The 133,192-nt window shown below is 49.1% G+C and overlaps 6 protein-coding genes and 1 long non-coding RNA gene across 17 annotated transcripts in view; 4 read left to right on the top strand and 3 right to left on the bottom strand.

Annotated features, from left to right (window-relative positions):
- The window catches only part of TRIM63 (tripartite motif containing 63), an 11,852-nt gene extending 11,038 nt beyond the window's left edge, over positions 1-814 (top strand). Inside the window, exon 9 of the mRNA XM_015075141.3 lies at positions 227-814. Within this exon, the coding sequence (XP_014930627.2) occupies positions 227-237 (11 nt within the window). The 3' untranslated portion in view covers positions 238-814. The remainder of the gene's footprint in view (positions 1-226) is intronic.
- Positions 815-12,216: 11,402 nt separating this feature from the next.
- Positions 12,217-21,503, top strand: SLC30A2 (solute carrier family 30 member 2). 5 transcript variants are annotated; one of them, XM_027060017.2, is made up of 9 exons: positions 12,217-13,905; positions 14,562-14,782; positions 15,554-15,700; positions 16,415-16,568; positions 17,317-17,473; positions 18,208-18,313; positions 18,545-18,593; positions 19,443-19,577; positions 20,064-20,222. In XM_027060017.2, exons 1-9 carry the CDS (start codon positions 13,367-13,369, stop codon positions 20,086-20,088), a joined length of 1,533 nt encoding a protein of 510 aa, XP_026915818.2. In that variant the 5' UTR covers positions 12,217-13,366; the 3' UTR covers positions 20,089-20,222. The 5 variants fall into 5 exon arrangements, with proteins under 5 accessions (XP_026915818.2, XP_026915817.2, XP_026915819.2 ...); XM_027060015.2 differs by having other exon boundaries at positions 12,225-13,905; positions 20,059-21,503; XM_027060016.2 differs by lacking the exon at positions 18,545-18,593 and having other exon boundaries at positions 12,222-13,905; positions 20,064-21,503.
- EXTL1 (exostosin like glycosyltransferase 1) lies at positions 20,710-38,260 on the bottom strand. 3 transcript variants are annotated; one of them, XM_027060010.2, is made up of 12 exons: positions 36,648-38,260; positions 30,243-30,333; positions 29,847-29,954; positions 28,897-29,016; positions 28,180-28,312; positions 27,850-27,956; positions 26,768-26,857; positions 25,853-25,939; positions 25,305-25,465; positions 24,084-24,255; positions 23,737-23,912; positions 20,710-23,418 (listed from the first exon to the last, which is right to left on the bottom strand). In XM_027060010.2, the coding sequence occupies exons 1-11, from the start codon at positions 37,418-37,420 to the stop codon at positions 23,742-23,744; spliced, it is 2,013 nt and encodes a 670-aa protein (XP_026915811.1). In that variant the 5' UTR covers positions 37,421-38,260; the 3' UTR covers positions 20,710-23,418; positions 23,737-23,741. The 3 variants fall into 3 exon arrangements, with proteins under 3 accessions (XP_026915811.1, XP_053065278.1, XP_026915814.1); XM_053209303.1 differs by having other exon boundaries at positions 20,710-23,912; positions 36,648-38,259; XM_027060013.2 differs by lacking the exon at positions 26,768-26,857 and having other exon boundaries at positions 20,710-23,912.
- Positions 38,261-47,129: 8,869 nt separating this feature from the next.
- Positions 47,130-109,912, top strand: PAFAH2 (platelet activating factor acetylhydrolase 2). 5 transcript variants are annotated; one of them, XM_053209330.1, is made up of 12 exons: positions 47,130-47,154; positions 64,307-64,447; positions 65,397-65,550; positions 66,116-66,212; positions 71,723-71,791; positions 72,429-72,570; positions 73,551-73,664; positions 78,136-78,227; positions 79,811-79,981; positions 81,938-82,092; positions 103,481-103,600; positions 109,801-109,912. In XM_053209330.1, the coding sequence occupies exons 2-12, from the start codon at positions 64,358-64,360 to the stop codon at positions 109,842-109,844; spliced, it is 1,248 nt and encodes a 415-aa protein (XP_053065305.1). In that variant the 5' UTR covers positions 47,130-47,154; positions 64,307-64,357; the 3' UTR covers positions 109,845-109,912. The 5 variants fall into 5 exon arrangements, with proteins under 5 accessions (XP_053065305.1, XP_026915820.1, XP_014930630.1 ...); XM_027060019.2 differs by lacking the exon at positions 47,130-47,154 and adding an exon at positions 57,227-57,379; XM_015075144.3 differs by lacking the exons at positions 47,130-47,154; positions 103,481-103,600; positions 109,801-109,912 and adding exons at positions 57,229-57,379; positions 89,306-91,270.
- On the bottom strand, positions 62,147-62,574 carry LOC106977620 (40S ribosomal protein S20-like). The gene has a single exon (XM_053209372.1). The coding sequence runs from the start codon at positions 62,522-62,524 to the stop codon at positions 62,165-62,167; it is 360 nt and encodes a 119-aa protein (XP_053065347.1). The 5' UTR covers positions 62,525-62,574; the 3' UTR covers positions 62,147-62,164.
- On the bottom strand, positions 97,713-112,201 carry LOC128313047 (uncharacterized). Its single transcript, XR_008293176.1, has 3 exons — positions 112,141-112,201; positions 111,097-111,263; positions 97,713-98,469 (listed from the first exon to the last, which is right to left on the bottom strand). It is a non-coding gene; the product is annotated as an uncharacterized LOC128313047 (long non-coding RNA).
- A 20,744-nt stretch (positions 112,202-132,945) lies between these two features.
- STMN1 (stathmin 1) overlaps positions 132,946-133,192 on the top strand; it is a 6,152-nt gene continuing 5,905 nt past the window's right edge. Inside the window, exon 1 of the mRNA XM_053209366.1 lies at positions 132,946-132,966. The gene's annotated coding sequence lies outside the window, so the exon portion shown is untranslated. The remainder of the gene's footprint in view (positions 132,967-133,192) is intronic.

Genomic DNA, 133,192 nt, shown 5'->3' with positions numbered 1-133,192 from the left:
ACTATTGGAACTAAATTCCAATCCAGTTGAATAATATGGGATACTCTTCTGGAGTTTTGCATTGGATGGGCTATCCACGGTGTTTTGACAACTAAATTCTGTTTGGGTTTAAAAAGAAGAGGCCAGGCCGGAATTGGAGTCTGATCGTTTTGTCACCGCGGCTTGGGAAGCCCCGGATCCCCCTGTGCCCTGTCTCACCTTGTGTTTCCCGGTCTTTTTCTTTCAGGACACCAGTAAGGAGCTGGATGAGCGAGAGACCTTCTAGATGCAGAGAGACTGGGGAGGGTGGGGATGGGCCCAGCTACCTTGGTGACAGGCCCGGGGTGGGAGGGGTCGGGGCCCCTGGAGGGGCAATGGGAAGGTGTATCTTCTCTCTGCTCAGAGAGCAGGGACTGGCAGTAGGACCCCCACCACGGTGTCCAGCAGCCACTGAACCAGAATTGGAAACGTGCTTGAAACAACCACACAGGACACTTTTCCACGTTGGTGCAAAATGGAGTATTTTGTACATTTTTTAAATGTGATTTTTGTATATACTTGTATATGTATGCCAATTGGTGCTCTTTGTAAAGGAACTTTTGTATGATAATGCCGGGTCATCGCGGGCCTGGCTGTTGTTAGGAAGAGGGGAGGGGAGCCGGGCTGACACAGCTGCCCTCTTCCTTTCCTCGGAGGGAGGGCTGGGTGGCACTCGCAGGCCTAGAAAGGGATACTGTACTGTACAGGTGTCGATGCCCGTCCCTGACACAGGGGACAGCAACTGAGTTTGTGTTATATGTCGTTTCAATAAACGCACAGCACTCTCTTTCTGTTATTACCGTAAGAGCTGGGGTTTCATTCGCCTCGTTGTTCCCGAGAGGGGAGCGCGGAGAGGCTGGACAAAAAAACGGATGGAAAATGTGCAGCAGGAGGCAGACAGTAAGGGCCAGGCTAGATGTCCATCCCGACAAAGAAGGAATTCTCTAAATTAGCATTTCCCAATGGGAGCTTCGTGGAAAATCCGCTCGGAGAAACAGGTTCAATGCTTTGTCCTCTGGTTCTTCAGAGACTGAAGCAGAGAAAGCTTCAATGCTTTCGTCTAGGGGCGCCCGGGTGGCTCATTCGGTTAAGCATCTGACTGTTGATTTCAGCTCAGGTCATGATCTCATGGTTTGCGAGTTCAAGGCTCACATCAGTCTCTGTGCTGATGGCGCGGAGTCTGCTTAGGGTTCTCTCCCTCTCCCTCTCTGCCCCTCTCCCGCTTGCTCTCTCTCTCTCTCTCAAAAATAAATAAACAAACATTAGAAAAAATTGCTTTAGTCTAGGAGCGATCCCAGGGCAGCCAGAATGAGAACCAGTAGAAATGAGGCAGGAAAGGAGGGAAGCAAATACAGAGTGTCACATAGCTGAGCTGGCCACAGCTCCACCAAGAGGACCCCCCCACCCACCCCCGCCCCTTGCTCAGTAATGTGAGATGTTTCTAGCAGGTCATAACACAATACGGCTCAAAGCAGTCCATCAGAGGGAAGAACGAGGGAATTTCGTCTCTTGTCTCAGAATCGAAGTGGCCTGCCAGAGGGTTAATTCCCTTGAACTTCCAGGTTTCACCACTTGACCCCTTGGGGCAGCTTCGGGGGAGGCCGGGTACTCCTGGGCCTATAGGTGGTGGAGTAAGCAGAGCCCCAGCGGTCCAGTCGGGTTGGACACGGGTGCTGGTCCCACCGCAGCGGGCACAACAGTGGCTCTGCTGAAGCCCACCAGACTTCATCCGGGGAAGGCCAAGGCAGCCAGCCACCAGTGCTAGCGGATGAGGTAATGACCAAGGCCAAAGTAGCCACCCCCACCCCCGCCGCTGGAGGGGCCCAAGGGCTAGGAGAGAGGTGAAGCTGAGCGGATCTGAGGAGACACATTAATTGGGTCTGAAGCCCTGCAAACTTATAAATCTGAGGAATGCTGTCGAGGAGGTCCCATTTTTTTTTTTTAACGTTTATTTATTTTTGAGACAAAGAGAGACAGAGCATGAACGGGGGAGGGGCAGAGAGAGAGGGAGACACAGAATCGGAAACAGGCTCCAGGCTTTGAGCCATCAGCCCAGAGCCCGACGCGGGGCTCGAACCCACGGACTGCGAGATCGTGACCCGAGCCGAAGTCGGACGCTTAACCGACTGCGCCACCCAGGCGCCCCAGAGGAGGTCCCATTTTTACGACATTCAGAACACAGCAGCAGATTAAAGGCTCTGAGCAGTCCTGCCATAAAGGAAACTATAACTCTAGACGATGATTGGTCCATCTGATTCATGGTGTTTGAAATACTGCCTCTTCATTTTTTCTTTCATTTTTTTTTTTTTTTTTGTAAATTAAATATCTAACACAGCATTTTCCAACTTATTCATTCATGTGACATCCTCCAGAACGAGTGTCCTGGGGAGCTCACTTTACAGAAAGTATTTTATTTTATTTTATTTATTTTATTTTATTTTTATTTTTTTAATTTTTTTTAATGTTTATGTTTGAGACAGAGAGAGAGCATGAACGGGGGAGGGGCAGAGAGAGAGGGAGACACAGAATCGGAAGCAGGCTCCAGGCTCTGAGCCGTCGGCCCAGAGCCCGACACGGGGCTCGAACTCACGGACCTGGAGATCGTGACCTGAGCTGAAGTCGGACGCTTAACCAACTGAGCCAACCAGGCACCCCGAAAGTATTTTATTTTTATTTTTATTATTATTATTTAAAATATTTTATCTGAAAGCGAGCGAGTGCACGAATGGGCAGGAGAGGGGCAGAGGAAAGAGAGAGAATCCCAAGCAGACCCCACAGTCAGCACGGAGCTCTATCCCACAACCCTGGTATCATGACCTGAGCTAAAATCAAGAGCGGACGCTCAACCGACTAAGCCACCCAGGTGCTCCGAGGCATTATTTGTATACGGAATTGTTGGATTCTAGAAGAGGCAAATTTAATAAAGAGATTAAAGAGAGGGGGACCAGTAATTGGAGTAGGAATATTGAGGCCAGGGGTCCTAAGAAGGGAAGGAGTTAGGATAGCCATGAACAGATTTCTTTCCAGGAAAACCATCCTTAGGATGCATGGCCCCGAAGGTGGAAACCAAAAGGTTATGATAAGAAGGACAAAAATTAGCCCCAAAAGGGGATGAGGATTGTATTGTGAGAGCAGGACATCAAGGCTGGGGGGAAACTCCAGGTAAGTTATGATTTCTGATCAAGTAGATTTGGAAAGGACACCCTGAAAGAAACGGTTGAGAATGAAGTCTTGGAATTAGGAAGGAGAAATCATGTGAGAGTTTTGGGAGGAAAGTATTTAGGGAGTTTTTCTAAGACAATATAGAACGATTGAATGAGAGAGATTGAATGAGGCGATAGGCTGGATTCATGGGCTTCTAGGCCTCTGGGTGTGTATCACCCAAGTCTGGTTTGAATAACAGGTGTAGATCTCCAACCAGCTTAGAGCTGTACTTAGCCAAGGGTTCCTCATCTGGGGCTAGAGCACTCTCGATTCTAGAAAGATGGATCCACGCGGAGAAGCCGTGAAGTTTTTCCACTGTTGGAGTGTTTAGGAGGACTCAACAGGTTCCAGTCCTGACAGGTGCGAGTAGCTTTTTGTCCTGCAAAGAGTCTTACGATACACTCAATCCCTGGATGTAAGTTTTGGATGTATGTTATGTGAGAAAGAGGGATCAGGTTTTGGATTGTAATGGTTTTGATGGTCATTAATGGTGGGGACAGTTTGCCCTAGGGATATAACCTACTGTGTAATTAGAATAACAAAAAGAAAAAGAAGGCCAACGAAGAGCCCTTTGATAGTTGACAAAAATCTTCCTCCAGCCCAGGAGTTTAACCAATCATTAAGGAGAGAGAGAGAGAGAGAGAGAGAGATCGTTTAAAGCGCCAATGTGAGTATTTATGTCGGTTAGTAACCCTGTCATACTTTTGCGGTAATCTGGAGTACATACATAACACTGTGTTTTAATAAAGCATAGGTTCCTCCTTGAGCTGCAGTGAGGATATCAAGGGTCATCGGTTTTGGAGGGCTACCTTTTGAATTTGTGGATAACTGTGAGTTGGGCTTGGTTAAAGATGGCCATTGTATGCTTGGCTAAAGTTCTATTTGCAATTTTCTATCAATAGAGGTAGTTCCCAGGACAAATATGGCTAAGGGATAAAACCATCAAGAAGAGCTCTTTGTTTGAGGTCTAGCCTTAACAATATCCTAATTACGAGGAATCACTGGCAAGTGGGGGAAGGCTCATCTGGGGGTATGGGCTTCCCCAAGTGCATCATCCAATCCAATCGTAAAGAAAGTGGGGCCATCCATTATCTTCCTACGTCCATAGTTAACCCCATGCCGTGGGTATGCTCTGGCTTTTAAGGAGGGATTTTGTCATCCCAGCCACATAGCATCGGTCAAGGTGCTACGTGAGTTACACAGTTGTCGGGGAAGCCATTCCATTTTCCAGCTGTCCAAATAATCATGTGTCAGGGCACCCCAGTGGCTCAGCTGGTTAGGTGTCGGACTTTTGATTTCAGCTCAGGTCATGATCCCAGAGTCACAAGATTGAGCCCTATGTCGGGCTCCAAGCTGGCAGCGTGGAGCCTGTTGGGGTTCTCTGTCCCCTCTCTCCCCCTCTCCTGCTTGTGCTCATGTGCACACACTCTCTCTCTCAAAATAAGTAAACTTAAAAAAAAAAATCATATGCCCATGGGGTCTTGTAATCCCCACAGAATACCAAGCACGAAGACGGTCTAATCATGAGATATTGTGGCAATTTCTCTCTGAAGTTTACCTCAAGCTGTCTAGCTTAGGCAAACAACAAACACAAAAGTTCAAAGACAATCAGAACTAGAATTTAGCATCCATAAAGGTGTGTTATTGAAACGTAATTTTTCTTTCTAAAATCACCCTTGGGTGCCTGGGCAGCTCGGTCAGTTAAGCTTCCAACTCTTGGTTTTGGCTCAGGTCATGATCTCACAGTTCATGATACTGAGCCCTGCATCGGGCTCTGTGCTGGACAGCAAGGATTCTCTCTCTGCCTCTCCTCCTGTCCCTCTGTCCCTCCTCCACTTGCACTCTCTCTCTCTCTCTCAAAATAAACTTGAAAAAAATTAAAAAAATAAAATCACCCTTATTTCTTGAGATAGCCAAATCAAGACTAGTTTGTCCAAAAAACAAGTCCAATTTTAACAGACTTGGCCTAATTATTTACATAAACTCAACAAGAATAGTGATTGATCATAAAGATCTTTCAAAATTTGCTTTGCTGGAACTCTTCATAAGGAATCTCCATTGAACTCTTAGTAGCCTTTCTAGGCCAGAAGCCAAGCCAAATACTTGCCATCAGACATGCCTGCAATACCTGTAGATTTGGGTGAATTCCTCTTCTCTAGGTCCCCCACGTATCCCAAACTTCCTGCACCTACCAGAAGTGACATTCTTTACTCATCTGCTAAAGGTTCCTGGGAACTCTGTAAGCAAGGTATCAGGCCAACATTTCCAAAGGGCTTTATTAAGCCTCCAGGGGCACCTGGGTGGCTCAGTTAAGCAGCTGACTTCGGCTCAGGTCATGATCTCATGGCTCGTGAGTTGGAGCCCTGCATCAGGCTCTGTGCTGACAGCTCGGACCCTGGAGCCTCTTTGTATTCTGTGTCTCCCTCTCTCTCTTACCTTACCCTCTCTCTCTCTCTCTCTCTCTCTCTCTCTCTCTCAAAAATAAATAAACATTAAAAAAAAAAAGAACTTAGTTCCAAGGGGCTTTATTGGATTCATGTTTCATAAAGTCAATCTTCGTTCCTTAAAGCTGTCTGGTCATATCTGAACTATGTAGGTCTCTCTCAAATATGAAATTCTAGCTGAAGCCTTTGTAAAATAACCAATGTTTCCAATGCTGTCCTGTTATAAGGAGAAAAGATTCTTATTGAACTTATGTAAATAACTATGCTTCCCATGAATGAAAGAATACTTACTGAGACTTTTTGAATTTCAGAGGGCTCAGGTAGAGACAGAAAAATTAAAGGCTTCAATTGTTTCACAAATGAATACTTTATCACATTTCTGTGAGTCATAGATATCTTATGAGAAAGTTTCCTTAATCTGGAAGAGCAAACATTAGAGAGCCAGCAATATTTTAAGCAAGAGTCACAAAAACCATAATCATTTTCCTCAGTTCATTTAGTTCCATGCTACTAATTTTTGTTCAGTTTGAATGCAGCTTTTTAGTTAGTTCTGGAAGTTCTTAACCATTTAAATTTTATGAACTTAAAGATACCAAATACCTATATTTGTCAACGTTCTTATGAATCTCCTTGAAGAAGATGAAACATGTTTCTCAAGAGCATCAGAACAATAACTATAAATACAAGGAACTCCCAAATGGACATTGTTAACAATCTGATACGAGAGTTTATTATGATGGAATTGACAAGGAAATTCAGTTATTTCTGTGACACATTGAATCTCTGGGTTGTTAAAAACCTTAGGAAGTTTTAAAGCACATGCCTAAATAGGATTACAGATCATCAAAGACCTGATAAAGACAAAACATAGAAACTGGTTTTTCTGGGCAAAGAAAAGAAAAAAACAACTTTGTTTACATTTTCTTATCAAGAGCAGATAACAATCCAAGAAAACTTTGTCTTTTAATTTTTTTGAGTTTATTTATATATTTTTGAGAGAGAGAAAGAGAGCAGGGGAGGGGTAGAGGGAGAAAATCCCAAGCAGTCTCCGCACCGCCAGCGTGGAGCCTGATGTGGGGCTCAAACTCATTAACCATGAGATAGTGATTTGAGCTGAAATCAAGAGTCAGGTGCTTAAACGACTGAGCCACCCGGGCACCCTGAAAACTGTCTTTTTAACAGAGAGAAAGCAGAATTTCAGTCTTATACCAGTGTACTTTATTTTTTTTTTAATGTTTATTTATTTATTTTGAGAGAGAGTGTGAGCAAGGTAGGGGCAGAGAGAGAAGGAGAGAGAGAATCCCAAGCAGGCTCCAGGCTGTCAGCACAGAGCCTGATGCAGGACGTGATCCCAGGAACAGTGAGATCATGACCTGAGCTCAAATCAAGAGTCGAACACTAAACTGATTGAGCGACCAAATTCACTCATTTTTATCTTAGTCCATCCTGACCACACGTAGAATTCCGTTCCAAAGATTTCCCTTCACAAACCCTGTGCAACTTTCTTTTGCATTCAGATTTTGTCCCAAGCCATTTCTCTCCAAACAACCAGTCTCATTTTATGACAAAATTACTTTTGTTTCTTTCAACAAAAATATATTCCCATTCCCTACATCTTTCTTACACATTTCTTACTTTCCTACATAGTTTTCCCCCCTTATTTCCATCAGTCTTAAATACATTTAGCAGAATTTTGAACTAAGAGAACCTTAGTCTTATGGAAACCAATTTGACAATAAATTTCATATTAAAAAAAAAAAGAACCGTACTCTCCAGTGAAAAGTAAGTAGTGACCAATGGTGAATTGTTACACCAGAATTGTTTAGATGGAAAATTTATGAATCAATTAAGCACAAAGCATGTTTTTCAACACACTCAAATATCCTTAGTTCCTCTGCAATAAGAAGTGAAAAACACAAACCTACTTTCAGTAATCAATGCTTTAGCACTCCATTCTATTAGGAAAAGACCTAGATGTCCAATGAATTCAATCCAATCTATCATCCAAGCAAAACTTTAAAGTTTCAGGTTACCAAAAACGATTTTAACAATTCCCCATGAAAACTTTGAAAGAGACAAGCCATCGTTTTGCTGACAAACTGCAACAGAGTTAACATGAGCTTATTTGATCTTCAGAAAACCTTGGTAGAACAAGTTTCAATTAGTTTAAATGTTGAATTGTGTTCCACTTTGGTCCACTTAAAAGTTAAGCAATTTGTTCTCCATTGCCAGTTTTTACCTGGGGCACTGGTGGGGAAATCTGAAGTGAGGGGTGTAAGTCCAAGGGGGTGCTCTTTGCTCCTTGACAGCAAGGGTTGAAGGAAGAGCCAAAGGCACCATAAGCACCAAAAATGGTATACGAACCAGTTGTTCAGGCTGCACCCACGGTGGTGCAGGAACAGGAGGAGGAGAGGGAAGAAGAGGTGACAGTGCTGCCAGAGGGGAGAGAAAGAGGGTTCCCCATTCTAAACTTGCCAGATGAGCAGATAAGGTCAGACAGATGAACAGACGCCATGTTTTTTCACCAACAGGAAGGAATAGGCAGTTCCTCTCAGGCCAGAGAGAACAGGGAGCTTCCCTGAAACAAAAGGAGTTTCGGCAGCTGCTTGGGAATATTCCTTAGGGTCCTCTTCCCTAAGTAGACTAACCACAGTTGGCTCTAATTATCATAGCTGTTAACCCAGGAAACGAATGAGGGAAAAGCCCCCACAGACAGCCAGAATAACCTGGGTCTATTGGAAGGAGGAACAGTGAGAGTCAGTATCCAGTATCTCAAGAGGTGACTGGTTAGCAGCCAAACATATTCTGCAAGAGGCTCTTAGGTCAAGGTCCCGATTTAGGGCCATGAAACCGAGCAAGACCCAAATGGAACTCCCGACCATTTGGAGCTCCAGCAAAGGAGGTCAAGCTGGAGAATAGTATCAGAAGAAACAGTTCTGTCAGAGGGCTATACCTCTTGACCTGGGAGTTTGTCAAATTTGTTCCAGCTTTTCAGAACACAGCCCAAGGGTGAGTCCAAAGAAAGAGAGGAGGTTGCATAGTGGGAAAGACTGGCTGCCAATTCTCAAAGGAGTGGCTGCTGGAGGGAATGGAGCTCCCACTCGTGGTCACAGTTTCATTCAGGGCATCCTGCTGACCTGAAAACAGACTGGACCTATAACAGGAGGACTGATCTTTCTGGTGGTGTCCCACCATGGAAAGGGGTTGAAGCAAACAGCATGGCACTTCCTTTTGGGGTGTCCCCTGGTAACAAGTAGAGCCAGATACGGTTTTGTCCAGACTGAGTGGAAGAAAGGAGGGGGAGGACTCACCACTTGGACTAGGAGCATGTTTGCCTTCAGATCAAGATGATGCTGGATCTGTGGGAACACAGGAAAAGGGGCACAGGCCGAGAGAAGTGAGGTGGCTGAGAGTCAGCCAGTGTCGGAAAAGGTCCCACCTGAGTCCATAAGGTGTGTGCATTCGCTCTGAGTGAGCAGCCAGTTGCACCTGACTTTGGGAACAGGCCTTGGGGACAAAGTGAGAAGGCATTGGAAAGGGGTCCTTAGCCTTTACCAACACGAGCAGTCTGATCTGTTCACTCTCATACCTTCAGACCACACCTGGAAGCCACCCTAACCAGAGGGCTTCGGTTGTCTGGGAGGTACTGGGGTTAGGCTACAACGGCTGAAAAAAGAAAGGAAAGGGAAGGAAGGGTCCCTCCAAAGAGCTGAGGGGGAAATCCCTCACATTTTCAGACAAGGGCAGTCCAACCGGTTCTGTCTCCCAGCTTCGGATCCTCACCAAGCAGTAACCCCTGCCCAGGTCCATCAGTTCCCCAAGGAGTGCTAGAGTTGATCCACCAAGGGAAAGTCCCGACAAATTCCTGGAGAATCCGGGGAGAGTTTCAGACTGGCAAAGTCTCCTTGTGCAGTGTTCCCCCAAATGTGTGCGAGGGCGCTACAAAATCTCCCCGTACGAGCCACCAAAAGTGGTGTCTAAATGGGGGTGTCTTTCCTGATCAGATGAGGGTCCCCAAATGTGGGGCTAGTGATTGGGTGGATGTCAGTGGCCCACAAGGTGACAAGAATTCACCTGAGGCAGAACAAAGGTCATAGAAGTTTATTGAATATACCTGCAAGGGAGTGGTGGCTTAAAGACAGCAGAGGACAGGCTGTCTTTAAGGAGGCAGTGGGTGGGGGCTGTTTTTAAAGGGGACAAGTGAGGAGGTATGGTGACATATGGAATCTTCCCTTTTTCTGATAGCTGTGCCTAGTTGTAAGTAGCTCATTGGTCAGGTTAGGGCCTATGGGTATTTGAGGTGGTCACCTGATGGACCTGTCTGTATTCAGCCAGGTGGTTGCCATGGCCCTTTCTACATTCCGTCACTCAAACCTGTTTGCCTAAAGGCAGCCTCTAGACACACGGTGTAACATATTATGCACAACTAAACAAAACAAGCTGTAGAGTTTAATAAACTATCCCATAATGAAATCCTGTGTTGTTACTGTTCAAGTCAAGAAAAAGAACACTGCCAGCCCATAGAAGCCCTCATGTGGCCCCTTCCTTGGAGGTAGCCATGATCTTGTCTTTTTTTTTTTTTTATCTTTATTTATTTTTGAGACAGAGAGAGAGAAAGAGAGAGAGAGAAACACAGCACAAGTGGAGGAGGGGCAGAGAGAGAGAGGAGACACAGATTCCAAAACAGGCTCCAGGCTCCAAGGTGCCAGCACACAGCCATACAAGGGGCTCGAACTCAGGAATGGCGAGATCATGACCTGAGCTGAAGTCAGTTGCTCAATCGACTGAGTCATCCAGGTGCCTCTCTCCTGTCTTTTTGATAGTCACACACTTGCTTTTCTTTATAGTCCTAAAGTGTCGTCCTATAAAAGACCAAAGGAATGTGAAGCCAGAAAGAGAGAGGTTTTCATCATTTTGAGATCACAAGAATCAGTATTACAACCTGTCCATATTCTGCCCCCAGGTTTCTTCTCCAGGTTACTGATAACGTGAGAAACAGGCATATCAGTCCACTATCTCATCATTTATCAGAGAGAGGAGAGAAGGCCGTCAAGGCTAGTAGTCAGTTAAAGTTTAAATTCTAGGGAGGTATCTCTTGATTGCAAATGAGAAGATCTCTACCTTGCCACACAAAGTGCTCTGCTTATCCTTCCAAACCAGAACACTTAAGGGTGGTAAGAAGGGTTCTTGATCAAAAGATTCCTTTAAGATCAGGCTGTAAGAGAGGGAACAGTCTTTTGAGGGGTTATTCCAATGAATCTTCAACACGGTTCCATAGGCTGCTGCATTAGAACCACCAGAAGAGGTTTATTTTTCCCTAAACCTCTAATTCTGGAAAATTTCAAACATGGAAAAGTAGAGGGAATAGTATCATCTACCCATCAGTCAGTTTCAACAGTTATTGACATTTGTTTCTTCTCTATCATTACCCACTCCCTACACTGGTGTTATTTGGGGGCAAATCCCAGATATTGTATCATTTTATCCTTCAATAGTTTAGATAAAGGTTCTTTAAAAAATCAAATGACTACACCATAAAAAATGAACAATAATTTCACAACAGCATCGAACACTGAGGTTTTAAACATATAGATTCTCAGATTCCTCCCCAGACCTACAGTCAGACTCGCTGTGGAATGTGGGAACATATATATATATATATATATATATATGTTATTTGTTTATTTTGAGACAGAGAGAGTGTGCAAGCATACTCGAGTGGGCTTGAGTGAGCATGAGCACTGGGAGGGGCAGAGAGAGAGGGAGAGAGAGAACTTCAACCAAGGTCTGTGCCATCAACACAGAGTCCAACATGGAGCCATATATATATATATATAAAATTTTTTAAATTAAAAAAAAAATTTTTTTTTCAACGTTTATTTACCTTTGGGACAGAGAGAGACAGAGCATGAATGGGGGAGGGGCAGAGAGAGAGGGAGACACAGAATCGGAAACAGGCTCCAGGCTCTGAGCCATCAGCCCAGAGCCTGACGCGGGGCTCGAACTCACGGACCGCGAGATTGTGACCTGGCTGAGGTCGGACGCTTAACCGACTGCGCCACCCAGGCGCCCCTAAATTTTTTTAAATGTTTATTTATTTTTGAGAGAGAGGGAGAGACAGTGCAAGTGGGGGAGGGGCAGAGAGAGAGAGGGAGACACAGAATCCTAAGCAGGCTCCAGGCTTTGAGTTGTCAGCACAGAGCCTGATGAGGGGCTTGAACCCACAAACCGTGAGATCATGACCTGAGCCAAAGTCAGGCGCTTAACCGACTGAGCCACCCAGGCACCCTGTGTATATATCATTTTTTTTTAATTAAGTAGGCTCCACGCCTAGGGTGGAGCCCAACGTGGGGCTTGAACTCATGACCCTGAGATCGAGACCTAAGCTGGGACCAAGTTAGACACTTAACTGACTGAGCCACCCAGGCACCCCTGGAGTCTACATTTATTTATTTATTTATTTTTAATTAAAAAAAATTTTTTTTTTTAACGTTTATTTATTTTTGAGACAGAGAGAGACAGAGCATGAGCAGGGGAGGGGCAGAGAGAGGGAGACACAGAATCCAAAGCAGGCTCCAGGCTCTGAGCTGTCAGCACAGAGCCTCACATGGGGCTCAAACCCACCAACCACGAGATCATGACCTGAGCCGAAGTTGACATTTAACCAACTGCGCCACCCAGGTGCCCCTAAAAATATGCTTTTTAAGCATAAACATTTTGCCAACAAATAAGTTATAAGATTCAGATTGAGTTGATTTGAACCTGCATTTTAACACCTTTTCCAGGTAATGCTGGGCCTGCTGGTTCTTGGACTATACCAGGAAAGCTAGGAAGTTAAGGTAAAGGTTTTTCTCACTCAGAGTCCAGAGAAGGTAGAAAGGCACTCAGCGGGGACCTGATCTAGGCAGGCATGGTCCTGCCACCCTCACTCCCTTCACCTAGCCCCCAAATAATATTACTCTTGTCAAGGAGAGACTGAAGGAAACCCTCTTTGTTCCCAGTGGTATGGGCAGGAGGTTTGCACCCTAGACTCTTGTCTCTGAGAAGGGACATAGCCAAGCTATGGTCCTCTAGACTGAAGACACTGGGGATGATGGAGTGACTGGCCAGGGAGGTCACCAGTCCAAAGTTCTTTCTATATAATGGGCCCCTATCAGAGTCCAGCCATAAGGCCAGGCCATAAGGTCCCTACCCCCCAGGAACCGCTGTGAGAGGACCAAGCTTAAAGTGGGTGAGGCACCAAGCCAACAGGCCGGCTTCTCAGGCGGGACATTAGCATGGCACCTTTCCTGGCGCTCCTGTGAACTGTTGCAGGGCAGGGAAGGGAGGATGGTGGTGGTGTCCACTCGGCGCACATGGTGACCGCTGCTGAAGGGCCACAGTGCTCTACGTAGGGGTGGGGATAAAGCCACTCCAGATTCTAATCGGGGCGCGCGGGAGGGCAGGAACTGGCGCTGCTTCGGTGGCTAGGATGGGCCGATCAGTCAGTCACAGCCAGTCCTAAGAAGGGCTCCTGTCTCAGCCCCAGGGCAGGCATATCCCGCCCCCAGGAGACCCCTAGTCTGAGCGGAAGAACGCAGCCGACCGCAGGAGTCTCCAGTCCGAGGGGAAGACACACCAAGCCTCAGGACCCACGTTCTGGCTCTCAGGGGACCCAAAGCAGATTTCCACGAACCGAGGTCCGAGAACTTCTCGGCGGGATGCGGCCAGCTGCGCGCGGGGAAGAGTGCGCGCAGCCGTCGCCCAGTCCTGAGTCAGGCCCTGTCGGCTCCTCGGGCCCCAGGGGCGCCGGGGACGGGGTGCTCTGGGGCAGGGCCGGGGCACTCTTTGCAGCCGGTCACCCCTCCCCCTTCCCTGCGGGCTTTTGCACACGACGCGCCGCGGGCCGCTTCACACGGGGTGGCCGGGGCCGGATAAAGCGGGCGGGCGCGGGGCGCAGCGGCGGGCGCGGACGGGCTGGAGCGGCCGGAGCTGCAGCCGGACGGCCCCAGGGCGGCCCGGGCGGGAGCTGCCGCGCCAAGCAGCGGGCGGCCGAGAGGCGCGGACGCAGGGGCCCCGGGAGCGGCGCGCGGGGCCCTCCCGGCAGGTGGGTGCGCGCTGCGCAGCGTCCCGCGCGCAACTTCCAGGGCGCCCTGGGCCCCGAGGCCTCGCGCGGCTTCCCGGGCCCAGCGCAGGGCGCGCGGGGCGGCATGGAGCCCACGGAGAGGCAGCATCTGATGGACGCCAGGCCCGGAGCCCGGTAAGGCGAGAGCTTGGGGAGGAGCGGGGATTTGAGCGGCATCGGACGCATCTCCTGGTTTGCAGTTTCCAGTGGATGCTTTTGCGGGAGGCTTGAAACGGGACCACACAGAAGGGACGGGAGGTTGGGGGAAGCGAGGGAAGGGAAAACCGAGCGTGGGCACGAGATCATCCCTCCCTCACGGCTGAGCACAGATCCTGACCCCTCGCCCGCTAGTGTGCGGTGGCAAGCCTGGAGCCCCGCCCCTGGCCCGACACTTTGCCCCCGGGCAGCCCCGCCCTGGGAGGCCCTGTGTCCCCAAGTGCGCAAGAGGAGGGTCTGCCCTTCTCCAGATCCTGAACTGCCTTCCTTCTCCGTGCTTGATTGCACTGGCCCCGCCCCTTGGCCAGTTCCCAAGGTCTTTGCCGCCTCCAGGCGCTGAGAGAGGTGGGGGAGGAGGGAACACCGTGGACCAAGACCCCAAGACTCCTGGACTGGTCATTTCCCCAGCACCCCACTCCAAACACGAGTTTCTGGTTACTCCTCAGAGACTGTCGAGCTTGGAGTGTCCATAACTATTCTTTTAATTGGACACATGGGAACGCCAAGGACTGGAGTCAGCCCTCCTTGCCCCCATCTCAGAGCTGAGTCTCCCCTCTCTTTTCTTCCCTGGCCAGGTCTTACACTGGATCTCTGTGGCAGGAGGGGGCCGGCTGGACCCCTCTGCCCGCACCTGGCCTGGACTTGCAGGCTATTGAGCTAGCCGCTGAGAGCAACCATTACTGTCATGCCCAGAAGGGTCCTGGCAGTCACTTTGACTCCAAGAAGGAGCAGGCCCGGCGACAGCTTTATGTGGCGTCTGCCATCTGCCTGGTGTTCATGATTGGGGAAGTCATTGGTAAGGACTTTTGTGCTAATTAAATGAAATTGGGAGCATGGATAGTCTGGATGATCCGAAAAGCTTTTCTCCTGGATGTTCCTAGTAATATTAATACTTATAGCCCCAGGGCGCTGGCTGGCTCAGTTGGTAGAACATGCAAAGGCACAGATGGGCTGGAGCAGCCAGAGGGGCAGCTGGAGGGCCCCAGGGTAGCCCTGGCTGGAGTCTCAGGGTCTCAAGTTCAAGCCTCATGTTGGCTGTGGGGCCTACTTAATTAAAAAAAAAAAAAAAAAACCAAACCGAATAGCCCCATTTATTGAATGTTCATAATGCTGAGTCTTTTATATACACGTTATCTCATCCAGTCCTCACAACTTTGTACTGTCACGTGGGTGTTAATATTCTTATTTTACAGATGATGAAACTGAGGCACATTAGGGTTGAGTAATTTGCCCAAGATCATGCACAACTTGTGTGTTAAGGGATGGCCTGAATGCCTAGAAGGAAAGAGCATTTACCGAGTGCCTACTATGCTTTCCAGGGCATATTTGAACTTGATTTTCACAGTCACCCTCTAAGTAGATCGTGTCCGTCCCATTTCACAGATAGAAGTTGAAGCTCAGAGAAAGTAAGTCCCTTGCCTATGGTTCAACAGCTAACGGGTGGAGAGGTCCCAAATCCACGGTCTTTTTCCAGAGTCCATGGTTTCCCTGCTGCACACACAGTCTGGGAAGGTGACTTCATGGGGGAGCTGATAAGGACCCCCCCCCCCATGTCCCACCCTTGCAGGTGGGTATCTAGCACATAGCTTGGCAGTCATGACCGACGCAGCCCACTTGCTCACTGACTTTGCCAGCATGCTCGTCAGCCTCTTTTCTCTCTGGATGTCTTCCCGACCGGCCACCAAGACCATGAACTTCGGCTGGCAGCGAGCTGGTGAGGACCCTGGTCGGGGTTGCAAGAGGAAGCCGGTCAAGACGTGGGTTCTTTGGTGGCTGCAGTAGGGTGGGTCCCTGAGCGAGGCCAAGAAGGTGACTTGGGTTGGGCGTATCAGTCTCGGCTTCTATCCTTTGGTAGCTCCCGGTCCAATGGGGGAGCCCTGGTTCCCTGTCCTCTTGGAACTTCTAGTCTGCAGGGAAGGAGAGGTCACCTTCCTAAGAAATGAAATGGTCACACTTCAAGAACAAATGACCATGGCCTTAAAGCTGCACATAATTCCATGGGTCAACTCTCGGGGGAGGGAAAGGTCCTCAAAGCCTTCTGGAAGACAGAGGCTTTAAACCCCCTTTAGTTCATCTCTGGGCTGTACTGTCATTCTCCTCTTGGTGGGAGATGGCCCAGTCTCTCCTCCGAGGCCTCAGTTTGTCAGCTGAGCAATGGGTACCTATTGTAGTAAGTCAGTTTCTTTACATGTAAAACAAAAGGGGTTGACCCAGATGACTTCTTAAGGTCCTTCTAGCTCTGACATCCTCTGATGTATGAGTGGTGAGGTAAGGTGCAACCATGCCGGCCATACCTTTAGCGGAGTCCCGTGGACCCAGGCCCTGACTTTGTAGGGAGGGGGCTGGTGGATCATGGAGGGATGGGGAGGCCTCCTCAGTCTTAGGGCCCCATGCCAAGATTGGTGGTGGGGTTTGGGTTCTTTCTCAGAGATCCTGGGAGCCCTGCTGTCTGTACTATCCATCTGGGTCGTGACTGGAGTGCTGGTGTTCCTGGCAGTGGAGCGACTGATCTCTGGGGACTATGAGGTCGAGGGGGGCACCATGCTGATCACATCAGGTTGTGCTGTGGCTGTGAATATCATGTGAGTGTGACCTCGGTTCCCTATGAGTCCCCCGTCCTCGTGCTTTTCACACACATATCTGCATGCCTGCTCTCAGTGGAAGGAGGCCACAGATGGGTCACAGGACCAGAACTTCTGGTGGTCTGAGCTCTGGCAGCTGGGACACCTTAGTCCTGCCTTAGGCCAAGGCTGAGGCCACTGAGGGCTCTGAGTCTGGGGCTGCATCAACTCCACCACTAACCCCTCCCCCCATATGTGTGAGTGAATAAACTGGGAACCTTCATGTCTGAAATGGGGAAGGTGAGCCTAGTTCTTATAGGAGCACATTTTCCTAAGGGCCCTTAGGGGTCCAAGTCCTTTTTTCAAAGCTGGTGTGCCTGAAGTTGGTCTCGGTGAGAAGCAGGGTGTGTGGAGCACGGGGGTCTTGTTTGGGCTTTCTCTCCCTTGCTCAGTGGTCTTGGGCAAGCCGCTTCCCTCTCTGGGCCTCAACTTCCACATCTGTGACATGGATGGGGGGAACTAGATGACCTCCATGGTGTCCTCCTGTTCCAAGATTTGGCATCTTTGTGCCCAGATCCAGCCTGGCACTGGAGCTGAGCCCATTCTCCTGTGGTGCTCTGGACCAAGGCAAGTGGGTTGGGCTCCTCACAAGGCAAAAGGAGAAAGCAGTCTGGGGGTGAGGATTTTTGTCCCACAGGAAGGCCAGCCCTATGGGTGGCCTCTACCTGCTAGGTCAGCGAGCCCCTCGGCTTTGTCTCTGCTTCTGTAGAATGGGGCTGACTCTTCACCAGTCTGGCCATGGGCACAGCCACGACACCAGCCAGCAACAGGAGAACCCCAGTGTCCGAGCTGCCTTTATCCATGTGGTTGGAGATTTTCTGCAGAGCTTAGGCATCTTGGTGGCAGCCTATATTTTATACTTCAAGGTCAGAGCTGGGGACAGAGGGAGGTGGGCCAGGGGGTTGGGGTGGGCAGGGGAGTGTAAGTTATCCGGGGGCTCCTGTCTACACGTGGCCCTTTCCAGGTTCTAGCTCCCTCCCAGCTGTGTGGGGAGAGGGAAGGAACATTCACCCAAATGCCTTCCAAGTGTCAGTGATCTTCACAACAATCCCGAAGAGCAGGTGGTGGTGTTTTCGGCAGCTCGGAAAGGTTCAGTGACTTGGATGGTGTCACACAGCTGGGAAATTGTGGAGCCAGATTCAAACCCAGGCCTGCATGCTGCCAATGCCTGGGCATTGTCCATCACATAGCGGCCAAGTGATGTAGTGGAAAGAGCCAGGCATTGGGGTTGAAGCCTGGCTCCACCCTTTGCTAGCTGGGTGATGTAGTCCTTTGCTCTAACTGATCTTCAATTTTTCCATCTATAAAATGAGACGTTGGGCCATTGGCATCAAGATTCCTTTTAGTTCTGTCCACATCTCAGTCCCTTGGGTAAGGAAGTGTGGGAAGGGACCGTGCCTTATCCTGAGCTGTGATCTGTCCTGTCCCTTCTTCTGGACACAGGATAAAAGGTGGAGAACTGGGAGGCAGAGCCAGGGTGAGGCTTGTGCCCGCCACACAGAGAGCACCCCTCTCCCTGACTCACCACTGGGTGGGAAGGGAGAGGGAGGCTGAGGTGTTGAGTGATGAGCCCAAGCTCCACCTTCCCCTTTTTCTGTAGCCAGAGTACAAGTATGTAGACCCCATCTGCACCTTCCTCTTCTCCATCCTGGTCTTGGGGACGACCTTGACCATCCTGAGAGATGTGATCCTGGTGCTGATGGAAGGTAACCTGGGCGTGGGGCTCCCCTTTTGTTCTTGGCTCTCCAGTTCTAACAGGTTTGGGGGGAGAGGGCAGGGGAGTCCCAGCACATTGGCAGGGAGCCAGGGTCTGGAGCCTGGCACAGGCTGGAACACCTCCTGGGGCCCCAGGCCAGTCTTGGCATCGAGCTGAGCCCTCAGGTGTGGCTGTTCCTAGAAATGTCCCTGGGACCAGACTGTGCTTTCCTTCCCTCTAGCCCCACGGTGTCCCCTCCCTGCTGGGATGTGTCCTCCCTGTCTAATCAGGTAACTTCTAAGTGGTGTCTGTAGCACTTGGTGCTCCACAGCCTTCCCTCAGGCACCTCCTCAGTCATTGACCTTCCCCGCGGCAGAGAAAGGGGCGAGGATTCTGCTTCCATTGCAGAGGAGGCACACTGACTGAGGCTGAGAAAAAAAAAGTGGTGGGTGTTGGACAAGCCTACCAAATCCACTCCAGCTTAGTGCCTTCCTTTCTGAGGCCTCTGCCTCGGGAGCGGATGGCCGGGCTCTAAGGGCTTCCTTAGCGCTGACCGATGGTCTGCCCCGAGATTCCACATTCACCAGCTTTCTTGTGCCCCAGGGTCTTGGGTCATGGGGCTCAGTGTGGCCAGGGTCAGTCTGAAGTTGGATGCTGGTTTGGAGTCAGCAGGAGTTATCTGGCTACATGTCAGAGCATTTTCCCCAAGAATGTGACTGACCCAGATACGAGTGATAATGCTGATGCCTCATGTGGGTGTAGGGGTCCCCCGTTTGCCTTCTGTCTTTCTTCCTTCCATTCCAAAAAAAGTTTTCACTGGGCACCTGTTATGGGCCAGGCACTGTTCTAGGCACTGAGGACATGGTGGTAAATAAAACAGACTGTCCTGCTCTCATGGAGTTTCCATTTTAGAGGGGGGCACAGGCAGGAAACGAACAAGATAATTGCAGACAGAGTCAAGTGTGAAGAGAAAATACAAAAGGATGATATGATGGAGATCATTTGGGAGGCGGGGCAACATCAGATCTGCTGGCCAAAGCGGTTGTCTCTGAGGAGACAACATGTGAACAGCAGAAAACAGCACTGGGGGTGGGGGTGGGGGAGCAGTTTCCTTCAGCCCCTGTCCCTGCCACCCTCAGGGACCCCCAAGGGTGTGGACTTCACAGCTGTACGGGATCTGCTGCTGTCCGTGGAAGGGGTGGAAGCCTTGCACAGCCTGCATATTTGGGCACTGACCGTGTCCCAGCCCGTGCTGTCTGTCCACATCGCCATCGGTGAGTGGTCAGGATACTCAGGGCAGGGTGAGCGAGAGGCTGCCAGAGGTCTGGGGCCATCCCCAAAGCAGCCAACGACCTCAGATGTTTGCTGGTGTGCCTTGAACCTGGCCCCATGCTGAGTACTTTATAGACATGATTTCATTTGATCATCACAACCCCATTTACAGATGAGGAGGCTGGGGCTGGGGCTGGGGTGGGGTGGTCAAGTCACTTGTCCGGGCTTTTACAGCTAACAGGTGGCAGAGAAAAGACTCTTAGCCTTAAATAAAGCCAGTGCTTTCCCTGCTTTTGCAGGATTGCACCAGGTATGGGGACCGGGAGGTTGCCTGATGCAGGAGTGGCCCCTGGGGGTTTCTTGATGCCTGTATCCTGTGCTGCTGGGGGTAGGGAATGTGATAGCCTCCCGATTGCTCCTAAGGGCCCAAGAGTGAGTAAATGTTCTCTGGTCCCTCCCCTGGGGTGTCCTCTTGGCCCCCAGCTCAGAATGCAGACGCCCAGGTCGTGCTGAAGGCAGCCAGCACCTGCCTACAGGGAAAGTTCCACTTCCACACTATGACCATCCAGATTGAAGACTACTCTGAGGACATGAAGGACTGTCAGGCGTGCCAAGGCCCCTCGGACTGACTGCCTGGCCAGGTGCCAACGGAGCCATGGCCAGGACCTGCAGGTGGTGGGGCGGAGTGTCGCCCAGGCCCAGCCAGAACGCTGCCTATCCTGGCTGTGTTATAAAGCAGGTCCCTCTCCTGACCTCTGCTCTGTGTTCAGTGTGGAGGAACTGTTTCCTGCCTCCCCCATCTGACTACAGCCAGTTTAAGGATGAAGACGGCAAGTGTAAAGCTACTATGACCCAGCCCTTCCAGCTTCTGGATTGGTGCCTGGCAGGGCTGGGTTTGGGCCTAATCCTCAGCTAAAGCTTTGCTACCACCAGCCTCAGGAAAGGTGGTGAGGCACAGCGAGGAGTGACAGAGGGGAGACTGGCCTCAATGTCCCCTTGCCCACTGTCTTATTCCCCCCTTCAGTCTGTCTGGCCTTTGCCTTATGGATCTACGCAGAAGCCCCGGGACAGTCTGTCCCTCTGCCTATAACAATATGGTTTAAGGAGACCTTGGGGGTTGGGAGTTGAGAGCACCCCGCACACTTACACATGTCCCCCCTGAGAAGGGGAAACCGGGGGGAACCTGAGGCCTGTCTGTGCCTTCGTCACTTCAGCTGTGAGCCAAATGTGTCTCTTTCCTGGAGGGAGGAGGCTTCTGACCAGGTAGGGACCTGGCTGCTTTCTTCTTTCCTTATTCCTCCAGCTCGGGCACGTGTGCCAACACAATGATGCCTTTGCCACTGGAGGGGGGGGGGGTGGCCAGCAGGGGCTTCAGCTTGGGTCCTGCCCTAACAGCCCCACAGCCCCTGGGCCAGCTCTGAAGCTGGCCCAGCCTACCCTGCTCAGAACTTGAGCATGGACGACAACGGATGGGAGATGGTGGCTTCCTGAGGTGTATGCAGACTCCCAAGTCAGGGGCAGCTTGTGTTTCCGAGACGAAGAGGGGAGACCTGTGCCCAGTCTCCCAGGGAAGGCAGAACACCCAGTCATATCGTGGCCCTGGGTTTTACAAGCCAGTGCCCTTGGGTCTCATCTGAGAATAAGAGACTACGAATGAACCTACATCACAGGGTTGTTGCCAGGACTGGAGCCAAAGCCTTTTAAGCCCATGGTGTTCCTTGAAGAGTGGTTACTTTGATCATCAGGCTGGAAAGGTGCAGCATGAGGCTGACTTGCCGGGGAGCCAGGTGGGCTTCCCAGGGGCAGCACTGACTTGATCTTGACTCTGCCCGGATTCAGGACTGGAAGAGGAGGGGTTGGTCACCCGCCTTCCCCCGTGAACCTCTTCCTTCCCCTCTGTGAAATAACCTCTTTGTGCCTTTCAAGTATGGCCATCCGGGCTTACCTGTGATCTAGGTCAGTAGGTTCTTCAGCCCCTCAAAATCCGTGGGAAGTCATGTGGCTCGGAAGTGTGGTGGGGGGGGGGGGGTACTGCGGATGGCTGTGTTCTATTCTACTCCAATCTCTGGAGAAGCAAACCCCCTCTCCCCTGCAGCCACTGCAGGCCCCAGGAACCTGGATCTTGACCTCTACTGGGTGTCAAATCCTTACAGCCCTCTCAAGAGAGGGTATTTGTGGTATTACACTTGTACAGATGGGAAGGAAAACCAAAGCTAGAGAGGTGGAGTCACTTGCCTGAAGGCCCATGGCCAGTGTAAAGCAGATCTGGGGTTTCTACCTCAGTCACCCAGGCCTCCCTTTACAGCAGGAGCTGAAAGCCTGTTCTGGGCTGCATGTTGGTACAGTGTGAGCCCTTGGGCCTGGCAGTGCCCTCCGTGGGTAAGGCTGTGCCAAGCCAGTTCAGTGTCTGGGTGCTGTAGCTGTGAGTGGGGAGGGGAAAGATGCCTCTTTCCCTTGGCTGGGCCTGGCACTCAGAGCCCTCCCTGCCCTGGGAAGGCTGCCTGGGCCACAGCTGTGTGCTCCCTCACCCACCTTCAACTGTTCTTGACCCTGGGCCAGAATGCCTTCCCTCCTCAACTCCCAGCACCCCCCCCAATACTCTGGCAGCCCCATGCCTCCCAAGGGAGAGCCCTCTCTGCACCCCAGCTGTGACTGGTTCCAGGGAGGACCTGAATCATCCAAGGGCCAGAGGTCAAACTGGAGAATGGGGGTGGGAAGCCTTGGACAGCATGTTCTCGCTGGCCAGGGTGAGCTGATCACGAGAGTTTCCAAAGCTGTGAGGCCATCAGAGCAGGAAAACACCTGACACCCTGGACCTGGGCTGGATCCACCACCCCCACCTCTCTACAGTCGCCCCAGTCCCAGGCTAGCCCTGAGTCCCCCTCCCCCGCGCAGCTGCTGGAGGGGTATTTATAGCCCGAGCATGAGGGGGCAAGGACACGCGCTTTATTTCGGAAGTGATAAGTCCAGTTCCAGGTGGATGAACCCTGGAGAAACCAGGGCCCCTTCCCCCACTCCACTGTCACGTCCAGGGTGCTCGGGACAATCCCATCTCCCACCCAGCCCACCTAGAAATGGCTCCTTCTCAGTCCTGAGTGTGTGGGCCAAAGGAGTGGGTCTCTTTTTTCAAATTCAACCCACCCCCCTCCCCCTAGTTTTCAGATCCTGGGCTGCACTGCATCAACTCTCAACGTCCCCTGACCCAAGGGGCGATAAAACTCCGGGCCCTTTCCCAGAGGGAGCGCGGTGTGGCGCTGACCTCTAGTGGTCGTGGCTGGTAGTGCAAAGCCACGGCCAGGCCTGAGCTGAGGGTGCCACTGCTCCCGGCCACCCCCGGGCTCGGTTGGGACGGACCTCCTGCGTTCTCAGGCCCTTTCTCCCCGGCCCCATGCTCCGCCAGGTCGGGAAGAAAGCCCCGAAACTAGCTTCTCAGCGCCTCTTTGCTCCACTGCTGGGGTGCGAAGATCGTGCCTGGCAACACAGGCGTCTGCGGGTAGCTGCCTTCCTGCCGGACTGGGAACCCCGTGGGCCGGGTGGAGGGGCGGGCGGGGGGTGGGGGGGGGAGACGGAGTTTGGTCTCACTCAACACACTGTCCATACTCCCAACTACGGCACAGGGCCAGGCACGCAGTTGATGTCTCTTTTATCTGTTCGTCAAATATTGGTGTAACACTTGCCAAGCCAGAGAGAAGAGGACATGGCCGGGGCTCCCAGGCTAGTCCTGGGGCCTGACCGTGTACCTTGCAAAGCCGCGCGAACAGTGTGGGAAACACCAGGCTGTGAAAGCTCAGAGGATCCGGGTCAGGGATGGGGGTCAGTCAAATCCATGGAGAAGGCGAAGATCTGAAAGACAAGTAGAAGTCAGTTCCGCAGAAGCCGAGAAAGGCATTCCAGGCAAGGGGTCAGCGATGGCAGAGGCGCCGCAGCAGGGCAAGCGCCTGGCACCTGGGGCTGCCACTTGCAGCCGGGCTGGAGGGTGGGGCGGGGCCCCGCGCCTTGGGACGCTAGGGCTGTGATTGGCCAAGAGAGATCTGACGTGTTAGCTAACTGGCTGCCTTGATTGGGTCTCCAGTTGTTCCAAGGGAGGGAGCTGATGCACCGCCTCCCCCGCCCTGAGCAGGTGCGGCGCCCGGTGGGAGCAGGGCTGGGGGCTCCTCTGACCGCTCCTAGGGCTTCTCCAGGCTGCGATACTTCTTGCGCAGCACGGACACCGGGTCCTTGAAAAGCACTGGGTCCAGACGCAGGCGAGAGGAAACCAGGGGCATGTAGCCGAAACCTGCAGCCATCTGGTTGATGCAGTCTCGGGCTGTTGGCTGTGGCTCCGGACCCCCAGGCACCTAAAGGGGAGGAGAAATGCGTTGGAGGTCTCCTCTGTCCTTCCGAACCACCCCCCCCCCCACCAAAGCCCCCGAACCCTGAAGCAAAGAGGATTTGGGTTAGACAGTGAGCGGGAATCCCTTCCCCAGCCAGTGCCCTCCCAGTGCCAACCTGTCCCCCTTGTTCCTCACCAGTGGAGGTGTGGCCTCAAAATGCTGCTTCCCATAGGGCACCTTGATAGGGGGCAGCTTGGTGACTGCTGCTACCAGGAAGTTCATCAGGATGTCCACACAGGTGGGTGTTTCATCGGCCAGGGTTCTCAGAGCCTTGGGCAGGGAGTGGGTGAAGAGGGTGTGGTAATACCTGGGCAAAGGGGAATGACAGGCAGAGGCTGCAGCCAAATTCACACACCACCCCTCCCCACCGGGCTCCATTCTCCTCCCTCCTGACGTCACTCTCCCTTTGACTTCAATCCCCAAGGCTCTTTAGAACCCTCTGCCCCCCTCTCTGAGCCCTGGCCATCTCAGAGAGCTCACACCAGAAATACAAACCTCTCTCTACTGTTCTGTGCTCTGTGGTTCTGACATCTGTGCTCAGCAGATGGTGTACTCCTTGCCTTCTCCCTTACAGCTCCTTAGGGCCCCCACCCCTGGGTTCTGAAGTCTGAACTCAGCCAGAATGAGGTGGGGGATCAGCTGGTTCCAAGGCCATTAAATATGGCAGCTCCAAAGACCAGCTTCGGGAAGGCTGTGGATTAACCAGGCTGATGTTGCTCTGGGTGAGCCTTGCTTCACACAGTCCTCCTACAGGACAACCTAGGTCCACCCTGCAGACCTTAGGGGTATTCTTCACCTGCTGAGAATCCCCTGCAGAATCTACTAGAGGTTCCAGGTTACACATACTTGGTTTAAACATGTCTAAGGAACCCCTCTAAAGGGGCCTTCTAGAATTCAGTCCCTGCCCCAAAGACAGGTGCTTCGGTCAACTTCTCGAAGGTCTGGGACAGTCCCCAACCCATCACACACACATTTATAAAGCTTCAGGATCCTTCTCTTGTCGCCACCATCGCCAAACCCAAACACTGTCCTATACCCTCTACTTAGCTCTACTTAAAACAACACTAGCTACCATTTGTTGACCATCTGTGTGCCAAGGCCTTCATAGGGCTTTCTTACCTGATTTTCACATCAGCCCTGTGAGGTGAAGACATTTTCCGGATAACAAAACTGAGCCTTACAAGAGGTGAGGAGACTTGCCCATCACACAACTGGGATGTGGCAGATCTGGGCCTTGACCCTGGATCTCCAGGGTCACATAGTGACTGCTATGTTCACTCCCACACCACCCTGCTTGTGGTTCAGAGAGGGGCGTTTCTGGCCCTCTGCTCCCAGGGCCGGGGCCGCCATCTTTACCTGTGGTAGAAGGCAGCTGACGTGAGAACCATGGAGAACTCGTTGGCCCTCTCAGCAGTGTAGCCCCAGCCACCCTGGGCCTCATCCCAGAAGTGGTTCCACGTCAGAAAGCCCACCATCCGCTCGGGGAAGCTCTGCCATACCAGAAAAGCAAAGTCCACCTGGCGAGATAGTTAAGTGAGGTCTGAGGAGGGACTTTCGGACCGGCTGGGAACATCCAGAGATATGGAGGCAAGGCCGGCCTAGCTGGGGGGGACTCAGGGGAGAGGAGATGTGAGTGTAAAATTCTCCAGGAGTGCTTGGGGGTGGGGGTGGGGTGTCCCAACTGGGAGCTGGAAACAATGCTTTTTCAGTTGGGAGGCGAAAATTGTTTTCAAGAGTCTGTGGAGCACAAGGGTGATTGGCTCCCTGGGATCGTTTCAAAAGTGGGAGGGTTTACCTCTGCTCTGGTCCTCTGCCCCTCCCCCTTCCAGGAATCTGCGGGGCTTCTGGGGCCCTCAGGCTCTGTCCCCCCTACGCACTGGGCTCCTCGTGGGCCCAGCCCTCACCTCACTTGTGGTAACACTGCTGTGCCCATCGAGGCTGAGGATGGCATCCGTGCTGATGGCTCTGTGCGGGAAGAAGCGGTCACTGACCTGCAGTGGGAGGGAGGTGAGGCCACCTCAGCCGTGGGAACCGTCCCCAGGCTCCCACGGTGACTGTCTGCATATCTGCTAAGCAGGAGCCCCTGCGGACGTGCTGTAGAAGGAAGGGCAGTGCAAACAGCAAGGCTTCCTGGACTTAGGACCTGGAACTCACTCGACGTCTCTGCACTTCAACCTCTCCTTTGGTAAAATGGGGCAGTTGGTATCTAGGGGCCCTTCTGGTTTCAACATCTCAAGATTCCTCTCTTGTCACATTGCATGTTTACCTCAACCCTGCGAGGGGTAGTCAGACATCCTTCATGTGAAAGAAGCGGGTCTGGAGAGATGAAGGGCCTCGCCCAGAAGCACATAGCACACAGGTGGCTCACAGCATCTGGGGTTCTTAGAAGCCACCCTCCTCTGGCCCAATTTGCTGCCACCTCTCCCCATTTCCTTAAGGTCCCAGGTTTCTCTTCTAGCTCATCCAAGACAGCCGACATTACTCCCTCTGCCTCCTTTCATCACATAAAACCCTCGTCCTCTGGAAGCACAATTCAGAAGGGCCAGGGATGGAAGCGAATCATTTCTATTAGGTCTGCCGCTGAAACCCACGTCAGACCATCAGCTCCAGGAAGCTCTGCCACAGCACGAGAACAAAGTCTGCCTGGAGAGATACTTAAGTGAGGAGTAAGGGAGGACTTCCTCACTAGCTTCAGGCCTAACTTGAAGTCCAGATTTGGCTCAGGCCCAAATAGAGTCCTCTGTGTGTGCCCTCCCCAGTTCCCAGCATGCAGGGGCAGAATCCCTCCTTCCTGTGCCCCTCTCTGCTCCTCTCCTTACCTTCCTCTGCCCGTCCATGACTGTCAAGGGCACTGCTGTCTCAGGCCACCTGGATGGGGGTGGTTTCTCACTGCTCCAGAGAACCAAGATCTAGGAGGAAAGGGGGGTGTTCCTGAAGGGAGAGCAGCTGTATTTGTGAGTTTGGGCAAGAGTTTGGTTGGAGCCAAGGTCTTTCAGTGCTGCCCTGTTTTTGCCTCTGGGGTTCTGGAAGGCAGAAATTCCAGTGACGTGAAGGCAGCTACCTATAGCACTAGAACTGAAGAGAGTCAGTTGTCGGGGCACCTGGATGGCTGTCGGTTAAGCGTCTGGCTTTGGCTCAGGTCATGATCTCGCAGTTCATGAGTTTGAGCCCCACGTCGGGCTCTGTGCTGACTGACAGCTCAGAGCCTGGAGCCTGCTTCAGATTCTGTGTTTCCCTTTCTCTCTGCCCCTCCCCTGCGCCTGCTCTATCTCTTTCTCAAAACGAAATAAACATTTAAAAAAGGAGATAGAGTCAGTTGTGGTAACCCCTAGCCTGGGCCCTGACCCCATGTCCCATCCCCATCTTCTCTCAAAAGGCTTTCATTCTCTTCTGCTCCTTTATCGTTCTCAGCCCAGCTCAAATGTCGCATCTGTGGATCTGCTCTGTCTGTTGCTGGCTGAGTTAAGTGCTTCCCTCCCCTGTGAATCCTCTCAAGGCTACGTGGCTTCTCTGGAAGTGAGATTTGACAGTGTGTGCCAGGGAAGGGAATGCTGACTGAATCTGAATCCAGGGCAGAATCCTTTCCTGCTTTTTCTCTGCATCCCCAGCATCAAGCCCATGGCCGGACACTCAGAGAATGACCGATGGGTTAACACATGAATGTATGTTTACTTCTCCAGCCTCCCCAAGGGGCACCTGCTTTTTAGATGATTTTGTCAATTTCCATGAGGGAAGGAGGGAGGAAAGGAACAAGAAACTTGGGACTTAAATAGGAGGGCAGGGATGTGCCTCCCCGCAAAATGTGTGGTTATGCTTGGGGTCTAGATGGTCTTCAAGGGCCCTGACCTTGTCCCGGCCCCCCACCCTGGATCCCAAGACCCCAGCGGGCAAGGGGACAGACCTGGGCACAGTTCTGGGAGCCTGCCACCGCCTGGATGAGCTTCAGAGGGGGCTGACCTGGGGCCCCCACCCAGATCAGGGCGCTGAACCTGCCCACAGGGTGCGAGCCTGAGGGAATGAGACACGGTTGTTAGGGTAGGAGGGCACCGGACCGCCTAAAGAGTGACCTGAGCTGGGGACTCCGGGAGCCAGGAGAGCTGTTGGAGAATCAGGGAAGGGCTTGGCGGGACTGTATGGTTGAGGCTGGGACAGACTTGGAAAGAGTTGGTGAAGGGACTTCAAGTTGTCCCACCCCCAGGACGTACCCCATTGTCCCACCCCCAGGGCGTACCCCGTTGTAGGTGGTAGAAGGGGAAGTCCGAGGGGCTTGTGGAAAAAGTGGGCAAGGCCAGGAGTGCACCCGGGGGGCTGTTCCACAGTAGCGAGGCGTGAGCAGATGCTCCAAAGATCCGGTCCTGAATAATCTGTGAAATGAGAGGGCTGTGCAGAGGCAGTGGCCAGCGTGGCTGTGGGCGGGGTCTGGGGAAGTACGGCCCCGGGCCCTGGCGGAGCCCCGCCCCTCCCCCTCCAGGCTCCAGGGAGGGCAGCAGCTGCGTCACCAAGGGGTTCAGGCGCAGAAATCCAGAGTAGGGACACTCAGTGATGGTGTCCGGAGTTGGCGGATGACGATGTGCTTGCTCCCTCACTTTCTTTCCTCACTCATGGCAGACATCGCTAGCAAGTTGTGACATTCTTTGTGGACCCAGAATCCCTTTTAACCCAGCACCCCAGGCAGCCACTGCCCATCACCTGGCCTGGCAAGGTGGCACGTGCTTTGAAATCTATTGACCAGAGCTGTCCTGCTACAGAGGGGGAAACTGAGGCCAAGACTGGAGAAGGCACTTGTCCAAGAGCTCAGAGTCAAGTCTCAGATTCATCCTGAGGCATCTTCAAGGGGGACGTCCAAATACTGGGGCAGAAGAAGTGTCCAGAGAGAGGGGTGCGGAGAAGGAGCAGGGGAGAGGCAGGAGCCAAGCACCATGGCCCCCAGCATGTAAGTGCCCCTCACCTCCAGAGTGGTATGCATGACCTTCTCCACTGAGGAGAAGTAGGCATCCCATAGAAACTGGGTCTGCTGACGCAGGGCAAGGACCCGCGTGAGGGGCATCTCCTGGAGGGCAGCGAGGACCTGAAGCATGGAGAGAGAAAAGGAGAAGTCATGGGGCCTTGTCTTTGACTGACTCTGGGGTGGGGACAATCCAGGTTGGAGGTCTGGGAACCAGAAGCCTTCTCCCCACGGTTTTTCAAGTGGGTTAGCTGCAGCTACCCTTGGCCAAGTCCCAGGTGACTTAGCAGTCAAGAGTTCAAGGGTCGCACAGAGCTGGGCCTAAATGCCACTTAGTAACTGTGTGACTGAAGACAAACTACTTAACCTCTTTGAATCTTCGTCCTCATCTGTAAAGAGGGGATGGTAATAGTACCTGCCTCATAGGGTAATTGTGAGGATTAAATGAGATAATACACAGTAAGTGCTTAGCAGATAGTAGCGACTGGTAAGCTATTGACTAAGCGACTGGTAGCTATTATTATTAACTGCCATACCGCTCTCACTTCTCAGGGGATTCAAGGCTTATGCCTACGTTTTTCAGAGCCAGGCAGGTTAGTTTCATCAGCTGGAAAAGTCACTGTGCATTTTGTTTTCCCCACCCCAGCCTCCATGGAGGCAGTCAGCTTTGGGATTTTCTGTGGCTTTCCTTTAAGTTAGTCCAGTCATGGACCAGTGGAGCTGGGCCCATGGAGATCATCTGATCTAACCTATCCCATTGTACAGATGGGGGAACTGAGACTGGAAAAGGCTCACAACTTGCTCTTAGTACCCTCAGGAGTTCTGATCCTCTGGGAGCCCCAGAGGCTTGGGGTTTGGGGCGAAATCATCAATATGCACATAAGAGGATAGGAATGAGGACTGAGATCAGTCTGGGGGCCAGTCCCCATCCTGTAGGCAGGGCCCTGAGCTACCTGAAATGGGAGCCTCTCATCAGCTACAATGGCCGCCTTGGTCCAATCGATGACCTCGGAGAAGGGCAGCTCCCACCGAGGGCTGAGAAGCACAGGGATGCAGCCAGCCTGGGGGAAACAGGAGTCACTGGGGAGCCCAGTCCTATATCCTACACACATTCCCCCTCCCTTGGTTCCAAATTAGCAGCTGATTTGGTTGGGGGCAAGGGGCAAAGAAGAGAGAAAAGTGGGTTATTCTACAGAGGGTGTGGTGAGTGTGGCTGTAGGCACGCCTGAGTCCCAGAGTAAAGGAATGGGCTGCTCCCTGCCCCTTCCCGTTGGCCTGAGTCCAGAAGTACCCTGCCAGCTCCGGAGTGTGGGGGACAGGGACAGGGGATGCCTAAGTTGGGGTTGTACCTGCAGGGCTTGAAGGAAGTGCAAGGCATCAGGACGGTGGCCGGGGATGAGGCAGAAGGTGGCATTGGGTAGCGTTCCCCCAGGGTGGGTCCTAAGGAGGTACAGGAAGGGGTCCCACACATATGAGGCCTGAGACAGCGGCCCCTCACCCCACCTGGCTCCCTGGATGGTTCCCCAACCCCCCACACGAACACTCCCAAATTCAGAACATGCAAGCCCATCATCCGTGCTTCATACATTAACCCTCATGCACACACACAGCCACACACTGAACACTAACACACACCAAGCTTCACACTTGCCCCTCACTCGTGGTTGGGCTAGGAGGCAGGAGCCCTGGGTTCCAGTTCTGCCTCTACCCTTGGAGACCTTACACATCTCCCCTTCTCTTCTCTGGATCTCGGCTTCCTCATTTGCAAAATGGGAGGTAGTGGGACCAGCTGTTTCCAAGGCCTGGTCTGACTTGGACAGGCACACGTTTGCCAGCCCATTGCTCTGCCACACGCAGATTCTGGGGCAGCCCTCACCTGATTGGCCCCCTTGCCCAGCCTTCCCCCCAGCCCGAGAGCCCAGGCCCGTGAAAGGCTCCTCTGTCGGGAGGTGGGCTGGGCCCCCAGCCTGGAACCGCACAGGAAGCTGCTGCCCAGAGGCCCCCGTGCCCAGAGGACAGGCGTCCTCTGTTCCTCCCACCTTCTCCCCCCACCCCCTGGGCCACACTCAGGCTGTGTGTATTTGTGGGGGGATGGGCAGGAGCCACCTCCCGGCAACTGCCCACCCAGGGAAGCAGTGCTCATGACCTAGCTACTGGGAGGTGCAGGGAGGGCCTGGAGGGGCAGGACTCCTGGGCTCACACGCCTGCTCAGAATGGGACTGATGAATATGGCCCCGAGGGTCCCAGACCCTCCTCAGCTACAGCCTATCTGGTCTGAGTCCGAACCTTCAAGAAGCAGTCCTTGGAGTGCTTAGCCTCTGGACTAACCCCCACTGAACAGATGGGGGGGACTGAATCTCAGAGAGACCCAAGGACTCGCTGAGGGTCTCAGAAAGGGTTGGAGCAGAGCTGGAACTAGAATCAAATATGCTAACTCCTGCCCCTGGGTTATCTGAACTACCCCACTGCTGCTGCTTAGGGGGTCTCCCAGGGGTTCTGCCTCCTGCCTTCTGTCTCCCCTGCTCAGGTGGCCACCAGGCTTCTTCTGGGAGAAGCCACACGTTAAACAACAGGACATTCTCCACCTCATTGGTGCCACAGCACCAGCCAGCCACAGCCCTCCTCCCCTCCCCAGTAAAGCCCTTGGGGGCTGAAAACCCATAAGTTTACGGCTTCAGAGAACCCAGAGACAAAGAGCTTTCCGAATAAACTGTACCCTCAGTCCTCACAAACCTCCACTGTCCTCTCCTCTGTGTGTCTGTATATCCTTCTCCTGAGGGAGCGCCTGGGACACCCCTCTCTGCCTTATAACCCAAGGAATTCTTCCTACTCGATCTTAAATGTCTAAGCTCAAACTTCGCCTCCTCTGGGAAGCCCTCCTTGATCTTTCCAGAGATGGCTCCCTCCTCTCTGCCCCCACGGCTTCCGTGTGCACCACAGTGGTAATGAGCCATGCCAGCTTTTACTGAGCATGTACTTTGTTCAGGCACTACATGCTTTACACATATTAACTCACTTCCTTCTCACGGCAACTCCCTCAGAGATGGGAAGTACATGCTGTTAGTGCCCTGTTTGCAGATGAGGAAACCAAGGCCTAGAGAGGTCACATAGCTCTGAAGTAGAGGAGACACCAAGGTAGCTGGCACAGCATCTCTCTGCTTAACAATGTGTGTCATAACCAGTGACTTATCTGTCTCTCTCATAAGACCGAACAGTTTAAGGACAGGGGCCGTGCCTTCCTCACCTTAGCATCCCCAGGGCCTAGCAGAGCACCTGGCAGAGAATGGACAGGTAATGGCTGCTAAATGAATGAACGTTCAGTGTGCAACAAAGGATAGACGCAGGACCATGGACCAAATGTCCAAAAGGTCATTTTCAGCACAAGTTGTAGTAATGGATCTGGCAGAGTAGTGAGTGGGTGGCCTTGAGAGATGGTGAGATCCCCATTGGTAGAGGTAAACAAGCAGATCTGGATCAGCACCTGAATGGGTGTGTGAGTGTGTTATGGAGGGGGCTTCATGGTAACTGCCAATGAAGTAACCATATAAGGTACTTGCCCCAGACTCAGGGTCTCAGTGCCCAAGATGGAGTCAGTGTGGCTCCACCACGGCCCCATGGCTCCACTGGGCTCTATTGAGGCCTGGCTATAGCCAGGGCCACGTTGTGACCTCCATGTGTCCTAGGCGCTTTGGCCTTTGGGGCCCCTCTGCTATTAAAAAAAAAAGGGGGGGGTGGCTCAGTCAGTTAAACATCTGACTTCAGCTCAGGTCATGATCTATGTCTGTATCTCTCTCTGTATAAATTACATTTGATCATTGTTGGTATAAAAATGAAAATACCAGAGTACCTGGCTGGTTCAGTTGGTGGAACATGTGACTCTTGATATTGGGGTTGTATGTTCAAGCCCATGTCAGGTGTAGAGATTATTTAAAAATAAATCTTAAAAAAAGAAGTGGCACCTGGGTGGCTCAGTCAGTTAAACGTCTGACTCTTTTTTTAAAAAAAAATTTGCGTTTATTTTTGAGGGAAAGAGAGAGCAACAGAGCATGAGTGGGGGAGGGGCAGAGAGGGAGGGAGACACAGAATCCGAAGCAGGCTCCAGGCTCTGAGCTGTCACCACAGAGCCTGATGGGGGGCTCAAAGTCATGAACTGTGAGATCATGACCTGAGCCGAAGTCAGATGCTCAATCTACTGAGTCACCCAGGCACCCCTAAGCGTCTGACTCTTGGTTTCAGCTGAAGTCATGATCTCACAATCATGAGATTGAACCCTGCAGTGTGTTCTACGCTGGGCGTGGAACCTGCTTAATTAAGATTCTCTCTCTCGGGGCGCCTGGGTGGCTCAGTCGGTTAAGCATCTGACTTCAGCTCAGGTCACGATCTCGCGGTCCATGAGTTCGAGCCCCGCGTCAGGCTCTGGGCTGATGGCTCAGAGCCTGGAGCCTGCTTCCGATTCTGGGTCTCCCTCTCTCTCTGCCCCTCCCCTGTTCATGCTCTGTCTCTCTCTGTCTCAAAAATAAATAAACGTTAAAAAAAAAATTAAAAAAAAAAAAGATTCTCTCTCTCCCCCCTGCCCCTCCCCTGCTTGTTGATGCGTGCATGCCCACACACACTCTCTCTCTCTCTCAAAAACAATTAAAAAAAGAAATATTAATATTATATATTAAAACATTTTATTCTGTTTAAATTATTTTTTTTTCTTTTCTCTTTTAGAGAGGGAGGGAGCATGAGCAGGGGAGATGAGCAGAGAGAGAGAATCTTAAGCAGGCGCCACGCTCAGCACAGAGCCTGACACAGGGCTTGATCCCACGACCCTGGGATCATGACGTGAGTTGTTGGTTTTTTTTTAATTTTTAAAAAATGTTTATTTATTTTTGAAAGAGATAGAGAGACACAGTGCAAGTAGGGGAGGGGCAGAGAGAGAGGGAGACCCAGAATCCAAAGCAGGTTCCAGGCTCTGAGCTGGCAGCACAGAGCCCATCGTGGGGCTCGAACTCACAACCTGGGAGATCACGACCTGAGCTGAAGTTGGACGCTTAACCGACTGAGCCACCTGAGTTGAAATCAAGAGTCAGACGCTCAACTGACTGAGCCACCCATGCACCCCAAAACATTTTCTTCTATTTAAAAGTTCATTTTTTCCTTCTGATTTTCAAAGAAATGAAAATGTTTTCATGGGTCCCTAAAAGTGTCATGGGCCCTAGGCACCGCGCCTCCTATATCCAAAGAAGAAAGGCCAGGGGACTTGAAAACATGAACTGAATTTATGTTAAAAAAAAAAAAAAACCAACCCAAATGGGGGAGAGCGCATATATGTGTTGTTTGTGCACACACAGAGTACCTCAGAAAAGACACAAGAAAAACTAGAAACGGTGTTTGGCTCCAGGAAGGAAAACTGGGTGGCCAGAGACAGGGGTGGGAGGGAGTTTTGCTGTATGCCCTTTTGTGCCTTTGGAATTTGGTACCATGTGAATGAATTCCCTATTCATAAAAATAAATAAGTAACAATTTAAATGGGTGGAGGCTTATTCCAAAGGAACAGAAGACTGTTCAGCGAAGGTGGAAAAATGTGGGCTTTGTGGCCAGAAGTGCAGGGTTTAACCCCAGACGCCACCGCTGCCGCTGCCCCTCTAGCCGTCCGATCAGAAACCTGAGGGAGGCCGTGGTGAATCGAGGAGTTGGTCACCAAAGAGCCTCGGCTGGCTCCCTCCCCCTCTCGGAGCCTCAGTTTCCTTTTCCCTGAAATGGGAATAATAATACCTCCCTTGAAGGGTACCTGAGTGTGCACAACTTGTGCAAAGTGGCTGGCGCAGCACCTGGCCCAGAGCAAGCTCTCCCCACGTGTTGGCTTCCGCCCCTCACCCGCCCAGTGAATGTGGGACAGTGGCCGTGGGATGGTGGCAGAGACTATGAATTGCTTCTTTCTCTGGCCAGTACTTGTTTATTCAGGCCACCCTCCGAGGGCTGCCCCGTGGCTGGTGGCCTCCCTCTCTCATTCCGTCCCTATACTGTCTGGCTGGTTCAGGCAGCTGCGCGGCACCTCAGGGAAACTGAGGCTCCAGCTACTCCGGAGATTATAAGTCCTGTCCCCTGCAGGTGGGCTGAGGCCAAAGAGAGAACTTCTGGAAGTTCAGAGGGCAGTCAGAGGCTGCCAGCCATCACACCTTGGGAACACGCTCATCAACAATGCTACTTAGAGGGTGGCCCCCACTGATTAGGAAGCCTTGACCAGTTCTGGCCAATTTTGGATCAATCGGTAAACATTCAGCGAGCCAACAGTTCACCTACTGAATGCAGCTCCTTTACTGTCGGTTTCTCAACGCAGTTCAGACTGAAACAGCTTTCAGATTCACCAGTCAGCAACTGCATACAGCAGTAACTAAAGTCAGCTAGAACTTCCTCTAATCAAGAATAGCTAAGTGCCTAATCAGAAAGTGAGGCAGGGCCCTGGCGAGCAAGAGAAACTTGTTCATGGAAGGTAAGCTCTGTCTGAGCTCTGAGTTTGAGGTGCCTGGGAGGGGGGAGGAATCCCCAACTTTTCAGGTCACTGCTGAGGATGCCTGCTAGGGGTGGGTCCAGGCAGAAGGGCAATTCCATTCCTACTGGTGGCTGTGGGGCTCCCTGGAGGCCATGTGCCTTCAGGAGGGAGAGTGATTGCATTCCCATGAGACCCCCTGAGACGCAGAGGCGAAAATGGAGCTTGGCCACATGAAGAATTCCTAGGAGGGAGGTAGAGCCGAAAATAGCCCATGTTGTTCTAGCAGAGAACAGGGAGATACCTGAGGGAGGGAGCGACAGAAGGACACCAGACTGACAGGTTCCAAATCGGGTCTGCCCCAGAGATGGAGAAGGAACCCTCTGCCCCAGGGGCCCCGGACAACCTCCAAAGGGCTCTGGTTCCTGCCTGCTCAACCAGCCTTTTGGACACCGCTGGGCTCCTGGGGGTGCAGGAGGGGTAGGGTGCTTAGGGGTTAACTGCCCCATCACCTGAAGCGTGTCACCCCAACTAGCCCAGGGAGAGAGCAGTGTCTGAACAACTCTCCACGTCCCATAGGCCACCATGCCCCTTATACGTCTCCAGGTGGCAAGTTCTTCTGGAGGTCTGACCCCATTCATATTTGGCGTAACCCAAAGCTGTTTCCTTGAGAGGCTAATCCCCCAAGTTAGACACAGGAGCAGCTTCCATCTGTGACCAGCTCTTAATCTCCACGGCTCTGAGGCATTTGATGGGTTGATCATAAACTCTTGGTTAAAACTCCGAATTCTAATGCTCTGGAAATAAGCAACTCTGGATGTAAACACTGGCTGTGCTCTTGTTGTCTGGATGGCCTCAGACAAGTTACTTAACCTCTCTGCGCTTAGCGTCTGGTACACAAACAAATGACAGCAGTTAGTATTATTTTATTGTAACTATTATTTCTAACTTGGGACAGAGTGACCACTATAGATGTGTATGTTAAAATATTAGGGAAGGAGGAACCGGAGTAAGAGAAAAAGAGTAAGTAGGAGGGAGGCATGTTTTTGTTTTTAAAGACTCCCCCAAGGGAGACTCCAGAATCCACTTCGGACACCCCTTACGGCAAAGCACCCTCTTCGTGGTGTTTTCTCTCTGTCTAACCTGATCCCCTCCTGTTGCAGCTGAGGCCAGGCTGGTTCTCCCATCCCATCTCAATCCTGCCCTCCACCCTGCCCTCTGAGCTCATTCCCACTGCAGACCCTTCCCACCCAGCCCCCAAGGGTAAAGGTCCACTTACTGCTCGGGTCCACGGTTCTGCTCACAGCGCCCATCCCAGGGACAGGCAGAGGGGTCAGTGCCTGCTGTGCGCCACCCGCCCCTCTCCTCTGCCAGGGCTAGCAGGGGCACCCCGGGGTGGGGGCTGTGCTGTCGCAGCTGGCCAGGTGCCCCACCTCGCAATGGGTGGGCTTCAGGGAGAAGCGGGAGGGCCACGTCAAAGCCAGGCCGGAAGGTGTCCACTGTGGGGCTGGCCTTGGCCACCATCGCCCGTCCCCGCTGGAAGGTCTGGGGGCAGGGGGCTGGGTGGAGATCGAGGACCAGATGGTTCCTTCCCCCATTCCATTGCTGGGGCACTGGGCTGCACTCTCCAGCTGGGACTTCCAGGCTGAGGAAGAGGAGGAGGCAGGCCTCCTCAGGGCTGGCCGTGTGGTAGTGGGAGCTCTCAATGGAAGCCAGGATCTTGCGGTGAGCGGCAGAGATGGGTCCAGCCACCGGATGCACGAATACCTTGAGACCACCAGTCCTGCACTTTGAGGCGTCAAAGCAAGCCCCCCAGTCGCAGCCGCCACCACGGGGTGCTTGAGGAGGTTGAGGGGCATCTTCTGGGAGTTCGCCAGGCTGGGAGAAACTCGGCAGGAGCTCTGTATCCAGCCAGCGGGGCCAGCCTTGGGGGGCACTTGCCCAAGGTCTGGCAGGCACTGCCAGGCGGAGAAGGGGGAAGACTCTCAGGAGGACGAGGAGCCAAGAGGCCGAGAGTGCCAGCCAGAGGGACTTGCCTCTCCACGACTGCATGTGGCCACCCGCAGCCAGGGCTAGGGGAAAGCAGGAGCAGGGGCTTGTGGGTGGAGCTGGAATCAGCCTTCTAGTTCAGCATCTTCATTGTTGTAGATGGGAAGACTGAGGCCCATGGAGAGCAGGCTGCCTGTGTGAGGTCAAACAGCAGGTCACCAGCCAGGCACAAGGAGCCCAGGTAGGACCCGGCTTTCTGGCCTTGTCTTCCTACAGTCAGGAATCTGCTTCGTTGGCCTTCGGACAGCCAAGCCAGCCTTTGCCCTCTCAGCAGGGCCCCCTGCCCCTGGGCACTGCTCAGCTGATGCAACCCTGACCGCACTGCAAGGCCGTGTCCTTCTGTCCTCCTGGCTGCACCCCCTGACCTTGGCCTCAAAGGAGAGGCGGGCAGTCTGCCAGGCCATGGGGGACCCGTGGGGGCTCTCACAGGAGGTGGCTTGGCCAGCATGCAAGGCTGGCCTCCCCAATCCTCCCCTTGCCCAAGTGGCCCCTGAGTAGCCCTGGCCGCCCCTGTGCCCACTGGCGGGCACTTCTGGGCTGTGGGCCTAGTGGCTGGAGCTAAAATTAGACCCTGCGCCCCATGTGGGCTATCAGGGTCAACTGAGGTCAAGGCCGACTGAAGCAGTGCCCTCCGCCTGGGGGGCCGGGAGTGCTCTGGGTCCTAGTCTTCTCCCCCCCTGCCGCTGTCCCCCGCAGCTCAGGGAGCTCGACTCCTCCTCCCCCACCCCTAGCAGCTGGTCCTGCACCCTCTGGCTTGGAGCTATCTTGGTGCAGAGGCCAGGGACCCTGCCCCACGCCCCTGTTCCATGGCCCCCCCGCAGCCCTGCCGGTGTCTTTTCCCGGTCCCTCTCAGGGTTGCATCTGGCCCCGACTAGATCTCTTTCCCAGCCTGGCTCCTCCCCTGCCAGCCTGGATTCGCTCCTGCCTGGGAGGCAGGGTCTCGGCTTAACCCCTTCCAAACCGGTTTCCTCAATGGCGGATAATCCTCAGCAGCAGGACCCACACCTCATAGTTTGCCTCAGGCTGTCACAGCCTGAGTCTCTGAATTCACACACGCGCCCTCCAAGGAAGAGGTCGAAGAGGTTGTCATTCTTTACAGGTGAAGAAAAGTGAAGCTCAGAGAGGAGAGTGGTATCTTCCTAAACTAAGAGGTGGCAGAGCAGGGATTTGAACCCTGAACTCCTGACCGTACTCCTTAGAGCTTCCCCCTGGCCACCCCAGCTGGGGGTATGTTTGCAGGGAGTCTATAAATCAGCTGATGAGAAAGTCAACAGATGAGAAAGGTGAAGCAGGAAGGGGTGGGGGGAGGCAGGGGGAGGATGGGGGGGTGGGTGTTGTTAGGTAAGATGCTCTCAAGGATTCCCAGGATCGGTCCCTCCTCCTTCAGCACCACCTCTCAATCTCATCTAGCTGCAGCCTTTTGGGGCCCACTCCTGGCACCTCTCACAGGTGCCCAGGTCTGCCTTTGTCTAGAGCTCTGTAGGAGAGGTCTTGGTGCTCATCTTCCAGTCCATATGGTAAGTTTTACCTGAGGTTGAACTTGACTGTCTGTTAGTCCACAGCCATTGAGGGGTTCCCTTGCTCAGTTTCTTCGTCTGTGCTCTGAAAGGGGAATCAGGAATGGGTGATGTTACCCACTGAAGAATCACCGAGGCGAAGAGGGAGACACAGACGCTGGCTGCCAGGAACCCCAGGCTGACCCTCTGGGAGGGAGGCCACAGGGAACTGGCCAACTTGGAGTGAACTCTGCCTCTACCTCTTAACAGCTGGATGAGGCGGGGCCTCTGTCCCCTTATCTCTAGATGAAAGTAAGGATCTTCACCATGAGATGGTTGGCAGGTTAAATCCAGGCCTATCCCATGGGGTCCCTCCGCAAGTGGCAGCCTCCTTTCCTTGCGGGTCTTCCTTTGATCTGAGAGGGCCACTGATCTGACCGGAGAGCCACCATGCGCAGCCGGTCTGAGGGAAGAACACGGTTCATTCACCCAAGAATGTCCCCAAAATGTCCAGCACAGAGGAAACCTGGCCTCTTTGCCCACAGTGTCTGTCCCTAGGGATGGACTGACTTTCTCTGCACGCATCAGGCTTTGCCACAGGAGAGAGGCCTTTGCTCTTGCTGTCTGCTGCCCCTGCCATTCACCTTACTCAGCTAACTCCATCTCATCCTACAGGAATCAGCCAAAGGCTCCCCTCCTGCAGGAAGCCTCCTGACTTTCCTGGGGCTTGGTCTGATTACTCTAGGTTCTCATGCCGCTTTTCATCCTTCTATCCCTGTACTCATTCATTCGTCGAACAAATACTTAATGAGTACTAAACATGGGCCAGGTTTTGTGCCAGGCAAAGAACAATAACGGCTAACATTCATATTATGCTTACTTTGTACCTTGCACAACTCTGAGTGCAACTGTGTTAGCTCATTTACTCCTCTCCTAGGGGGACTCTGAGGAAGGTACTGCTATTGTCCCCATTGTACAGATGGGAATGCAGAGGCCCAGGCAGTTAGGTAACGTGCCTAAATTCCCACATCTTAGCCAGGCTTTGGATCCAGTCAGTCCATTCCTTTACCCATTGTACCCGTCTCCTGAGTGAGACAGGTACACCCCCATTCTTGCAGAACTGCACCTTCCCTGAGAAATACCAGGATGCAGGCAATTACAGAACGAGGGGAGGGGGGACTGAGGGAGTGCACAGAGGAGCTGCCAAACGCCGGGGCCAGAGAAGTCATCTCAGGCAGTGACTCCTACCCTAAGATTTGACAGACGAAGTATGTTTTTTTAGAAAAACCACTGTGGCTACCCCTATGGGAACAGACAGGAAATGGCAAGAGTGGAGGCAGGGACCACTTTTGTTTTTTTTATGGTTCATTCATTCACTCATTCCACAACTACTTAAGGAGCCCTCGCTGCGGGCCAGGCAGGATCTAGAAGCAGGGAACAAAGCAGACAGAATCTTGCCCTCATGGAGTTCACATTCCAGGGTGGGGAGATTGGCACTGAACGAAAAGAAATATCTCCTGTTATTCGGCAACAAATATGGAGAACGGGAGGGGCTGCAGAGTTACTTGGGACCAACAGGGAAGGCTGGCTGAAAAGCTGGCATCTGCGAGGGAGTGAGTGGAGGTCAGGTCACTCCAGCAGCAGGGGAGGAGCCAGGGCGCAGGTTCTGGGGTGGGGGCGGGGTGCGTACATGCGACGTGAGAGGCATGGTCTGACTTGTCTCTGTGACACCTCTTGGACTTCAGGGAAGAAGCTGGCGTCAGGACAGAGACAGGAGCGGGGAGCCCCGGTGGCCCAGGTGAGCCACGCAGGGGAGCCCTGACGGTGGCTGGGAACCAGGGTGGCAGGGGTGAGAAGTAGTTGGATTCTGGGCATATTTCGAGCTAGGGCAAAATGACAGATTTGGTGATGGACTGGATGTGAGATTTGGCCTGAGCCATGAGCAGGATGGAGCTGCCATCAACGGGGATGGGGAAGACTGAGTGGGGAGCCAATCTGGGGGAAAAGGTCAGGAGTTCAGTTCTGAGGCTTTAGCCTCACTCATGCTCCTCATCCCAGCACTAAGGTAATAAATGTCCAACAAATACTTGTTGAATGAGTGAATGAATGGATGGGCGGACAAAGCTGGCAGGGCTAGGAGGTCAGGGCTGGCTGGTGCGGGGCTCGGTAGGGGACGACTGCTCCTGCTCCCCCCGTCCGGGCACCCTGGCTGGCTTCTGCCTGTGTCCACACTTGCAAACACACGCAAGCTGACACCTACCTTCGGCCCTACGAGGGAGGCTCGCAGGCTGGCTGGGCCCTGGGCTCGTCTGGCCTGCGATTCACATGGTCGCCCTGCAGCTTGGATGGAGGAAGAGAAGGCAGGGCATCCTGGCAGGCAGGACTGAGGTGGGCTCATGCTAAAAATATACCGCTGGGCTCTTCCAAAAGCTCTGGGGCCTCCACCAAGCTCTTTAGGGCTCATCGAAGCCACCAGGAGCTCCTGTCCCATAGCTGGGCTCTGGTCAATGGCACAGTGGCCGACACTTTGGGGAGATGGGGGGTGAGACAGGGCAGGAGGGAAGGGACAGCAGTGAGGAAGAGGAGAGGGAGAAGGCCTGCGCTCTGGTTCAGCGAGGGGAGGCTTCTGGGAGAAGGCAGAAGCAGGGTTGAAGCAGACCTTGGTGTGGATTGGAGTCGAAGCGAGCTCTGGATGGCATCCCGGAGCTGGAGCACTGCTGTGTTTGCTTTGTAGCGATGGTGGTGTCACGCTGCCTGGGGGCTGCCTGAGCGTGGGCTGGCTTCCTGCCCGAGGTGCCAGGTAACATACTGGCCAAGTGCCCAGGCAGAAAGTGGGGACTAGCACCACCTTGTTTGATCTGGAGCATTCCCTCTTTGCCCCCTGCTTCTGCCTCCCTCCCGTCTGTCCTTCTCTGGAACGGACCTGAAATTTCTAGGTGGGATGTATCTAGTCTTCCGAGAGGAAGGGGTCTGGAGCATTGGCTCAGGTGCTCCTAACAAGCTGTGCGTTCCTGTGTAAGTTGCTTCGCCTCCCTGTGCTGCTGTTTCCCTCTCTATAAAATGCTGATAATAGCACACTCCTCAAAGGCTTCCTGGGAAGAGGATTAAATGAGATCATGAATGGACAACCTTCCACACACCATGCCTGGCACAAAGCAGGCAGCTGACAAATGGTCTCCTCCTTCCTCCTCCAACCCAGGGGGAGGTGAGTGGGCACACACCAAGCTGTCCCTCCGGGGTGGATCAGGGCCAGGACTTGGGCTTTCTCTCCTGTGCCCATGTTCTTCCCCTGCGCCCCCATCTCTGTTCAGAAAGAAAGAGACTTGGAGCTCCAGGAGGTGATCACCATGGCAACCCATCTGCTGCTTCTTGTCTGTTGCTGTTTTTTCCTCCAGCCTTGAGCTTTCTGGGTGTCTCACTGCAAAATTCACAAGTGTTGGGGGATGGATGCCACGAGAGGCTCTAGGGTCCCAGCTCTCACTTGCTTGAGCACAGATAACCCCCAAACCATGGTGAATCCCCTCAGGACTCTATGATATCCATCCAGCTCCAGCTAAAGTGGGTTTCCCCCTCAGGCCCCACCAGGATACAGTCATTTCCTGCCTATCGTGGAGAACTCAGACCTGGAACCCAGACCTGGGGCAGGGCCAGGGAAGCTGCCCAGGGGACCTGGGGATGGGAGTCAGTGAGAGCTGGCCTCTGCCACTCCCCCAGGTATAGCTGTGTGACCTTGGGCAAGTCCACACCCTGGACCTCAATTTCTTCTTGTTCTTTTTTCTTTTTTCTTTATTTTTTGTATAATCTTTTTTAGTGTTTATTTATCTTTGAGACAGAGAGAGAGTGCGTGTGGGGGAGGGGCAGAGAGAGAGAGGGAGACACAGAATCTGAAGCAGGCTCCAGGTTCCAAGCTGTCAGCACAGAGCCCGTCACGGGGCTTGAACTCACAAACTGTGAGACCATGACCTGAGCTAAAGTCGGATGCTTAAATGACTGAGCCACCCAGGCGCCCCCGGACCTCAGTTTCTTACCTAACAGCCTAACATAGGAATAGGACTAGCTGTTTAGAGCAAAAAGATCTGGAATTCTTATTCAGAAGTAATTCTGGCAGTTTGGAATTCCCATCCGGTGAACACTTGACTTTGTAAGGAAACATATACAAAACCTGGAGCTGAGGCAATGAGGAGACTGCATGAACCATCATCATTCCCCTGGGACATCATCCTAGAAGCCCCCAAAGGTCATGTCTCTGGACCCAGACATTTTGTTTTTTTTTTAAATTTTTTTAACATTTTATTTATTTTTGAGACAGGGAGAGACAGAGCATGAACAGGAGAGGGTCAGAGAGAGGGAGACACAGAATCTGAAACAGGCTCCAGGCTCTGAGCTGTCAGCACAGAGCCCGACACGGGGCTTGAACTCACGGACCGCGAGATCATGACCTGAGCCGAAGTCGGCCGCTTAACCGACTGAGCCACCCAGGCGCCCCTGGACCCAGACATTTTATAAGCATGATAGCAAAGACACTGAGTTGCAGAAAACAGGTAAGATACGAATACAATACAAATAGCGAAACAAATGATTTCTGACCAATAGAGATCATTCCAAAGGTTATAAGTCATGCCCTGCAGGGTATTTGCCAGTTTAGAATCTGACTAGCAATCTTTTTCCAGCATTCTCTGTGCTTCATCTCCGGTCCTCAGTAAGTTGCTGGAACCAGCCCTCTCATCCTATAGTTTCCTTACGATTAAGTGAAATACAACTTTGACATACACTCGCTATGCATTGGTATGATCATTTTTTTTTTTTTAGCACTTGGAAGACTTTAATTTGGTAGCTCAGTGAACTTCATTTTACTCTTCTGTAAAATTCAAGGGAGGAATTCAAGGAACTTCAAGGGAGGGGCCGGTACATTTGCTTGCCATGTGCCAGACCCTACCCGAGCTCTTTGGATCCATGAATTCATTTGAGCCTCATAGTGAAACTGTTAGGATGGGCATCTGCTCTCCCCATTGAACAGGTGAGGTTAGTGAAGGTCAGAGAGGTGAAGTGATGGCCCCAAGGCTGCACAACTGGTGAGTAACAGCCTAGATTTGAACCCCTGCTTCACAGAATAATTCATCAGCCAAGGCTACCTTCTAACCAGCCACACGTGGACACAGCCCAGGGTCTGGGTCCTCTGCCTCCTGGGAGATGGGTCTCTGCTTCCCTCGGGTGGGTGTCTGTTAGCTGGAGAAAGCCACAGGGGATTGAGGTGAGCAGGCATTCTGGTCCAGCCTCTCACAAACAGGACACTGTCCCTGCCTGAAACTTCAGGCCGAGTTTTCAGCCCTGGCCACTCCTTTGGGGCTTGTATTCCTGAGACAGGGGTCTTGGGGTAGGGGCTGGGGGATGGCAGGCCAGGACTGGACAGGCCTAGAAAAGGAAATATCAAACCCTGGCCACAGTCATTCCATTCCATCCTCCTGAGGGTTTGTATTTATTTATTTATTTATTTATTTATTTATCAAAAAAATTTTTTTGATGTTTGTTTATTTTTGAGAGAAGACAGAGTGTGAGCAGGGGAGGGGCTGAGAAAGAGAGAGGGAGACACAGAATCCAAAGCAGGCTCCAGGCTCTGAGCTGTCAACACAGAGCCCAACACGGGGCTCGAACTCACGAACTGCAAGATTGCAAGATCGTGACCTAAGCCAAAGTTGGAGGCTTAACAGACTGAGCCACCCAGGCGCCCCTCCACTGTCCTGAGTGGTTCACTTGAATTAGTCCCTCTCTGAAGGCTCCAAAGCCATGCCCAGCTGCCTCATTCCCTCGACCCACACCCAGAGCTACCCACACCCAGACTCCTCCACCTCAGTCCTGGGTGCCAAGGGGTTAATCGACAGGCCAGCTTGGCAAGTGTTTACAAAGCAGTCAGGCTGCTTGGAACCCTAGGTAATTAACAGGCTGCTTTTCAAAGCCAAGGCAGGAAGATTTATTTCTCCTCTCCTCCCTCCCCAGGGATTCAGCTTGGCAGAGTAAACACAGCTTTCTATTGGCTCTTTGAGGAGGTGCCCAGCAGAGGACTAGGAGCTAGGGGCAGGAATTAGGCCCGGAGGTAGGCTTCAAGAAGGAAAGGAAGGGGGCTCAGTCCCATTTCTCTGGGAGTCTTGGCCCCACCTCCGAAGCCTGGCCCACACTGACATTCCTTATGACATGATAATTATTGCTGTAATTGATGGGAGCGCATGCAAGGGCTGGGCCCCTTATATCGCCTCATTGAGCCCCTGCAACCCCCAGAAGAGCCAGGTGCTCGAATCTCTGCTTCCAGAATAGGGAAAGGAGATGCAGAGAGATTAAATCACTTGTCTAGGGTCACCCAGCTAGTACATTGTAGAGACAGGACCAAACCATGATCTGTCTGACTGCTGGGCTTTCTACTCTCCCTGATGGAAGAAAAAACTGTCTATTTGTTGAGTACCTACTATGTGGCAGGCACTGTGTTGGACATTTCAATCTCTAATCTGGAAGTACCATTTCCTAGAGTCTCTTCATTAACATCAGAAGAGTGAGATAGTACAGACCGTAACTGGGGGAGGAAACGCAGGCGTGAATCCTGGAAAGAAGGACAGGATGGGCCCCTTGAAGGTTGCCTCTTGTAATCCAAACAGCATCCTCGTCAGATGTCCATCAGGTCCCTGACAAACCCTGACAGCAGCCTGGCTCCCATCTCCTGCTCCTACCTAGTTCAGGCCCACCATAATTTCGTGTGTTTGTGTGTGTGTGTGTGTGTGTGTATCATTGCATTAGGCTCTGGCCTCTCTTTCCTCTTGTCTCACTAAAATACTATTTCCTCACATCAGTCAGAGAACCTTGTTAAAGTGTAAACCCCATCCCTCCTTGGCTATATTAACCATGTCTTCTTATTTTCTGTATTTTGATGCTTTGACATTGGGGCCTTGCTGCCGCTCCCAAGGTCAGCCCATTCCTGGAGATAAAAACAACTCACTCTCGAGCTTACCTTTCAAAAAAAATTTCTAATGTTTATTTTTATTTTTGAGAGAGAGAGGGAAAGAACATGAGTTGGGGAGGGGCAGAGGACGAGGGAGACGCAGAATCCAAAGCAGGCTCCAAGCTTTGAGCTATCAGCACAGAGACTGATACAGGGCTGAACTCTCCAAGCGAGAGATCATGACCTGAGCCAGTCTGACACTCAACCAGCTGAGCCACCCAGGTGCCCCTCAAGCTTGTCTTTCAAATACAAGCCAACAGATCCAGAGCCCATACTCCCAGACACCTCCTCAAGGGCTCTCACACTCAGGGCCACTATCCCCCTGCCCTATTCACCCCAGGGCCAGGTACTTGACAACTGGGAGATGGCCCCTATGTCTCAGAGCCTGCGGGCATTATTCATACTAGCCAATCCTAAACCACCTTCCCCTCCCTTATCCATTCCTCCCACAGAAACCACAGTAAAGGCTCCTGCCCAGTTTTCTTCCCTTGCTCCCTCTGCTTCCTGACCCCTTGTAGCAACGTGGTCCCCCTCCTCTTAGGACCTGTGAGTAAAACAAACCGTGTCTTCAGTCCTAGGTGTCTCCTGATCTGTTGGCCTTGCCATACCTAAATAATAAAACCTCTTTTTTATTAAAAAAATTTTTTTTAATGTTTATTTATTTTTGAGAGAGAGAGACAGAGCACGAGCAAGGGGAGGGGCAGAGAGAGAGGGAGACACAGAATCTGAAACAGGCTCCAGGCTCTGAGCTGCCAGCACAGAGCCGGACGAGGAGCTTGAACTCATGAGCCCATGAGACCATGACCTGAGCTGAAGTCGGACGCTTAACCAATTGAGCCACCCAGGCACCCCTAAAACCTCTGTTTTAAAACAAACTCCCCCAGTGGCTCGCGTGACACAGAATAAAATCCGGGCTTCCTTCCATGGCCTCGAAGGCCCTACGTGACCTGATCCCTGCCTCCCGTGCAGGACCCGGTCTCCGGCCCCCCTCTCTGACTCACTGCACTCCAGCTCACTGCCTTCTCTCGACTCCTCAGACCCAGCAAAGCCACTTCTACCTTAGGATCTTAACCCTGGCTCTTCCCTCTGCCTAGAACATTCTTCTCCCAGAGCTCAGCAAGTGTTCCAGCATCCAGGGCTCTGTGTACCCACGGAATAATAACAGTAGCACTTCCTGGGTGTTTTCTGTGTTCCAGGCACCACCCCACGTACTTTCCATGTCTTAGCTCTTTGGATCCTCACAATAACCCCGTAAGGTAGGTGTCATTATTATTTCCGTTTTGCAAACGAGGTGAGCGAGGCTCAGAGAGAGGTCAAGTGGCATGACCCAAGTCTCACAGCTAACAGTCCGGAGGGCTGGGCCCCAAACCTGGCAGCCCATTTCCAGAGTCCACACTCTGAACCACTGCACCCTCTTTCCTGGTGCAGATTAAGTTCGTAATTAGCTATTGCTGTTGTTGTGGTGGTGGTTGTTGTGAACAGAGGCTGAATTTCACTCACCTGTTTTCTCTCATCGAATTCAAATTCCTTTGCCACCGTCCTTCCCGCTCCCTAGCATCTGACACCAATTCGCTTGAGTTGCTTGGACCCCCAAAGGCATTCATGTTTCTAACCCCTGCTCTGGGTGTCCCTTACGCATTCGCTCATTCCCTTAACCAACACCCACTATGCCAGGCACTGTGCTAGGCCCGCGGAGGTGAATGTGACACATCCTTGTCCTCGAGGAGCCCCTGGCCGTGTCGGGAGGCAGACCTGTCACACGGATGTCGGCGTGTGTTAGGGGAGCACCCCAGAGCACAGGGGGACTCAGCCAGGATTCCCCAGAGGAAGTGACATCTCTGCCGGGTTTGGAAGACGGGACGGGAAGCAGCTAGGAATGGTGCGGCGGACACAAATGGCAACAGCGGAAATACACGCAGGTGGCTGAGCACACGCACGTCTGGGGACCAGGCCGTCACTTTGCAGAAGGAAGAGTGAATCTGACTGGCTGAAGGACGTTGACTCAGATCATGAAGGGCTTCTGGTGAGGACCGTGAGCTCAGTTGAGGAGGCCAAAAGCCATCCTAAAAGGGTTTTAAGTAAGGACTGACAAGGCATTGCTGGTAAGGGTTCCACCCCTCCCCAACCCCATTTCCCCAAACCTGCCAAGAACTTGGTACCCACCAGGCCAGCTCATGTTCTGCAGGCTGGCGAGCCTTTACCAGACATTTGATGGGCTTGATGATAACAAGGCTGGGGGCCAGGAAGAAAAGATTGAAAGTGGGAATTCAGGACCTTCTTGGCCTCTGGGCATCCCTGAACTGGCTAAGCCTCCGAGAACCATTTTTGATGAGAAATTCTGGGAAGTAGGCCATTGCCAAGGCCAAGTACCCTCCTGAAGGCAGAGAAGGAGCCAGGAAGTAGAAAGGGTAATGCCTTCACCAGTTTTCCCCTCCCAGGTGAGGTGGGCCGGAGGCCCAGCCCCTTCCTTTGCAGGAAGCGCCCTCAGCCTGGCCTCCTTCCTCTGGGCTCTATAGTCCCTGTGCCTCTCAGCCCAGTGTTCTGGTGACCGCCTTGGGGGATGTCTCCTTAGCTGTAGAGTTAGGTGTGACAGAGTTTTGGTATCAATGGAATGAGAGACTGTATGGCGAGCACTTGACACAAACGTGATTTTTAAAAATTTTTTAAAAATGTTTATTTACTTTTGAGAGAGACACAGAGAGAGAGAGAGACAGAGAGTGCACAAGCAGGGGAGGGGCAGAGAGAGGGAGGCACAGAATTCCAAGCGGGCTCCAGGCTCTGAGCTGCCAGCACAGAGCCCGATGCAGGGCTCGAACTCCCAGACCACAAGATCACGACCTGAGCTGAAGTTGGAAGCTTCACCGGCTGAGTCACCCAGTGCCCCAACACTAACGAGATTCTTATCAGTGCTGGCCTGTCACTGCTGGAGTTCATCAGGTGGAGGGCCCAGGGATGGACCACAGTGGGTTCAACATGTGCTACAGCAGAGGACACAGCACTTGCAAAGGCATGGAGGGTGACAGGGCTTGGCAGGATTGGAGAAGGTTATGTCCCCAAGCAGTTGGCTGTGCCTGGAGCAAAGGTGGCTGGGAATGAGGTGACCGAGAATGAGGTGAACGTGAGTGAGGCGGCCAGAAGTGAGGTGACCGGGAGTGAGGTGGCCGAGATTGAGGTGGCCAAGAGTGAGGAGGCCAGGAGTGAGGTGGCCAGGAGTGAGGTGACCGAGAGTGAGGTGGCCGAGAGTGAGGAGGCCAGGAGTGAGGAGGCCGGGAGTGAGGTGGCCGGGAGTGAGGTGGCCGTGAGTGAGGTGGCCGAGAATGAGGTGACCGGGAGTGAGGTGGCCGTGAGTGAGGTGGCCGAGAATGAGGTGACCGGGAGTGAGGTGGCCGAGAGTGAGGTGGCCGGGAGTGAGGTGGCCAGGAGTGAGGAGGCCGGGAGTGAGGTGACCGGGAGTGAGGTGGCCAGGAGTGAGGAGGCCGGGAGTGAGGTGGCCAAGAGTGAGGTGACCGAGAATGAGGTGACCAAGAATGTGGAGGCTGGGAGCGAGGTGGCCGGGAGTGAGGTGGCCAGGATTGAGGTGGCCGAGAGTGAGGTGGCCGGGAGTGAGGTGGCCAGGAGTGAGGAGGCCGGGAGTGAGGTGACCGGGAGTGAGGTGGCCAGGAGTGAGGAGGCCGGGAGTGAGGTGGCCAAGAGTGAGGTGACCGAGAATGAGGTGACCAAGAATGTGGAGGCTGGGAGCGAGGTGGCCGGGAGTGAGGTGGCCAGGATTGAGGTGGCCGAGAGTGAGGTGGCCGAGAGTGAGGTGGCCGGGAGTGAGGTGACTGGGAGTGAGGTGGCCGAGAATGAGGTGGCCGTGAGTGAGGTGGCCAGGAGTGAGGTGGCCGTGAGTGAGGTGGCCGAGATTGAGGTGGCTGAGTGTGAGGTGACTGGGAGTGAGGAGGCCGGGAGTGAGGTGGCCGTGAGTGAGGTGGCCGAGAGTGAGGTGACCAGGAGTGAGGTGGCCGAGAATGAGGTGGCCGGGAGTGAGGTGGCCGTGAGTGAGGTGGCCGAGAATGAGGTGGCCGGGAGTGAGGTGGCCAAGAGTGAGGTGGCCATGAGTGAGGTGGCCGGGAGTGAGGTGGCCAAGAGTGAGGTGGCCATGAGTGAGGTGGCCGAGAGTGAGGTGGCCGAGAGTGAGGTGGCCGGGAGTGAGGTGGCCGAGAGTGAGGTGACCGGGAGTGAGGTGGCCGAGAGTGTGGTGACCAGGAGTGAGGTGGCCGAGAATGAGGTGGCCGAGAGTGAGGTGGCCGGGAGTGAGGTGGCCGGGAGTGAGGTGACTGGGAGTGAGGTGGCCGAGAATGAGGTGGCCGTGAGTGAGGTGGCCGTGAGTGAGGTGGCCGTGAGTGAGGTGGCCGAGATTGAGGTGGCTGAGTGTGAGGTGACCGGGAGTGAGGAGGCCGGGAGTGAGGTGGCCGGGAGTGAGGTGCCGAGAATGAGGTGACCAAGAATGTGGAGGCTGGGAGCGAGGTGGCCGGGAGTGAGGTGGCCAGGATTGAGGTGGCCGAGAGTGAGGTGGCCGAGAGTGAGGTGACCAGGAGTGAGGTGGCCGAGAATGAGGTGGCCGGGAGTGAGGTGGCCGTGAGTGAGGTGGCCGAGAATGAGGTGGCCGGGAGTGAGGTGGCCAAGAGTGAGGTGGCCATGAGTGAGGTGGCCGGGAGTGAGGTGGCCAAGAGTGAGGTGGCCATGAGTGAGGTGGCCGAGAGTGAGGTGGCCGAGAGTGAGGTGGCCGGGAGTGAGGTGGCCGAGAGTGAGGTGGCCGAGAGTGAGGTGACCGGGAGTGAGGTGGCCGAGAGTGTGGTGACCAGGAGTGAGGTGGCCGAGAATGAGGTGGCCGAGAATGAGGTGGCCGGGAGTGAGGTGCCGAGAATGAGGTGGCCAGGAGTGAGGCAGGAGAGGTCAGGGTGGGAAGGGCCTGGGGTGGTGCCAGAGGGGCTTGGGCTCTCTCCTCAGGCTTATTGTCACAGGGCACAGGGGTTAGGACTGTGGAGTGTGGTCCATGCGAACCTGGATTCACATTGCAGTTCTGCCACCTGGTCGGTGGCCTTGGGAAAATCATTTAGGCTCTGTCTTAGCCTGAGGCCCCCCAAAATTACGCCCCGAGAGTTAGGTGCTTATATTCTATTTGAGAGGTGATTTCAAGAAGCAGAAGTAAAGGCGTGGAGGAGGTGAGTCCGGGCGGGGCACGTTCATGTGAGGTTTGCTGCCATGAGCCACTGGGTTCAGTGTCCCCCGGGACTCTCTGAAAGACAGTGTGAAATGCACCTCAAAATCACCTTAACTCAGGATGGAGGCACCAACTTCCCCGATGGCTGAAGCTCGCCCTCGGGGGCAGAACTCGCCACTCCCTTCCCCTTCGTGGCTCACAGATGCCTAAGAAAGCCCTCCGGAAGGAAGCAGGCAGGAGCAGGACCTTGGGTGGAGGGGCCCTCAGTGTGCGGGAAAGTACCACACTGGCAAGGGAGCTCAGAGAAGGATGAGGGGAGATGAGGCAGATATTAACACTGCTATTACCTCTTTGAGTTTCTGTTTTCTTGTCTGAAAAATAGAAAGACTATGGTAGTATGGAGGTTCCTCAAAAAACTGAAAAGAGAACCACCCTACGACCCAGCAATTGCACCACAAGGCATTTATCCATGGGATACGGGTGTGCTGTTTCGGAGGGACACATGCACCCCCGTGTTTATAGCAGCGCTATCAACAATAGCCAAAGTATGGAAAGAGCCCAAACGTCCATCGATGGATGAATGGATAAAGAAGATGTGGGATATATATACAATGGAGTATTACTCGGCAGTCAAAAAGAATGAAATCTTGCCATTTGCAACTACATGGATGGAACTGGGGGGTATTATGCGAAGTGAAATTAGTCACTTACTGGGTTACTGGAGGGGCTGTGGGAGGGGGGATGGGCTCAATGGGGAAAGGGCACTAAGGAATCTCTTCCTAAAATCATTGTTGCACTATATGCTAAGTAATTTGGATGTAAATTTTAAAAAATAATAAAAAAAAAAGAAAGACTATGATATACTTCCCAGGGGGATTAAATGACATAAAGTATTGGAAAGTTCCTAACGACATGTCTGACACGTAGTAGACAATCAAGAAACGGTAGGTATGGTTGAGCTCAGCACAAATGCCAGCTGTTCATAGAATCCTTCCTGTTGATCTCCGTCAAAGCATCCTGTCTGTTTCCTGTAGAGCACTTAACATGGCATGTGATTATCTTGGTTATATGTGTGTTATCTGTCTCTCTCCACCAGAATGAAAGCACCATGTGGGTAGGGTATTAATTTCTCGATTCACCGCTTGATCTCCAGGGTTGAGCACAGTGCCTGCGACATACTAGATACTCAATGTATTTTTTTGACTAGAAGAATTATTATATTAACAATAATAGAGAAGGACAGTTACAATTCTTTATTAAGTGTGTACTCTGTCTGTTAACAGGGCATTAAAGACCTAGCTGGATTCATCCGGACTCCAGCTGGGGCCCAGGGCTGAAAATAGTAGGCACAGCTACATTCAGAGCAGGACCCAAGTCCGTTCCTCCAACACGAGCCCATGAACTTCCAGGCTCTGACACAAGAAAGAGCTAAGAGTACTCGAGCGGGTTTCAGCCAGGACAAGGGTATTTGGGGAGAGCTGGTTTGAAAGCAGTGATTTGAAAAGATTGAAGATATTGCATAATCTTGCCTCTTCCCAAGGTCAGAGTTATAGAGAAGCTGACAAGGTTTAAGCTTCAGAGTCCTGTCCAAGGCCCTAGGAGGGTTATCTACAATGTGTTCATATGGTCACATGTTTTATAAATTTTGAAAAAGTGGGGTGCCTGGGTGGCTTAGTCGGTTGAGTGTCTGACTTTGGCTCAGGTCATGATCCCATGGTTTGTAAGTTCGATCCCCACGTCAGGCTCTGTGCTGACAGCTCAGAACCTGGAGCTTGCTTCGGATTCTGTGTCTCCATCTCTCTCTGCCCTGCTCCCATTCGTGTTCTGTCTTTCTCTTTCTCTCAAAAATAAATAAACATTAAAAAAAAACCCAAATTTTGAAAAAGTAAGATATTTAAAATTCTTTTCAAAGAGGGTCTCCTCGAATTCTCTAAGCTTCAAGCCCCACCAAACCTGCATCCACCCCTGCCCCCTATCAGATCCAAGCTATTTAAGTAACCAGTGATCTGTGGATTAGCTCGTTTGATCCTGGCATCAATTCTATAATGTAGATGCTATTGTTGTCCCTGTTATAGATGAGGAAACTGAGACCTAAAAACGGTCTTTGCCGAAGATCTCAGTTAGTAAGTGGTAGATCTGAGATTTAAAGTTTGTAGCCTATCTCCAGGGCCCAGACCCTGTGCCTTCCAACAGTGTATATTTGTTCTCTTGTCCGTTTTCCTGACCAGCCATGAGGTCCCCAAGGACACAAAGGCAAGTAATTTCTATTTACCCAGCCCAGAGCAGACATCGACATACGTTGGTATATAAGAAAGAGCAAAGCAGACCCTGACCTCCAGGAGCTGGCCTGGGACTCACCCTTGAGCCTTGGTGTACCTAAGCTGAACAGAAACAATTTCATACAATGTCAATATCAGACAAGGCCACTCTGTGTCCATGAGGGACTAAGATACAAACAGGACCACTCCATACTCATGTCTGAACAAAATATGGACATTGTCCAAGCCACAAAAAACACCAACCATCCCCCTATTCTGGCTAATAAAAGGGACTATTGCTTCTTACTAATGACAGCTTTTACCTTACTGAACTCTTCCCCTCCTTCTAGATAAAATTAAGATCCCTGGTCATAGAATTACCCCTACTTTCGGACAGCATCCAATCCAGACCAAAGCCCTCCTTCCTTCAAGCCTCCTTGAAATCATCTAACAGAAGTCCCGATTCTAAGTCTTTCCTGATACCCCTCTTTCTGAGATGGCCCACAGTTCCTTTTCATGTATTCTCTCTCTCATTGCAAGGAGTATCCAATTTATTCAATTACAGGTGTGTTTCTGGTGGTCTTTGACCGCAATGGCATTAACACAGGTATCATCCAACGATGGATCATTGAGCATAAAATATCACTGTCGGGGTGCCTGGGTGGGTGGCTCAGTCAGTTAAGGATCCAACTCGATTTCAGCTCAGGTCATTTCTCACAGTTTGTGGGTTCAAGCCCCGCATTGGGCTGTGCACTGACAGCATGGAGCCTGCTTGGGATTCACTCTTTCCCTCTCTCTCTGCCTCTCTCTCTCTCTCAAAATATATAAACAAACTGAAAAAAGAATATCATTGTCAAAAGTTACAAAATGTTGCTCACCCTAAACTAGCTGATGAAGATAGAAAGAAAAATAGTGGTTCCCTTTGGGGGATAAGTGGTTATAAACTGGGAAGGGACATGAGGCAACCATTCAGGGTATTGGAAATGTTCCACATTTCAAACTAAGTGATGGTTACGCCACTTTTTAAAAAAAAAAAAAAATTAAGCTGGACCCTTAGTATTAGTGCACTTTACGCACTTTATTGTATACATATTATAGTTTGATTTTAAAAAGTGTTGTCCAACAACTTCAGCGGGGGAGGGGGGCAGGAAATCCAAACTAGTCACCTAAATATCAGTTTAGTAACTTAGCAACAAGGAGAAGGCTAGAGTGGGATGGTGGCCAGCTGGAAGGAAAACGTGAGCCGTTGGAGGACAGGATCTAGGATAAAAGCCTAGAAAGTCAAATGCTTGCTAAAAACTTAAAGCATTTGGGTTGTTTACCCCCGAAAAGACAAGGTTGGAAGGAAATGCAATGGAACTCAAGTATTTTATTTTGCAACAGGAGTTTGGGCCCAAGGCCGATCTTCCTAACAGTGACCAAACAGGTAAAGGAGGCTGTGACGTCCCTGTCCCTGGGAAGTCTAAAAGTCAGTTGCCCAGCAAATACACCCTCCGTGGCCTGGTCTGGGAGTAGGAGACATAGGAGGTGTGAGCTGCCCCTCTCATGATTAGGGACTCTGGTTAGTCATGGCTGTGCTGGGCCAGCTGAAGAGCACTGATTAATGCCAAAGAGAGCATTCTCGGATCTACATTAAGCTTTCAATACTCTGCTGTCAGTGCCACCAACCACAGCTTTAATTAAATCCAGGGCTTAATTACCACGGTGCAAGACTACCATTACTCTTTCCTGATGAGTTTATCTTGGCTCCTGGAAGGATGGTGGTGGCGACAGTGTGTCAGGAGCAGAGGTGAGCCTCTGAATAGAACAATTGAAAGGGACTCTGGACCCTGGTGACTAGAGGGTATGTGAGATGGGAGCCGGGGGGAGGGGGGTGGGGAGCGGGGAGGGTCGCCTGTAGGACTCAGCACCTGACCTCAGAGAGCTCACAATTTCTTGGAGCGTTAAGACCTCCCACCTAGGAGATGGCACCAGGCAGTGTGAGGTAAGCCCCCAAATGAGAGGCGCACACGAATGTCCCAGCAACTGAGAATGGGCAGAGGTCCTTTGGGGCTAGAGGAATCAGGGAAGCTTCATGGGGAGGAGAACCTAGCAGACCATTAAAAGAACAGGATTAGACAAGCCACGAGACAGGGAAGCACCCAGTGGAGGGAAGAGCACGACTTGAAGTGTGGAGGTAACAACAAAAGCCTGGGACATCAGAAGAATGGTGAGGGGGTGCACATAGCACATAGTGGGAGGCAGAGCAGAAGAGAGGAGAGCCCTGCCAGAGAAGCATGGGCAACACTTCTGGGGAAGTAGTGGGGAGCCAGGTCGGGGAGGATCTCCAATGCCAAGCTGAGACAGGGAAACCGAAGGGACCCCTTGAGACAAAAAGCTGTTTTTTAATTTTGCCTCTTTTGGGCTTCTATTCTTGCTAGGACCGGTACCCCTGCCCTGCACATGCCTTAGTGTATGTCCTCCTTGCAGGGACAAAGAGGTAAAGATATCTTTGGAGTCTTCTAGCACAAAAGATAATACCTAAGGCACTACTGGAAAAGCCATCATGTGCATATTTCAGACCACTGGCACTAGGCATCTTGACGCCAAGACCCCTGGCTCTAAGGACTGAGTGACTTATGATGGACATCTGGACCCTGTCCTTTTTCTGACCAGTTCTTAGAGGTCTGAGAGGACACGGGCATCAGACCACAATTGTCGATAAATCCCCCAGACCCCAAGCAAAGACAAGACTGATGCTCCTTTCCTTTCCGAGTCTCCCAGATGCTCTGTATCTGTTCTTCCTGTATCTTCAATCAACTGCTTTTACCTCCTGCTGGCTGGAGGTTGATTTCCATTCTGCATGGAGCCAAGGATCCTCTTGGCTAGTCCTGCGGGACCCTCTTGAGGTCTTCAGACCCTGCCTGCCTGCATCAAAGCTAAGAAGCTGGGACCTCGTTCAGTAAGTAGTCTGAAGCCGTTGAAAACTTTTAAAGTTGCTTGAATGATCCAAATTTCTTACAGAAGTTTACAAGACTGAAGGATGTGGCATCCCTCACACTCTTGTGTTACTGAGTGTAAAACATTCTTCACAATCCCTGTGCTCCTGGCTAAGTCCTGTTCCCTCAGTTCTTAATTTTAACATAGATCTCTAAGAAGCCTTGCTGACACCATCCATTTCCTCCAAGCCTGGGCAGGTGCCCCTTTCGGGGTTCCCACACCCCCCATTGTGTCCCCCATCAGAGCCCATATCGCGGTGTTGTAATTGATTTGTCAGACTCTTCCACTAGACTGTGATTTCACTGGAGGCTAGGGACAGTATCTTATTCACCAGTGTGTCCCTAAGAACCAGCACAAGAGCAGCAAAGCGATGACGGATGGAAGGGCTGGGCTGAGGGTGGGGAGTATCCGTGATCACTCAGGTTCGCCCCTGTTCCATGTCAGTGAGTTTCTGGAGGACAATGGAAAAATCACAATTGTCAATAGGTTATGGATTTGGAGCCAATGTGCACTTAATTTGAATGAGCAGTCTCATACTCTCACGGGAAACAGAATTGGGGGGAGGGGGGAAAGAACGAAAAAAAGCTCCGACCCCTCTCCTCCCCCCTCCTTCCTTGAGAATAAAACGGAAGCCATTGCAATTTCTAGGCACGCCCGGGAATTATTTGAGGAATGGTGAGGCGGAGGGTTACTAACCGGGACTACAAGCAGTAACCCTCCGCGCGGGTCTTGTAATCGTGGTGGCGACGCCTCAGACCACCAGGGGGAGGAATCGGACCGCATCCCGGACCTTGGAAGGTTTCATCCAACGAGGCGGGGGCTGCATAGAACTCTGGGGATTGTAGTTCTAGAGTCGTAATGCACAATCTCGCGCGGTGCACCTCGGGAGTTGTAGTTCCGGACAGAGAAGCGGGGAACGCTTTAAAGCGCCAGTGGTGAGTTCTGGAAACTACAACTACCAAAGGGCTACGAGCTCCCGAGTAGTTTTTAGTTCCCGTCAGTTGACCTTCTGGGCTACTTCTGAGGGGTCAACTTGACTGGGTAAGTTGGATTGGAGAAAGCTCTTGTTCTGAACTGAGATGTGAGCCAACTTTTCTATCCTCCAGGCGGTTTTGGGGGCTGCTCGTCCCAGTCCGAGGAAGTCCGCATTAATCCCTCATCCTTTTCTGTTTCCTGTTCAGACACCTCCAGTATCCACCCGCACTCTTCACCCTCCCACTGTCATCTTGTTCCTTCACTCCCAACGGCCCTGGAGTCCCACCCTGAGCTCTGGTGCTAGGACCCCCCCCCCCCCCCCACGACCCCTCTCTGAGCACACATGTGACCTCCCTGAAACCTGGGCTTCTTTATGCTCCACACCTCCTGTGTGCTTTCTCTCTTACCCTCACTTTCCGGTTTTGCATGGTAGTGGAAGGAGTGTCGCCATTCCTTCTTCCTAGTGGAAGAGCCCTGGACTCCCCCGACCCGGGGTCTGGTCCACGTCGGCAGCTCACTCGCTGTGTGACCTTGGGCACATCAAGCAATCTCTCTGGGGCTCCGCTCTTCATTGACACAGTGAAGATGGTAATCGCTCTGTCGGTCTTAGGGTGAGGCTGTGTTGTGGAGCCAATAAGCTAATGTGTGTGAAAGGGCTTTTTAAACCGTAAAGCCTCCACAAGCGAGAGAGGTTATTTTTATTATAATTGTTAATGCTCTGGACCCCCCCTTATCTTGGCTCCTTTTCTATCTCTGCCCCCTTGTTGCTCAAGCCTGCCTCTTGAGCACTTGGTGTCTCCATTCTCTAAGAGCAGGATGTTTCCTCACTTCCTCCAGAGCCCAAAGGTCTTTAAGGAGCTTTAAGTCTCCATAGAGCTTTGTCTGAAAGGAAGCCCCAGAGAAGTGTTTATCGTGGACTCTGTCCTGAAATAGCCAGTGATGAAAAGTCCACGCAGCTGGCAAAAGGGTGGTTGATTTCTGCTCACTGGAAACGGCCCCAGCAGATGGACAGCTGCATTGTAGGCACTGTCCATTCCTTCTGGGCTCTTGTGGGCCTTTTTAGTACACTGTGGTTTGGGCTTGGGTGTTTCTGACCCAAAAAAGCTGGGAGGAAAGAATCCATTTTGCCAAAGGGCTTAATCCAGAAAAAATTTCTGAAAGAGACCTCGGTTGGGTATGGTGAAAGAGAGACATGGCATTATTCATTCATTTTTAACATTTTTATGGGCACTTGAAACGTACCAAGCCATAGGCAATTATCAACTTCCTTATTTTAATCTAACTAGAAGTGACTTCATTTTACTTATAAAGAACTTAGGCTCAGAGCTACAATCTCTGGTTCTAGTGCCTTGTACATTTCAGGTGCTTTATATACATTATTATAATATACATTATTTCATTTAATTCTCATCAACAACTTCATGAGTACTATTATTTCTATCCTATGGGATAAATTATCAGAGGCTTAGAACTTAAGGAACTTGCTCAAGATCACAGCCAATTAAGAATTGGAATTCAGACGGTCGCCAAAGCCTTTTTTACACTATACCATATAGCCTTGTTTTTAGGTAGAAAAGACAGATTAAAGAATTGAGGGAGTTTAAATCAAAGCCAAATAAAGAGGCATTTATTGGGTCCTTACTACATAGAGGAAGCCTGATGATAGATGGTTTGGCCTACAAAGAAGTATAAAACACAGCCTTTATCTCTAGTATATCCAAAGAAATGAGGCCTAAGTGTGTAAAAAACTAAATCAGATTCATTGGATAAATTAATTCTTGCGAGTAGTTATATGCAAGGCGCTACATTAAGCCTTGTAACCAGCAAGAACATGCTTCTAGGTGGCCATGGGGATTCAACTAAGTGAAATCTTAGTCATTATCATTTCATTAATATACAGTGGTGGGCTGGAACACTGTATACACTCAGTAAATATTTGTTGCATGCATACATCTCTGAATAAAAAGTCCTGTGTTCCCACTGGGCCAGAGGTTCTCACACCTTGCTGATGAGAAACATGGGCAGCTTTTAAAAACTGACCTCTGGGAACGAGGACCTTAAAATCTATACTTTTGAACGTTTCCCAGGTGATTGTGATGATAGGTTCAGGAACCTCTGAACTAAGTTCTACTTGAACTGTTCATAGGCAAGTCACTGATCGAAAACTGCTAGAATAGGCAGTAATCCAAGAGCTGTCCTAAAGCAGCCCGTGATTGGTTATGAGGTGAGGGATGTGGACAGTGCTTAGATTTGAGAGGAGGGAAGGTGGAAGGACTTGGGAAAGCACAGAGAACCAGGGATTTCTCTGGGCCTTGATGGATGGAATAGGTTTGCATGGGTAGAGAGGCTTCTAGACAGGTTCCACCTTGAATTGTTTGGATGAGCTAAACAAAGCAAATTAAAGACACCTGGACTAATTTCCTTGGAAAATTATATGGCATTTATTGGAAATGACTCTGGATACTTTGTGTGGGTGTCTTGTAGGCAAAATTGGATTTTCCCATCCCCTCCCCCCCCCCCCCCCCCCCCCCGCCTTCCTTGGACATCAGTTAATGTGAGCCCAGGGAATGCAGATTCATTTTTGGGTATGCCTCACTCTGGCCAATTAGCTTTCATTTGTATTTATTTCCAAACTTAATGACCCCCTCCCCAGAAACTTTCCAGGACTACCAGTGAGTTCTACTCCCCCATCTGTTTAGCAGTCTAACTCCACTTATCCTGATTTCCAATCCCAAGCACTGTTCTTTATATGCAGAAAGACCAACATCTTTTCCCGTAAGAAGCTAGTATCATTCTGGTCACCCAGTCCTGAAACCTGACTCATCTTTGGCTCTTCTCTCTCCCTTGCCTCCACAAATCCACTCCGTTGCCAAATCCCGTTGTTTCTACATTTCACTCAATCAACACATATTTCCTGGATACTTCATAAGAGCCAGATACTATACTGGGCACTTTAAATTATTTCATTTGACCTCCCTAGCAACCCTGTGAGGATGGATAGCATCTCATTGTACTGATGGGGAATCAGGCTTAGTGAGATCAGATGCTCCACCCGAGGTAAGAAAGCTAGGCAGCAAAGGAGCTGGGCTCAAACTTGGCTCTTTCAGACTTGATATTGGTGATTTCCACAACCTCATTTCCAGAGTGGATTCCAACTCTTTAGCCTAGCACTTGAGAGACTGCCACCCTCCGTATCTGTCACACGTTTCTTTTGTCACCTCGCATCCGTCACTAATGACTAGCTGTTTCTCGTGTGCTTTCTTACCTCTGTGTCTTAGCTCATGCACTTTCTTCTCCTTGAAAATTAACTTTACCACCTTCTCCCGCCCTCCACTGGCAAGATACCAGAGTGTGTTTTCTTCTCAGAACTCCTATGTCTATCTGATCTTCTTATCTGACCTTCTTTGATGGCAGTTAGAACTTGGAGCTGCTTCATTGTCATGTGGGTGACATGTGCCCTGTTTCCCTGCAGAGGCCCGCCATTGGTTACACCCTCAACGACCAGGGGAAAAGCTCAGGGTATGAGACATGCTCATGCACATGCTCAGTTTCACTCTGGCTAACTGGTGCACTGGCTACATCAGGAGCTCAGTTTCTTTTTAAAAAGAATTGGATTCTGGGGTGCCTGGGTGGCTCAGTCGGTTGAGTGTCCGACTCTGATTTTGGTTTAGGTCATGAGCTCGCGGTTTGGGAGTTCAGCCTCATGTTAAGTTGTCTGCAAATAGCACGGAGCCTGCTTTAGATTCTCTGTCTCTGTCCCTCTCTCTCTCTGTCCCTCACCTACTCGCACTCTCTCTCTCAAAAGTAAACATTTGGGGGCGCCTGGGTGGTTCAGTCGGTTAAGCGGCCGACTTCGGCTCAGGTCATGATCTCGCGGTCTGTGAGTTCGAGCCCCACATCAGGCTCTGTGCTGACCGCTCAGAGCCTGGAGCCTGTTTCGGATTCTGTGTCTCCCTCTCTCTGACCCTCCCCCATTCATGCTCTGTCTCTCTCTGTCTCAAAAATAAATAAACGTTAAAAAAAAAGTAAACATTTAAAAATAAGTAAATAAAAAGAACTGGGTTCTACTACTACAGAGTAGTAGAAAGAAAATCACTTATTATATTCCAAAGGTAAATAGAATGACGTTAGGATTATCGGTTATTGAGTTTTCCACTGGACCAGACAGTTGGAAGTTGGCAGCCAGGAGATCTGTGTGTAGTAATAGTTACACTTGTGATGTTCATCAGTTCACTTAACCTCTTAGGACCTTGATTTCTTCATCAGCAGCACGTGTATATACTGGGGAGGGTGGGGGAGGATTGATGGGAATGGTCTCTAAGGTCTCTTCTTGCCTAGACATGCTTGGACTTGAACTTTCTTTTTTTTTTTTATAATTTTCTTTTTAACATTTACTTATTTTTGAGAGATAGAGCAAGACAGAGCACGAGTGGGGAAGGGGCAGAGAGAGGGGGGTTACACAGAATCCAAAGTAGGCTCCAGGCTCTGAGCTGTCAGCACAGAGCCCAATGCGGGGCTCGACCTCACGGATCGTGAGATCATGACCTGAGCCAAAGTCAGCTGCCCAACCGACTAAGCCACCCAGGTGCCCCAGGACTTGAACTTTCTGATCCATCCCAGAGTGTCTTAAAGAAAACAGAATAGTGTAATGACCAAAAATCTGGGGCTGGAACTTAGCGTATCGGTTTAGATGCTTTTGGTTCAGGCATTAGAAATCTAAAGTCAGTTTAAACAAAAAGGGGATTTACTGACTCATGTAACTAGAAAATCTAGGAGTGAGTGGGTCAGGCCTTTCATGTATAGTCTAGAGGTTTTCTTTTTAGCAACTGATAATTTATTAAAGAGGTTGATTTAAGCGTCTGCAATGGTGACTTCAGCCTCAACTCCTGGCTCAATACTGATGGAAGTAATCCGCTTAACAGTCTCAGGAGGACTGTGCAAATCAGTGAGTCGTTTGTGTATCCTCATCTGAAAATGATCCCAAGTCTTAGAACCTTCACCACAAGGAGTTTTTGTTGTAGTGATTCTCAGGGTCTTGGTAGACATCCAAACTGGTCCTTTCACGTTGAGATTCTTTTCCTTTGCGCCTCTGATCAAGTCAGCACATACCTTCCCCAAAGATTTTATGTTGCGGCTGGTTAGCGTCATTCTCATTTGGTGAATCGCCACCTCTGGTTCCACGGGTGTCTTCCCGGTGTCTTTAAAAGCCATGGCTGCAGTGCGGCTTCCTGAGCAACTTGGTGAGTCAGGAGCAGGAGCAGGGCCTCCAAAGCTCTGCTGTAGCTGCGGCCATGTCTTCCTCAGAGGGTGAGATTCTTTTTTTTTTTTTTAAGTTGATTTATTTATTTTGAGAGAGAGAGCGTGCACACATGTGCACTTGAAAGCTCATGTGAGCAGAGGGTGGACGGAGGCAGAGAGAGAAGGAGAGAGAGAATCCCAAGCAGGCTCCACGTGTGAGTGCAGAGCCCCGCACCGGGCTCTGTGTCACGCACCTCACGAACCACGAGATCACGACCTAAGCCGAAATCAGGAGTCGGACGTTTGACTGACTGAGCTGCCCCTCATTTTAAGATAAAGATTAAGAGAGTCTTAATGTCTTCACAAATAGGACTCACGTTTCTCCGATTTGCTCAACTCTGCTATCCATCCTCCTTGGGTAGCTTCGCCCTTGAAGTAGCAAAGCAGCTCCCACATTCCAAGGCTTTGTATCTGCACATCACTCTCATTCAAAACAAGAAAGAGCTTTTCCGTCCTCAGGGATCAAAAGTCCTGAGCTTTGCTCTGAATGGACCAACTATGTCATGTGCCCACTTTTCATCCAGATACCGACCAGGGGACACCAAGGGCTGATCGGGCAGCCCCGCCCAAGTCACACAGGAAGGCAAGATAGAATGCATGTTGAGAAGCTTGACCATATTCTCCACTGTTAGAGCCACACTGCTCATGATCAAATTCTGGCTCTGTTAGCTGTATGTTCTTGGGTAATCTACCTAACTGGCAAACTCATCAGTTTCCTCATCTCAATTTTTCAATTAGTAACATAGCAAAGCACTTGGTGTCATTCCTGGCATTCCATAGGTGTAATGATGACGATGTTGCTGGTGATGATGAGGTTGCAGAGGGACAGAAGCCATGGCATTAGCTCCTGTTTAGGGAGCAGCCGAGCTCCTGGAATGTGGGCTAGTCCGAAGCACGCACACCTGCCATGTTCAAGGCTCCTGTTTGATCTCCTGCCACATCATACTCTTCCCCTATCGCTGCCCTTTCTTGCTCTGTGTGGAAATGCTTTCCTTCCTCTCCCCTGCCTCCAGATCTTGCTCATACCTCAAGGCCCAGCCTAAGTGCCTCCTTCATAGTCAGTAGTGTAGGTCCGTGCTTTTGCAAACCTGCAACTGAGTCTCCGCACAAGCAGGATCAGTAGGGGTTAAGAGCTCGGGTCTGCATTAGACAGACCTGGGTTTGCTGCCTGGAAGCAGTATAACTTGGGGAAGCTATTCAACCTCCCTGTGCCTTAGTTTCCTTATCTGTAAACAGGGTCTTCATAGGACCTTCCTCAGAGATTTGTGGAGAGAATGAAGTGATGTACTGTATGTAAAGAGCTTAGTTCAGTGCTGACACAGAGCCAATAGTACATCTTAGTCGTCGTTATTCCTAGTCTCATGAGGACGCAGCCTGGGTTACATTCTACGTAGAAGTTACTGCTGTGCTGGGCACATAGTAGGTGCTGAGTGAGCACTTGGCAGTGGGTTTTGAGAAGCGTGGAAGCTCTCTTTCCTTTCCCCAACCATCTCTTCACCCTGCCCCCAACAACAAAGCAGCCCTTAAACCTTGACAAAGTCAGGGTAGCACAGTGGTTGGTGTGGAAGACTGAACGAGTCCCTGACAAGGAGATGGGGTGATAAGGAGCAGTGGACACGGGTGGCAGATGACACATAGAATCAACAGGAAGCTAAGAGGAAACCAGCAAGAGGCTCTTCTATGTTCCACCCTCAGCCATCAAGTTCAGCGCTGCCCAGGTCGTTGTTTGTCTCAGCTGGTGATGAAATGGGGGTCAACCAGTCCGTGGGCTTTCCCCCTGTCACAGGACCCCACCTCGTAGGCTGCGGGGATGTGATGGAAGGTCAGAGTCTCCAGGTAAGCGTCTCCGGCTCTGTCCGCACACACCCCTGCTGCTTTTTCCTGCACCATGACTTAATAGCCATTCCGAAGAAACAGAGAGCTGGTCTGGATTTGGTGATAGAGCCCCCAAGTCTGTCTTCCCTGACCTTTTTCTTCGTCTCTCCAGTTAGAAACCTCTCGGTAGCCAGAGATGGGTTCTTTTGCCAGCTAGGAAGAAAGGGGGTGCGGGCTCTGGCTCCAAGGGCAGCTCTCGGGCTTGCGGCCTTATCTTTAGAGCAGATGCCTGATGCTGGGAAGGTCTTCAGTCTCCTGCTAATCTGAAGGTATGGGAGGAGGAGCCGTGGGCCATGTGCTGTTGGCCTTTGACTCCCTGACCTGGGTTGGAAGACATGCTCCTCTCTCTCCTCTCCTGCCTTCATCCATTTTCCCTCCTGCTTTGGTTCCAGACTTTCCCTCCAACAGTTCCTAGGTGCTTCTCTGCTGGCCCTTAGACTCCCCCTCTCTCTTGAGAGAGGCACGTACTTCCTGTTAAGCCCTCACCTACTCCTGTGTAAAATGAGTGTGCTGCCGCTTCCAGAGAACTGCCCTGGGTGATGCCCCCCCCCCCCCCACCCCATCCAGCACGAGGGCTAATCTCACTCCTGGGGCTCCTCCAGGCCTGGGCTCAGGGCCAGAATTGAAATCTTTCTGATCCAAGCACTGAAAATATTTTGGTGCTCCCAGATGTAATGCAAAGTTTAGTCAGCTATTTGAAATCACGTAAGCCTTACATGTACGCTAAAAATAAATTTGCTCCTTTCTGGATTTTCTGGGTGCGAAATTCAGGTATATGAATTAGAGCTTAAGTTCCCCATTTTGGTGCCCTGCCCCGCTGGCACTTCAGATACCCTCTGAGTGTGTCTGATGGGAAGTCTAGCAGAGTCAGGCTTCTTGCTCTGAGCAGTTGCTCTCTTCTTTCCTACAGGGGAGCTTCTTTCGACTCTTCTATCCCTGCCAGGAGTCAGAGGAGACCACGGAGCAGCCCCTGTGGATCCCCCGCTATGAGTATTGCACTGGCCTGGCCGATTACCTGCGGTTTAATAAGCGCTGGGGGGGTTTGCTGTTCAACCTGGCTGTGGGTAAGGGCTGGCTTCCCCGCCCCGCCCAGATGCTTTCCCAGCTTCTTGGTTATGTTTCTAGGAGAGATCCCTAGGCGCCCACAGTACCATTAGTTTGCAGTTTCCAGCCCTTTTGTCATGGGGCGTGCATCAGCCATTGCAGTGTGGAGAATTGGGAGAGGATTATATACATAAGAGCTTTGGTTATAGAGTTAGATTGTCGTGGATTTGAATCCAGACCTTCTCGTTTACAGTTCTTCCTTAGCTCTCCTCTCTCTGGGGAAAGTCACACTGAGTCATCTACTTCCCCCAAAGGCCCCACCATTAAGAAGTCTACCCACCGCCTTGGCACCTCAGGGGTTGTTCAGTACTTGTCGCATTTATCTTCCCATTTTGTATTATATTTGTGCTTGCTAGGGAAGAAAAGGGGAAAGAAAAGGTGACTGTTTGCCCTGGACTGCTCAGGGGCAAAAGGTGGTTCTCCAGTGAGGAGGGGCATGTGTCCCCACGCATGCCTGTGCCCAGGCTGCCCTTGGGAATACAGATCTGGGGCAGCCAGAGATTCTATAGCCCATGTCTCTGCCAGGATCTTGTCGCCTGCCTGTTAGCTGGAATGGCCCCTTTAAGACAAAGGATTCTGGATACCCCTTGATCATCTTCTCCCATGGCATGGGAGCCTTCAGGTAAGAGCTTCTGTCCCCCAGAACTTGTCATATTCCTCAACCAGTGACAGCAGCTGAGTCTGAACTTCTTCTCAAAGGGCAGAGAAACAGACATTTCCGCCTGCCAGCTGTCTTATCTCCCATCTGCTTCCTTCCACCTTCCCTTAAAGGCCTTTCCCAAGCCCCTTCCACCTGGTGGAGTCTTTCAGCAGGCTTCTCATGTTCAGCATTTATAATGAAATAAACAACTTATTTTCTGTTCATATTTATTTAAACAGAAACATTTATAAATAAACACTTTTAGTCCTCTTTCTATGTGACAGCACGGAAGTATTAGAAAGGAGCTTACGCCTTACAGAGTAATTTCTTCACTGTATACGGAGGGACAGCTCTGCCATGGCACTGATCTAACAGTAAGACGGGCTCACTCCCTGCACGCCTGGAGCTCAGAGCCTCACCTGTGAATCTCAGCCACACCGCCGCCGCCCCCCCCACCCTCCACCCCGTGGGAGCCTGGGACAGTGGTAGAACTCTCCGAGCCCAGATTTCATCATCTGTCGGATGGGGATGCTGCTCCCACAGCATGGTTTGTGAGGATTCAGTTAGACTGGCACCTGGAAGTGTCCACACACGCAGTTCTCTGGTTCCCTATGTCGAGGAACCATGGGATGGTGAATGGTAAGATTTCTCCTACCAGACTTGGGTAGGCTCTGCCTGAGTTTTATAAGTCAGTATCCATTCAGAATTCTTCCTAGGAACCCTGATTTCTACATCTTGCTGTGTTACATAGCTTAATAACTATAGTCTGTGTGTTCCTGTGTAAGTTTGTGAAGATTCTGTCTATAGGTTCATTATCAACACATAAGTCTGGCTTATGTCCTAGAAGGTTACACATCTCAAAGGCATCTATTTTTGCCTCTCCATTCCCTAAGCCGTTGTCGACACAGTAGCCAGGGAGATCTGTTTTAAAAGCAGATAGGACCAAGTCATTTCAGCACCTAGAGCAGTGCCTGGCAGATGGTGGGTGCTCAGTGAATATTGTTAAATAAATGAACGACTGTTGCTTCTGTATTTAGACTTTTTAATAGTCCTTTGAACTTAATTCAGTTCTTGTCATGGCCTTCGTGGATGCAGGTCCCAGACAAAGTTTCCAGCCTCAGTTCTAACTACTTGCCTCACTCCGGCTCTTGAGACAAACTGATCTTTCACTTCTATAAAAGCACTATGTTGTTTTCTGCCTCAGAGCCTTTATCTGTGCTGTGCTTTGTGGCTGTTTCCGTTGCCTGAAATATTTGCTGTTCTGCTTCTCTCTTCCTCCTCTGGCCCCCCAACCCCTTCATCTTTGCCTGGCTAATTCCAAATTAACCTCAATGTCTAGTTTGGATGTCACTTTTAGGGACACCCATCCTAATCCCTGCATTATATTGTTTAATTTTTTCAGTAATGTACTTTCATAAGACAATATCTAGTACTTCTCAGTACTTATCATAATTATAATGAATTAACTACGTGTGATTTTTTTTTTAATTAAAAATTAAAAAAAATTTTTTTTTAATTTATTTTTGGGAGAGAGAGAGACAGAGTGTGAGCAGGGGAGGGGCAGAGAGATAGAAACACAGAATCCAAAGCAGGCTCCAGGCTCTGAGCTGTTAGCACAGAGCCTGACGTGAGGCTCAAACTCACAAAGTGTGAGATAGTGACCTGAGCTGAAGTCGGACACTTAACCGACTGAGCCACCCAGGTGCCCATGTGTGATTATTCTTTAAGGTCTGTCTTTTCTACTAGATTGTAATTTCCCTGAAGGCAGAGACCATGTCTGTCTTCTATCTCTTCCAGTGCCTAGGACAATACCTGGGAAAGTAGTAGTTTCCCAACAAATATTCACTAAGTGAATACAAGGGCTATGTTTTGCTAGGTTCTCATTCATTTAGCAAATATCTGTTGAGCATCTGTTCTGTGCCAGCCCCTTGGCATGAGAAGGTGAGTCCTATGGAGATAAACATCAAGGAATTGCATCCACTAGGGGAGCCTAAACGTGGACTCACACAGCTAGCCCATGGCAGGAAGTGGAGAGTAAATGTGGAGATGCGGCTCAAAAGGCAAATAGATGGTCTTCAATGTTGCTTTTTTTAAAAACTTTTTAAAAACATTTTTATTTATTTTTGAGAGACAGAGCATGAGTGGGGGAGGGGCAGAAAGAGAGAGAGACACAGAATCCGAAGCAGGCTCCAGGCTCTGAGCTGTCAGCACAGAGCCCAACGCGGGGCTTGAACTCACGGACTGCAAGATCATGACCTGAGCTGAAGTCGGACGTTTAACCGACGGAGCCACCCAGGTGCCCTCAATGTTGCTTTCTTATTCAGTAAATTCAGTACCTGCCATATACCGGGGCTTGTGCTGGGGTTGAGTATTCAGTAGTGAATAAGACAGAGTCCTTGCCTTCAGAAAGACTGTAGTCTAGCAGGGAAAAAAGTAAGAAACATCCTCATAAGCTCACAGGTATTTTATACAGACAGCAGGTGAGCACATGACTTTGGAGAGTGGTCTTTTTGGTCTACGAATGTGTATTGAGACTTCACCCCTCAGTTGACCTGGGTGAGCCAATTATAAATACTCATCAATAACCAGAATGAAATTCCTAGAAAAGGGTCGCCTGGGTGGCTCAGTCAGTTAAGTGTCTGACTTCGGCTCAGGTCATGACCTCATGGTTTGTGAGTTCGAGCCCCACATCAGGCTCTGTGCTGACCACTCAGAGCCTGGACCCTGCTTCAGATTCTGTGTCTCCCTCTCTCTCTGACCCTCCCCCACTCACGTTCTGTCTCTATCTCTCTCAAAAATAAATAAACATTAAAAAAATTCCTAGAAAGGGGCGCGTGGGTGGCTCAGTCGGTTGGGCATCTGACTTCAGTTCAGGTCATGATCTCATGGTCCATGGGTTCAAGCCCCGCGTCGGGCTCTGTGCTGACAGCTCAGAGCCTGGAGCCTGCTTCAGATTCTGTGTCTCCCTCTCTCTCAAACCCTCCCCCGTTCATGCTCTGTTTCTCTCTGTCTCAAAAATAAATTAAAAAAAAAAAAAACATTAAAAAAAAATTCCTAGAAAAAAGGCAGGGAGGGAAAGGGACATGGTTTCCTCTTGTTGCCTGTGTGGTTAAATTCGGGATTGGAAATCCTTCCAGACCTATGGCTTCCCATCACAGGGAGGAGTATGTGTATTTAAATGTTACCTGTTTATTGGGGTGCCAGTGTGGCTCAGTTGGTTAAGCATCCGACTCCATTTTAGCTCAGGTCGTGATCTCACAGTCATGAGATGGAGCCTCACATTGGGCTCTGTGCTGAGCGTGGAGCCTGCTTGAGATATATTCTCTCTCTCTCTCTCTCTCTCTCTCTCTCTCTCTCTGTCTCTGTCTCTGTCTCTCACCCCCCTGCCCCTCCTCCCTCACGTGCTCACACGTGCTTTCTAAATAAATAAACACACAAATACATAAATAAATATTAACTGTTTGCGATGTGCCATTGTTCCTTTGGTTTCCACACAGTCCTGTGAGGTAGGTGGGGGGTGGGTGGGGGGGCGGGATGCATATTTTACAGATGACCAGGCAGGCTCTGAAAGGCAGACTTGCCCAAGGTTACACAGTTTGAACTGGGAAAGGATCAGAAATCTCTCTGGCTCTTACGTCCAATGCACTGCCTCCCTTGAAGAAGTGAGAGAAGGTGAAAATCAATTTAATGTCTGTCCTTCCTGACCTTTCTGAATCAGTTAGGATCCAAACAAGTTGTATTAACAGAAAAACTCCAAATAACAGTGACCTAAGCAATATGAAGTTTTTTTTTCTTGCTCAGATAAAAGAAAGCTAGAGGTAGACAGAGATGATATGGTACTTCCACAGTTAAGCAGAGAGCCAGACTTCTTTTATCATCTTGCTCGGCCATGTGTGGCTTCCATTTCTAAGGCTATCTGATGACCTCAGGTGGCTGCTTTTGCTCCTACCGTTACACCCACATTCCAAGCAATAGGAAGGGAGAATTTGCCTGAAAGTTCTGTACAACACACTGTCTAGTCCCATTGACTAGCTCTACTCTGTCCATTATAGTAGCTTTTAGCTGCATGTGGCTATTGAACATTACGAATATGGCTGGTCTAAACTGAGATGTGAAGTGTAAGGTACACACTGGATTTCAAAGACTTCAAATGGAAAAAAAAAAGAACTTAATAGAATATTTCATTAATTCAGACATTCTTTTTATTTAAAGTAATCCCGGGGAGCCTGGGTGGCTCAGTCTGTTAAGCATTTGACTTTGGGTCGGGTCATGATCTCACGGTTTGTGGGTTTGAGCCCCATGTCAGGCTCTGAGCAGCCCGGAGCCTGCTTGGGATTCTGTGTCTCCCTCTCTCTCTGCCCCTCCCCGACTCGCACTCTGTCTCTGAAAAATGAATAAATCTTAAAAAAAAAAAAAAATTAATCTCTACACCCAGCGTGGGGCTCAAAGGTTCAAACTCATGACCCCAAGATCAAAGAGTAGGATGCTCTACCAACTGAGCCAGCCAGGTGTCCCTAATTCAGACATTTTGATTATATGTCAAAATGATAATGTCTTGGCTCTATTGAGTTAAATATAACATATTAAAATTAATTCCACCTGGGTTTTTTGGGTTTTTTTGTTGTTGAGTTTAAAACATATATCAGGGTGCCTGGGTGGTTCAGTCAGTTGAACTGAAAGCAGTCTGTTGATTTCAGCTCAGGTCATGATCTCACAGTTCATGAGTTTGAGCCCTGCATCGGGCTCTGCGCTATCAGTATGGAACTTACTTGGGCTTCTCTTTCTCTCTCTCTGCCTCTCTCTCTGTCTCTCAGAAATAAGTAAGTACACATTAAAATATATATCTACTAGAGAATTTTAATTCATTATGAGGGTAGTATTATATTTCTATTGCTGGGCTGGAACTTAATCACACAGTTAAACCTGGCTGCAGGGGAGGCTGAGAAATGTCATAATTGATGGCATAACTATCTTGAGCTGAAAATCAGATTCTGTTACTAAGGCGGAGGGAAAAGTAAGTGTTTAGAGTAGGCAGTGAACAGTGTCTGCCATATTGCTTTTTTTCTGGGAAGTTGGAGGACAGACCAAAAAAATCACATGCTAACTGACAGGGGCAGATTTGCATATTACAGAAATAGCCAGAGTGTCTGTCTTCGAGGATCTGACCAACGAATTTGGGAGACATACAACATATAGACAATAAAAATGCAATTGTCGAAGTAGCCAAACTGTATTGGGAGGTGCTGGAGGAGATAAGTCAAGGTTCATATGGGGTTGAAAACATCTTGGATGGATTTCCACATGCTTCTTGGAACCTTGGGGAGACAAGTGGTATGCTGGCCGGAGAAAGTACCTTGAGGAGGGCTATTCCAAAGGAATCTTCCTCCATTCAATCTTTTGAGATGGTGACTAGCCAAGTATGGTTGGATTGGGGGCTGCAGGTGGGCAAGTCTTTTGACCACTTCTCTCTTTCTTCCTTCCTGAATCTCTAGGACACTGTATTCAGCCTTCTGCATGGAGCTGGCCTCCCACGGCTTTGTGGTGGCTGTTCCAGAACACAGGTGAGGGGACGGCAGTCATAACGAAGTGTAATAGATTGGATGCCTGCTGTGGGCTAGGATATAGGCTAGACCCATATTGAGATGGTATTTTTAGTCTTCACGACAACCACACAAAGCAGGTATTATACTCATTTAAAAAAAAATTTTTTTAATGTTTTATTGTTTCATTTATTTTTGAGAGGGAGGGAGGGAGAGAGAGAGAGAGAGCGCGTGCATGTGTGCACGGGGGAGGGGCAGAGAGAGAGGAAGACACAGAATCCAAAGCAGGCTCCAGGCTCCGGGCTGTCAGCACCGAGCCCGATGCAGGGCGTGAGCCCGCGAACTGGGAGATCATGACCTGAGCTGAAGTCGGTCACTTAACCGACTGAGCCCCCCAGGCGCCCTTATACTCATTTTAAAGGTGAAGAAACCACGGTTCAGAGGTTCACTTGCTGAAGGTGACAGTGCTAAATTGGGGTTCAAACCTATCAGTCTTCCATTTCAGGGTTTTCTCCTCTCCTGTGTATGCCCCCAGATCTTTTTCCCTCCTGGCCAAAGGATGATCCAGGGTATCTTGGCGGAAATGGAGGATTTGGTAAAGGGGAGAAATAAGCTGAAGAGTGTCTTCTTGGTGTCTCTGGTGGCATGTGTATTTCAGGGACGGGTCAGCCGCGACCACCTGTTTCTGCAAGCAGGCCCCAGAGGAGAACCAGCTCCCTAATGAGTCGCTGGAGGAGGAATGGATCCCTCACCGTCAGATTGAAGAAGGGGAGAAGGAATTCCATGTCCGAAATTGCCAGGTAGGCTTGTGCCAGTTGGGGAAGGGAGAGTTTACCTGTCTTCCTCCTACTATAGTCACTGAGAAGACTTTTCACTAACCTTCTGTCCTGAAATCTCAGCCATAGTGGGTCTGAGCTTGCCACATCAGAGAAATGGGGTATTAATCAAGACTTTTACAATTGCAGGTGACAGAAAGTCCATTTAATCTCGTTAGGCCAAATGGAGACTTGATTGGCTTATCCAGGCAGTTGTAAGTGGGGCAGGACCACGGGAGCCAGACAAATACAGTCAAGACCTTTCTTTCTTTCTCATCTCTGCTCTGCTGGTTGGTCTTGTCTGCAAACTGGCTTACCTTGTGAGGTTAGAACCGTAGCTTGTGACAGTCTGAGCTTGTGTATGTTTCAGCTCCCCATCTGAGAGAATTAGGCTCTTTGGGGGTTGTCTCCCAGTCGTCATACCTGCCTCAAGCTGCAGGTTGAAAATGAAAAACCCTGGAGGAAGGCTCCTAGACTGGGGAGGGATACCCAAATGGGAAATTCCCATCAGAAGTACATTGATAGATTTGAGGGGAGCACAGTCCTCAAAGGTCAGGGTTAGCGGGCAAAGTAGGAGCAGATAAGTGCTAGACAGACAAAAGCAATGGATGTCTGTTGTTAATAGGCACGTAGAATCCAGTACTAGGTTGATTCAAAAACACTCTTGCTCCTTTTGTGTTCAAGGTGCTTTCATATGTGTTGTCTTATTCGGTCCTCTTGACACCCCTGTGGGGGGTGGGTAGAGAGTCTGTATGGCAGTGCTGACTGCAGTGAACTGTTAGGTGGCGCTTATGTGAGCTGCTAGAAGTTGCTGAGCCTTTCTCAGGATGCGGAACCCACAGTGCTTGCTGAGATGTGGGTGGGCAAGCTATCCCTGCATTCTTCCTTGGCTCTGTCGGAGAGTGAGATCCTTGCTGGATGACTGTGCGGCGTTCCAGGTCCCACCAGGACTGTCTGTGTTGCAGGTGCATCAGAGGGTAAGCGAGTGTGCACGGGTGTTGAAGATCCTGCAGGAGGTCACTGCTGGGCAGATCGTCCTCAACATCTTGCCTGGCGGGTTGGATCTGATGACTTTGAAGGTATGGCAGCCATTGGTATGACCCTGAGCACACATATTCATCAGGACTTTTTTGGTTACAAATAACAGAAACGTAACTCATTAGCTTAAACCGAAAGAGAATTTATTGACTCACGTAAGTGGGAAGACCTAAGGCAGACAGGCTTCAGGCCAGTGTAGCTAGATCCAGGGTCTCAGACATTGTCATCAAAGCCCCGGCACTCTCTCTACCTTCTCCTGGCTCAGTTCCACTCTGTGTGTGTGAGCTCCATTCTCACTGCACACCCCCCCCCCCCCCATTAGACAAGAAAGATGTTGCTGGCAGCCTGAACCTGTGTTTTTTTTTAAGTTTGCCTATTTATTTTGAGAGAGAGAAAGCACAAGCAAGGAAGGGGCAGAGAGAGAGGAGGACAGAGGATCTGAAGCAGGCTCTGCGCTGACAGTAGAAAGTCTGACACGGGGCTCAAACTCACGAACCACGAGATCATGACCTGAGCCGAAATCAGATGCTTAACCTACTGAGCCACCCAGGCGCCCCACCCCAAGCGTTTTTCAATTCAGCTCCAGATTTAACAGGAAGAGAGATTCTGTTGCCTCCACTATTCTGGGAAGGCCGTGGCCCTGCTTGGGTTACTTGTCCCTTCTAGATCTATCACTGTACCAGAAGGACAGTTGTTAAGTGGGGCAGATAGATTGGCCTGCCTCGGTTCTACCTCCACTTCTGGGTCAGGGGAAACTGAGCACCAGGACTGGCAGCCCTACAGGGCCACACGGATAAGGAAGAGATGTTTCGGTCCCCAGAGGAAGGGCTGTCGAGCCACAAACAACCTGCGTCCACAGCAGGCTAATTCCTTCCCTCAAGGGGATCTCAGAAATCCTCCCAGGAGGATAGAAACTGTCTTGGCTATGGAATTTGCTGCCTATGAAGATACATTCCTAACCCCCCTATCTTTCCCACCTGATTTCAAAAATAGCTCAGGCTCTATTTAGACCACCAAGAACTCACACAAAAGCATGAAGAAAAAAATAGTTTTTTTACATTTTGATGTTTGTCCTTCCAGTTCTTTTATTTATCTATTTGTTTACTTATTTATTTTGAGAGAGGAAGCCTGCAAGCAGGGGGAGGGGCAGAGATAGAATCTTAAGCAGGCTGGTGCTCAGCATAGTCTCCATCTCACAACCCTAGGATCATGACCTGAGCTGAAATCAAGAGTCAGACACTCAACTCACTGAGCCACCCAGGTGCCCCAGGCTTTCTAGTTCTTTTAAAATGCGTAACGTTATACGTATACATTTTTAAAAGCAATAATGTTATCATTTAATACAAGCTTTTGTATGGCCTTTTTTTTTTTTTCACTTAGCAAAATAGTCTGAATGTTGTCTTATGCCAGTGAATATTTTCTAGGGCATGATTTTTAATTTTTTTTTTTTCAACGTTATTTATTTTTGGGACAGAGAGAGACAGAGCATGAACGGGGGAGGGGCAGAGAGAGAGGGAGACACAGAATCGGAAACAGGCTCCAGGCTCTGAGCCATCAGCCCAGAGCCCGACGCGGGGCTCGAACTCACGGACCGCGAGATCGTGACCTGGCTGAAGTCGGACGCTTAACCGACTGCGCCACCCAGGCGCCCCTAGGGCATGATTTTTAATAGCTGTGTAATATTCCATTGCATAAGTGAGAATGGTGTATGTATATATATAAAAAAATAACAATTACTGCCTTATGAGTACTTACCGTGATGAGAGCCCTTCGCACAAACTTATGCGGGAAGTATTATCTCTTTACATAGAAAGAAACCAAAGATCAAAGAGACTAAGTATCTACCCAAGGTGACACAGCTAAGTAAGTGGTAGGCTCAGGCTTCTAACTGGGGCTTTTGGATCCCAAAGCCTGTGCTGTGTGCCCCAAAACCTTACTACAAAGTACCTTTTAGGGGCACCTGGGTGGCTCAGTCAGTTGAACATTCGACTCGATTTCAGCTCAGGTTGTGATCCCAAGGTCATGGGATTGAGCCCCACCTCGGGCTCTGCACTGAGCATGGAGCCCTGCATGAGGGTCTCTCTCTCTCTCTCTCTCTCTCTCTCTCTTTCTCTTTCTCTCTCTCCCCTCCCCCACCCCTCTCCCCCCACCACTCTGGCTCTCTGTATAATAAAAATAAATGAAAAAGAAAATACCTCGTAAAGGCTCTAGTAGCGTCTTCCAGGGCAGAGTATCTGCCTGGATGCCCAGTTGGCAAGGCAGAGATCTGAAGCGCTTTACCAACTATTTGATGTATGTCATCAACCCCCACTAGACAAGCAGGGTCCTGGGCACTGAAGTGCAGGGCTGCACGCCTGTGAGCCTAAGACCAACATTAGGCAGGCTGGAGTTTAGTTCGATTGTTGTATTTTGGAGAAATACAGAATAAGAAAAGCTAAGAACGTTTTCGTCTATCAGATTACAATCTGAAAATTGATTACTCACTCTTGTTGGCAAAACTGTGGGGAAGTAGAGATTACAGATTGCCCCATGCAGGAGAGTTTGGCGATACTTATCAAAAGCACAAATGCACATATTATTTGACCCAGCAGCGTCCACTTCTTGGAATTTATTCTATAGATACTTGTACCCATGCAACATGATGTACGTACAAGGTTAATCATTCCACTGTTGTTTGTAATAGCGAAAGCTTGATAGTATCCTAAGTGTTCTCCAGTAAGGGAAGTGGTTTAATAGATTATGGAACAATGGATGTATTAGTTTTGGGAATGTTAATTGCTGTAACTTGTAAGTCCCAAATCTCAGCAGCTTAACACAATGGAAATTTAATTCTCTCCCACATAAAGTCGAAAATCGGTGCTCCTATGCACGAGCTAACTCAGGGATCCAGGCTCCTTTCAGCTCATAGCTCTACCCTCTTCCACTTGTGAAACCCAACTCCGCTGTGTGCAGTAGTTCAGGAATTGGAAAGGGTGTAGAGGTTTGTATGAAACACTTTTTATGGGCCAAGCTTGGAAGTGGAGATATCGCTTTTGTGCTCATTCCGTCGGCTAGAACTCGGTCCCAAGGCCACATCCAACTGCTGGGCAATAGAGTCTAGCTGTCTGTCCAGGAAGAAGACAGATTTGGGGATCAGCCAACTGTCTATGCCATGGTGAAACCCATTGTAGCTGTAAAAAGGATGAGAAAGGTCTTTATGTACTAATATTATTATGTACAAAGGTAAGACACAATGCCACTTGTATAAAAAGGGAGGGGGGAAGTATAGAGTCACATTTACCTGTATGCATGTAAGTAAGCTCTGCAAAGACACTGAAGAAACTTACCCGTGTAGGGATAGGTGTTGGGCAGCTGTGGGAAAAGGGAACGTGGTACACGGGTGACTTTGCTATATACTCCTGATTTTAGGGATTTATAAATATATTAACCTATTTAAAAAAGCTGAAGTGGCCACCAGCCAAGTTGCTGGTCGGAAGGTACTGAGCAAGGGGGGAGAATTTGGATACAGAGCCTTGGGTTAGAAATTGGGGAGAGCAGGGGAGAGCATGGGAGCCGGGCAGAGGCTGGACAGCAAAGGCTAGAGAGATTTTCCGAGCCCCTTAGCAGGCAGCTGCAGTGGCTTTTTATATAACCAAGCCCTGCAGGCTTCTGTGGACAACCAGAAATAGATACTTGCGGAGCATGTTCGAGCAACCAGACTCACTGCTAGAGAAACGTCAGGACAGATGCCCAGAGGAAGGAGAACCTGAGTCTGTTTCTGGATGAGCACGCCTCACTTCAGAGGAAAATGACAGGTGGCAGGAGCTTTCTGTTCTGTCCTCGGCTTGGTGCACGTGTCAGCCTGTTGGACTGGCTGTAAGGCAGGGGTCTAGAGGCCAGAGACAGTTCTTGTTCTTAACGTGCTCTTACACTGATGGGTCAGTGTGGAATCACATCATTTATGCCCATTCATTTATGTGTGTGTGTGTGTGTGTGTGTGTGTGTGTGTGTATATATATATTTTTTTTTTTTTTTAATGTTTATTTATTTTTGAGAGAGAGTGAGAGACAGAGCGTGAGCAGGGAAGGAGCAGAGAGAGAGGGAGACACAGAATCCGAAGCAGGCTCCAGGCTCTGAGCTGTCAGCACAGAGCCTGACGCGGCACCCGAACTCACAAACCACGAGATCATGACCTGAGCTGAGGTTGGATGGTTAACTGACTGAGCCACCCAAGCGCCCCTGTTGGTATATATTTGAATGTCTCCTCTGGTCCAGGTGTTACAGGCAGTATGATTACAAAAACAAAGGTGGAAAACATAGTTTTCAGAATTCCTGACTACAGAAAGCTGTTCAGCCTGGGGAATGCCTGACTGGCTGCTCTCCGCTGAGCAAGAGGTTCTTAACGTGCAGGTGGGAGCTCACCCACTGTACTGTGCTTCCACATCACTCTCACTCTTTGCCTCTTGCCTCTGAAGAATTCCCGGAAAAGCAACCCCTCGTTTCTGATTTGGCTCAGTTCTCTGCTTTCCTCAGGGCAGCATCAACATGAGCCGCGTGGCTGTGATGGGACATTCATTTGGTGGGGCCACGGCGATACTGGCTTTGGCCAAGGAGACCCAGTTTCGGTGAGTTTCCCAGCGATGCTTCTGTGAGCACACACCATTCATTCAGCGTGTGTTTGTCACACAAGAGTTATATACTAGGCACTGTTTTGGGGGCTGAGGGTTCAGTGGGTCTAAGATTTCATGGACTTATGTTATTGTGGGAGGAGATGGACTAATAAACAGTCAAATCCCCAGTCCCCAAGTGTAGCGAAGCAAATAAGAGGCCGATATGCCAGAGTAATTGGAGGTTTTTTGGAGAAAGTGACAGAAACCAAGACTTAACAAAGAAACTAACCGTATAAAGGTCTAGGGGATCATTCTAGGAAGAGGGAACAGCTAATGCAAAGGCCCTGAGGTAGAAAGAAGCTTGCTGTGTCAGTGTGGGAGAGGCACAGTGAGTGAGGGGGAAGTGGCTCAAGATGTGATCAGAGAGATAAACAGAGGCTAGATCACAGGGCCTTTTGGCCACAGTGAGGGTGTTCGATTTTATTCCAGGTATGATGGGAAACCGTTGAAGGATTTTAAGCAGAAAAAATCTTTATTTATTTATTTACTTATTATTTTATTTTATTTTATTTTATTATTTATTTATTTATTAAACTAATTGCTACACTCCACATGGGGCTCAAACTCATGACCCCAAGATCAAGAGTCACATGCTCTTCCTGCTGAGCCAGCACCACCCCCCTCAACCCCGCCCCGAGAAAAATCTTATTTGCACTTGTAAAGATCCCTCTGGCTACTGTGTGAAGAATGGACTGTAGCAGGACAAGACTGAAAACCAGGAGGCTAGTTAGAGAAAGCTATTTCAGAGTCAAGGTCAGAGGTGATGGGTTTGCATTAGGACAGAGGTGGCAGGATGGAGAGATGCGAATTGAGTCAGGATATATTTTAGAATTTTCAGGACTTGGTGATGTGTGAGGTGAAGGAAAGAGGAGTCAGGTTTTTCATTTTTGTATACATCATCTGAGTGGGAGATGAATGTCCTTCATTGATATGGAGAAGACCGGAGGAACTTTGGGGGTGGGGTGCTAATCTTGGGTCCTTAGTTTTGCCCCAGGTGACAGATTACTGCTTGCCACACTGGCCATGTCTTTGAGTTGTGGCATCGAGGAACCTTTTCCTGACCTCCCATGCCGTACATGCTGTGGGCTCACATAGCTCCTTGTGCCGTCAGGGCACTAAGCTGCATTTCGTTACCTTGTCTGTTCTGTCTCCCTTTCTAGACTGGGAGCTCCATGAGAGCAAGAACTGTGTCATTTATCTCTGTATCCACAGCACAGAGCTAAGCACATAGTAGGTACTCAGTGAATGTTGAATGAATGAAGTACCTTCTGAGTAACCCAGGTCAGCAACCTGAGTAGATCCAGGAGAAGGTCTGACCCTTGCTCTCAGTGAGTTTAAAATCTAGAAGAGTCTTTGGTGACAGGTAAAACTGATCTCTACCCAAGATCCTAACTGAAGTGTCTGGGCCCTGGTACCCCCTTCTGGCTTTCTGAGCTTTTGTCCCCCTGAAGGGAAGAACCCTGCCCCTTCCCCCTCCACCCTAACTACTCTTACCTGGGTTTCTGCATGGCTATTCCAAATGTCTGGTTCCATGACAGGTGTGCTGTGGCTCTGGATGCTTGGATGTTTCCTCTGGAACATGACTTTTACCCCAAGGCCCGAGGCCCTGTGTTCTTTATCAATGCTGAGAAATTCCAGACAGTGGAGAGTATCAACTTGATGAAGAAGATATGTGCTCAGCACGAGCAATCCAGGATCATAACTGTCCTGTGAGTAAGCCCCAGGGTCACGATCCCCAGTGTCCTCGCCATTTGCTACCTAGCTGTGGCTCTCTTAGTTTCTTCTACATTATCCATAAGTTCTACCCATTAATACAGCACCTGAGTACTTCCTGAAGTGCAAAGCCTTATTCATTCCTTTAGGATTTCCTATCTGTGTCCCTTTCCACTTAGCTCTATCTACAGCAATTCCTTTACTAGTTTATATGACTTGATGACAGGATTTACCTGTTGCTTTCTGGAACAGAAAGCAACTCTTTCCCCTGGAGAGGAAAAGTGTGGGTCGAGGTGGACTCCAGAGATCTCGAACCTCATTTGGGAATTTTGCCGAGTCTTTTGAAGACTGTAAATGTAGTAGACCTTTGACGTTCAGGAGATAGGCCTCAGGAGACCTTGAATACCTAAATTCAGATACCTTCCACAAACCATCTATATTCTGCCCAAGAGAAACCATACTCTTCACTTCCATTGCTAGCACTATCAGATGGTTTTCTTTCAGGAGCCATTTTTCACAGAAAGAAAATTTTTTGAGTGACTTTCCGATACGTACCGTAGCTCGTAAGTGGCACGCAGTTCAGGTGCAGGGCTGAAGGCTCACCGACAGATCTCTGACTTGCTTCCGCCCTGCACTCGAGCCTAACAGAGCCTAATAACGCGGGCGTCAAGGATCCCACGCTCTGTCTTAGCAAGACGACAAGTAACTACATGTCACGGGCCTTTGGAATCACTCAGGTAGTTGAAATGCTAAGTCCGAAGCTCTGGAATGCTAGGAGTCTGCCACCCTTGCTCACCTTGGCGGGGCTGTCTCCCCGAGGGCCAGCCCTCCCTTGGGCTGTCGGTCTCATGGCGGCGTGACAGTTTCCCCAAGCCAGTCAGATTGAGGGTAATGGCGGGAAGGGAGGCGAGAGCAGTCGGGAAGGGGATGATTTAACTGTTGGCAGTGTATCACTTCTTAAACCGAGTGCTGGGTATCCGTTATGTTTATTCTTGACACTTTTTCGTGTGCCTTAAGTAACACATTTTTTTTTTTAATTTTTTTAACGTTTATTTATTTTTGAGACCGAGGGAGACAGAGCATGAGCAGGGGAGGGGAAGAGAGAGAGGGAGACACAGAATCGGAAGCAGGCTCCAGGCTCCGAGCCGTCAGCCCAGAGCCCGACGCGGGGCTCGAACTCACGGACCGCGAGATCGTGACCTGAGCTGAAGTCGGGCGCTCAACCGACTGCGCCACCCAGGCGCCCCGGCACGTTTTTTTTTTTAAGTCAGTTTTTCTGCATGATACCAACCAAAGTTTGGCATTTAGGTTTTCTTCCCTCATTGAATTGATTAGGAAATTCAGTTGGGAGCAATAGCCCAAAATGAACCTACCGAGAACTTTTCACCTTCGAATTAAATGTGTTTGATATCAAAGAACTTAAACTCTAATCCAGAAACCCTCTTTTATAAGCATTTGTTCTCACTTGTCTGATTACTTAAATAAAGACAGGGGATTCCTTTTCCTGTTTACTTTGTGGTACATTTCTGAAGAAAGAGGAGCTGACATGTTTTGTGAATGTTCAGGAGTCACGTGAAAGCCATGGTGTGGTGGTTTGTCATGACATAGGAATGGCCGGTGTGGCAGACCTCGCTTCCTCACCCCTGTGCCTGCCCGCTCCAGCTAACTCCACCCTTCCCTGCACTGTCAGACGTTGTGTTCTAGGGGCCGAGGCAGCTTTGAAGCCAGGCACCCCTGTGTTCAAATCCTAACCCTGTCCCTTGCTAGCCGTGTGACCTCAGGCAGTTCCTTTCCTCGGATTCCGTCAAAGGGGAAATGCTTCCCTTACGAGACTCTTGTGAAAGTTGAGATAATGCACATAAAACAGCTCGCACATGGTGAATGCTTAACAAATACTAGTTATGCCTTAGCCTCCAGACCCATACCGGTTCCTTGTTCCTCTTTTCCTCTAGTGGTTCTGTTCATCGGAGTCAAACTGACTTTGCCTTTGTGGCTGGTAACTGGATTGGTAAATTCTTCTCCACTCAAACCCGTGGGAGCTTGGACCCCTATGAAGGTCAAGAGATTATGGTGAGGGCCATGTTGGCCTTCCTGCAGAAGCACCTTGGTAAGGAGAGAACTGGGGTTTATGGGGAAGCCATGGGGTCCCTTAGATTTCCCTGCACAGTGGTCTATACCGACATGTCCCAGATCAGGACGATTTATGGCACAAGGAAAACCTGAGCGAAGGAGAGGGTTATGTAGAATTACAGAAAGAACACTTAGCTGAAAGTTCGGAGACCCTGACTCTGTCTCTTACTACCTGAATGAACTTGGCCTCATCATTGAACTCCTGAGCCTTGGTTTCCTCACTGTAAATCGAACATTCACCTCTCTCTACTCCATTACTTGGGTCCTAACTCATTATCACTCACCTCATGTGGATTGTGGAGGTTATAATGATAAATGGGCTAAATTCGTGGAAGTGCTTTAAACAAAACAAAGCACGGAAGGCCTATGACCACTGTCATACGTCACAGACCAGCTAAATGGCAAGGCCTGTAGAGGTCATTGGTCCATCCTCCCACCCAGAGGAAATGGCCCCTTCCCTGCCATGTGGAGAGTGCTTCTCTGAGGGTCAGCCCTCTCTGCCTCTCCATTTTAAGACTGATACTCTAGTTAGTTTTGGTTACAAGGATTAGATATTGACTCAGTTACCTCAAGAAGAAAAGGGGAGTTTATTGATGAAAGTACACCCAGCCAGGTGGGAAGCAAAAAGTTACGGGAACCCAAGTAGGACTGGCCTCTCTCTCTCTCATCTCTCTCATGGGCTTAGCCTCATTTCCTCTCATGACATCTCTCTTTCTCTTGGCTCCAGTCTGTATTTTTCTTATATTCTACTCTAGTTTTTCTCTTGCCAGTAGCCTCTGCTTGTTCAGTTGCTGGTCCCTCATAGCTCCAGTCAGCTCGAACCACTCATGGCTTGGTCTTTCTTCCTTGCGGCCCCCTCCCATCTTTGGCTCCTGCTGCTCTCTGCCATGTTTCCCCGAATTTCCCAGACCGGATTCCCAAGAGAGACAGCTTGAGTCTACCAGCTCATCTTTACCTAGCAACACATCGTAGGCCACTGTCCAGCTTAGGCCCAGAGCTCTGGATCAGATGTCCCTCTCTGATCCACCAACGTTGTGCTAGCACAGTGTCCTTCAGAAGGGGGTCAGGCTGGCCTGGGTTTCCAAGGTTCCGCCTCACCCCAGCCTAAGACCAAAATGTCCTACTTTGTGACTCCTCCCACTTGCCCTGATCATCCCCTCAAGGGCTACCCAGAGGGGCCCCCGACCCCTTGCACATGGCAGGTCTTCAGATACTTTAAGTCCCCTATGGTGTCCTCTCTGAGTTTCCCGGTCAGTAAGCTAAATGTCCCCGGTACCTGCGCCTGTTCCCCGTGCAGCAACCCGTGTGGCCATTATTATCCCCTTCGGATGCACTGTTTGTCACCACACCTGGGTGGTGCCCCGACTTGAGCAGCTGGTTGCGGTACAGCAGCACCGTCACCTCTGTGCTCTGGACACTAGACTTCTAGTTGCGTGGCCTGAGCGCATTCACAATTCCAACCGTTGCCTAACAAATTCGGCTTGGATTGAGTTTGCTTTTAAGACACATCTGTTCTATTACGAGTTTATTGACTTTTTGAACCTCCGTTTGCATTTCGAAATTTATGCCTGTTCATTTTCTCTTGCTCATTGTGTGAGCCATTATGCCTGCCTGGGTTTAGAGACTTCCAGGGTTAATAGAGACCTTGGAGCACCACCTGTCACCTCGTAGGAGAAGAATGGATCCATGAGTCTAGACTTTAATGGAGACTGACTACATGGTCCTCAGTCCACTTTCCCCATTTCCTACTGGCACCATGTCATTAGGTAAGAGCTAAATATGACAGGGGAGCCTACCATGGCGTGATTGGTATTTCCGCCTTTAATACCAATGTCTGTTGAGCTAAGGTACTTATTACGGAGACCATCAGAAGAAGAGACGGAAGGGAGGCAAGCCCTACACTGAAGGGAAATTACTGAGGATTTGCATTATGCCAGGCTTTCCACTGAATACTATAGATTCAGTATGAGGTATAATCCTGAAGATGACCCTCTCTGGCAGGTACTTTTATTATTAACGCCATTTTATAGATGAAGATAGGAAGCTTAGAAAATTTAAGTAATTTGTCCAAGGTTATCTGGTTATTGAGTGGCAAGGCCAGAATGCAGCCTAACTTGTCTGATTCCCAAGCCCACGTACTTAGTTGATGCACTGTTTTGCCAGTGACTGATGACCATGATATATGCGCTCAGTCTTGAGGAGACACAGAGGACAGGCGCCTGGCTGATGGAAGGGAACAGACAGCCGAGGAAGGAGGCTCCCTAGACAAAGTGATGCTTGTCTTGAATCTTTTTTTTTAATTTTTAAAAATGTTCTTACTTGTTTTTGAGAGAGAGAGACACACACACACAGAGCACGAGTGGGGGAAGGGCAGAGAGAGAGGGAGACACGGAATCTGAAGCAGGCTGCAGGGTCCGAGCTATCAGCACAGAGCCTGATACGGGGCTCAAAGTCACAAACCACAAGATCATGACCTGAGCTGGAGTCAGAGGCTTAACTGACAGAGCCACCCAAGCACCCCTGCTTGTCTTTAATCTTAACCGATGAGTACAATTCTCCAGGCAAGAAAGGGGCAAGGATCTTCTAAACAGAAGGCGCAGATGCTTGTATGGTCAGTTTTGAGAAACTGTGTTTAGAGTATCTGGCTCTCGGGGGCACCTGGGTGGCTCAGTCCGTTGAGTGTCCGACTTCGACTCGGGTCGTGATCTCATGGCTTGTGAGTTCGATCCCCACGTCAGGCTCTGTGCTGACAGCTCGGAGCCTGGAGCCTGCTTCGGATTCTGTGTCTCCCTCTTTCTCTGCCCCTCCCCCGCTCACACTCTGTCTCTCTCTCTCTCAAAAATAAACATTAAAAAAAAAAGGAGTATCTGGCGCTCGGGATAGTGAGTTGGTGGAACATACAGGCAGAGAAGTGGGCAGAAGCCAGAGGAGAAGCCATGTACTTGCTGAAATGAGAGTGGATTTTATTCCCCTGGCAGGGGACTGTCATGATCAGACTTGTGTGTGCGAGCTGGCTGCATCATGGAGGACGGGCGATGGGCCTGTCTGAAGCTCTGGCTTAAGCAGACGAGAAGAGATGACACAGGGTCTGAAAACACAAAGGCTCTCACTTGGAACAATTAGCTTTGCAGCGGGAGAAAAGCATTTTGGTGGCCATACAATACATTGGCACACAGGAAACTAAGCTGAGTTGTAGTGAGCTGACCCACTTCTGGCTCCTACAGAATACCTCTGGGAGGGCCTATGCCACTGATCCAGGGATATTCTTTCTCTTTGTTAAAAAGATTGGTGCTTCTGGGGCACCTGGGTGGCTCAGTCATTTAAACGTCTGACTCCCGATTTCGGCTTGGGTCATGATCTCACGCTGACAGTGTGGAGCCTGCTTGGGATTCTCTCCCTCCCTCTCTCTCTCTCTCTCTCTCTTGCGCGCGCGCGCAAGATAAATAAATAAACTTGGGGCGCCTGGGCAGCTCAGTCGGTTAAGCGTCCGACTTCGGCTCAGGTCATGATCTCATGGTTTGTGAGTTCGAGCCCCGCGTCAGGCTCTGTGCTGACAGCTTGGAGCCTGGAGCCTGCTTCGGGTTCTGTGTCTCCCTCTGTCTCTGCCCCTCCCCTGCTCATGCTCGCTCTGTTTCTCAAAAATAAACATTAAAGAAAATTTTAAAAATAATAATAAATAAACTTTTAGGAAGATTGGTGCTCCTTTCCAATGAACTACAGGTAGCTTCTGTCTCCACCTAGTGCTCCTCTCTACCGCTCTCCCAGAAGACTATTTCACATCTTCTCCTTTGCGAACCTCTGACACCCTCCCCTACCCTGTCTCTCAGCTGATTGACTTCGCCTCCCACCTCACTGAGAAAATGGAAGTAGTCAGGACTTCCTCGAAATCCCAGCACCTCGTCTACCCACCTTCATGCCTATACTCAGCTCTGCGGCTGGTTCCTAGAGATTCCCAGTCAGTTGTCTAAGGCCACCCCTCCACTCACGTACCAGATTCCCTCCTTTTCTATATGCCGGCAGTTTTTTCCTCTTTATCTTCCATCATCAGTTTTTCCCTCTCTTGCCTCATTTCACCCTGAAATTTCTCTTTAAAGATACCTCTCTGGGAGGTGCCTGGGTGGCTCAGTCGGTTGAGCTGTGAGTCTTGATTTCACTTCAGGTCATAATCCCAGGGTCGTGGGATCGAGCCCTGCGTCAGGCTTTTCCCTGAGCATGGAGCCTGCTTAAGATTCTCTCTCTCTTCTCCCGTCTCTCTCCCTCTGCCCCACTTGTACTCTCTTTCTCTTTAAAAACTAAAAAAAATTAAAAAAAAAATTAAAGATCTCTCTTTTGACCCCACTTTCTCCCCTCTCTTCACCCCTTTTCCCTGTTCCTCCTAACAGCAAAACTCGCTTTCTCTGGTTCTTGTGTTCGCATTCTCTCTTTTTTATGTATTTATTTAGTTTAAAACATTTTTTGTTTATTTATTTTGAGAGAGAGAGAGAGAGAATGGGGGAGGGGCAGGAAGAGGGGGAGACACAGAATCCAAAGCAGGCTGCAGGCCCCGAGCTGTCAGCACAGAGCCCGACGTGGGGCTCGAACCCACGAACCGTGAGATCATGACCTGAGCCGAAGTCGGCCGCTCAACCGACTGAGCCACCCAGGCGCCCCTCGCATTCTCTCTTGAACCCATTCCAGTCAGGCTTTTGCATCCCAGTTCCCCATGAAAACTGCTTTTGTCAGTGTGGCCAGTGACCCTCACAGCCTTCCATCCGGTGGTGAACTCCGTTCCTCACCCCCTGGCATGCTCAGCAGCTCCTGACAGAGTCGGGGACGCCCACCTCTGTGGACCCTGGAGTTTGCTGCCAGGACACCCCACGGTGGGTTTTTCCCCTGCCTCGATGTCTGTTCCTCTTCGGTCTACTTTGCTGCTTCCAGGGCTCAGGGCTTGGACCTCTTCTCTACCCGTGTCCCCTGATGTCATCCAGTCCTGCGGCTTTAAGCGCCATCTCCATGCTGGCAAGTCCCACCTTTCTGTCGCCAGTTTAATCTCTTCCATGAATGTCGCCATTTGTCTAAACCCACCACTCGACATTTCTACTCTCTCACCAGCAAAACCTGATTTCGGCCGCGGTCTTGCTCTTTGAGTTACTCAAGCTGTAGTCCTCCCTCTTGTCTCTGCTCTCACATCCCCCTTTCCAATCTTTCAAGAATCCCCTTGGCTCTGCCTTCAAATTACATATGGAATCTCGTCACTTGTCCTCACCCCCACGACCGCCATCCTGTCCAAGTCGTCTCTCACTGAAATCACTGTGAGAGTTTCCTGAGTGGCTTCCCTACTGCCACCCTTTCTCCCCACACGGTCTTAATCAAACAGCCAGAGTGATCCTGATAGAAAGTAAGTCAGATCTTTCACACCCCTGTTCAGAATCCTCCAATGGCTCCCCATTTCTCTGAGGGTCAAAAGCCAACATCCAGCATCCTGCTGGGCCCATGTGATGTGGCCCTCTGGTCCCTCCTGACGCCCTCTCTGCTGCTCTTCCTCAGGCCTCCTTCCGTGCTGCTGCATAAGCCTCCCGCACTCCAGGCACTCACCCACTTCAGGGCCTGTGCACTGCCGTTCCCTCTGCCTGGAATGGAACACTGTTCCCGTATAGTCTCGTGGCTTCTTCCCACCTCCTTTAAGTCTTTGTGCAACTCTCAGCTCAGTGAGGCCCACCTTGACCACCCTTTTTATTTTTAATTTAATTTAAAAAATTTTAAGTTTATTTATTTAAGTAATCTCTACACCCAGCGTAGGGCTAGAACTCACAATCCTGAGGTCAAAAGTCACATTCTTTCATCCAAGCCAGCCAGGTGCCCCGACCACCCTTTTTAAAACATTGTCCCTTCCCTGCCTCCCCTTGCCCCGTCCCCCAGCCACCACCACTGCTTTTCTTATCTCGCTCTATTTTGTTTCCCATAGTATTTATCACCGCTTCCCATCCTATGTAATTTCTTATGTTTATTGTTATACCTACTAGATTACGAGCTCTATGAGGATAAGGATTTCTATTTGTGTGTGGATGTATTTTTAGCACCAAGAACAGATTGGCACATCATGGGTGTGCTCAATGTTTTTTTGAGTTAACGAATCTGTAACACTTACTTGTTGAGGACCTGGTCCATGCCAGGTCCTTGGCATGGTGCTGGGGATCCAAAGATGAAGGAGAGTGGTCCCTGCCTTCTGCCCCAGCTTTTGTTTGTTTTGAACAAAAGCACAGTGAGAGCCTGTTCGGCTGTGCCCCGCTCCCTCAGCCTGAGGCCTTGGATCCTTTGTGACTGTTGCTGCTGTGTATTTAGAGCCATCTGCCGGGGCGCCTGGGTGGCTCAGTCGGTTGAGCGTGTGACTTCGGCTCAGGTCATGATCTCATGGTCAGTGAGTTCAAGCCCTGCATCGGGCTCTGTGCTGACAGCTCAGAGAGAGGAGCCTGCTTCAGTTTCTGTGTCTCCCTCTCTCTGTGCTCCTCCCCCACTCGTGCTGTGTCTCTCAGAAATGAATAAATGTTAAAAAAAAAAACAACAACTTAGACCCCTCTGCCCACGATCCCGGGGCCCTCTCGTGAATCATGTCCAGTTGTGCTGCCTCACGATATTGCCATCCTGTTCTCTCCTGCCCTGCATCGAGGTGGCCCTGAATTTGCACCCACGGGCTAGCATGCAGAAGACTTCTTCCTGTTCAGCAGCTTTCCTGAGCTCGGAAATAGGCTTTCCGTTTTCTCACCCTTTCTGACCCAGGTGTGAATTCTGTCTCTACCACTTATCAGCTGTAAGGACCTTGGGTGAATCGGGTAGCTTCTGTGAGCCTCAGTTTCCTCAACTGTAAAATAGGGCTAATATAGTACTTAACTCATAGGGATATTGTGAAAAAGAAACAGTGCATGTTTGGCACAGTCTGTAGAATGAATTATCCTTCAGTAAACGCTGCCTTCTGTTACTAATTATTATCATTATTGAGTTGTTATGGGTTAAGCAAGTCGTTTATGAAGCACGTGTATAAAAGCACTGAACGAAGCACAGTTATACTGCGGTCACCATCACAGCCACTGTAATCAGTCCTTTTGGTATCCCCGGTGCTCCTCTCAAGGCTGACCCACTAAATCCATGGTAGCTACTCTTTGATCTAACCTGGCAAAGATTGACTTGACCGTCCTGTTTTTTTCCCCATTCAGACCTGAAAGAGGACTATGACCAGTGGAACAGCCTCATTGAAGGCATTGGACCGTCGCTCATCCCAGGGGCCCCACACCATCTGTCCAGCCTGTAGGCACAGCTGGCCATTTGTGAAAGGTCACTGAGCTGAGTTCCCATTCGGGGCCTGCGCAGGGACACCCGTAGCCTCCTATCGAGAAGTGGCTGATGGTGACCCTTCTTCGCAGATTAAGAGGATGAAATCACACTGCTGATTAGATAACTGGGTACTTTGATCTTGGACTTGTTGATCTCAAACTCATGCTGGGGTGTGGATCACTTACTGATTGGCAAACTGACTTTCTGGGAACTGAACCCTGATGGTGTGGGGAACAAGCAGTGGGGTAGAGTTGGTGGGGGGTGGGGGGGTGCTTCCAGCCCCAAGCTCTATTAACCCAGTGGCCTACTCCCTCACCTCGGGCCAGTGTGGCTTCTGCAGTGGAAGGAAGGAAGCCGAAGGATGGAGTGAAATTTCCACCTTCAGGACCTTTAGCCCAGCCTCGCACTGTCTCCTCCCACCTCTCCGCCTTCTCCCTCCCCAGGGCCACTTGGTAAGTTCTGATCACTTTAGGTAACTTCCTAGGATAGAGACCACCATTTTCTGTTTATTTTCAAGCCTTCTTGTTGCATGAAACATCAGGACTCAGACTTGTGAGCCCACGGAGGAGGGCAGAAGCATTGTCCTCACAGCCTAGGGAGGGAAGCGCAGTCCACACTGGTATCACAGACGTTTCTGGATGTCATGGACTTTTGCTAAAAATGTATCTTGACAAGAATCAACACAAGTTGGTTGAGATGGAAAAGATAGATTAACACCATTAAGTGGCCTTTTGAACAGGCCCTTGCCACAAGAGGGAGGTAGTTTGGTTGGTTAGAATTCAGGCAACCACCCCTGGAGAGGTCTAGGGACTCTTTGGTCTTGCCCCTTACGTCAGATACCATGAGCCTCCAACTTGCCTGGAATCAGGGTGCTGTAGTCTGTTTTCTGGCTCTGAGGCCCTAGCCTCAAATGTAAGTCAAGATATAGACTGAATTTCCATTCTGTTCCATTTATAATATGAATGATATTAATACTCATGCTTGCCTAATGATATGTTGGAATATTTTCTTTATTTAATCTGCATTAGAGCAAGATGGCGAGCCATCTGGAAGTAACTTTTCCTTCTGTCTTTCTTTGTTCACTTACCACTTATGCCCATGTGGAAAAAGACTTTAAAAGGAAAGGAAATCTTCCTGGGGATCGAATTCAAAGTTGTCTGGGAACATCAACCTGAAACCCTCCTCTCCACTACTCTAGACTTCATACCTCGGCCCAGGTAGTAGGGGACCCCAGATGAGGCAGGAGCAAAGGGGAAATGCATCTACACAGTAGGTCCAAGGTCAGTGCCACCAAAGCAAGCTGGGACCATGTCTTCCATCTTGTGACAGCTCTTCTCTCTAAGATGTGAAGCGTCAGCTCCCCTGACGCTATGGACCTTGGGAGGATCTATGAATTCCAGTGAGACAGAGCATAAGGAGAATATCATTTCAGTGCTGGGCTCTAGAATTCTGTATCCTGGTTTTGAGTCCTGACTCTACCACCACTGAGTAAATTTGAGCAAATTATGTTCTCTTTCCATTCTTAGTTCCTGAATTTCTAAAATGGGGATCTACATCATGAATTGTTAAGAGGATTAAGTGTAAAGATGAGTGACCCAAGGCTTATTTAAAAGTATGTTTCTGGGGCACTGGGTGGCTCAGTTGATTAAGCGTCCGACTCTTAATTTCCGCCCAGGTCATGATGTCACGGTTCTTGAGTTTGAGCCCCATGTAGGGCTCTGCGCTGACAGCATGGAGCCTGCTTGGGGTTCTCTCTCTCCCTTTGCCCCTCTCCCCTGCTCTCCCTCAATCTCTTTCTCAAGAGTAAATAAACATTTAAAAGTAAATAAATAAAAGTATGATTCCTACTTTCTGAATATGTGAGATTTTTGTAGTTATCTTCTAGCTGTTGTTTTCTGGCTTAATTGCTTTGTGGTCAGAGAAAATAACCCATATGGTGTTCATCCTTCAGGATTTGTGGAAACTTGCTTTTTGGCCCAGTATAAGGTCAGTTTTGTAATTTAAATGATTTAAAAGACTATATATAAGGAGTTTTGGCTTGCTTTTTTACTCAACAACACATTATGGACTTCCTTCTAGGAGAATGCATACAGATATTTAATAGAGCCTTCCAACCCCCGCATGGGGACCAGAGCCCCTCCACACTTGCAGAACCAGTGTCTACTGGTTCTTGAACCTGGGGCTGGTTCTGCAGATGCTGAGGGGCCAGTTCTGCCAGCATGAGCACATGAGACCCAACTGCTACCTTAGGCAAATAAAGAATGCAGGTATATTTTATAGAGAGGGTTCTCAGAAATTGGATCTATTTCCTCCACTCAGTTCATGTTCTCTGGTAATGACTCATTTATCCAGCAACGTTGGAGTAGGTGAATTTTTATATAATTGAAAATTATCCTGTAAGCTACAGAATATAATATTGACTTTTTTTTTTTTTAAGTAATCTCTACATCCAACACGGGGCTTGAACTCACAACCCCAAGATCAAGAGTTGCGTGCTCTACTGACTGAGGCAGCCAGGCACCCCCAATATTGACTATTTTGAATATCAGTCTACCGAAAAGATAATGCGGTTACTTCTTAATGTGAACCGACCTCCTTTAACTTTTTAGGATGTTTCTATTAAGATAAACCAGATTATATGGTAGTAACAAGCAACCCCAAACAGCAACAAAAGTTTATTTCTTGCTCATGTTCTTGTTCTCTGTTGGTTGGCTAGAACCTATCTGTGACCTATCTGTGACCAGGTCTAATGTGTGAGCAGTGGCGCACCCTTATCTGTAAAGATGTGGATAGCTGTTTGCACCTATCCTGTGTGGTCCCCAGCAGCTGTCCTTGTTCTTTTGGTTGCTTTTCAGAGTTTGTGTTTGTCTCCCTTGTAGTCAGACTGCCAGCCATCACTTTTCGTTGCCTTTCTTGCGCCAACCCCTCTTCACTTGAGATTTGTGATTTGTGGTCAGCCACATTATTTACAACTGTCTAAAGTAAAACTAGGTAGTCCCAGAGGGCTTTAGAGACTTCTGCAGTCAAAACGCACTGCCTTTAGCCCTTGGACTTTGTAATCCTTCCTTTGACTGCCCAGAAGGGATATCACAAGGCCTTTGGTCTTTTGTCCTGGTTTTTTGTTAGCTCCCAGGGTATCAAAAGACACCAGATAAATGGCCTTTAGATAAGTAAGGTGATCCGGCATATTATTTGGCATTTGCTGGTAACTTACATGCTAGCGAATCCTTTCCAAAAGCAAAGATGTCTCAGATTTCTCTTGTGTCTTGTTTCCCATCCCGTTATTCAACTACACCCATGGAAGCCTCCTAGTGGTGTTTTGTGAAGTCTCTGTGCAGGGCATGGTGCATCAGTGAGGAGGGAAGGGTAGTAAGCACAGACTGGAATGAGAGTCCTCATCCCTCCCGCTTCCTGGACTTGTCAGGCTGAGGCTGGTCGGGCTCTGGCTGTGCCCGCAGCACAGCCCCCAGGTACATTTCTAGTATACGTCTTGACATGCTGTCTGCTTGCTCATCCTCAAGAGGACTACTAGGCTCTTGAAATGTCAGTCGATGAACTCCAACTCCATGTGTTGGCCTTGTGTGGGACTACATCTGCTCCCCTTTTCTTCTGGGACACCACTTACCCCTGGGCCTGCAAACTGACAGAGGGAGGGACAGAAGAAGCCATACTCTGTACTCAGGACCCATCCTCCTTAAGAAGCTTACTTTCTGTCCCATCACAACCACACACAGATACCAAGTGTCCCTGGCCATTGCCGCGTAGCAAAGTAGCAGTGATGAGGTTCATCATCACAGCCTGGGTTAACGGGCCCTTCCTGTGAATCTAAGACTATGTTCAGGGCTTTACATGTGTCATCTTACTTCTCGCAGTAACCCCCTGAGGTGAGGTGCTATTGGCCTCATTTCATGTATGAGGAAACAAGAGCCTTAGAGAAGTGACTCGATCAGCAATCACAGCAAGAATTTGGCAAAGCTGGGGTTTCGGCGTCACAAGCCAAGCTCCTAATCACTGAGCCGTACTGCCAGATACACATACTCAGTTTTGCACCTGCTTCTGTCTTTTTAAACTGTCAGGGTATGAAGAATGCAATTTCATGAGAAATTGAATCAAAAATATGAAACTCCACGGGGCACCTGGCTGGCTCAGTCGGTGGGGCATAGGACTCTTGATCTTGGGGTTTTGAGTTCAAGCCCCATGCTGAGTGTAGAGATTACTTAAAAATAAAATCTTGGGATGCCTGGGTGCCTCAGTCAGTTAAGTGTCTGGCTCTTGATTTTGGCTCAGGTCATGATCTCACAGTTCGTGGGTTTGAGCCCCAGTTGGGTCCTGTGCTGACAGTGTGGAGGCTGCTTGGGATTCTCTGTCTCCCTGTCTCTCTCTGATAATTAATTAATTAATTAATTAATAAAATTTTAAAAATCTTGGGGGAAAAAACCCAAACTCAAAAAAAAAAAAAAAAGTCAAACTCCAGCAATTTCTATATGACATGTATTTAGATCCCATGACATCCTCAGCATTATTTATTGAGAAATGGGTTGGGGGAGAGAAATGCCCTTCACCGAGGACTGTGGGTGGGTCAGGTGCTCAGTTAGTTTGATTTATGAGGAAAGCAGTTCAGGTGTTAAGAAGGTGGTCTTTGAACTCAGACACCCCCAACCCCAGTAGCCCTGTGACTTCATGCTGTTTATTCGGTGAACTTTGTTTTCCTTGTATGTTTGCCTGTTTGCAAAATGAGAATTCTAATAGTATTTACCTCTTGGAGTTGTGGTGGTAATTAAATGAAGTTAATGCATGTAAAGCGCTTCGCCCCGTATCTATACGAGGGCTTAGTGAACATGACCTATGACTGGCATTGTTTTCCTTGCTCCTCCTCACGTGTCTGTGAGGTCAGGTATCATTTGCCCTTCGCCGAGTGGACCCCAGTGGTCCTGGTCTAAGTTCTTACGCCAGCCTGTCCGGTTCCCCAGGCCCCTCCCTTGCAAGAAGCCTGCTCACTGCCACCCAGCTGCTTCCACTGCGTGAGGATGGATCCACTGGATGAAGAGACAGTTCCGTTCTCTTTGCCCTGATTTCCCTGCTCCGCACATCAAAGCTCAAAGCCCACACTGCAGTTCTAGCCTCTCTTCACCACCAGGGAGAGTCTCCGCTCCTAGGTTCTGGTTTGGGTTTGAGTTTCACACCTGATCATCCGAGCACACAGGTCTATGCACCGGCTGTAACCCAAAGGTGGGCGAGTCAGAGGGCTGCGTAGAGGTTAGTCGGAGGGAGGAGGACCTGGGGGTGGGGAGTTTGTGGCAGAGGCTAGTTGCAGGAATTATCGTCTGCCGTGTTGGAGGCGGGCGTGGGGGGGTTAAAGCGCCCCGTGACCTCCTCGGGAGACACTCCTCCAGCTCTCCCCCCTCACTGCCTGCTCTGATTTCCCCCCAGGTTCTCTTGTGTCCTCCCACCGGCCGGTTGCCAGGACCTTTGAGGCTAGTCTCCCGGCCGCTCACCCCTGGACTCATTTTTACAGTCTCCTGGACTCCAGTCCCTTTCCCCCTGCGTCCTGTTGCCAGATCCGCCGACAACACTACTTTTGTTTCAAAACGCCAACCTGGCAAGGGGGTCTGATGGGAAGAGGACCAAACTGCTTGTTTGGAGCCCAGGGTTTTTGTCTCGGCTCTCAGTCACCGTCTCTCTTGTCACCGTCTTTCTTGCTCAGCGCCTTTCCTCTTGTGAGTTCAGTTTCCCTGCCTGTAAATTGGGATACGGGGTGGTGGGTGTTGACTTGGCTGATCCCTGAGGCCCGTGCAGTTGTGCTGTTTCCTGGCTCCGTCACGGAGTGGATTTTCCTGTGGGATGACATCTCACCCCCTCATCGCGGCTGGTCCTGCCCTGCCCCTCCTGTCCTCTGCTTCTTACCACGCACTTTTCCCACAGTCCCCCTCAAGTGTGTGCCCACCCATTCCCCAGACGAACACGCATGCCCTTTCTCACAATGTTTTCTTCCCAGTCTCCTCCCTGTACATCCAAGTACTGCTAATCTTTTAGGCCCCATTTGAGCTCCTGCTCTTCTGTGAAAGCCTTCCTGCTTAGACTCACCTAACGTTTGATCTCTTGGCCTCCTGCTCCCCAAGAGAAACACAGCCGTGCCATATTTAGTATTGCAGTTAATGACGTTATTCCAGGAGTAGGACCCATCTGTTGCGCAGGACAAGCATCCTCCTGTTGACTGACATGGGGAGCAGGGATCACCGTCCCCTCCCCTCTTGTCCCCCTGATCAGCAGGCTGCTTGTTTCCCAGGCAGACTTGGGAACAGCTGGTGTTCACCCAGCCCTCCGATGCCTCCAGCTGCCCCTGCTTCCTTTTCTTGGGGTTTTCCCAGATCCCAAGTGTGGGGCCCGGGGCAGACCCAGTGGCACTGAGGCCGAGGGCAGCTGGAGCGAAAGGAGATATGGAGATACTTGGACACGTAGCGTTTGAGAGTTAGAAGGAGGGCAACACTGAGCACAAATCATACCGATACTGAAAATGAGGGAAAGTTTGCCAGCTTATTTTTCCCATCTTGCTTTCACCTAAAAAAAGAAGCTGCTCAGAAACACAGTCCTCCTCAGCCTGCTAAGCCAGATGGTCCCTAGATGCACAGCCTGCCAAGAGTGCGTGCATAATTCTTCATTTTCATGGTGTCACATCCAGGTCTGAATCCAGACACTGACACTTTCTTACCATTTGATCTGGAGCCAGTGAACCCTCCGGAGCCTTTATTTTCCTATAAAATGGGGTCATTAATGTCTGCCTTGCCCACCTCAAGATTCGGGGCGGTGGGGGGAGGGGTTCAATATAAGACATAGGGCGCTTTGTAATTTACAAGACTCTAGACAAATATATGTTGCTATTAATAACAAAAGTGCCATATTTTGTTTCTTGCCAGTGTGCTGCTATATAATGAGCACGTATTTTGTGCCAGATTCTGTGCTAAGTGTTTTACATACATTGTATCGTTTAATCCTAACACCATCCCTGTAAGGTATTACGTGTATCCCCATCCAACAGATCAGGAAAAGGAGGTTCAGGAAGGTGTACTAGCTCGGCCACAGTCACCCAGCAGGTAAGTAAGTCCTGGGGTCAGGATCGGAACCTAAACTGTTGGGTTCCAAAGTCAGTGCTCTCAGTTTCTGTTCATCCCTACCTCACAAAGAGAAAGCAGTTCTGTACTACCCTATATAGGTTAAAATAAGCCATGATTTGATCTCCAGTAAATTCCCTGAACAGTTGGGTCATACAAAGACTGATTTTGGGGGAAGGTCCAACTGAGTCCTGATGGTACACCTTTTCTAGCAGTAGAGATGGGCTGGTTCCAACAGTCCATCCATCATCTCTCCACCTCATATAAAGTTAACAGTTCAGAGAACAAACCCATTAGTTCTGTACTCTATAAACCATGAAGCCAACCAATTGGCAGAAAGAAAATTTCTAATCTTTAACTTACATACTGCAGATCAGTGAGTGTCAGCTCTAGATGTACATCAGAATCACTTTAGAACTGCATAAAAATACAGATGCCCTGGCCATGTCTCCAGAGACCCAGAGAAGCTGATCAGCAGGTATAGGGTGGGCTCCAGGTGTGTGTGTGTGTGTGTGTGTGTGTGTGTGTGTGTGCGCGCGCGCGCGCGCACGCTAACTGTGATAAGCTCCAGGGGTATTCCTGATATGCAGCCTAGTTTGAGAACCCCTGTTATGGCTTAACACTATTAGCCTATCTTTCACTTTGTTCTGGAACAAGAGTAATTACTAGCTGAAAATACAGAATCATTAAATTTTAGAACTGGAAGAACCTTTAAATCTTTTGGTGCATGAGGAAACCAAAGCTCAGGGAAGTTCAGCATGTAGTTGGAAGATTTGAATTAATATCCAGATCTGAATTCTAATGTAGTGTTTTAGATGCCTCCATACATGCCAGAGTTTTATTGGATTATTAAGAAAATCTTCCGGGGCACTTGCGTGGCTCAGTCGGTTGAGCATCTGACTTTTGGTTTTGGCTCAGGTCATGGTCTCATGGTTTGTGGGGTCGAGCCCCGCAGCAGGACTGCTGTTCCACTCACAGCTCATGGAGACTGCTTGGGATTCTGTCTCCCTCTCTCTCTGCCCCTTCCCTACTGGTGCTTTCTCTCTCTAAATAAATAAATAAAAATAAATTAAACATTTAAACTGGCAATAAATTAAGTTTTGAAGAGAAAGAAAGAAAGAAAGAGAAAGGAAGAAAGAAAAAAGAAGAAAGAAAATCCTCAGGACCCACTCACCATGACATCCATGATTTCCAGAAGTCATACCTTGGATTTTTTGTGTGGGGAAGAAGCATGGCTGAAAGGTCTATGAGAATCAACTCAGATAGCCTTTCTCACATGTGTTCATTCACGCTACAATCACTTACACGGCTGTACATGGTTGTCTGTGTCCTCATGGGACTGAATCTAGAGGGTAAGAACGTCAAGTCAGCAGTTAGGCCCTGTGTCACGAGTGCTATAATAGGGGAGATCTAAGGCTCAGAGCAGCACAGGGTGATTAGTTCAACCTCAGCAGCGGAGAAAAGCTACAAAACCCTCGCAGAGTATCATTTACTTGAGCTTGGTATTTGTATTAGTTATCTATTGCTGCATTATAACCCCAAATTTAGCAGCTTTGCACAGCAAACGTTTATCTCACACTTGACGGCTCAGGAATTCTGGAACTGCTTAGCTGGGTGGTTCTGGCTTAAGATCTCTCGTAAGGTTGCAGTCAAGATGTCAGCTGGGATTACAGTCATCTGAAGGCTTGACTAAGACTGGAGAATCCACTTACCAGCCGGCTCACTCACATGGCTGTTGGCAGGAGGCCTCACCTCCTGGAGCTCTCCATGGGGCTGCTGCTCAAGACATGGCAGCTGGCTTCTCCCAAAGTAAGTGATCCAAGAGAGAGTAAGATGGAAGCCACAATGTCTGTTATGTCCCATCCTTAGAAGTCCTACGCCATCGTATCCACAGTATCACATGACACAGGCCAGGCCTATTCGGTGTGGGAGGGGACCTACAAGGGTGTAAACACCAGGAGGTGGAGATTACTGGGGGTCATCTTGGAGGCCAACCACCACAGTATTGAAGATGAATGGGATCTTCCAGATGGGCAAGGGAGAAGGCCTTCCAAGCACAAGAAGTAACATGCAAAGGCACAGAAATATAAATAGCAAGGCTTAGCATATGCAGGACATTGTAACTGGTTTGAAGAAAATAGGTGAGAAATGGAGATAAAGGGGAGCTTACTGAAGAAATCAAGACCTTCTATGTCAAGGGAAGGAGTTAGGCCCTTATCCTCTCTAACTATCCAAAATTAAACAGAAACATCTAAACTTTAGCAGCCCCAAGTAAGTTCCCATCAACCTAAATTGCCTATTTATAAATTTCCAAACCGAATGTTGATGCCAACATTCTTACAGTAACATAATCACTCTGGAGAGGCTTTTCCCCCCCTGCTTCACACTTTCGTATGTGCATTTCTCTATTTCTGCATGGTCCTCCCATCCAACAGGAGAGTATTAATTAGGAGCATGGCCTTCTGAGTCAGCTGGACCTCTGAATTTGAGTCCTGATGTCATCACTTATTAACTTGTCGGGTGATGGAACCTCTCAGGGCTTCAGCTAACTCATCTGAAAAATGCAATCATATCTACCTCAGAAGATGCTCGAGGATAGCAAATGAGATCATGCATGCCAAGACCTCTCCTCAGTGCCTGGCACATAGTGCTCAATAAATGTTTATTATTATCCAGCATTCCAAATGACATTTTTAAAAGTTTATTTATTTATTTCGAGTGGGGGTGGGGGCACGGAGAGAACAAGAGAGAATCCCAAGCAGGCTGCGCACTCAGCACAGAGCCCAATGCAGGGCTCGAACCCATGAACTGGGGGATAATGACCTGAGCCGAAGTCAAGAGTCAGATGCTCAACCAACTGAGCCATCCTGGCGCCTCTACAAATGACATTAAAATTTTTTTGTTATGTTTTTATTTATTTTTGAGAGACAGAGAGAGACAGAGACAGAGCATGATTGGGGGAGGAGCAGAGAGAGGGAGACACAGAACTGGAAGCAAGCTCCAGGTTCTGAGCTGTCAGCACAGAACCCAACGCAGGGCTCGAACTCGTGAACTGTGAGATCATTACCTGAGCCGAAGTCAGACGCTTAACTGAGCCACCCAGGCACCCCTCAAATGACATTTTAATATTCTGTTGCATCAACCGGCACCCTTTTGTTTGGGTCTGCTTAGCAGTTGCCCCCCATTGCCAGGGTTTTGAGCCATTTTTAGTTGTTTTTAGCTATAATAGTTTACATTTCTTTGTTTAAATTGGTGGGGTTTCTCTTTAAAGTTCTTTCCCTGATATTGTTTTTATCTTTTCTTTCTTTCTTTCTTTCTTTCTTTCTTTCTTTCTTTCTTTCTTTCTTTCTTTCTTTCTTTCTTTCTTTCTTTCTTTTACAAATTCTTGTGTCGAGGGCTGACTTTCGATAGATCACAGCAAGGTCCCTAATATTTTAGATGTAGAAGTTGAAGATTGGAAAGATGAAGTAACTTGTCATACAAAGATCTTCCTGCTTGTTAGCGTCAGAGCCAGGAGCAGGGCCAGTCCCAGACACCCTGAGGCTTACTTACCCTTGTGTTCTTTCTCCCCTGCCACCCAGACCGCATAGTCCCTGGAGACTTGAAGACAGGCCCTTCTTGCCTTCTCTTCTCCAGGCTGGGTGATTTTGCTCTCCCAGTGTGCCCTCTGACATCTCCTCTCCCACCCTTTCATCATCCTAGAGGCCCCTCATCAATCCACTATAATTGGAGCAGCATCCCTGCTGGTCCCCTGAGGCATGGGAGCAGACGATGACTAATGCTTTGGAGACCAGGACTCATCTCTTGGCGCCTCTGGATCTCTGTTGGTTGATGGTGTTGCATTCAGATGGGGATGGGGATCCTGTCTGACTCATACCCCTCCCTCCTACCTGGAGCACTGTCTGATTTCATCACATCCACCTTTCCAGAACAGGTGGAGGGACCAGAGAGACCATTCTCTAACTTACCCCCTGGTATGTACAAAATGAGGAAACAGGCTCAGTGACACAGGTTGATCAGTAGCGGATCTGGGACTGGGACCCAAGCCAGGACACTTCCAGTGTGATGTTGGGGAGAGGGCTTTGGAGCCAGGCGGGCCTGGGCATGAAACCCAACTGGGTGAACTTGGGCAAGAGAGTTAAATGATGGCCAATTTCCTCTTCTGTAAAATGGCAATACCCAGCTCAGGGATGTGATAAGGAGTGAATGAGATAACTGATGTAGAGTACGGAGCACTGTGTGCAATAAATGGTAGGTAGTCAGTAGAGCCCAGTGCAGTTAAGAGTCTGGGCTTTGGAATCAGAGAAACTATTCAAATCCTAGACACCCATTCGTGAGTTGAGCTGTGTGATCTTGGACGACTTATTTAACAAGAACTAACATTAAATTTACTTGTTGCAGGCATTATGCCAAGTGCCTTAGAGATATTATCTCATGTGATGTTCACAACAATTTTATGAGATGGGTCCCATCAGTATCCTGTTTTTATGACCGAAGATACTGAGGCATGAATCAATTTAGTAATTTGCCCTCACCGTCCTGTATTTTCTGATTATTCTCTAGTTTAAGTTCTTTCCTGCCAAACACACCCATCTTCTTCCCTCAGTGCTGAAGAATTCCCTCCTGCTTTTGAGCTTTGGGACACGCCACAGTCTCTTAAAAACCCTCTCCCCTCTTCATCAAGTTCCGTTCCTTCCCTCCATTCCCGTGTTGCTGGTGACTCTCCCCCGCTGCAAAACCCACCCTGCAAGCCGCACTCAGGCTGCTCCAGCATCTCCTCTGCCCAGTCAGCTGTCAGCGCCTGGGATCGATTCCGCAGGGTTGTTAAGTGCTCGTTGTACACACTGGTCCCCCTTCACACAAAGGACTTCACGAAGGACGAGCGTCCCCAGCAATTCAATTCAACCAACATCACACCTGCTTGTGTCACTGCTGGACCACGTGTTGGGTACTGTCCTGAATGTTAAACCAGGCTGACAAATCACATACTGCTCACCCCTGCTCTATAAAAATGAAATTCAGATTTCACACCCAAAATGCAGAAGTCTGAAAATATGCATAAGTGTGGAATTTGGGCCAACACTCATTGGGAACACCAGTAAGTTGGTGCAACCACTTTAGAAATACTGTACAGAAGGGCACCTGCGGGGCTTAGTTGGTGGAGCATCGGACTTCAGCTCAGGTCATGATCTCACGGTTCGTGGGTTTGAGCCCCACATCGGGCTCTGTGCTGACCGTGGGGAGCCTGCTTGGGATTCTGTCTCCGTCTCTCTCTGGCCCTCCCCTGCTCACGCTCTCTCTCTCAAAAATAAATAAACATTAAAAAAATACTGTACAGAGTCAGAGATGCACCTACAATCAGCAAGTCTATTCCCAGGCAAGCCTGAAGAAACCCTTGCTCACGTGTATAAGGGAACACACACAAAATTATTTCTTGCAGCACATACATGTTTCTTCATAACAAAATGTATTGTTTCCTAAAAAGCTCCAACTAGAGTTTTGGTGGTGTTTTTTTTTTTTTAAGATTATTTATTTATTTTGACAGAGAGAGAGGGAGAGAGAGAGAATCCCACAAAGGCCCCAGACTATCAGCACAGAGCCCGTCTCAGGGCTCAATCTCACAACCGTGAGATCATGACCTGAGCCGAGATCAAGAGTCAGATGCTTGGGGTGCCTGGGTGGCTCAGTCGGTTGAGCGTCCGACTTCAACTCAGGTCATGGTCTCGCAGTTCGTGGGTTCGAGCCCTGTGTCGGGCTCTGGACTAACAAACAGCTCAGAGCCTGGAGCCTGCTTTGGATTCTGTCTGTCTGTCTGTCTGTCTCTCTCTCTCTCCCTCCCTCCCCTGCTCATGCTCTGCCTCTCTCTGTCTCTCAAAAATAAATAAATGTTAAAAAAATTTAAAAAAAAAAGAGTCAGATGCTTAACTGACTGAGCCACCCAGGTACCCTGAGCTCCAACTAGAGTTTTAAAAAATAATGAAAGTACTGAAGTTTTTGAAATCACATTTCATTAAAAAAATTTATTGTGGTAACATATACATAGCATGAAATTTACTCTTTTAATCACTCTTAAGTGTACAGTTCTGTGGTATTAAGTGCTCTCACATCGTGCAACCTAAAAATCCTGTGTTTCTTGCAGCGCCTGGCTGGCTCAGTATGTTAAGTGTCCGACTTTGGCTCAGGTCATGATCTCATGGTTCGTAGGTTCGACCCTCTGTCGGACTCTGTGCTGACATCTCAGAGCCTGGAGCCTGCTTGGGATTCTGTGTCTTCCTCTTTCCCTGCCCCTCCCCCACTCATGCTCTGTCTCTCTCGCTCTCAATAATAATAATAATAATAATAATAATAATAAACATTAAAGAAAAGTGTTAAAAACCCCGTGTTTATTAATGAGCACGGGTTTAAATACCTAGAAGGTAGAACCTAGTAAATCAGGAAACATCTATGTGGTTAACAAAACACTGAATAACCTGTTTTAATTTATCCTGGCATTAAACTGCCCTTTTTTTTCTTGTTGACATAAAAGACATGTGCTGTTATTTTTTTTTTCTTCCTGATCCTTGTCCTTCTATTTCTACCCCAACTTTTTATTATGAAAAATTTCAAATAGAGGGAAAAGCTGAAATCATAGTACAGAAAAACACCTGTAGGTCCACCACCCGGGTTCCCTAATTTTGAGACTCTTGTTCATGCAGTTTATAAAATACTGCCTTCAGAGGTCTTTTGGGTTCATTCCTCGGTTTCCTGTATCCCATTCAGGGCCATTCCTTTCTGGGATTCCTTTTTGTTTTGTGTGAGTATGCATGCTTCTTTGAAAGTTCTTTGAAAGGGAAACTTGGGGTCCTTGGGGGACCTCAGGCGTATGTTAATTTGGCTGGGGAGACAATTCTACATACAAATTCACTTTTTCCCTTAGAACTTTGAAGACCCCACTCTTTTGTCTTCCAGGATGCAGTACTGTTGGTAAGAGATCTGATGCCAATCTACATCTTGATCCCTTATCTCTGGGAACTCTGGAGGCCAACTTTTATCCTCGGGAGGTCAGATGCTTCACCACTATGTGCCTGGGTATGTATCTCTTTTTGACTGAAAGACAATTATGAATAAAGGACTTGGTTGATTAGTACAGATAGATGGATGGTGTAGGTTCCTCTGAAGCATGGGAGGTTTTTTTTCACAGAGGATCTCTTTCCTGTGTGGGAGGTCTGACTGTGGGCTCTGATAAGTGGGCAGGGCCAATCAGAAGCAAGCCTCCCTTTAGGCAATCTTGGAATCCCCGGCGTTCTAAAATAAGGAGTGGAACAATGTGTTAACTGGTCTGTTAGTTGCAACGGCCAGAAAACAGGCATGATCCAGCTTAAGCAAAAACAATTTACTGGCTTACAGAGTTCGAAGTGGGGTTGCTGGCTATCTGCATGGTGTCAAGATGGCTGCCGACAGCCCCCTGACTCCCATCATCTTTATCTACAATCTTTATCCATGTTTGTCCACAGTCCCAGAGGAAGATCCTGGAGTGTTCTTTCCCAGGGACCGTATTATTAGACTCCAAGGAAGGGATTGACTCTGCTTGGATTCTGTATCTTAGCCAGGTCTTAGACCAGTCACTGTGGACAGGAGATAGGTACTGAAATTGGCCAGGACTGACCCATGGCCCACTTCCTATGCCTAGTGCAGGCCTGACATTGTGACTGTTTTCCAGAATCATGTGGGATGGCAGAAAGGCAGGCAGCCCCGCAAAGGGCACAATTCCCGGCAGGTAGACCACCCATATTCGCATAAGGATTCTGGGGCATTTCGTTGCCAGATGGAGTTGCCTCTTCTTTTCCCTTCTGGGACCTCTGGCTTTTTCACTTAAGCACCCTCCCTGAGATCTCTCGTTTTGTTGGGAAAGCACTTCTAGTACCTTTAGCAGATTTGAAAGCAGCCATTCATCCCTGGAAGGCATTGGCACAGCACTATCATATGAGGACATCTACCCTAAAAACCACATCATTAAATTTATAATTTTTGAAAAATGTTTATTTATTTACGTTTGAGGGGGGGCGAGCAGAGAGAGAGGGAGACAGGGAATCCCAAACAGGCTCCATGCTGTTAGCATGGAACCTGACATGGGGCTCAAACCCATGAACCGTGAGATCATGACCTGAACCGAAACCAAAAGTCAATTGCTCAACTGACTGAGCCACCCAGGAGCCCCTTTCATTTTTTTTTTTTTTTCTTACTATCGAGTGGTACATGCAAAGCAGACATCCTCCCTTCCACTCTGCACCCCACTCAATGCCAGCTCTCACTGCAGTGGAGAGGGGGTCAGAGACATGGTAGAAATCAGGAATGGAGTCAAGGTCGGGGGGGCATGAGAGTCAGGGGTAGGTGAGGGTGTGAGAGAAAGTAAGGATTGGATATGCCTTTCAGAAGCTACTTGGTAATTTTTATTTGTTTCAAGCTTTTTTCTTTAAGTTTATTTATTTATTTTGAGAAAGAGAGAAAGCATGAGCAAGGGAGGGGCAGAGAGAGAAGGCAAGATAGAATCCCAAGCAGGCTCCGAGCTATCAGCACAGTTCTCTTCAATCTCACCAACCGTGAGATCATGACCTGAGCTGAAATCAAGTGTCGGACCCTTAACTGACTGAGCCACCCAGGTGCCCCTGTTTGTTTCAAGTTTTTATTTAAATCCCAGTTAGTTAACATACAGAGTAATATTAGTTTCACAACTAGAGTTTGGTGATTCATCACTTACATACGATACCCAGTGCCCATCACAAGTGCCCTACTTGGTAATTTTTAATGATAATTTTTTTTTCAACGTTTTTTTATTTTTGGGACAGAGAGAGACAGAGCATGAACGGGGGAGGGGCAGAGAGAGAGGGAGACACAGAATCGGAAGCAGGCTCCAGGCTCTGAGCCATCAGCCCAGAGCCCGACGCGGGGCTCGAACTCCCGGACCGCGAGATCGTGACCTGGCTGAAGTCGGACGCTTAACCGACTGTGCCACCCAGGCGCCCCTTTAATGATAATTTTTATTTTGACTGTTCTGTCATTTCAAAATGTCCCTCATATCAAAGTGGCTTTGCCAAGCTGCCCTGCTTTGAGGCCCGGTTAGAATGAGACTCAGATAGCTGATTCCCAGGCCAATACTCTTATCAGATAGTGCACAGTCTCCTTGCAGAGAGGGGCCAGACCTCAGCAGGGCAGACTCCAGCCCCAAGCTCTGCCCTCATTTGTCCTGCAGGTTACTGCCTGAGCAGATGTTCCACCGATCCTATGTTTGGCTCCCCGCACCCCCTCCCTCTTCCTCCTGGGTTCAGATCAGGAAGGCGAGTGTGGAACAGGCAAGAGTGAGCTAGCGGGCTGCTCCTGCCCTCTGCCCCTGGCCCTCTGTCTCTCCAGCCTCCTTGTCTTCCATAAATAAGGCTGACCCAGAGGATGTCTTCACCTCCTTGTTGCACCCTGTTCAAAACTCGGGAGCTACAAGGCCTGTAGACCTCCTCGATACTGCTGCCAGTGCCTGGGAAAGCCATAGGCCACGGCCCCTGCTGCCCTTGGAGCCCTGGATAGAGCCACTGCCTCCCCAGAGAGCAGTCCCTCCTCGTAGTAGGGTCTCAACCTTGAATTGAAATTTTTGGTTTTAATTTAGTTTCTCTTCCTTTTTTACCCTCTTGTATTTTCCTACACACATACCCCAGCACCCCCGTTCTTTAAGTAAGAGATGCTGTCTTAGTTTGGGCTGCCATAACAAAATGTCATACACTGGGGGGCTTAAACAAGACACATTGACTTCTCACAGTGCCAGAGGTTCGGAAGTGCAAAATGAAGGTGCCAGCTGATTTGGTTCCTGGTGAGGGCCCTCTTCCTGGCCTGCAGACATCTGCCTTCTCCCTGTGTCCTCACATGACAGAAAGGGAGCCGTCTCTCTCTCTGTCTTCTCTTCCTAGAGCCACCAATCCCATCATGAGGGCCTCACACTCAGGACCCCATCTAAACCTAATTACCTCCCAGAGGCACCACTTCTCAAGACCATGCCATTCCAAGTTAGGGCTTCAACATATGAATTGTGGGGGAACACAAACATTCAGTCCATAGTAGATGCTTATTGTAGAAATTTTTGACAAATACAGAAAAGTAAAACAGAAGAAGAGTACAACCTATACTACCATGTAAAGGTAAACAATATTTAGAAATTTCTAGCATATTCCTTAAAGTATACGTATCAGGGGTGCCTGGGTGGCCCAGTCAGTTGGGCATCCAACTTCTGCTCAGGTCATGATCTCACGGCTCATGGGTTCGAACCCCATGTTGGGCTCTGTGCTGACAGCTTGGAGCTTGAAGCCTGTTTCAGATTTTGTGTCTGCCTCTCTCTCTGCCCCTCCCCCATTCACGCTCTGTCTCACTCTCTCAAAAAAAAATTAATCAATAAACAAAAAAAATTTTAAATATATATATCATACGTACAACTCTGTATCTCATAAGCATTTTCCCATATGAAAAACTCTTTGTAAACATTTTATAATACTTACATATTCACCATTTTATTTATTTATTTATTTTGAGCCTAACCCATGGCTTGAGCTCACAACCCTGAGATCAAGAATCAGATGCTTGGGGCTCCTGGATAGCTCAGTCGGTTGGGTGTCAGACTTCAGCGCAGGTCATGACCTCACAGTCTGTGGGTTCGAGCCCGCATTTGGTTCTGTTGCTGACAGCTCAGAGCCTGGACCCTGCTTCCTATGTTGTGTCTCCCTCTCTTTCTGCTCCTACCCTGCTCACACACACTCTCTCTCTCTCTCTCAAAAATAAATAAACATTAAAAAAAGAAAAAAAGAATCAGATGCTTAACTAACTGAGCCACCCAAGTACCCCTTGTATTCACCATTTTAAATGACTGAATAATATTTTATCCTATGACTATACCACAGGTTATGTGAGCAGTCTCCTGATGTTGGGTGCTGAACCTACTTTTACTTTTTGTTACTGTAAAAATTAACATTATTCCTTGTGACAGAACTCTTTTGTCTTGGCTATGGGAGTGGCTCCACAGTCTACATGTGATAAAGTTACATAGAACGAAATACACACACCCAAATGAGTGCATGTAAAATAGTGAAATCTGAATAAGGTGAGGATTGCATGAATGCCAGCATCTTGACCCATGATTATATGAGCTTTTTTATTGCCATAGACCGAACGTGTCCCGTGTCCCCTCAAAATTCGTATATGAAACTTAATCTCCAGTGTGATGGTGTTAGAAGGTGGGGCCTTTGTAAGGTGATTAGATCAGGAGGGTGGAGCCCTTGTGAATGGGGTTAGAGAGAGATACCAGAGTTCCTTAACCCGTTCTGCCATGTCTCTGCCATGTCGAGGATACAGCATCAAGGCAACCACCTCTGAACCAGGGAAAGGGCCCCCACCACACCTGTAACCTGCCAGCGCCTTCAGCTTGGACTTCCCAGCCTTAGAATTGGGAGGAATAAATGTTTTTTAAACGACCCCATCTATGGTGTTTTTGTTATAGCGGCCTGAACAGACGGAGACAGTTACCGTTGGGGAAAACTAGGTGAAGGGAATAGAGACTCTCTCAATATTATTTCTTATAACTGCCTGCTAATCTAAAAGTTAATTCAAGAGAAAAGGTTTTAGGGGCGTCTGGCTGGCTCAATCAGTAGAGCATGTGACTCTGGATCTCGGGGTTGTAAGTTCAAACCCCATGCTGGATGTAGAGATTACTTTAAGAAAAGTAAAGAAAAAAGAGAAGAAAAGAAAAGAGAAAAGAAAAAAGAAAAGGAGAAGCTTTTAGGAATCCACTGTAGTGGACATCTTCTTTGTGTGCATATACACATCTCAACTTCTAATTATTTCCTGTGGGTAGATTCCTATGAGAGAAATTACCAAATTTGAAAACTTGGTCGAAGATACGAACTCTCAGTCCCAGGACATAGAAGACCTACCTGCATGTCCGCAGAGGAGGAGGGGTTAGCCATACTCACAGACTGTTCTATAAACCCAGAATGCTAGTTCACTACTTACAATGAAAAGTGTGAGCGGAGGGGACCAGACTCCCTGTCATTTGGCCAGGGCTTTTGCTACCTGTAGACCCTCCACCGGCAGAGCCAGGGGAGTTAGGTGACATGATTCAAATGTTAAAGATATCAAGCTAAGGCTTACTACACACACCTCAGAAATAGGGCTGAACCATTGCTACCAGCGACAGACAAATGGGTTCTTGGGCCAGGGGCACCCCTCCCTTAGCAGTGCTTGAATGGGGACAGCCTATATTTGCCTTCTGTGCTCCTAAGGTTGATTAACCCCTGTTCCAATTAGCACGTTGTTCCTTTAGGCGTATGATTCTATTCTAGCGAGTTACAGCCAAATCTTGTTGACCCCAGAGCCCTTCTGTCTCATTAAGGCACTTGTTCATAACCCCTTGTTCAGTAGACCTGGAAGCCTCTGGAAGGCTCTGGAAGGCTCTGGAAGGCTCCTATCCCCAGTGAAATTGCATGCAAAATTTTGAGTGTATGGTCAAATGTGCATTTTTCTGGAGAGAGAGTTCGTTACATTTATCAGATTTTCAGAAAAGGATATCAGCTTAATAGTGAACATCACATGGCCCCCATGTTCTAGGCCTTGTACTCAGGGTTTTACATAATCTCATGTTATCCCCACTGAGTCCAAAAATTTGTCTCAAGTTATCAGTCTGCGCATGCTAAAGAACCTCTGTTTTCAAGTGACTTTGTATATCTTTTCTCTGGTACAGTCGCTATCTGTCCTACAGGGAAGTCTTATCCACCCCCCACCCCCACCCCCACCTTTTTTATCTTCCTAAATGAAGAAAAAGTTATTGGCAACAAGCACACCCACGATCCATGCCAGACGACGCTGTGGAACAGCTTTGTTGATTCTTCCTGGAGACTGAGCACCACTGTCTGTGTCAGCATCTCTAGTTACCTGTTTTATTTTCTTATTCACCGATCCCTGTGTGCACTCGAATTAACTTGTGAGCTAGCACCTCACATCTACATCTCACCCCCCTTGCCACCTTGAATGCCATCTTCCGCTCCCCTTCCTTCCAAACGGCAGTCCCGCTGTCTGTTTACTCTCCCTTTTACTCCATCAGAGTCTAGAACCCTTAGGTTTTCTAAAGGATCATCGGGTTGCTTTTTATCAAAAGCAGTATGCATTTCGATGCTAGCTTTCCAACAGAAAGTCAGGCAAGAGGCTTTGCAACATTCACTTATACACTGAATATTCATTAATTCAGATACTGTTTGTTCTAGGCACTACGGATATGGATAAAAATCTTGGCTTTCGCCAAGCCTAGTTTTCAGGGGAAGAGCACGGACTAAAACAAATAAACAACTGAAGATATAGTAAGTCAGATGTTTTTTGGGTTTTTTTTTTTTTGCCTTTTTTTAAAGACAGAGAGAGTGGGGGAAGGGCAGAGAGAGAGAGGGAGAGGGAGAATCCCAAGCAGGCTCCATGCCATCAGCACAGAGCCCCACGCGGGGCTCCATGTTACAAACCATGAGATCACGACGTGAGCCGAAATCAAGAGTCAGACGCTCAACCGACTGAGCCACCCAGGCACCCCAGGTCAGATGCTTTTAAGGGCTGAGAAGAGAAATAAAATAGGGGCAGGGCCTAGAGAGTGCCAGGGACAAGGCACTGCATGTTTACTTGGGGTACTCAGGGAAGGCCTCATTGAGAAGTGACAATCAAGCAAAGGCCTCTGTGGTGTAGTAGACAAAATATGGGTTTAGGGGTCAGACGGGCCTAAGTTCAAATAATGACTCTATACTTCTAAATGTGTGACCTTGGTCTAGACCTTAGCCTGGGCTTTAGTTTCTTCATATGTAGCATGCAGATACTTACGTCTGCTCCGTGAGAATGCCGTGAGATTGGAGCAAAATAAGGTATATAAAATGTCTAGCACCAAATACATGAATGGGAACCATGGTCATAGCTTTTGCTACATGACCTTGAGGGCCCATCCAGTCAGGGGTTCCTTTAGTTTTGGAGGGTCTTACTTGGGTCCAGAGTCCCAAGGCAGGGGCTGGAGACTCCTCCCTCCCTGAGTCCAGCACCAAAATGAGGTCTGAACCTTCTCTCGTGATGATTTAGATGCAAATCCCGCCACAACAATAATGTGAACACTCCTCTCTGAAAAGAGAGGCTTTTTGTTCTCAAGGAAGACCCTCTCTCTTCCCTGCCTGACAAGGGTGTGGTCTGCAGTCCTTTCCCGGATTGCAAAAACCTCCAATGATTCCACACCCTAGATCTATTTTCATCTCTCTACCACTTGTTTAAAATAAGGAGCTCATTGCTATTCTGCCCACGGCTGCGTCTAAATCATAACTGGGCTGGGAGTTGAATACATTTTTCTCTCTTCTGCTAAATACGACTTTTATCTTTCCGAGCCCACAAGCCCTCAGATGACAGTGTCTGCTTTAGCGGTCCGGGCGTGGGCCCCGGGGAAACACACAGGTGAGGGACCCCCCCCCACCACCCCCCCAGCTCACAGCGAGCTTCCCTCCCCATGACCTGTTTGTCTCCCACTGCAAATTCTCCCGCACCTGGAGCTAGCCAAAGCCACCTTCCAAGCTGTCACCTCCTCCTGTTTTCACCATCCTTCTTTCCTTGGTGGGGGCGGAGGCTTTGTGAGCCTTTGAGTCTCCAAGTCTGTCCTGTGAAGGCTTGAGACTCGGCACCCTCAGGACTTCTGTCTCCCTTTTTCTGATTCCTGTTATATAGGAGGGAGAAGATGAGCAACATGAGGAAGTTATGGAACTCCAAAACGCAATTTCATAAACATAATTTAAAAGAGATTTTTGACTCCGAAAAAAAATGATGTCATGCTCTAAATTCAGCCTGAAACTCGTGCTTCTTCATCTCTAATCTCTCCCCATCTAAGTCTTAACTCCTCCCGCATACCTCCTTTCCCTTTAGCATTATTACCATCATCTTATAGACCATCAAATCAGCCCCACTGGGGAGGGAGGTGAGTGGCTGGACCAGATTAGGATGTGAGGCTCCCCTGAGGGCAGATGAGCCTGAAGTGTCCCTCGACTGCCTCATTATTTTAATCATTATGAATTTTTCCTTTTCAGTTAGCCCCCGTGCACTTGTGATAAACCCTTGCCCCCACCACTGTAGACATCAAGAAAAAGAGTAAGTGTCCCTTTCTGTTGCTGGGGAGACTGAGAGTACCTGGGACCCCAGAGAGTCAGGAATACAAGATAGAGAATCAGAGCCAGCCTCTGCCTTAGCTGCAGAAATGGCCCTCTGAAAAAAAGGGTTTTTCCAGCAGTGGAGGTGGAGGGTGACGAGCCTATGACAAAATGGCAAGACAACAGCCTCTGAAGCTAGTCCGCCTCTCTTCAATCCTGAGTCTGCTATTTACTGGCTGTGTTACCCTGGACAAGTTACTTCACTTTTCTGAGCCTCAGCTTCCCCATCTGTAAATGGGAATGATAATATTTCTCCCTGGAGATGTTGTTGTAAGGATCACGTGAGATGATACATTAAAAAGTGCCTAGCACAGCGTGTGACAAATGGTAGCCGTAATCACCAAATGCCCACAGTGTGCGGACCCTGTGCCGGTCACCGGAAATGCTTACATGAATACGGCAGATATTTCGTCTTTGGGGAGTTGATTGTCCTGTGGATAGAACAGGCGAGCTAATGTTTACCGCACAGCACGATGGGAGTGGCGCTGTCTGCAGCGGTGAATAGAGCTCCCCCGTGTCTGCAGGTGACATTACTTGTGTGAGAGCAGAAACTGAACCCATAACCTTACTAATGGAAATGGAAAAAAAGTAATGATAATAGCAAGTAGCAACTGGCCATTTCCAGGCAGAGGGTTTAAAATCACAGTCACGGTAGCCAGTGACTTCTTTGTCTCCTCTGCAAGTCTTTACAATATCTGGTGATGAATAACTGAAGAGGTGAGTGTGGCTTTTCTAGGGCCTTAATAAAAGTAACTGTCCCTAAGGCCCCGTGCATACCAGCTCCTACTCCGATGAAGCCCGGCAGAGCCAGAACTGGTATGGGCTCCCCACCCACCTTTTAGAGGGGAAAACAAGTAACAAAATGGCCAAAGCGTGCTTTGGAAAGCGGCTGCTGGCTAGAACCCAGTGAATCTAGTAAGCAGATCACCAGGGTGCCTGGCTGGCTTCGTCCACGGAGAATGTGACTCTCAATCTCGGGGTGACTCTCGATCTCGGGGTTGTGAGTTCCAGCCCTGTGGTGGGTATGGCAATTACTTAAAAATAACTAAATCAAGTGATCTCAAAATAAGCGGGTCATTTGTATGAGGTCAAGGAATTTAGGAAAATGCCTTTTTGCAGGTTTAGGTTAAAGTGGAACCCTCTACTCTGTCCTTCCATCAATTGACTGTAGGACATGGCAGGAGAGGTGGGAACGATATGACAGAAGGCAGTTTGCCCTGTCGCTGTGCCAGTGACCTCCACCCATACATAGAACTCCATCTGAGGGAATGTCCTTGCATGGGTTCAGACTTGAGGCCTTGTCCACCCTTCTTTGCCATGTTATTTTTGTCTTTCCCCCTCACATGGGTATGATACCTCAACAGAGTATAAATTCTCTTCAGTTCTGGAAACCCACAGATTCTACAATAGCCCTGTGAAGCTAGCACCTGTCAAACGAGGGGCGCCTGGGTGGCTCAGTCAGTTGAGTGTCCGAGTTCGGTTCAGGTCATGATCTCATGGTTTGTGGGTTTAAGCCCCACGTTGGGCTCTGTGCTGTCAGCTCAGAGCCTAGAGCCTACTTTGGATTCTGTATCTCCCTCTCTCTCTGCCCCTCCCCTGCTTGCTCTCTGCCCCTCAAAAATGAATTAAAACATTTAAAAAAAAGAAAAAAGAAAAAGTAAATGACTTACCCAAGATTAAACAGCTAAAAAGTGGAAATCCCAAATCTGGAACCCAACTCTGCTGGCTGTGAGGCCAGTGCTTCCATGGTTCTAGATGCCTCCTTCCCGGGGGCCATGGATTTGGTCTTCTTCTAAGAAGGAGAGGGTCCCCCAGAGGGCTGAAGATCCACGGCCGTAAAGCTCTCTTCCTTTTCCCGATACCCCCTCCCATGTGGGAGGTCACAGGGACATCAGGAAGCCAATGGTGTGGGTAGATGAACCCCAGCTTCAGATCAGAGTCAGGAGGTCAGCTCTTCTCCAGCTCTGAGCCATCTCTCTTGTGACCTTGAGCAGGTCACTGCACTCTTCAGAGTCTTGGGGTCCTTCTCTACTGTGGGGAGCCATAGCCCTCTCCCTGTCCACTTCTTGGGTATGACGAGACTCAAAGTAACAAGTGACCTTAGAAATGCTTTGAGGGGGCCTGGGTGGCTCGGTCGGTTAAACGTCTGACTCTTGCTCTCCTCTCAGGTCATGATCTCATGGTTTCGGGAGTTCAAGCCCCATGTCTGGCTCTGCAGTGGCAGCTGGGAGCCTACTTGAGAGTCTCTCTCTCTCTCTCTCTCTCTCTCTCTCTCTCTCTCTCTCTCTTTCTCTCTCTCTCTCCTTCTCTCTCTGCTCCTCCCCTGCTCTCATGTCTCTGTCTCTCTCAAAATCAATAAATAAGCTTTAAAAATTTCTTTTTTGGAAAAAAAAAGAAAAGAAAGAAATGCTTTGAGAGTATTAAAAGCACGGTAACAAATGCCAGGCATGATTCTGAACATCTTCATACAAAAAATGAGGTCTTCTTTCTCATTGTTACTTTTCATGCATTCACTCAGTGCTAGAAAAAATGTTTATAGACTACTTCCCCTGTGCCAGATACTGCAATAAGTACTGAGGACCCAAGGAAATCTCCAGGCTTTGAGGAATCCGAAGGGAGAAGAGACAGACGTAAACAAAGAATTATGGCATAGACGTGAGGACCTTATTTTATTTTTTTAACTTTTATTTTTTTAATGTATGTTTATTTTTGAGAGAGAGAGAGAGAGAGAGAGAGAGACAGAGCATGAGCAGGGGAGGGGCAGAGAGAGAGGGAGACACAGAATCTGAAGCAGGTTCCAGGCTCGGAGCTGTCAGCACAGAGCCTGACGCGTGGCTTGAACTCACAAGCTTGAGATCATGACCTGAGCAGAAGTCAGACACTCAACCGACTGAACCACCCAGGCGCCTCCAGACACGAGGACTTGAAACTGAAGTCCACAGTCGAGGAGACCTCTCAGTGAGGGGTCCTAAGGTGCTGTGGAATCCAGAAAGGGGTGTGGTGAGTAACATTTGGAACCAGAGGAGGCCCCACAGAAGGCAGATGAGTAGGAAGGTGATGGAGGGGGGGGGGGGTGCGGAGGGGGAGGGGCAGCGAGCAGAAATAACGGGATGATGTACGAGAAGAGTATGTGAGTAGTTTAGCACGGTTGGAGCAGGGGCTGTTTGAGGAAGTGTGGTAGCTATTTCTCACTGTTGCAGTGGGGCCTCGGAGTCGCCTTGGGGTTCCCTCTGTAGCATGTTCAGCTGGTTGTCTCAGCGTGTATTAGGTTGCCTTTCTGGGTTACAAGAAGCCCATGTAAATGAAATTCAGTGACGGAATTTTGTTACCAGGTTCCACTGGAGGAGGAGAGGTTTTTGGTTGCTGTTTTCTACTGTCTCAGCTACTGGACATGCCCAGGATCCCTGGCTTCCAAGTCAGTGCAGTGCTGTTCAGGTTACAGCCTGAGCTGTTGGGTCCCATGAGCACCTAGTGTGGTGGTTCCTAGGAGAAGGAGGCTGGTTGTGCTGGTCTGCTGCTGTGAGCATAACTCGCCTCCTTACGCAGGGCTTTCAGCCAAGCCACCATGGCGGGAGTTGGTTTCCATTGGGCTCAGCATATACCAGGCCATCTGGTCACCATCCACTATCACCTTGTACCGAGAGAACTCCACAGGACACCTTCCTCAGATCGGGCTGTGAATAGGGCAGGTAACTTAGCTCTCCAGAATTCATCTCGTGGATGGCATTTAATCTGCACAGACTGTGTTATTTCTTCACGGAGTCCTTTCCAGTTGGGATATTAGGGTCCAAAGTTACCATTTCATGATTTTTTTTTCTTTAATTTATCCTGCTCTTGACCCGTTTTCCCCTATGAAGACCCATGTGGATTTCTCCCTTGAACAGAAGGTGTTGGAGCTGAGGAGGAAGCTTTAGAGATCACAGTCCAACTTACTTCACAGATGGAGAGAGTGGGGCTCAGAAAAGGCAATAGACTTGCTCAGAGTTGCACAGCAAGTTAGCTGCAGGGTTAGGCCCAGAACCAGGTCTTCTGACTCGAGTCAGATTTTTTTGGTTGGTATATAAAGGTGCTTCCGTGCTATTGAAGTGTTCGTCAACCCATCTGCTGCATACAAGGCAATATGCCATATCCTGGGGAGAGACCGCTGTATGATCCCTGTCCTCTAGGAAGCTCACAGGCAGGCCAGCAGAGCAGAGCGCAAATGGAAAAAGATAGCTGTTTGATTTTAAATGGCCCTGGGGGAAGCCAATATAGTTAGGCAAATTTTACTATATCCAAGGGAGAGATCTGGAAAGCTGAGTACCTGCCGAACCCTCCGTGAACTTCTGAGAGAGGTGGTCATCAAGATATTTTGCTTCAAAAAGAAAAAAAAAAAAAAGATTTCAGTCTTGTGAGAACCAGACAGGTCACAGCAGAACTTCTGGACCAGCCATAGGCTAGCAGAGAGTGGCAAGGAGCCTGAGGGAATGAACAGGAATAAGATTGGGGACCTCATTACCAGCGAACCTGTTCCCTAAGCCCTCTGTTCTTACAGACCCGTGCTAGCAGCCCAGAGCAGCTAGGGAGCGGGACGGGGGTCTCTGAAACACGAATCACCAGTGATTATAAGGCCATCGGGCAGGAGGCTGCGTGTCTTTCCTCTAAGTGGGACAGGTTTTATAAAGGACACGTGGAGTAGTTTTTCTGGCTGGCCCAGTGGAGGGGCAAAAGATTGGCTTGCAGAAAGACAAGTTAAAGCCCTGCTCCAAGGGAAGCTCCAGAGCCTGGACCCTGGCAAATTAGTCCTTTGGCCTGGTTGCCATGGAGACAGACAGGCAGCAGCTGCGCTGGGAAAGGGAACAGCAGCCTCACCAGCATCTAGGATTCTGAGACAGCCATGAAGGGGGAGGGGGCTCGACACCGCCCTTTCTTCCCCAGATACAGAGGCTCCTGTCTGCCCCTGAAGCGCCCAGACTCACAGGATCTGGTGAGTTGCCACGGTCATAAAAGGAGACAAGGCGGTGCTGGCTCCTGAGACAAGGAGACAAGGCGGTGCTGCCCTCCCGCTGCACCATTTGTCTCCTGCTCAGCTTTTGGAGCAAACAGATCTTCCAGTGCTGAGCTCCTGGGCTCCGGAGGGTTTCCAAGCCTCCCTCCTTGGAGGGGATAAGTCATTAGAGGTGAAGCCCAGAGTGTTGGCCACCAGAGGCCAATTTGGCCCCATGCTCTGTCACAGTCTTTCTGGAAAACCTGGCAGAGGCTGTCTGGGGATGGGACCAGCCATTGTCTGGGAAAGGAGCTTGAAGCCGAGCCTGGAGGGAACTCGGCAAATGATGGGGTTTATTGTTCCCTCATTTGATGCTACACTGATATCATTAATTTATGGCTCCAAGCCCTGTCCTCCCTGCCCTGGTGGAAACAGTCCTCGGCTCTCCCTTCCTATGGGTTATCTCTGGAAATTGGAGGTGGGAGAGAAGGGGCCTGGGATCCAGGTCGCCTGAGTCCACTTTCCCAGCAAAGCTGCCAGAAGGTTGTGTCTCTGCGTCTCCGTTTCCTCCTCTTAGGTAAGAGGAGAAATGAGCAGGGTATTGTCTGGGGCTTTGAGTGCCTGGGCGGTGCACGTGACCAGGGTGGTTACCTAAGAGAGCAGAGCCCTAGAACAGGGACAGCGGAGCTGGAGAAATCCAGGGGCTACTGCCGATCAGACAGGGCTTTCAGTGTTGCTGTTTTAATTATGAAGGTAGCTCACGTGTGGGTGTAAAGAAAAAATCAGTACATAAAGTATATAAAGTCAATTGAGAAGATCACCCATCGCTTCAAGCACCAATACGTCACTCCTGCTGAAAACCGCTGGTGATTTTATTGTGTATTTTTTAGAGCTTTCTCTATGTGTATTGCTTCCCCCCTATATTATGTTTTAATTACACAAGTGATTTACAGGAACACGTGTTTATAAAAGACACAAATGCCACAGATAAACGTAGAGTCCAAAGCATATTCCCTTCCCCAAAGACAACTTTTGGTAAACTTTAGCATCCTTCATGCATGTATGTACCAACAGCACAAACACAGAGTTTCAGCTTTTCTTCCTTTCAAAAAAATGCACTCATAACATCCATATTCTTCTGCAAGTTGCCTTTCCTGCTACAATAACGTGTTACCCTGTAGATTTTTCCACGTTTCATATTCTCCATTATGGATGTTCTGTGCTTATTAAGTGGTCTCCTCTGATAGCCACTTGCATTGTTTATAATCTTTTGTTATTAATATTATGCTCTGTGCATTTGTGCACCTATTGATGTAGGGTTCATTTCTAGAGGTAGAATTGTTAGGTTAATGTGTTAGTGTATCTTTCATTTTTCTAAATACTGTGGGGATTTATTTTTAAGGTTTTTTTTTTTTTTTAATTATCCAAGAATGCTCATTGCAAAAAAAGTGGAAAAGTATAGAAAGCCATCTAGAGAGAAAACATCACTCACAGTCCCTCTACTCATTTGCCACAATTGCCTGCTTTTTGGCATGTTTGCTTCCAATCGGTTTCTGTGTCCTACTATTGTTACAGTGACCAGATCAGATCATACTGCAGAGATAATTTTCTATCCGGCATTTTTTTTACCTAATGTTACAAACATTCTCCTGTGTTGGTAACATATTTTTGTCAGCATCCTTTTTTTATGATTTCATGATGGCCATTACATGTATATACTGTAATTTTCTTAGCTCTTCCTCTATTGTTGGGCTTTTCAGTTGCCTACATATTTTTCACTGTAACACTTCAGTGAATATCTTTTTGTACAAATCTTTGAAATGCAATGATTTCCTTAAGCTAGATTCCCAAAAGGAAAATTACTGGGTCCAGAGGAAGGATGTTAGTGAATCTATTTTTTTTTTAATTTTTTTTTCAACGTTTATTCATTTTTGGGACAGAGAGAGACAGAGCATGAACGGGGGAGGGGCAGAGAGAGAGGGAGACACAGAATCGGAAGCGGGCTCCAGGCTCTGAGCCTGACGCGGGGCTCGAACTCACGGACCGCGAGATCGTGACCTGGCTGAAGTCGGATGCTTAACTGACTGCGCCACCCAGGCGCCCCAGTGAATCTATTTTTAAGTGGAATTTTGAATTGCTAATATTCATACATGGAACAAAGGTCCAAAGGTACTAAAAGTTAGACAATGAAAAAAAAGTCTTTATTCTACTTGGTCCCCCAGCTGTGGTGTTCCCCCGAAGGTAAATTGCCTGGTTTGTTGTGTATCTTTCTTAGGAAAAAAAAAAAAAAAATATATATATATATATATATATATATGCATATACACAGACACGTATTATACATACACGTGTATACACACATGTATACATACATATATATTCCTTTTTCATTTAGAAATAGCATATCAGAGCTATACTTTTATACTTTTCTCTCTTCATTTAATATTGACGATTGTTCCATATATAAAAAGGAGGACTGCCTCATTTTCTGAAAATATTGCATAGAATTTCTTTAAATGGATGTGCCACAAGTAATTCTATTGAAATGGTTTTAGGTTAGTTCCCAGCTTTTGCTATGGGAGCTGTGCCGTAATGAATGTCCTTACATATACACACCATTTTCACCACGTGCTAGCACATCCATCAATAGAATAGATTCCTTTGAGTGGAACTACTGGGTCCCGGGAAATGTGCATTTGAGATATATCGCCAGCTGGTGCTGTCTCCCTAGAAGATGCCTATTTCCTCATTAAAGGGCAAGGACAGTTCTTCAAGCTCTTGATCCAAATGGCCAAACTGCTTTCCAGAAACGTGTTACCTATTTGCTCTCTTGCCAGCCATACATCAGCCCTCCACGCCCTCCTCCCTCTGTGAAAGACTAGCAAGAGTGAGCAAATAGTTCATTTTTAAAACTTGTTGAAAGTAGATGGGTTTATGTGGTAGTTTTTAGGAAACAATAAAGCATCATGCAATTATGAATTGACTATTACGAAAAACATTCTAATTTGCTTGGGGAGGGGAGGAACTTGTATAACCAAAACAAATTTTAAAACACAGGATCTGGGGGAATTTCCTAATCCCACTCTATATGGGTGACCTGGGGAAATTGCTTATCATCTCCAAGACTAAGGTCTTAGAGTCATCTGGAGGAGGAAATGGGATAATGCACTCAGCACAGTGCTTGGCATCTGACAAGGGCTCACAACGTGGTAGCCAAGAAGAAAAGTTTGCTAAGGAAAAAACACCCATCTTCCAAGTAATGCCAACTGTGATAGGAGGGAGCCTTTCAGGCTCTGAAAAGGAGGCTGGGTGGTGCCAGCTTTGTTCTTTCCCGCAAATTCTTCCTCTGGTCTTTCCTGCCTTGAAGAGGAAAAAAGGAAATCTGGCCACAGGCCCCTGGGGAGGCACACCTCACACTAGCACTAGCTCTTCAGAGGGGCTGGGATCTGGGACCTCACCCAGATTGCCCTTGTGCACCTCGGAGGTCCGTGCATCCTCCATGGGGGTCCCCGCCGCAGCCGTTCGGAGCCCGGGAAGTGAGAAGTGCTGACCCAGCCTTGCATTTCTTACTCTGAGCTAACGGCAGGCGGTGGCAGCCTATGCCTCCGGGGGTCCAGCGTCTCAGAGCTGCCCCGGTGGGCGCGGCTGCGTGCTCGATGGCTTGGGAGGTCCTTGGGACTTGTCAGTGCCGTTCTCTGCAGCGCGCTCGCTCCATTCCAGCCACTCAGGCGCTGCCTGCAGGGCCCGGCCAGTGCCAGCCCACCCTCAAGGTGCTGCAAGTGGCAGGGAGGGGTCGCTGGGGCTCGTGCTGGGTGCCGCGTGCCGCGGTCTGCTGGGCGAGCCTGGGATGCGGGGTTGCCTTCGTGGGCTCCGCACCTGCCCAAGTCCCGGGAGGCTTGGCCTCCCCCTCCCCCGCCCCTCCTCCCCGAACAGGGCTGCTGCACTGAAAAATCAGCTGCTAGAGACGCCATTTCTGTCCCCACCCTTGTCTGGGCTGGAAGAGCCAATCACTGTCGTCGTGCGGAGCTGCAGGTAGAAAGTTCCCCGCGTGGGAGAGCCGATCCGTGCCGCACATGAAGCCATTTTCTGGGAGCATTTGGAGTCATTTCCACTCACAGCATAGTCGCCATGCTGGAGAATTTCAGCCATTCCCTCCCCACTCGCCTCCTTACACCAGCCTCTCCTTGATTTTCGGGGGAGAAGTGAAAGTGACGATACCGTGTGGTGAAAAGATTGAGCTCCGTGGAACCAGGGGGAGTGTGGGGTCGGGTCTTGGCCCTGAACCGTAACCTGCACTGTGACCAGAAGAAAGCAATACAGCCCCAGGCCTGTCTTCTCGTCTATAAACATAAAGTTAGACCATGTCAAGTATTGGTGAGGCTGTGGGGAAGCGGGTTTGTACCCTGTGCTCTAACAATTCTATTTCTTGGTTTCTACCCTAGAGAAATACTTCCACGGGTGTGTTCAGGCAAGCTGTCCATTGCAGGATCATATCTAATAACAAAGCACTGAAAACCATTCAATGACCATCAGTAAGGAAAGTATAAATAAAACAGTCTATTTTCATAATCAGTCACTAGATTGCAGTTGGAAGGAATACATTGGATCTATATATGCAGGGACATGGGCAGAGCTCTAAGATATTAAGGCAGAAAGTTGCAGAATAATGCATACAACATAATACCATTTTGCAACATATCAAACACAATTGTGGTATATTCAAACATATATAATGCATTAAAAAAAAAATAAAAAGATACACGCCCAGCTCAAAAGAGTGGCTTTCTTTGGGGAGAGGGGCAAGGAGCTGGGATAGCCAGTGGAGGTGAAAGGGAACTTTAGCTTTCCTTGTAACATTCTAATTTTTCCTTTAAAAAAAAAATGACAGTGCATTCATATATTGCCTAAGGAATTTAAAACTATGTAGTCATAAAGAAAACACTGAAAACAAATATGTCAAAATGTAAACAATGGTCAATTCCAGGTGATGGGGAATGGGAGTAATTTTGGGGGTTTGTTTTAGTTGTAAAAATTCAGGGAAGGGGTTGAAGAGTGACTGTGTGACCCCTCAAATCCCTCAGGTCAGAGACCCTGCGATCTTGTGATTCTAGGTCAGCATCCCTAAAGTCCTGGTCCCACCCTGAAGAGTTTTCAGGGGGTCTGGTGCTCCTGCCCCGCCCGTTCCCAGGCATGGGATCCACTCTCACCTGAAGGCTGGAGTCAGGGCGGAACACTGGCAGTTCACTGCCCTACGGGACTTACTCTCTCATCTGGGCATTTCGTTGCCCTGTTTCCTCTAGAGTCAGATTCTCTCCCATAGCCCTCAGAAGGAGCCAACCCTGCCATCACCTTGATTCCAGACTTCTAAGTCCCAGAACTGTGAGACTGCCATTTAAGCCTCCACCCAGCTTGTGGCTCTTCGGTAAGGCAGGTCCCAGGGAAGTAGTAAACCCCACCCATCCTGATTAGCTGGAGGCTGCACTCTCCGGGGACCTGAGTTGGCAGGTGCCCATGCAGGGAGTGGATTTGAAGCAGGGGCAGGAGGAAGACCAAGGAGGAGGAGGCTGCTGTGGGGTCGGCCAAAGCCCGGCAGTGCTGATACTTACTAATCGATGCAAGAGCTTAGCAATAAGCCCGTGAAGGTCTATAAATCAAGCCGAGCTCCAGTAACGCATCAGCTTGTCTTCCCCTTGTGTATTTTCTCTTGCGCAGCATCCCACCCTCCTCCTGACACCTCAGCCACCCCCACCTCCCGGGCTGGAATTCTACTCGGTCTTCACTTTCACCCGCCTTTCAATGGGTGTGATTGCAGCAGGCTTGATTTCAACTTCCTGTGACAGCTGTAACCTCTGTTCTCACTGAATTGCTAAGACTGCTGATAAATGCCAACTGCTTGGAAGTTTCGTAAGTAACCAGGAACATGTTCCCATGCCAGGCCATGGAGAAATGGGCTATGGAATGGTCCAGAAATTTAATGAATTAAAAGTAACTAGTAACTCCCCTCTGTCTTTAGGTCTACCAATGCCCATTCAAGAAAAACACTAGATCTGGGTGGCTCAGTCGGTTAGGCTTCCAACTTTGGCTCAGGTCATGATCTCACAGCTCGTGAGTTCGAGCCCCACGTCAGGCTCTTGTGCTGACAGCTCAGAGCCTGGAGCCTGCTTTGAGTTCTGTGCCTCCCTCTCTCTCAGCCCCTCCTCTGCTCGTGCTCTGTCTCTCAAAAATGAATAAATGTTTAAAAAAATTTTTTTAATTTAAGAAAAAAGAAAAAGACTAGATCTTATGAAATGAAAGCCATCCTCCTGGCCCATGTGGGAGGAACAGTCCCTTTACTTGTCCGAATCCCCAAAAAGCCCAACAGAGAGCCAGTGTGCTCACCATCCCCACATCATCTTTCTTGCTCATCTTTTGATTGTTTGGGAAAAGGTTGGTTAGAAGAAACAATAGAAAGCAATACCCCCCCCCCCACCCCAGGCTTCACATTAAAAGACATGTCACTGACTGAGGGGACATGCTGTGCATACAAACTGGTGTCCTGAATTGGATCCTGGAACACAAAAAGGACCCCGATGGGAAAATGGAGAATCCAATTAAAGCTAGCCACGCAATTGGTAGTATTGTACCGGTGTTAATGTTTTAGTTTGGATAAATGTTCTGTGATTATGTAAGATGTCAATGTTAGAGCAAGCTGGCTGAAGGGTGTATGGGAACTCGGTGTATTTGTTCTTTGCAACTGTCTGGAAATCTGAAATGATTTCAAAAGTAAAGCTTAGGGGCACCCAGGTGGCTCAGTCGGTTAAGCATCTGACTCTTGAATTCAGCTCAGGTCATGATCTCACGGTTCTTGAGATGTGAGCTGTCAGCACAGAGCTTGTGTGGGATTCTCTCTCTTCCTCTTTCTGTCTGCACCTTCCCTGCACTTGCATGTGCATTCTCTCTCTCTCTCTCTCAAAATAAACTTAAAAAAAAAAAAAAGTAAAAACTTAATCAGGGCACCTGGGTGACTCAGTCAGCTAAGCATCCCACTTTGGCTCAGGTCATGATCTCATGGTTTGTGAGTTCGAGCCCTGCATCCAGCTCTTTGCTGACAGCTCAGAGCCTGGAGCCTGCTGCAGATTCTGTCTCCCTCTCTCTCCAACCTTCCCCTGCTCACTCTCTCTCTCTCTCAAAAATAGATAAACATTAAAAAAATTAATTAAAAAAGTAAAAACTTAAAAACAAGTAAAAAAAATTTTTTTAATGTACTTTTTGAGTCGCAAGACTCTAGACCTCAGGATATACTCTCAGTTATACATCTGATAATCAGCCCTAACTGTTGTTTTGTTTTTTTTTAAACAGAAAGAGAGTGAGTTGAGCAGGGGGGAGAGAGAGAGAGAGAGAGAGAGAGAGTGAGAATCCTAAGCAGGCTCCACAGACAGCACAGAGCCCTACCTGGGGGTTGATCCCACAACCCTGGAGTCATGACCTGAGCTGAAATCAAGAGTTGGACGCTCAACCGACTGAGCCACTCAGGCACCCCCTTAAGAGTTATTTAGTGGTCAAGAAGACTTCAGCCCAAAGTTTCAATATTTGCTGAGTGTCTATACATGGCACTATAGGGATACCAAGAAAAAAATCATATATAATCCTGCCCTCAAGGAACACGTTCTCTAGTGAGGAGGACAAAGATGTATATGGATAGACTCAATACCAGGCATAGTATGTGGGAGTCAGAGAGATTAATCAAGACCTTGAAGGTGGAGAGAATTTCAATAGGGACAGAAGCCAAGGGATTCAAGGCTGAGGATTAGTGTCAGCAAAACACTGGAACATATTAGATGTATAACTTTTCATGGAGCTGAGAATAGTCCAGTAAAGCGGCGATTTGGAGGGGGGAGAGTGGGAGGGTAGAGGTTTCAGAGACATGGGAGTACATAAGATCAGTAAGGAGGACAAAATTCTTCTCTGTTTTTAAAATATAATAGTATATGTTCACTTGAAGAAGTTTGGAAATTCCAGAATAGTACAAAGAAGAAAACTAAACTCAGTTGTTATTTTACCCTCCAAACAAAATTTTGGTGCATTTTATTTGGCTCCCACTTGAGTTCATATCGTACACATGGTCGGGTAGCCTTTGTTTACTCCATTAGCACAATATCACCAGCAGCTTTTCCCCATCTCATTAAAGAAGATTCTTAAAGCATGAGGGGAGTCCACCTGCTTCCTTAGGCAAGAATCCTTCTTGCATTCCCAGCAGCTGACTGACAAATCTTCATCTGGATACTTCTCATAGCAAGAATCTCCTTCATTCTTACGAGGTCCATTCTGTAATTAGCTAAATCCTTCCATGCATCTTAATTGTGCTACCCTCTAACTATCCTTTTTTCAGATGACAGATCTTCATCAAGAACCAAAGAGTCTCAGAGTTTAGTTGATCTTGAGTTAGATTGCAGTAACCTCATGGTGGGTCTCAAATGCCATGCCAAGGATAACCCTCGGACTATAAATCTAAGGGAGTCTTAAAAAAAAATTCTTTTTTTTAGATTTCAGGAATTTTGATGTTTCTTCTATGATGTGCCCCAAAGTGTTTTGCTTTTGTTTTTTAACATTTATTCGTTTTGGAGAGACAGAGAGACAGAGTATGAGTGGGGGAGGGGCAGAGAGAGAGGGAGACAGAGAGTCCGAAGCAGGGTCCAGGCTCTGAGCTGTCAGCACACAGCCCGACATGGGGCCTGAACCCACGAACCGTGAGATCATGACCTGAGCCAAAGTTGGATGCTTAACCAGCTGAGCCACCCAGGCGCCCAAATGTTCCCCAAAGTTTAATTCATCGAATATTTTCAAGCAGAAAAGTGGCATGATCGGAGCAGTGCTTGATGCTTAAAACCGCAGCCGTCGCTTACTGAGGGTTTGTTACGCATCCGAAACAACACTAGGAACTTTACATTTAGCATTTCAGGCGGTGGTTCCTGAGAACAACCCTATGAAGTTGGGGCATTCTCCCGATTTCACAGATGATGAGACACGGGCCGAAAAAGGGAGAAGTCATCCGCCCAAGCTCACACAAGTAGTAACTGAACAGTTACCTGCAGCATCACTGAAAGCACCAGATTCAAATTCCTGTGGTGACATGAATTAGCTGTGTCACCTCGGGCCAATGTCTAACGTTCTGGGGCCCTTTCTCCTCCGTCTGTCAAGTACTGGAGTTAGCCAGCTAACACAGTTTAGGGTGATAGCTCAAAGCGTAGACTTGGAACCAGGCTGCCACAGACTCGGCACTTCTGGGTAGCCTAGGTGGACACGTGATTTAATCTCTGCAGGCCTAGTGCTAACATTTGCCAGACCCAAGGCAGGAGGGTAAAAGAGAAGGCCACATACCTTCTTAACTATTTAAGAGTTATCACTAATTCCTTTTTAATGTATGTTTTCCCTTTTACCTTGATAAATATACCTCCATAATAATCTAGAACGCCAGGGTTTGAGTTGAGAATTCTTGGATTCCTTGGAGTTGCAGGTCAGAGTGTAACAGAGCCAGCCCCCTTTGCTTCCTTTTCCCAGCTCCTCTTCGTGGCCCTCATGCCCAGGTTCTGTCCATACCCCTTCCATACAGTAGCCAGCCCTGCCTGCACTCAGGCAGGGAAGTTTGCACTTGGGAGGATGAACCAGGGAAGGGGCTGGTGGGGAGGCTGAAAGTGGCCTAAGGCCATTTGGAAAGGGAATTCTAGAGTCCCAGATTCTCAGAGTGTGATTTAGAAGGGTTGCCCAGGCTCCAGAGGGGCTCACATCCTGGGCCCCAGGGGACTGCTTGCCTGTGGGAAGGGGCACAGCTGGAGGGTCAAAGTGTGGCCCTTGAACGTACAAGGCCTAGGACAAGGACCCTGTGTGACAGGTCTAAGGAAGATATGGTCTCTCTGTGCCTCAGTTTCCTTTAGGGTGACCAACTCATCCAGGTTTGCTTGGGACTTTTCTACCTTTAGCACTGGTAAGTCCTGCATCCCAGAAAAACCCCTCAGTCCTGGGCAAACTGGGACAGTTAGTCGCCCTTGTTTCCTCAGCTTTATAGTTAGGCTAATACTATTTCATACGATTGATATAAGGGTTAAGTGAGTTATCACATGGGGAGTGTTTAGACCAGTGTCTGACTCATGGTAAGCATTCTAGAAATATGTAAGCTATCACCATTTTTCCAATTATTTTTATTGTAAGAAAATACACGTAACATAAAATTTACCATCTTAACCACTCTTAAGTTTTCAATTCAGTGATATTAAATACATCCATAATGTGCAGCCACTATCTCATCCATCTCCATAACTCTTTTCATCTTGTAAAACTGAAACTCTGTCCCCACTAAACACTAACCCCCTAGTCCCTCTTCTCTAGAAGCCCCAGGGACCATCGTCCTACTTTCTATATCCCTATGATTTTGACTACTCTAAGCTTCTCCTGTAGGTGGACTCATACAGTATTGGTCTCTTTGTGACTGGTTTATTTCACTGAGCTTAATAGCCTCAAGGCTCAAGCATGTTGTGGTGTGTGCCAGAATTTCCTTTTCTTTTTAAAGACCGAATAATATTCCATTGTATGGATAGACCACATTTTGCTTATCTGTGTATCCGTAAATGAACATTCGAGTTTTGCTTTCATGTTTTAGCTATTATGAATCATACTGCTGTGAACATGGGTATACAAATATCCCTTCAAAACCCTGCTTTCCATTATTTTGGGTACATACCAAGCAGGGGAATTGCTGGATCATATGGAAATTCTATTTTTAGTTTTTTGAGGAACATCCATACTGTTTTCCACAGTGGCCATACCATGTGCCATTCCCACCAATAGTGTTCAAGGGTTCCAGTTTTTCCACATCCTCTCTGACACTTGTTATTTTCTGGGTTTTTTTTTTTTTTGTTTTTGTTGTTGTTGTTGTTGTTTTAATGGACATGAGGTGGTATCTCCTTGTGGTTTTGATTTGCATTCCCCTAATGATTGGTAACACTGAATATCTTTTCATGTGCTTATTGGCCATTTGTATGTCTTCTTTGGAGAAATGTCTCTTTAAGGCCTTTGCCCATATTTGGATTAGGTTGTTTGTTTTTTCATTGTTGAGTTCTAGGAGCCCTCTCTTGTACTGGATATGAATGCCTTATGAGATATATAATTTGCAATTATTTCCTCCAGTTCTGTGGGTTGCCTTTTTACCCTGTTGATATTCTTTTGATGCACAAAATTTTAAATTTCCGTGAAGTCCGATATTTTTCCTTTGTTGTTGTCCCTTTGGTGTTACATCTAAGAAATCACTGCCAAATCCAATGTCACGAAGCTTTTTCCCTGTGTTTTCTTCTAAGAGTTTTATAGTTTCAGGTCTTATATTGAGATCTTATATTGAGGTCCATTTTGAGTTGATTTTTGTATATGGCATGAGGTAAGGGTCCAACTTCATTCTTTTGCATGTGGCTATCCAGTTTTCCCAGCACCATTTGTTGAAAAGACTGTCCTTTCCCCATTGAATGAGTCTTGGCATCCTTGTCAAAAGTCATTTGACCATATATGCAAGGGTTTATTTCTAGGCTCTCTATTCTATTTCATTACTCTATATGTCTGTCTATGCCACTACCACACTGTTTTGATTCCTGGAACTTTGTAGTTAGTTAATGAAATGAGGCAGTGTGAGTGCTGCAGCTTTGTTCTTCTTGTAGCTATTATCATTTTAAAGGTTCCATTCAACTAGAAGACAGGAAGATTCCATAATGAGGCTTGGGTGAGAAAAAGGCAAGAGTTGAGTCTGACTGAAGTTTGAAACGTGGAGGGTAAGTGGCTAGCAAAGCCACTAACTAACTGGAAAACCATAAGGGTTAGAACACAGAGTGAGAAGACAGGCAGGGGCAGTGATACCTTGGTCATTCCACCCACATATTTAACATGGGTACACTTTACCATATTTCATTGACTCAAAAATGCCACTGATGGGGCACCTGGCTGGCTCAGTTGGTGGATCACGCGACTCTTGATCTCGGGGTTGTGAGTTTGAGCCCCACATTGGGTACGGAGCCTATTTTTAAAAATGCCATTGATTTTAAGACACCATTATTTTATGTCCCACTAAGAAAATATGCTATCAGTAATTATGACATGCTATTTACTGACCATGAGGCATAACCAATTTCAGAGATACAAAAATGAGAGGGAAAAAAATACATTTTCGAATTAATTAAGTAAGATACATGCCAGGCATTGTGTCAAGCATCGTGGGAGGGGAGTGGGATACCACCAAGAAAATGACTGTCTTCAAAAAGCTTCCAGTCTCACAGTGACACCTGCAGACATTTCTACCACAAGACTGACTGGGAGGAGTACTACCACGCACGCACCAGAGCTGTTCTGAGATCAGCTGCTGCTTGTCAAGTATTTATAGGAGTTATTAATATAGACAGAATTGACAGTCACGTCTTTCTTGGGATTTCTAGTCCTCCCCCTCCTTTTCCCTGATGCCTGAAATTTCTAGGGACAAAGCCTTTCAAACCATTTTTGAATGAACGGAGACAATGAATTAAAACACCAAATGGTGAGTGTTGAACTAGCATGACTCCCGTGGAAGGCAATTCGGCACATCCAAATTACAAAGGCGTTTGCCCTTTGCCCTTGCGATACCACTCTAGGAATATGTCTTCCTGATATACTCACCTATGTGGAAAATGCCATGTATCCAAGGTATTCATTACAGCAGTGGTTGAAACAGCAAATAATTGGGAATAACCTTAAAGCCATGGATAGGGCACAGGTTACCTAGATTATGGAACACTCATACAGTGGATCCCAGATCAAGGAAATGCCTGATGTACGAACAGGGAAAACATCCCTGACGTGTATGTATGGTCAAGTGAAAAAACGCTAAGTGCGGAACAATTGCGGTTGACTACCATTTGTATTATAAAGGGGGAATAAGAATACACATGTACAAACTTGTTGAAGAGACTCTAGGATACATGGGAAACTGACAACAGTGGTTATGGTTGGGGAGGGTTGGTGAATTTGGCAGATGGGGACAGAGAAGGAAGGAGGACTTTTTTACTTTATTTATTTATTTATTTATTTATTTATTTTTTAACGTTTATTTATTTTTGAGACAGAGAGAGACAGAGCATGAATGCAGGAGGGTCAGAGAGAGAGAGAGGGAGACACAGAATCTGAAACAGGCTCCAGGCTCTGCACTGTCAGCACAGAGCCTGACGCGGGGCTCGAACTCAGATCATGACCTGGGCCGAAGTCGGACGCTTAACCGACTGAGCCACCCAGGCGCCCCACTTTCTGAACTGCATGTATGGGTTGTCCAAAATGTGAAATTAATTGAATTTTTTAAAACACCACATAGGAAGAGTTAACCCAGTAACTGATTCCCACCAAAGGGTGGGAATTCATTGATTCATCCATTCATTCACTCATTCCATAACCTATAGTAATCAAGAAATTTCTCTAGCATTAACCCTTAACATGTGCCAGGCATCACGCTACATCACGTACTTTATTTCATTCAGTCCTCACCACTCCTAGATGGTACAGGTGTCTAGCATTACGGAAGAGGAAGCTGAAGATGACAGAGGCTGTTCTTGCCTAAAGCCAACAGTGAGCATCCAGATCCCAGCATCCTGGGCCAGGCCCAGTTCTGGGCACAAGGGATGACAAGACAAAGGCACAACCCTGTCCTCTTGGACTTGATAGTCTAATGAGGGAGACAGGCATGTCAAATGGCAGATTCACAGGCAGGGCTTGAACAGGGGAGGGAGTGTTAGAGCACAGTGCCTAAGGATAAGGGGACAAAAGGAACAGAGAAGCTGGGGACAAGGAGAAAACCTCTCCCACAATGCCCTTTTGCCAAGGACAGGCCCTGTAAGCAGCGCTGGAACCCGGCGGCGCCCGAGTGAGAGGCCACCTCCGTAGCCTCAGAACCAACAATGAACAAAGGCTGCGGTGCTGTGTAAGAACAGAGGAGATCTGACAACGGCCCAGCTCGTTTGATCCGTGTAGACATCCCATCTAGACTTTGAAGCCTGAAGTGCTCTCCTTTAGCTGTCTACGCAGATCAAATAAGCTGGATGGCTGCCATATCTCAACTTCACTTTCTGCTAATCCATAGTCACAGCCAGCCAGCTCCACAGCAATCCGACCGAACCATCTGAGCAGAGGCAAAAATAATTCTCATGGGCAAAGACAGACAGCTCCAAGATGCGAACATTAACTCCTTGCTACCGCTTCAGGAGGGAGCGGCTTTTGAAGTTAGTTTTAGCAAGCTGGCAAGAAAGGAGCTTCTGCCCCTCTCCAAAGTGAAGGGGCAAAGCTGTTTTCTCTCCTTAGGGTTGAAAGTCCTTCCTATTTCAGGGCTCACGTTTGCACACCCATAGGAGTTGACAATTAACAGCTGTGGTCTGGATCTCAGAAAAGCAGCCCCACCTAAGAAACAGGGATCATCTCACCACACAAACACCTTTTTATTCACAGGATCATTAAAAGGACAACCGTACCCCCGCCCCCTCAGTCCTCAAGCTGTAGTGAGGAGCTCAGGAAATCCTTGCCACAGAGATGGTGGCAGGGCTAGGCATCTAACAACAAACCCACAAGCTGAGTAGCATCGTTACAAAAGATTAAAAAATCTACATGAGTTCTAACATCTTCGTTCCTAGCTGTGGTTTCCATGGAAATAGACATCTGCTCTAGGGAGAAAGCAAAGGTGGGGGGAAGCAGTATAAGTGCTTTAAAATAATCTGTGTTTTGAAAGATTTTTTTTTCCTGTCACAACATTAATAGTCAGAAGCGTAAGATTTTTGCATGGCAGTTTCTTATATTAAAAGAAAAAATGCATCAAATGGGTGGGACCTTCCTCTGCAAACCTCCAGTTCAAGTACAAAGACTTCATGAAAGGCTGGTTCCGGGGGATAATAGACCTCTTGGCCTTGGGTTCTGTGCTTATTTGTGTTGCCTGCCAATCTGTCACTTTTCAGTGAGGTCTTATCCCCACCCCTCTCCAGCCTTTCTAATGATTTTTGAGATTTCACTCAGAAAACTGACAGATGGAAACACCTGGCTGTTTTGTGGCTAAGTTTGGTCTGAGAGGGAGAAGCCTTTCAGGGCTTAGAATCTGAATTATTCCTGTTCCTGCTCACATGCTAAGGGAAAACCACTTAGATTGGGGGCGGGGGAGAGGCTGACCCCACACAAGGGCGATTGTTGGAGAAAATGCCACAACAAGCATATTTCAGCCAACAGCCAATTGCTAATTGTTTGCTTTGTGTGGGGTGTCTGCTGCCTGTATGATCTAGTTTTCCTTGTCTCAGGCACCTATTGTATTTATCTCTAGTACATCCCTAGAGACTAGCTGGACATGGAGAGTCTTTCAAAATTAGGGCTGTTGTTTCAGCAATTAGTCATTTTCGTTTCTTGGTATGGGAAAACTGAACCCGTGGATTCATGAAATGAAGGTGTCCTTCTGCCCAATGAGGATCGCAAAGCAGACACGTTGGTGTTATGACCACCACCCGAATCCCAAAGACACAGCCTTGGTCTGGGGAATGGGAGGAGGGATCTGGAAACCATGTTCATTTTATTTTCCTTCTGGCCTTTTTGTGGGAGGAGGGAGGCCAGTCATTCTAAGATAGCTCCAGTCAATTTCCTTTGTAGCTCTGCTGTACTTCTCATCTAACCAGGCCAGGAGGAACCGTGACCTTGTGGCTCCCCCTTTTGTTTTGATTCTTTAAAAGGGCCCAGCACTGCACTGGGGAGCACGTGCTCCAAGAACAAAAGCAACACTTAACTGCAGTCTGTGTAGTCTAGAACTGCTTTTGCTCTTCCTTCCCTATCATCAGGCAAAAGGCTAGGCTGAACAGATGGAGTCTGCATTTAAGCAAAGGAGATCAAATTCCAGAGCCTCACGCCTTTCCCCCACTGTTCTCTGGTCACCAGCTCCAGGACCCGAGCATGGTAGGGAGAAGGCACACAGTGAGGAAGGGCCACGCCCAGGACCTGTTAACTGAGTGGGTAAGGGATTATGATGATGTCACAATGCAGGTTACATGCGGGTTTCGAGGTAGGGCGCTGGGTTGCAGAGTGCCTTACAAGGGCAGAGAGTGGCATTGTCCTGTAACAAGGGCTTGGGCGTCTTAGGTGGCAGCAGGGGGTGTAGCACCGGAGAAGCCCATCGCTGTCCGAGCGTTGCCCTTGGGGCGATGCGGGGCACGTGGCTCAACAGAGGCGGAGTCCAGTCGGCCACCCTCTGAGAGGTACAGAGGGACCCCGCCCCGCCCGGTCCCGCCCTTTTCCTAGAGATTGGAGGGCTGGTTCAGACCCAGGCTAGGGGCCATCGTATAACCCTCTTCCAAGGCCAGACAACCGCCCCGTCCCCCTGCACACACCCGGGAGACCCCCAAACGCGGCCAACCCTTCGCATTGTCCGCCTACCCGGCCAGCCTGAACTACACTTCCCGAGGTGCTTGGGGGTCCCCAGGG

Source organism: Acinonyx jubatus, chromosome C1 (assembly GCF_027475565.1).
Source record: "Acinonyx jubatus isolate Ajub_Pintada_27869175 chromosome C1, VMU_Ajub_asm_v1.0, whole genome shotgun sequence".
Lineage (NCBI taxonomy): Eukaryota > Metazoa > Chordata > Mammalia > Carnivora > Felidae > Acinonyx > Acinonyx jubatus.
This window is presented reverse-complemented; position numbering and strand designations above follow the sequence as displayed.

Bases quoted from the DNA above. Each gene is read 5' to 3' on its own strand.
- SLC30A2 (XM_027060014.2), top strand. From the start codon at position 13,367: ATGCGGCCAGCTGCGCGCGGGGAAGAGTGCGCGCAGCCGTCGCCCAGT. The intron at 13,906-14,561 runs GTAAGGCGAGAG...TTCCCTGGCCAG, and splicing joins GACGCCAGGCCCGGAGCCCG to GTCTTACACTGGATCTCTGT. The intron at 19,578-20,058 runs GTGAGTGGTCAG...CTTGGCCCCCAG, and splicing joins GTCTGTCCACATCGCCATCG to CTCAGAATGCAGACGCCCAG.
- EXTL1 (XM_027060010.2), bottom strand. From the start codon at position 37,420: ATGCAGTCGTGGAGAGGCAAGTCCCTCTGGCTGGCACTCTCGGCCTCT. The intron at 29,955-30,242 runs GTACAACCCCAA...TGTTTCCCCCAG, and splicing joins ACTTCCTTCAAGCCCTGCAG to GCTGGCTGCATCCCTGTGCT. The intron at 26,858-27,849 runs GTCTGTCCCCTT...CTTTCCTCCTAG, and splicing joins GCTCCCAGAACTGTGCCCAG to ATCTTGGTTCTCTGGAGCAG.
- LOC106977620 (XM_053209372.1), bottom strand. From the start codon at position 62,524: ATGGCTTTTAAAGACACCGGGAAGACACCCGTGGAACCAGAGGTGGCG.
- PAFAH2 (XM_053209330.1), top strand. From the start codon at position 64,358: ATGGGGGTCAACCAGTCCGTGGGCTTTCCCCCTGTCACAGGACCCCAC. The intron at 64,448-65,396 runs GTAAGCGTCTCC...TCTTTCCTACAG, and splicing joins TGGAAGGTCAGAGTCTCCAG to GGGAGCTTCTTTCGACTCTT. The intron at 79,982-81,937 runs GTGAGTAAGCCC...CTTTTCCTCTAG, and splicing joins TCCAGGATCATAACTGTCCT to TGGTTCTGTTCATCGGAGTC.